This window comes from Ochotona curzoniae, unplaced genomic scaffold, assembly GCF_017591425.1.
Source record: "Ochotona curzoniae isolate NIBS_2020 unplaced genomic scaffold, NIBS_Ocur_1.0 scaffold_4701, whole genome shotgun sequence".
Taxonomy (NCBI): Eukaryota; Metazoa; Chordata; class Mammalia; order Lagomorpha; family Ochotonidae; genus Ochotona; species Ochotona curzoniae.
Window position 1 is genome coordinate 42152364 of NW_024467122.1, and position 144179 is coordinate 42296542.

Below are 144179 nucleotides of genomic sequence, written 5' to 3' on the forward strand. Positions count from 1 at the left end.
GCAAATTGCTGTCAAAAGCATGAAATGCCTTTCATTAGCCTGGATCTCCACAATAATACCTTAGTTTTTCACTGAATGAATAGCAATAAAAGTAATTTTCTGACTTGTCTTTTGGGTTTTAACTGGGAAAAGTAAATCTTTGAATATGCTAGTAGCTCTCTGGGAATTTACAAGAGTTCAATCATTTTTGAAGATTTACAATAAAGCTGCTCAAGAACCCTTGTAGGTGATACAATTTTATGTTTCTCCATGAAGAATAGCTTTATGTGTAGATTTAAAAGACTAAACAGGTATGTTTATAGATAAATGTGTGGGGAACATATTGTTAACAAAAAAGTACTTACTAAGTATCAGCTATTATTCAATGATGACGTAGACAAAACTATACGCAAACATACACTTTTATCTGCTTACAATGACCTTATTTTGCTGTGATTGCCATTTATTGCCAGAACGTGTTATTTTCAATATCGTGCTTTATTATTATTGTTCTAAAATCAGTAATATTCTATAATTTCCTTTGCAGCTGATAAGCTAAATGAGAATAAAAATAGAGGTAAGGACAATTCTGCACATAGTAAAAGTGTCTGCAGAACTAGATTTTCAGAATTGGAGATTGTGTTTCCACTGAATCATGCTCTTTTTTTTGCTTTTAAATACAGAATTCTACCTGTGAAGCAGACAATGGATATTGCTAACAAGTCTACTGTTTCTGAATTTATTTTGCTGGGACTCTCTGATTCTTGGGAACTACAGATGTTTTTCTTTACAGTGTTTTCATTGTTTTATGTGGCAACAATGGTGGGGAACAGCCTGATAGTCATCACAGTTCTATGTGACGCCCACCTGCACGGTCCAATGTATTTCCTGCTTACAAACCTCTCCATCATTGATATGTCTCTTGCTTCGTTTGCTACCCCCAAGATGATTACAGATTACTTAATGGGCCATAAAACCATCTCTTTCGATGGCTGCATCACTCAGATATTTTTCCTGCACCTTTTCACTGGTACTGAGATTGTTTTACTTATGGCTATGTCCTTTGATAGGTATATTGCGATATGTAAGCCCCTGCGCTATGCTTCAATAATCAGTCCTCGGGTGTGTGTTGCTTTCGTGGTAGCTTCCTGGAGTGTAGGGATCATGCATTCCATGAGCCAGGTCATATTTGCGCTCACATTGCCCTTCTGTGGTCCCAATAAAGTGGATAGTTTTTTCTGTGACCTTCCTGTGGTGTTTCAGCTGGCTTGTGTGGACACTTACGTTCTAGGTCTCTTTATGATCTCAACAAGTGGCATAATTGCTTTGTTCTGCTTTATTCTTTTATTTAATTCTTACGTTATTGTCCTGGCTACCATAAAGCACCATTCTTCCCGAGCATCCTCCAAGGCCCTTGCTACCTGTACAGCTCACTTCATTGTTGTCTTCATGTTCTTTGGGCCCTGCATCTTTATCTACATGTGGCCACAAAGCAGCTTTCTGGTGGACAAGACCCTGTCTGTATTTTATACTATTTTTACTCCTATTCTGAACCCAGTGATTTATACACTGAGGAATCAAGAAGTCAAAACAGCCATAAGGAAGCTGAAGGATAGGTTTCTAAATTCGCACAAGACAACTCATTCATATTACTTTTAACTTATGGGTAATTCTAGCTTTAACTTTTGAGGCTTACATGCCATTGATTTTTTTTGATAAAAAAACATTGATTACAATTTTAAGTTAGGTTAGTATTTAATGAGTTGTTACCAAATTGCAATTGCCAGAAATTTCTGAGGCGGCTGCAAGGTCAGTGCATTTTGAAATTAATCTCATGTGTTTGTTCAAAAGTCATTTGAAACATCAGAAAAACCAGGTTAGTCAAAATGATATCTGGCAGAAACAAAAACTATAAAAAGATCACAAGTGATTAGTTAAGAATTTAAAGCAGTAGTAATCAGTTCACTGACAATGGGGAGCAAAAGCTGAGAAGAGTAAATGGCAATCAAAGGGGAACTAAAAAGTAACTACCTACAGTTAACAACCAAGTTACTCAGTTTTTGCTCCAAAGTGTTACAAATTAGCAGTATTGCTATAATCCACACTGAATTCTGTACACAACATTATACTCAGATAAAATGTGATAATTTTCTGCTTATGTCCCTAAGCCACTCTTTCTTCACATGCAAAGTTTTAGATTTGTAATCTCTTCTATTAAAGGAAGTTATTTATGTATTTCATGGCAAACATTTACCAGATACAAAGCAAATGATGTAATATGTGAGACTCCGCCAACCACATTTAACTAATAAACCAAGAGGTTACGCTACAATTTCTCCTGATAATATTGAGCAAATAGAGAGGTTGAAGAATTCTGCAAATCAGAAAACTTTATGATATGATTGACAGCACAGAGATTTTTAATTTAAAATAGACATTATGATAGCTTAATGCCCAAGATGTTAAAATTAGAATTAAATCCAGATAAGAGTTATGATAATTTATGGGGAACTTATGTTGTCCTTTTAAAGTGTTACAATACTTAACATTTTACTTATTATGTGTTACCTTAAATATTGGATTCATATTAGTAATTAGCTTAATAATATATTAATGTAATTATAAAAGTTTTTGCATATGCATAGGCTTTTTATTATTTTCGATTCAGAACTCTAATTTAAATGTTGGCTGATAGGTATGCAAAATGTCACAAGCATTTTGGTAGTCGCTGGAATTGCAAGTATTCTAAGTCATGAGAAATACATAATTCCCATGCATATCTGCTTTAAAATCTTGTTTAATTAGTAGAAAACATTAAAAATTAAGCTTAGAATTTGTTAAATGATATTTATGAAATGTATGGGCCAGACTTATTACCCAACTTATATCAATAAAAGGAAAGATGAATTGGAAGCATAGTATTTGATAAAGTTGTTATTTTCTGAAGTGATTAAGGACATGATCAAAATAAATAATTATATGCATAAATTAATCACTGCCTATGAAAGATGAATTAAGAAGAGGAAATGATTAGCTTTTAATTATAACTCAGACTACAATGGTAATGGGATATTTCCTCATTAGCATATTTTCTTCTTTAATTAATGTATTGAGCAAATACATTTTGTTCACAAAAATAAGAAACAAATGTACAATTTAAGAATGAGTAATATGTTTAAAGCTTGGGCAGTTTTGAAATCATTACATCAAAGTGTCTATAGTATTAAAATAAAATATGTCAACAAAATAATAACATAATTTTATTTAAATCATGGGATCAGGTGGATCTATTTAGTTTTGTTTGACCTTATCTTTGTTGTGTTTTTTTTGTGCAAATGCATTCAGAAGCACAGACCTCATTTTTATCAGTATTTTAGTTGATTTTTTAATGAAATATATTATTTGTTCAGGGAATATTTTAAGAGATGAACTTCTTACAGTATAAACTTGTATGTAGTCTTTTAAAGGGAGTACCATGAATCATGAGCACTTTTGTGGAAAATTCTAAAGCTCAAAAACATTTGCCAAGACACCCTCCTAGATGTAAATTACCAGCAGAATACAGTAAGATTGGGTGGTGAAATTAATGGTAGCTGAGAGTGAGAAGCACCAGGGACAGCCTCCAGAGTACTTCCTCATTAAAGGAAGCTCTCTACCACCTTGCCTGGCAGCTGGGCAGTCAACATCCAAGATGCCTGCATTTAAAACCCTAGTTAAGACTCATACGGATAGCTTCATCACTAAGATGATGACCAAGCGCAAATTCAGATGCAAGATCACCAACTCTTAGGTTGGAAGGTTACTTTTGCCATCTGCATTTCACAAGGCATGTTACATGTACAGAAACCATATAGGTATGCATATATACACAACAATTGAACATGTTTTAAAACGCCCTGCCCTGCTTCCATTAATACAACCAACTGAAGGAATGTATAATATGAGGCATTTGCAAGAAGATCGTGTTCACAAATAACTCTATCTTCTTATAGGAATATAAAGATCCATGTAGCTTGGTGATACCAAGTATGAAATTTTAAAAACCGTGAGAAGCTGATTGTAAAGAGTCTTGCAAAAGTAAACAGGAAATTTGAGTGCAGTTGAAAAATTGAAAGTTCAGGCAAAATGAAAATGAATAAAATATAAATTAAATAAAGGTATTGCATACGTAGCAAAATGTCCATACAATTACAAATTATGCTTGTTTACTTTTAAAATATTTGAGGAGAATTATAGACTACTACAGTGTAGAAGGATCATGGATTTACCATGAAGCTAGTGAGCTTGCGTTTTAGATTCCCTTCCCCTGCATGCCTTTTGTCATAGTCCTGAGTGAGTACTAATCGTTATTTACTGAGACTTTTTCCTTTCTCTTAAGGAGGTGCCTTCAGATTGTAATGCTTGGTTTCTGCAGAATCTGGATTCACATTGACTGTATGAGTAACACTGATTCTGGTATTTTTTCTTTTAATAGTGTTTAAGTCTGCTTCTGGTGTTATTGGTATAAACCTGAGATATTTCATATCTCTATCACAGTTTCAACATCCGTAAAAGAAAACAGAAGGGACACATGTTATAGAGTTGTTTGAAGAATAATGGAAGTATATAGTGTGTTCAGTGACTAGTCATTTTCTAAGTGCCCAACTTTGATGTCCTTTCTTTGACACTAGATATTCTCTTAAACTAATAATTATTTGTTTAGCAAATCCAAATATTCATCTAGACACATGTATGCAAAAAAAGTAATTCATATCAAGATCAATTTGGAAAATTAAAAATGACTTCAAGAAAACCATGTTGATTCTTATGTTAGGGCAAGCTTATGGAAAATTGGTTCATAACTGTAAACCAAGGACATGTTAATTTGTTAGTTCATCATCATGGTAATGTCTCTTATAATGAGGAATTATTCAATTGATTTATTGATTTTTAAGATGAATTTTTCACTATATTTTTTGTAAAGAGTAGTGATGCTTAATTCTTATATTGTCAAGGTGAAGACATAAGTGAGTAGGCTAGTAAAAATAATAGTTTTGTGTTGCCTAAATGTCTTACGTGAACTATGTAATGTGAACTAAACTGGGGATAAAGTGATTATTGAATCTGCAGACTGATAATTCTTAGTAAGATGTTACATATGAGCATATCCGTACCCTTTATAGAAATGCTTTCAAAGCCACTAACAGATACCAGGGAGATTTTGTTTTTTAAATTATCTCTTACACAAAATAGAGCAAAATTGGCAAGAAAACTGAAATGATGCTCTTCTTTGCTTGTTTCTTCCCTTATATTATTTTCATGCTGAAATTTGCATTTATGTATCCAGAGATGAGAACATAAAGAAGAAAGAGCCATGGGAATCTAATTCACATTTGTCCTCTCAGACATTTGCAAAATCCACTAACCAGTTTGATACTTTCAGTTTCTCAGGTTGTTGAGCTGATTAAATTTATGATGAACACAATATCTTTTGATGGAAATTATTTTTAATGCTCTTGTTTATCCTTGTTAGGTGAATACATACAAATTATGTTGTATTTTGAACAAATGCCCAAATAACACTGAACATAGAACTTGGGTTTTATGCTGATGTATTATGTATATTTGTACTTCTGCTGGTATTCTTCAATGAACGTTTCATCCTTTCTCTCTGATACTTTGTAAAAATAAACAAGTTCCAAATCTTGGTATGTATAAAAACATCATTTATACATTTTTACTACAAATTTACACTACAAATATTAAAGGAAAACATAGAAAGCGCTCTCCAAAATATAGGCATTGATAAAGACACCCAAAGTACAGGCAATAAAGCCAAAATAAACAAATGGGATTACATTAAACTAAGAAGCTTCTGTGCAACAAAGGTCATGATCAATAAAGTGAAGAAGCAACCAACAGAATAGGACAAAATCTTTGCATACTACACAACCAATAGGGGTCTAATATCCAGGATTTAGAAAGAACTTCAGAAATTCAACACTAGCATATCAACCAATGCTGTGAAAAAAAATGTGTTTTCCCTGTGAGGAAATGAGACATTTTTCAAAAGAACAAACTCAAATGGTGAATAGTATTACAATCTAGTATAGCAAAGACATGGAAACCACCTTGATGCCCATTGAAAGAAGATTGGATGAGAAAATTGTGGTATATCTACTCTATGGAATACTACTCAGCCATCAAAAAGAATGAAATCCTACTATTTACAACAAATTTCTCCCAACTAGAGACCATTATGCGTAGTGAAATAAGCTAATCATAAAAGGAAAATATCATATGTTCTCTCTGATATAGGACAGCCTTCGTGAAAATACAAGATCAGCAGATACGTAGGTAAACATGCATGTATTTATACTCGTCCAGAGGAACAGTAGAGTCTATCATATCAACATGTGAGGAAACAATGTAGTATGCGTTTCTGGTTCCAAATCAAAGATGGACTCCCAATGAAACTGTTAAGTATATCATGACAATCGGATGCTGGACTCTGCCATTGCCCATACTTACAATGTCAGGATATACTTAAGTAGCAGAGTGACAGACTTATCACTGTTTTTGAAGGACTATATTATTATAATAACACAAGGGGAATTAGTGAGGGGAGATACATGGGGTATAGGGAGGGGAAATTCCAGAGCCTATGGAACTGTATCATAAAATAAATTTTAAAAGATTTAAAAACTTCATCACACTTTCTTATTACAAGATACCATACTTCTCTGCTGAGAAGGTAGCACTTAAGATACAATTCAATTAGACTCTTATTTCAAAATTTATATGTAAAATTCTCTTAAATGTACAAGAAATATAGGGCATACAATTTATAATTATTAAGATACAAGCAACGAGCTCTGGGAATTGAGAGAAAGCATCAAGTGGTTTGGCTATCTGGACTTAAGCCATTTTCCCTATTTATAAAGCCAGCAAGCATATAACTATAGATAATTACCTTGGGACTTACCCCTGCGTATCCATTCCCCACTCCTAAATAAAATGGAGAATAACAAAACGGGCAAATAAAGTGCTGAGAAAAAGGAGATGTTTGCCTAAGTTAATGTTTACTTCAGTGATGTAGATCAGCTTAAAAGCACCATACAACTCTATTATAGCAGCGTTTGATTGTGAAGACGTCACTTGTTTAACTTCCTGAAAAAAAAAAACCTGCAGGTAATTGAATCATGTATGGTTTATTTTGCCATGCATGATACTTTTGCTTGGAATTTTCTCTTTGGGAAATGATGAAAAAGACATTTAGAAAGAGGAAGAAAATTCAACCATTGTCTTTGATATTTGGATGTGAAGTTATATTCAAATTCCTTTGATTCAATTGCAAAATATTTGTAATCACATTGATTGAGAGTGTAAGATTTTAATGTGACAGAAAATAAGGAACAAGTTTTGCAATATTGAAAATGTAAAGTTTTGATTTTTTTCTTAAGAAATAGTGAGTAGAGGAGACTCTTCATAAACTACTCAGAAATAATATTTTCAATTCATTCCAGTCCAACACAAAACCCAGAAATAACTAGCATCTGTCAAAATTGCTTTCCATCATGATTTCTGGCATTTGTCTTCCTCCTCTGCTCCCACTCCATTAATTTCTAACACTAATGCCTCTGCCATTTCTTAAATAACTGGACAAGTGAAAAGATATGGTCAAGAACAGTGTCATTAGATTTGGATGATTATTTTCTTCCCAACAAAGAAATCACTCTAGGAGGGATGTTTCTAGTCACCCAAATGATAATTATTTATCAAGATTCCTTTGCAATAGTTTTCTTTCAGTTATTTTGTCATAGTGTGCTTTGCTCACCCACTTCATTATTTTGTATTCATGTTTTTAGAAGAAACTTTGTGAAGAGTAATAGAATAACATTCCATGTCACGAATATTATCAAGGCATAAATTATTCCAGACTATCACGCTGTAGACTAAACTATATTCCTTTAAGTGAAAAGCATGGACAATTTTGGTAACCAAAATATATGTCAACTCTTACTATTTTACTAGAGAGGGCTAATGCTATAAAGTATATTTATTGATCTGTAATGGGATTTTATATCAACTTTCCAAATTAATCTTCTTATTTTTAATTCATTGCATAGTTTTAAACCTCAAGTGTTATATTCCAGTAGAAACTATATTATCAAGGGCTATGGAAAGAGCAATGAAAACCCCTAAAGAAGTTTAAGCTTTGCCACTTATTTGTTAAATAACACTCAACAAATCATTTAACCATTTTGTATTTTAATTTCCTTTTATAAAAATGAAGCTAATTTCTTTTCCCCCCAATTTTTGTAGCGTTTAATGCTCATATGCTGCAAACAACACTTACGGACTTAAAAATTTTGTAAGCTGACATTTTTTTCATCATAGTTTATAATGATGGGCACTTACTACTTCCTATTATAGTGTAGAAAGTTAGATATGCAGGTCTTTTACTTAAATTCTAGAAAAAAAAAAAGAGAAAACTCTCCCTTCTTGCAAATCAAAAGATTCTTGCACTTATGAACACATTTTAAGATGAAGAATTTAATTGTTAACTATCTCTTTTGGAACCTTTTCTGCATCGCTCCAAAGAAGCTGCATAACAAACACAGGCAGCATGGATTAGCTTAGAATCAAGGAGGGTACTTTGCAAAGATCACAATAATTCTAATTTATGAGGCAATCATGAGTGGTTTTAAATAATTCTTTCTACACCAAAAATAAGATTATCTTCGAATTTCATTTCCCATGAATTTTTAAAAGTAAGCCAAAATTTGCAACTTTTCGTTATTTCAGCTTTAGTTCTTTTAGTTGTTATTTGCTATTATCCTAGTTTTGCCAAGAAAGTATATGCTTTTGGATATTTTTCAAAGAGTGTGTCTTATTTTGTAGAGTCAGTTGAATTTTTGTGAAAGCCTACAGATTATATATTCTGAATAATTATTTCTTTTTTTTAAAGAGCCACCGATTCTTAGATTTTTTTTTAAGATTTATTCATTTTTATTGGAAAGGCAAATTTACGCAGAGAAGGAGAGACAAAAAAAAGGATCTTCCATCTCCTCTTTCTCCAAATTACTGTAATAAGCAGAACTGAGCCAATCCTAAACCAGGAGCCAGGAGCTTCTTCTGGGTGCTCCACGCAGATGCAGGGCCCCAAGGCTTTGGGCATCCTCCCTTGCATTCCCAGGCCACCATCAGGAGCCGGATAGGAAGTGGAGCAGCCAGGACAGGAACTGACATTCAAATGGGATATCAGCACTTGGAGGTGGAGGGTTAGCTGGCTGAGCCAAAGTGCTGACCCTGTGATAATTATTGCTTCTGGAATGTTTCTGCATTTCTCAATGGAATGTACAATTGGCTTCCAAGTGATCTAATTTTCAACTCTGTCAACTAATGCAAATGTTGTGTTTTCTGTTTTTATTGTCACCTTATTTGTCAACATTCTATATGACACACCATTCATTTCAGTTTACCCATGTAACACAATACTTGCTCAAAGACTTTACTTCGCATCAAAATGATTATTATATCTTTAGAAGCAATATGTGTTAAACACTTTACTAGTGTGATTGTTGGGCTTGCCTGGTAGAGGAAAAGATGAAAAACTAGAAAGGGGATAAGTATTTTCCGTGTAGGTGTTGCCTCTTGCAAATTGTTAGAATTATAACTGCTTGTTGTTAATCTTTGGAGGATCGTGAGTGGCATTCTGGCAAGAAAGATAGTGTAAGAACTTTGGATCCCCACCCTCTCCTGCAATGACTATTAGAGTCACCATGGAGACCCCCCAAAAAACAAAACAAAACAAACAACAACAACAAAAAAGTAGAATAGACATAGAACAACAAAGAAAGCTTAGAACCAGACAGGAAATGGTCAGTGGTGACTCAAATATACCTTACTAGGTAGGACATGAAAATAAGTTACTCCTCACTAAGGTATTGAAGATTTCTCTGCACACCCCTCCTATAATTGTTCTGTGCCTCAACTGTTGACATATGCCTTGTTAGAGTTATAAGCCAGTTTGGACTATTCTAAAATCTGCCAAGTTCAGTAAAAATTATGCTTCAATACAATAAACTGCTAAATACAAAAATGGAAATGGACATGAGACAGCTGAATAGTATCCTATAGCAATTTTAAGGTGGATAGAAGCTGGACGTATATATAAACTAAAACTGAAATGTTGATGAAGAAGTCACAGGATGTGGTTAAGAACCTGCATTTTCCAACACATCAGTCACTCAATACCATGTTAATTAACCCCATAATGTTGTGAACAGTTGTTGATTGTAATGTTATGGCTTTTAATTGGTCAGAACGATATTCTGCCAGCTCTGCCTTTATACCAGAGATGGTCTACCCAAGAAACTGTTGAATTGATCTGGACAATAAGATGCTGAACTCTATGCATGGTTCATGCTTGCAATGAAAGAAACAAGACTGGATTTGAACTGTAATACTGCAATAAGGTGGAGGAATCCACCATGGGGGAGGGCACAGAGAGGGGTTGGGGGAATCTCAGAGCCTATGAAATGATTCCATAAAATGAAATGCAATAAAATAAAATTTTAAAAAAAGAAAGATAGTGTAAGAATTTCAATACTTATCTGTAGTTTAAATAAAGATCTTTGTGATGTAAATTTACCACTAAGTTAGTACTAGGTTTAACCCACAAATGTATATAATAAGGATAGTTGAAAGACTGTTTATGTTAAAGTTACCCATAAGACATTACCAGATTCTAGGTCCTGATTCTAGCTTTTTGCTGAGATTCTGAGATGCATGTATGATGGCTCTGTGACCTACCTGATAGACCTGAATTACAACCTTGGTCCCTGACTTCTGCCTAGGGGAACCTGGGCCATCCCAGGCATCTGGGGAGTGAGATAGTGAATGGGAATTCTCTGTATCTCCTTGCTGCTCAAACAAATAATAAATTAAAAATTAAAAGAAGACATTCACTGATATAGCTATGATATAACATTTCTAATTAATTTTGAGAAAAACCCTTTGGAATTGTCTATTTTTCTGGTTCTTGTTAGTAATTCCTATTGTTTCTCTTTGTAGGCATTTCTTTTATACTCTGAGACCATGGATCAGCAAAATTATTCCAGGGTGGCTGAATTTGTGCTCCTGGGACTCTCCAGTTCCTGGGAGCTGCAGTGTTTCTTTTTTGTCTTTTTTAACTTCTTGTACATTGTCATTGTGCTGGGAAACTTTCTCATTGTCTTCACTGTGATTTCTGAACCTGCCTTACACACACCCATGTACATTATGCTCAGCAACCTTTCAGTTCTTGATGTTTTCCTGGCAACTTATGCCACTCCCAAAATGATCCATGATTTCTTCCATGAACGCAAGACAATCTCCTTTGATGGCTGCATGGCCCAGATATTTCTATTGCATGTTTTTGCTGGTGGTGAGATGGTGCTCCTTGTAGCTATGGCATATGATAGGTATGTTGCCATTTGCAAACCTCTCCATTATGCAACCATCATGAACGTCTGCAAGTGCACAGGTTTTGTGGTGGGCTCTTGGGTCATTGGAGTTATACATTCCTTGAGTCAGTTAGCTTTCACTGTAAACCTGCCCTTCTGTGGCCCAAATATTGTGGATAGTTATTATTGTGACCTTACTTTGGTTATCAAACTTGCCTGCATAGATACTTATATCCCTGAAGTATTGATGGTTTTGGACAGTGGTCTTATGGGGATGGCTTCATTCTTACTCTTGCTGATCTCCTACACGTTCATCTTGCTTACCATTCGCCGTCATTCTTCAGCAGGGATGGCCAAAGCCCGCAGCACTCTGACTGCCCACATCACTGTGGTGATGCTCTTCTTTGGGCCTTGCATCTTCATCTATGCCTGGCCTTTCAGCAGTTTCCAAGTGGATAAAGTTTTCTCTGTGTTCTCTACAGTTTTCACACCTATATTGAATCCCATTATCTACACACTGAGGAATAAAGAGGTGAAATCAGCAATGCTTAAATTGAAGACTCGGTACATAAGTTCCAGGCTGCCTGTCCTCACTCGCACACTGAGGTGTTTCAAGCAGGACCAGAACTGTTGAACTGAGTAGACAGAGGAAACCTTATATATTTTTTTACGACCAGTGTTGTTTTTAACAATTGCTTTGGTTAAACCAGCTGATTTGTACTATTTGTTAAGCATCACCAAATTCATACATGGTTATACAATCTCTAATTGTACTTCTATTTGTAATGGTTTTATGGCTTTGAATTAATTGGTTTCTATTTATCATCTAAAATCAGTAATGGGATGTTTATATAATTGAAATTGTGTGAAATTAACTTTATAAAAATGTAGGCTGCATATACAGATTAGTTAAATTGTGAATCCTGTTTCCTTTATATTCTAAAATATTCTAAGATATATATATATACACATATATGATTTTAATTCTGACATTGAAATCCAAGTTCATTAATTTTTTCTTCACATCTTTTCTGCTTTTTTAAAAAATTGTTTTTCTTGAAATACTTCTTTTGACTCAAGGCTATCCCCTTCCACCTTCCTCCACTCCAGTCTGCCACTGTTTCCTGTATATTGTAACAATAGTTTAGCCCCTCAACAATAATCAAAAGTTCATCATTCTACTATTTAAATGTGTCCTGACATTGTAAGTATGGGTAATGGTGTAAAGTCGGGCATTTCAGTGTCCATTTTATACTTAACAGTTTCATTGAGGGTCCATCTTTTATTCAGAAATAGAGGAAATAGAGATACATACTGGAATACATTTCTGCTTTATGTTATACCTATCCCCATTATACAGATCCTCTAGATAAATACAACCATATAGTTGTTCATCTATATGTTTAATTGTTTTGTATTTTGTGTGGAGGTTGCCTTTCATCAGAGAGAACATATGATATTTGTCCTTTTGGAATTGACTTATTTCACTGAGCATAATAGTCTTTAGTTGGGAACATTTGTTGCATATGGTAGAATTTCACTCTTTTTAATGGCTGAGTAGTATTCCATAAAGTAGAGGTACTATGACTTTTAGATTTATTATTATTATCATCATTTTTATTATTGTTATATGATATGGTTCTGTAGGCTCTTGAATTTCCCTTTCCCACCCTTAAGTTCCCTCTTCCCCCATTGATATCCCCACTAGTATATTATAGCCTCCCATTTTTTTACATTGAAAAAGTTTTTGTTCTGTGTTGAATGTACCCATGCACTAATTCATCATGTAAAAATAATTTGAAAATTCAAGGTTCAAATGTTATATAAGTCACCCTGATTTACTCTAAGATGATTTAATTCCAGAATGTCTGATCCATCTAATATAAATGACATTCACATATATTCTATTTATATATGCATTCACTGTGCTTTTAAATATAACTCATCTTACAAAATTGTCAGCATCATCCCATATGATAAGTTGGCTGATTTGTCAATACTGTGTTTCCTGGCTTTAACATTGTGATGAAATACAACCATACAGCAACGCTTACTATCAGTATCCGACAAATATCTTTCTATAGTGTAAGAAATGTTCTAGAAATCAATAACTCCGTGGTGAGAGGTTATCAAAGTTGTAACTGCTGTTCTCTCAAGACTAATTGTGTTAGTTTTTCTGGAGTACCAAATCCAATTACTCTGCTTATTTTTAAAATGTAAAGGTTTCCTTTGTCATGATCATTTGTATGACAGCATATTTCAGCAATAAACTGACCTAATATTATCAGCTATAGTATTATCAATATTACCTAGTATTATCAAAATGTACTGAAACAAGGCAGATTGCAGTATTCTTCTGTTCATCTAATTTGACTTTAGAAAATTATAAAAGGCTGAAAGGTATCTATTACAAAAATTTGAAGTAAAAATTTAATATACGCTTCAATACAGTCATTGGTTTTGAAAAACGGTACAACTTAAACAAAATCCTGGTAAAGGAAGCTAATCATGAAGTGTTGGGGCCTCACTTTTCAATGTACAGCACAGTTCGAAAGCCACAGAATAGCAGACTAAAAGTGTAAACAAATTTATTTCCCTCCTTCTGAAACTCAGCCAAGAAGCAATGTCTTTCACTAGTAATACAGCTCAGCATGACTCCACTACTTCCACCAGCATACCCTGCATCACTGACTCGCCTGTGGCTCTCACGTCTATTGTGAGAGAACGAATACAGGAAGACAAGTCTTGTCACCCAAGCAGTACATTCGCTGGGGCAAAATGCACAGCGTTAAGTGAGAAGATGGCACGTTGAGGCTCACACAGCTATTGTGACTTGTTTCGGATGCTGTCAGTGGCCCAGCTTGTGGCCAGAGATCTCCCATTGAACCTGGTTCTGGTTTTAGATATCTTTTTCTACGTTGTGGTGAGTATGCAGGCAGCGTGATCGCTGCATGTAACAGCAGTTCACATGTGACAGGTAAGTGGTTGGAGATCACAGAAAGCACAGCGCCACATCATGGTGCAGGTGTGCAGGTGATGAAGCTGTGGTCCAGACTGCGAGCAGCCAACAACTGAGGTCACCTGAGCTCTGCGGCACACACTTGTCCAGCAGCGGTCACTGGGCTATAAAAATGGGAAAGCATTCCTGATATCATAAACAATCTCCAAATACTTAAAACTTATGGATTTAATAAAGCATAATGTTCCATTATATGATTCATCGTAGTTTGCATCCTTCAAAATAAAATTTCCATCTAATTTTATGAGGAAATAATTATTTCTCATTTTTTATTGTGATACTCAGTGAAGTTTTTAAATTTTTAAACATGCATTTTATTTATTTTAAAGACATAGTTACAGGAGGTGGGAGAGACAAAGGCGGAAAGAGAGAGAAAGAGAGAGATCTTATATCTGGTTCACTCTCTGAGTGACTGCAAGAGCTGTTGCTGGGCCATGTCGAAACAAGGAGCCAGGAATTTCTTTCAAATCTGTTGTGTGGGTGCAATAGCCCAAGCACTTGGGCCATTTTCTTGTTACTTTCTCAGGAGTATTGTCAGGGAGCTGGACTGAAAGTGGAGCAGCTGGGAATGCAAATTGGCACCCATATGGGATACTGTTACTGCAGGCAGTGGTTTAACTGGCTATTCTACTATGGTGGCCTAGTGCAGTTTTTATAAATGATAAAAATATTTCACACAGTCCTAAATATTTCACACAGTCCTAGAAGCTTAGTATTGTTATAAAGAACCTGTTTGAACTTTTTGCAGTGTTTTGAAGAGCAAGCATTTTTGTGATTATCTGTTATTTATTTTATAAAGTACATAACTCACTTCTCTGAATGTACATAAAATAAGAATGTTCACCAGCACAGCTCCACACAGAACAAATCCTTAACCCAGAGCTCTTTCCTATTCCTAGTAACTCTGATTATCACTGATTTCTTTTTCTCCCAATAGTCTTGTCTTTGCTAGATCATCACATGATCATGCAACCTGTATAGCTTTGGGTAGTCTGGTTTCATATAGTCATCTTACTATAATGCAACTAAAACTTATTCATGTTGTGGTGTGAATCAATGATTCACTACTTTCATTAAATAGAGAGGTGAGAGAGGGAGAATCTTCATGTCCTGGTTCACTCCTCAGATGGCCATAACAGCTAGAGTTGGGTCAGTCTCAAACCAGGAGTGCCTAACAGCTCTCCCATGTAGGTACAGGGGTCAATCAGCTTGGGTCATTCTGCCTTCCCAGGCCATATTCAACAAGCGGGAATCAGAAGTGGAGCAGCCTTGACTCAAACCAGTGCCCATATGGGACACTGGTACTGCAGGTGGAGGCTTAACTTACTGTGCCACTGTGTCAAAAATTTGTTAAAAAAATAACAAATACCAATAATTAAATACCAATAATTAAATACCAAGCTCAGTCTATAGTTAGCTCTGGAAAATGGATTTGGGATTTTATATACTATACTTCCAATAATATCACTTCATTTAGGCTAGAATAAAGGAGATACAGCAAAATATTAAGAGATTGAATATTGTGTACAAATATATTAGTTAAACAATTCTCTTTATTTTTAGTGTGTTAAATATTAAGAATAGTTTCCTGGAATAGTAAGTTGAGATTTAAAAATTCATATGATGAATACAGTGACTTAACTGGAGAACTGAGAATGTTCTCCATATGTGTTTTCTATGTCCTAATAAATTACTATTTCCTTCACATCACCACAAACAGCAAGTACCCAGAGTGTTCCACTAATCTGAAGCCAAAGCACTTTTTCACTTAGACAAAAGAAGGTAATTATATGCACATTTTCTCTGCAGTAGCAGGTTCCACTGTGTTGAATTCACAGAAGATGCATTATTCCATATATTGCCCAAAGACTGAATGGGCCTTTTTTTTCTTATATGGTCCTCATCATAACTGTCAATAATGTGGAATTTTTTTGTTCCACTGGGAATATTTAGCAGCAACTATTAACAATTCCCAATGGAAGATGTACCTAAGCCATCTATTGCTAAATTGCAAAGGTTTCAGCTGGTCACTTAGGTAAATTCATGGTTTCTTGCCTTTTGACAAAAGAAAAGGGCATATAAAAGTACCGGTATTCAGGAGAGATTAATTCTACAATAGAAATACTGGAGAATTGATGATGTGCATCTCTGATATGCGTTATAACAGGTAGGAGATGACTGACATATATACAAAGAAAATAAAATATTTCCTGCTATGTGTTCCAGTTACTGTTATTATACTTTAGAGAGTATCCAGAAGTAGGAAAAAATATATTTTAAATTTTTTAAAAGTGAGTCAAGATGAGGATGCTTAAATGAGCTTACTTCAAAGAGCTAGGAGAAATTATGTGAGAGAGTGAAGTATTCCTGAGATTATAGGAAACTCTGGTTGTACTTAGAGAAGCCCATCATGACACTTACACATCAGCAAATAAATTTATGTAAATAAAGGCTGTATATTTTTTTTGTAGTGTAAAACTATCAAGTCATGGAAATGTTAAAAATCAAAGTCAGGACATAAGTTGCAGTTGAGTATAATAGTGATTTATTTTCTTTGTACGTTGGACTTATTTAACTCTATAAAAATGGGCATACATTTTAGTTTTGAATATTTATTTTTATAACTTCCTAAACTTGGTAACCTAAGTATGGTTTACTTCTAATACAACAGATAAGCTATTTCCCTGTGCTGCAATTTTGCTGATTATACTCCACTTTGTAATTATTTGTATCAGTTTTAGTGGCTTTTGACCTTGTATTGAGATACGTAACTTTACTCTTTGTAAAAATAGGTTTTATGTAGGTTGTGATTTGCAGAGTTCAAGGCCATTCACTGAGGAGGATTCTGTGAATAGCAAGACAAGTCTAGAAAGTGAATGACAGGTATGATTTGAAGTACATACCAATTACCACTCCGTGCAATCTGTGTACCAATATTGCAAGTGATACAGAAGAAGTGCAAGCACTCTAGGACCCCTCCATGTGGTAGAGGCATGAGATGCACGGTGCACACTGCAGCTCTTACATTGGCAAGAGGTACTATGTGTGCTTTGGCAGCATTAGTAATAGGAGAGAAGTTTAACTGCTGAGAATGCTTTGGAAGGAGATGCATCTGTGCATCTGGAATATGCAATCTGTGGAAGACATGAGAAAGTGAACAGGAAGTGTTTACCAGCTTGATAATTGTCAAGCAGTCTGGTTTTGGCTAAAGAGTGAGGGTGGGTGGTATAAATAAAATCAGGTTATATGTGCTTGGTGAATATGCTAATAATTTTACATTTAATGTTTTTTGACATTAAGGAATGATGGGATGTTACAAATGGAAGTGTGAGACTCAGAAAAAAATGCAGTTTTTTTTTCTTCAAGTTATGTACTGAAGAAAAGTTGAAATGAAAAATAGAGTTGAACTAGCCAAAGGAAATTTGAGTTGCTGTCCAAAGAGATCATCTTATACTCACATACACAAAAGTGTCAGAAATATTTCTGGAATACTGGAGTGTGGTGAGAATAACGTTGTAAAACAAGAGGCCATCACACAAGTGACTGCTGATGTCAATTTCAGATAGGAGAGTGAACAGTGGGGAGAAGAAGAGACTTGAGTAAGGATATAAAGTAAGGAGATAAAGGACGATGCAGACAGTCTGGAGGGCACAGGAAAATTTGGAAACACAGAGGCTAGCATCACAATAGAAATGTGCTTTTGTAAGGGGCAGTAATGGGAATAAAGGAAGCCAATGTAAAAAAAAAATCACAGGGGAAACCTGGAGTACACATAAGAGTATAACAAAATTAGCTATTGAGCCTAACATGGCTTCACTCAGCAGTTCTCAATTGGGGATGGTTTTTGCACCCTTTCACAGGACATTTGATAATCTTTGGAGAAAATTTTTTGTTGTCACAGCTGGGGAGAAAGTGTGAAGGGCACCAGCTAAATAATGTCATAAATACCACAAAATATTGTGTAGTTGTATTAATCTCAAATTCAATAGTGTTCATCTTAAAAGATCCTGAATTAGCTGAAGAATCAACGTTTCCAAGCAGGGAAATTAGAAACAGGGTTGTATATTGAGAAGCTTCCCAATTGCAGCAAATTATAAATGGCTGAGTTTTATATCATTCAGATATAGGATTAGATAATAGAGTACTGAATTGAAGAGAGCCATCCCTGGAACCAAAGACACAAGTCTTAATTCTAGTACAATGACTTTGCAGCTGTGTAACCTTAAGGAATTTACCTATCATTTCTGTATCTCTGACTAAGTTAAAAAGGAACTAATAAAGGTGACCACATAGCATTATGGAAAGATAGAGTTATTGTATTATAAAGCTCTTCAAACAGTGCCAAGACATTGCTGGCACCTGATAAATATTAAATACTATGTTTGTTTTTTTTTCTGATTTTAACCGCCAATAGAATTTTTATACCCTTAACCTTTACTAGCTGTCTATATGATTGTGATACAATGTTTTGATAATAGAATGTCATTAATTATTGTGCTTCAACTTTAAATCTGTAAAGAATTTTTACTCCTCTTTTAAGATGTGGAATTAAAAAAAATAATTAACTTCAAATTTAACTGTAAGTGTGATTGTATCATTCAAGAAATATCAAGACAAGGCTATCTCTTGGAAAGTTAAGAAGCTTGTACTTAAAAACTAATAAAAATTAATGATAAAAAATGACCTCAAGATTAACACATACAAATAGTTTTGCCACTTACGAAATCTTTGAGCTAGGCTGAAGGTCACATCTCCTGTCTTTTTATTCAGGAATCAGCTCAGATTGACTCATTGAGTACTGCGTAACAGATAAAGATGATCCCAAACTCAAGGTGTTTGATCATATTAAGCATCATTTAATATTTTATATGATTTTTCCTGCTATAAAGTTATGTGAATAAAAATTAAAATGCAAAAAGTTTTGTATTCAGCAAATACTCATTACATCTGGGATCTAAGAATCCCTCTCAGTTGAAGTGGAAGGGATTTAGTAAGTTCATAACTGAACTTAATTCATGATTCTAATGTTCTCTTTCCTATCTCCTCTCCTTTTGGGTTGTTCCTGGGCGCGACTGCAGCCTGCAGCCATGGATCGGGTCAATTCTTCAGTGGTGTCAGAGTTTGTATTGCTGGGACTTTCCACTTCTCAGGAACTCCAGTTTTTCTTCTTTGTTTTCTTCTTTGTGTTATATGTGGTCATTGTGCTGGGGAACCTTCTCATTATCATCACGGTGAATTCTGATGCCAGGCTGCACTCCCCTATGTACTTCCTCCTGGGAAACCTTTCCTTGGTTGACATTTGTCAGGCTTCTTTTGCTACCCCTAAAATGATCACAGATTTTCTAAGTGACCACAAGACAATATCATTCAATGGCTGCATGGCTCAAATTTTCTTCATTCATCTTTTCACTGGTGGGGAGATGGTTCTGCTTGTCTCCATGGCCTATGACAGATATGTTGCAATATGCAAACCCCTACACTACGTGGTCATCATGAGCCAAAGGACATGCAATATCTTGGTGATGATCTCCTGGGCTGTGGGCTTGGTGCACACATTAAGCCAGTTGTCATTTACTGTAAACTTGCCCTTTTGTGGACCCAATGTTGTAGACAGCTTTTTTTGTGACCTTCCTCGAGTAACCAAACTTGCCTGCCTGGACTCTTACAACATTGAAATACTAATTGTGATTAATAGTGGGATTCTTTCCCTAAGTACTTTCTCGTTGTTGGTGAGCTCTTACATTGTTATTCTTGTCACTGTCTGGTTCAAGTCCTCAGCTGCAATGGCCAAAGCATTTTCTACATTGGCCGCTCACATCACAGTAGTGATATTATTCTTCGGACCTTGCATTTTCATCTATGTGTGGCCCTTTTCCACCTATCCTATAGATAAAGTGCTTGCTATATTTTACACTGTTTTCACACCCATCTTAAATCCCATCATCTATACACTCAGGAACAGGGATATGAAGGTTGCCATGAGTAGAATTGTTGCCCATTACCTGAGACCTAAGAAAGTTTCTGAAATGCCAATAGTAGTGAGGCATTCTTTTTATTAAGTCAGAATTTTTTCAAACTCCTCCAATAATTATCTACAATTTCGTGGCAGTTTATTGGCATATCTCAATTATGGAAAGTAGTGAAGAAGATGATGCAGAAAGTATAATTTAATGATTATTAACACGGCTCTTCCCAGCTATCCCAGCAAAAGTAGTCACTGTGTGTGTGAGTGGACTATGTGTGGGAGTAAATGTGATTTTTACCTGGGTAGTATATATGTACTCACTAGTTTAATTCCAGAAAAATACGAATATCAAGGGGAAAATGAATGAGTCCCTTTCTTTAGTGGGCATAAGAAGTTCATGATTTTATGACTTTCTTTAATGGCACATACAAAAAATCCTGTGCAGGTGAATAATATCTAAGAAAATGAAAGGAACTTTCCAGCATAGGGAGATACCCAAATTACTGAGTTAAGATTCATTGACCTAAGTATAGATTCTTAGGTTACCAAAGCCTATTCTAAGATCATTTATAGCTCTTCCATATGGTTTTCCAGTCTCCAACAAAGCTTTCAAATTTGGAATGGTCAATACTCAGGAACCTAACATTTCAAGTGTTTCATCTAATAAGGCATCTGTGACCAGTTGGGATAATTTCTGTCTCCTTTGAAATTATGAGTTGTAGAAAAAGGAGGAAAAGTTGGAAAATAAAATTATGTTAACATCAGCTTTTTAGTCTTGCTGTGAGTGGTAGTAAACTTGGACCAAAAATGAAGTGCTATATAGGAAAGAATCAGTGTTAAGCACACATCCGCTTGGTGAACTGACCTTATAGCTACATCTCTAGCTTGGTCATCAGACCCTTACATGTATTCAAGATAATTTGAATTTTTAACTTTGCTTTTCTGAAATTCTTCATTTCCTGAAAGTAAGTTCACCATTATGTCAAGGATGAAAACATTTCCTCAGCAGTTCATCGTTTCCCTTCCCACCTTCCAGAGTCTATTTAGTATTTCCTGAATCCACCCCCAACATAATTAAACAAAATATTGAAGAAAAACTTGGACCTTTCCTTTTCTCCCACCACCGACTATTTACATGTGAGCTCTTTTTTTTTTTTAAAGATTTATTTATTTATCGGAAAGTCAGATATACAGAGAGGAAGAGAGATAGAGAGGAAGATCTTAAATTCGATGATTCACTCCCCAAGTGAGTGAAACGGCCAATGCTATGCCGATCCGAAGCCAGGATCCAGGAACTTCTTCTGGGGATCCCACATGGGTGCAGGGTCCAAAATCTTTGGGCTGTCCTCGACTGCTTTCCCAGGCCACAAACAGGGAGCTGGAGCTGCCAGGATTAGAACCAGCGCCCATATGGGATCCTGGTGCATGCAAGGCGAGGACTTTAGGCACTAGGCCATGCTGCCGGGCCCTCATGTGAGCTCTTATTGTGATGTGATGCGATCTTATTGTGATTTTCATCTTTTCTGTTCTCAAGGTGTTCTTTTTGAATAAAGATAGCATAATAGTAACTTACCTTTCAGTATACGTTAATATTCATCAGAATTTTTGCAATCTTATTTACTTATAATTTTGGAATTTCACTTGTAGAAATGAGGGGAGTTTTAGATTTTAGTTTTAGATTTCAGGGCAGTGAGATGAAATCTTAACAGTGTTTCATGACTTCAGGCCATATTAGACTCATAAACAGCTAATAGAATGAGGCCAGAACACATGATTTTTCTTCCTGAATGAAAGAGCATAAACTATACGGTTTAATCCATGTCAACCTCAAAACAGGTGAGATTAATTAATATTTAATTCATTTAACTTATTCTTCTAGTATTTAGTAACTTAATTCCTTTTTAAAAAATTTTTCTAGTCATTTAATTAAAAATTGCTTTAGACAAAAGCAAAAATACGATAATTTTTTTCTCTTACTAAATTCTTTAGTTACACATAGGTTATATAGCAGCATCATTTTCTCCAGGAAGGTTTTTGCTTTTTTTTTTCATTTCTTCTTCGACATATTGCTTATTCAGTAGCATGTTATTTAACTTCATGGTGTCGTAAATTTTAAAATTTTATTTCTGTTAATTTTGTTTATGGCTATTCATTTAAGGGGAGGTATAGTAACTGTGAAATAGAGACTATGATATCCAGATATGAAGATGCAATGCATTATGTATCTCTACTTCCAAACCAAAGATGGACTCCCAGTGAAACTGTTGGATATATCTTGACAATAGGATGCTGGACCATCTGCCATTGTTCATACCCGCAATGTCAGGATACACTTAGATAGCAGAATGATGGACTTAATGATTGCTTATGAAGGACTACACTATTGTAAAAATATGGGGGAAAGCAGTGGGCGGGGGAGGGAGCTTTGGAAGGGAATAAGGGAAGTTCCAGAGCCTGTGGAATTGTATCATAAAATAAAAAAATAAAAAACAAAAAATTCCATTAGATATGTTAAACCATGAATATTAATGTGCTAAATAAAACCATGCTAGTTAATCTGTACATTAATCACTCAAGCATTCATAATTTTTTTTGACTCAATGAATTTTCTTGATAACATGATTATCACAGCCTTTCTTCCAAATAAACAAATTGCTTACACATATAATCACATATATTTATTACTTCGCAAATTTATTGAATTCAAAATCATCTAATATAAACACAATTTCAAAGGAAGGAAGAAGGTTCAATTTTTTGAATTTGCTGTTACTATGTGCAATAAGGACACAGTCAGATGATCTGCTTGTTTGGACCCTTTCAGCCATAGAGAACATCGGGATGTTCAATGAAAGAATCATGTGGAAGTCTGCTGTTGGGACTACCTTCACTTCCTGTGGAATGATGAAGTCCAAGATGTAAATATGAATTGAATCAACAGTTACTATTCTGTGAAGTTAGAGAAAACACTCCTTGCAAGAAATGTGATCTTCCATTTATTCTTTCATGTATTGATAGAGGTTCTTTAGTCTATTGCTTAATGTGTACACCAGTTTTACTGCCAGAACCGTTTCACTATAAGTTTACCTATCCTTTCTTCTTTGGTGGCCCTGATCATATGTTTATTCATCTTTTTCATGGCGTCTCAGTGGTTTCTTTGGCACACACGTTCTTTACCATTTTGACTCATAATGAGAAGCTCCATTTTCTAAATACTGTCTGTTAAATCAAATGACCTGTTTTTTTCACATGTACACACTAGTTGATAGATTATTTCTCATTTGTAAAAAAAATCATTTTGTAAAGCATAATTACTCCCATTGCAGGCTGACTCAGATCTCTAAAGGGCGACTTCTTGCTTAGCCAATGAGATTGGTTTCCTGGGCAAGTGTAAAAGGTTTTATATTGTTCCATTCTCCGATATTGTCACTTTATGATTGAGGGTCAGAGAAGAGACCCTCTCACCATTTCAGGGACAAAGCTGAGAGCTCTCTCTTCTACAAAGTTTAGTGCAGGAAGTCAAGTTAAAATGCATTAAGTTCTGACTAGCATATGAATATTTCCATTATAAAAATTCAGAGCATAAGGTAGGCAACTTAGAAGCAAACTGTGGAGCAAAATGTTTGGAGAAAAAGGAACTAATGAATCTTAGAAATTTTCAAAAGTGTAAGTATTACAAAAATTATCAATGTATTTTTGGACTGAAGAAATAATGGTTAAGTTTTTCTAGATACAAACAGCAATAGGGAGATGCAGGGACATTCTTGATTCTTAGTCCAGTTGGAAAATCCATCCTAAAGAGTCAAATTTCTGTTCTCCATTTCTGTCTTTGTGACTTTCCACTGCATAGGTTTGAGGTGACTCTGATAGCCACCATGCAAATCCAAATTTGGTAAACAGTGAGAAGTATGTTACCATCATTATCTGTGCCTTTTTAAGCCCGTTTCTCGTTTTCTAGACAGAGTCTACTTAGCTGTTAGAGAAATATTTATTGATTTCAAAATTTGTCTTGAGTGAAGGAAGGAGTAGCTACAGAGAACAGAGCAATGATCAACCAAGTGTCCTTTATGGCTGTTTTCCTGGGATTCTAGTGAGTCAAAGATGATAAGTCAAAGCAAGGATAAGAGAAGTAATGCATTCTGTGGTTTGACACTTTGTTGACATATTTTAGGGATAGATGTTAATATAACATTACGTCCCATCTCATGGTTTATTTTGGGATCTGAAGATACTTCTATCTTAGAGGTCAATAAGGAAGCAAATGATTTATAAGAGAGCAGCTTTGGGGAATTATGTGACAGTGCAAGGAGCTCACAGTGCCTTTTAGGAGCTCCAACTGCTTCCATACATAAATACCTCCGAATTTAGAATTTTTGAGGTGAAAGGAGTTTTAGAGATACACTGTTCTTTCAAGCTCAGCCCATAGCAAATGGCAAAAATGTATTCACTATTTCTAACTAATGATAAGAAAACGTGGTGCACATTGTCTCTGATCTGATTTACTTACGTTAAGAAATCATGGTGAGTTACACTACAGATTTTCAAGTTGTTTCCTTTTTCTTGTTTTTGAAAAGTGAATGACAACAAAAATAATTTTCTGAAAGCATCCAAATTTTCTGTGAATTCCATCTTCACAAAATTTTAAAAATTCCTAGTTTGGATATTATCAGAAAATTTTGCCAAATATGAAGTGATTTTTGAAAATGTTTGAAGCACTTCTATCAAGCAATGATTAGGCATGCTTTTCTTGTCCTTTCCTTGCTTTTCCTCCTGCTCCTCCATTTTCCTCTCTTGCTCTCACTCTTGATGTTCCTCTGTACCCTACTCTACCATATAAATCCTGTAAAATTCCATGCTATCATGTACCCAGTGAGGTTACTATTGCACACTAGACATGTTGATTGCAAATTCCAGGAATTGAGATTCAATCTAAGTTCCTCCAATTGCAGAGTAATATTGCATTGTTCTTCACTCATAGTATGAGATTTATCTTTAGTTGTTCATTCAAACCATCTGTCAGTCTAATAAATATTATAATCATATGACCTACTAGATGGGCAAACTTGGACAATTTCTAGCCTAAGCTTCTCTGTGACTCGGTTCAATCAACTAAAAAGTATGTAAAAATTGTGGGTACCTTTCAGGGTTATTAACCTCACCACCAAATAGGTGAACTTTGTTTTGCTTACTTTATCTTTCTGGCTTTCAGATACCCAATGAAATTACAGTGCTTTCTTAAAAAAAAATGCTGTTTAACAAGCTTTACATAATGAATTAGACGTTAACAGAAGCTTCTTGTGGTGTCCAATGTTATCTCTTTAAAATCACAATCATTGCTCTTCAGGAACTTTTTTTGTTTTAGAAATGGGAATATTTCTCTATTCCAATGTTTATTATCCTCCCTCTACCCCTTGTCCATGAAGCACATGATGGAATTTGCCAGGATTGGCCTAAATATTTCACATCAAATGAGAATCCCAGGATGGCATTTTGTACCCAGGTTAGTTTATGTCTCGTTGTTCTGCTTACAATCCTGTGTAACTTAGTTTTCAGAATACCACTGAAACCTTCAAAACGCAAAAATAGGACACCTGAGTATCTGTGTGTTTGGATGGGTATACAAGATCAAGTTAAAATATTTCCTGAACCATTGGATAAAAAGTACATGTGTTTTTCTGCTGGGACCAAGTTGTTAAGCAAAATGGAGAACAAATAAACAAATAAGCAACAACAAAACCCAATATTACAAGAAAATTGACATACTATTTAACTTTTCTCTCTTGGTGAAAATCTATTTAGTGTTTGAAATATTCCATTGTCATAACATACTTTCAAAATGGCCCTTCTTGAAAGATGTCACCGATTTTGATAAATTCAACTGTTTCAAAATAAAGACAAATCAGAAAAACAAGATAGAAACTGCATTGCTTTTCAGGAATTCATAATTGATGGGTCTTTATGTGACAAAAGATAAATGTTGATTAATCAATGCTAAGGAAGATAAATGCAGTGTCCTTGATTTTCAGAGAAACTTTGGTGTCATCATGGCATTCCTTTTTCATGAGATGACAAATTTCTTTTACTTATCCTGTTAAGAGACTGCTAAGATTTATAGCTCTCAATCACAAGAACAATAGTTTAGTCCTCTTTGTTTTGCATGAACAGTTAATGAGGTCCTCGTTTTATTTCTAGTCTTCCTTTCTCAATTTATTCCAGCTCATTTACAAGTCCCATTTTCCAGTTAGGCTACTTAACATTGCATTATCCTGGTTCCTGAAACAGCCCTGTCATTGACTTTTGGCTGGCAAATCTCAAATATTTAAAATTCCAAGTAGATTTTATTGGCACTTAAAATTATTTTATTTATATAATCCCATTTTATTTATGGTGCTAGTTATGGTACTAATATATCATTCACTGATAATTACATATTCTCAATTTAATACCTAATTTTTTACAATTTGTGATAGGATCCATACATAACACTATAACACATAATTATTGAATTTCTATAGTAGTCATGTGTGTTAGTTTAACTTAAAGAAATTAATGAACAATCAATTGACAAGTGTTTAACACTTGTTAAGACCATCTTTATCAACTGGATGACTGGATATACTATAATACTAATTGCTGTGATATTTTCCTCATTTTCTCTTTTTTAGGCCATTGTAAATTGGAGAAATGGATCACACAAATGAATCAGTAGTGTCTGAGTTTGTACTTTTGGGACTCTCCAATTCTTGGGAACTTCAACTTTTCTTTTTTGCCGTCTTCTCAATCATCTATGTGGCATCCGTGCTAGGAAACATCATGATTATTGTCATCGTTTCCTGTGACTCCCACCTGAACTCTCCCATGTACTTCCTGCTCAGTAATCTTTCTTTCATTGATATCTGCCAAGCTAACTTTGCCACTCCCAAGATGCTGGTGGACTTCTTTGTTGAGCACAAGACTATCTCCTTTGAAGGCTGCATGGCACAAATATTTCTGCTTCATAGTTTTGTGGGGAGTGAGATGATGTTGCTAGTGGCTATGGCATATGACAGATTTATTGCCATATGTAAACCCCTGCACTATAGTACCATCATAAACCGCAAACTGTGTGTAATTTTTGTGTCTATATCCTGGGCTGTGGGTATTCTTCATTCTGTGAGTCACTTGGCTTTCACGGTGGACCTTCCATTCTGTGGTCCCAACGAGGTAGATAGCTTCTTTTGTGACCTTCCCCTGGTGATAGAGCTGGCTTGCATGAATACATATAAGATGGAAGTTATGACCCTCACGAATAGTGGCCTGATCTCACTGAGCTGTTTTCTGGCTTTGATTATTTCCTACACCATCATTTTGGTCACTGTCCGCCGTCGGTCCTCCAGTGGGTCATCCAAGGCACTCTCCACCTTAACTGCCCACATTACGGTGGTAATTCTCTTCTTTGGGCCTTGCATTTATTTCTATATATGGCCATTTAGCAGATTTTCTGTGGATAAATTCCTTTCTGTCTTCTACACTGTTTGTACACCCTTATTGAACCCCATCATCTACTCTCTGAGAAATGAAGATGTGAAAGCAGCCATGCGCAAGTTGAGAAGCCATCATGTTACATCCTGGAAAAGCTAAGAATCACCATAAAACAGTATAAATCCAAAACAGGTTGAAGCCTCCAATGGCTCACAGAATTGTGCCAATCACTTTTGCTAATGCTATGGGTTACTGAGCCACTTCACCTGTTCTAATGGTAAGAATATGGCATACAATTAGTTCCTGTATCCACTTCAATGTAACTGTGACCGAACATTTTTGAACTTATAACACAAATTTCTAATTTGAAGCTTTACATTTGTAATATAGAATATCTTTGCAATATTAGGCATTAGTGATAATATAATGTGCATGAAACATTTATTTAACTACTCTATCATATCTCTTCAACTGAACGATTGGTTTTTTTGTACTTTCTGGGAAAAATGCACTAAGAAATTGAATTTTTTTTCTAACTTTTATTTATTTTTACTGGAAAATTAAATTTCCACAGAAAAGGAGAGACAGAGAAAGATCTTCCATGCACTGGCCCACCCCCTAAGTGTTCATAGTAGCAGGAGCTGAGCTGATCCAAAGCCCAGGAACCAGGAGCTTCTTCTGGGTCACCTGTGCAGGTGCAGATTCCCAAAGCTTTGGGCTGTCCTCTAGGGCTTTCCTAGGTCACAAGAAGGGAGCTGGAAGAGAAGTGGAGCAGCTAAGATATGGACCAGCACCCATACGGGATCCTGGCACATGCAAAGCTCAGACTTTTAGCCACTAGGCTACCATGCCAGGCCCCCCAAAATTGAATTTTTAATGTCTTCGTTCAATATTCCAAACATTTTGTTATATATATAGACATAGAAAAATTTTAATGATTTTTTACATATTGTATTAGTGTATCTTTCTGTATATATTGAATTTTTATTATTCACTTGTATAGATGACTATATACAATTTCACTTTGTAATACTTTATTTGTATAATATTTTTCTATTTTAACAGCTATTTCATGACATTTCTATTTTTCAAAAATCTTTTTCTACCATCTGATGCCATCAGCAATGTATATAATAACTATTTTCTGTATCTATTTACTTTAAAGTATGGTAAAATGATCCAAGTTTATCCCACATTATTAACATAAAAGTACAAACATTTGTGAAATTTTTGAAGCATGAGAACATTTGAGCTTAAACAAAAAACACTAACTCCAAATATTTCTAAGGCATTCAAATAGAGTCTGACAAATTATTTGCAACTGAGGATAAAATTTGAAATCCATTCTGTCCTATTCCTTTGAAAACACTAAAGAAAAAATAACATTACATTCTACCTAGTCATACAGATAAAATCATGCATTAAACACTGCAATGGACAGGCAGCTGCAAGATCTCCTCTCGTGCAGGCATGCATGCTCTTGCTCTTCTTCTCTGTGTTGCTTTGCCTTTGAAATATGTAACTATCTTACATACTCAGCATCAAAAGACATACTCAAATATCAAAGGGCAGAATAAAAAAAGGAAAGGAAACAGAACAAATGTGAAAGGTTGAAAAATAATAGCAAAATAGATAATAAATGAAATCTAATTATATCAATAGTTGTATTAATGCAAGTAGTCTAAGCACGTTTACCAAATTCAGATGGTCATATCATATTTTAAAAAAAGAACAAGAACTAAAGTGGCATAATAAGTCACTAGTGAAAATACATCATGAAATGAAAAATAATCAGGTCAATAGAAGGAAAGAAAAGTAAGAGAAAAAGTAAAAATACACAAGACAAACAAAAAACAATATAATAGGTTAAGGTTATGTAGATAATATGTAAAAAATATGTAAAAATTTGATCTTTAGAATTACATGTACAAACTACATTGAATCTGTTAAAAACGAAAATAATTGAAATCGATCAAGGGGTAGATTTATTAGAGTAAACAAAATAAGCAAAACTTAGCAATTTTTACCTATAAGGGATCCACTTTAAATAGAAAAACAGAGGTGAGATTTTAAGAAAGGGTGGAAACAGATAAACCAGCATTAATTGTAAGAATAGTTAGGCAGCATTATCGTATCAATATCATATTGTAGACTTCAGAACAAGAAAATCATGTCATAATGGTAAGCGGTTCCATCTGTCCATAAGACATGCCAATTCTAACCTGCTTGTATCTAATTTAGAGATTAAAAATAGATGGAACAGTTGTGGTAGCTCAATATTCTCCACCTGCCAGTGCCCACATCCCATGTGTGCACCAGTTATACTCTAAGCTGTTCCAGTTCTGATCCAGCTCCCTGCTTTTGGACTGGGAAAGCAGCAGCAGATGGTCCAAGTCCTTGGGCCTCTGCACTCAAGTGGGAGAAAAAGAAGAAGCTCATGGCTCCTACTTTGGATCAGCTTAGCTCTGGCTGTTGAGGCTGCTTGGGAAGTGAACCAGCCAATGGAAGATCTTTCTCTTTGTCTCTTCTCTCTGTAAATCTGTTTTTCAAATAAATATAAATAAATCTTTAAAAAAAAAGGGAAATGCATTAGTGATGTCAGGAGTTTGAGAAGGAGGAACTGGTCAGAAGCAGGAACTCTGTAAAAGGAATGAATATGGGAATTTAGGGATTTGAGAATGAGATTGTTCTCAATGAAGTCTGAGTATTTTTAAAAACTATGAAGCTAGAAGTCCTTTTATGTTCAAATTCTTGATTTCAGTAGGTAGAATTATAAAGACTTGAGAAAGCCACTAAATTTTTATAAACTTTTCTTAACTTTATTTATTGAGAGAAAGATTCACACTTCCCAAATGTTTACAAAACCCAGTGTTAGGCCAGGTCAAGGTTGGGACCTGAGATCTAAATCTAAGTCTTCTACATAACTGATATGGAATCAACCTCTTAAGTCATTCTACTGCCTTTCAGCCTACACACCATCAGGATACTGGAATCTGGGCAGACCTACAACTTCAACCATGGCACCGTGACAATGGATGACGGCACTGCAAGTGCTGACACCTTGACTACCGTGCTAATTCTTTTCCTAGTTGAAAAAAAAAGTTAATTTATTTGTTTGTTTGAAATGCAGAATAAGAGAGAGAGAGAGAGATCTTTCACTAGTTGGTTCATTTGCCAAATGCACACAGAGCAGGAAATGGGCCAAGTCAAAGCCAGGAGCCAGGGAATCCATCCAGGTCTCTTGCATGAGTGGCAGGGACTCAACAATGGCCTGAGCTGTCTTCCAGAATGTATTACCAGCAGTCCTGATAGGATGCAGCATAGCTGGAGTTTACACCTGCACTCTGACATGGGATGTAGGCATGTCAAGCGGTGTTTATGCAACTGCAGCAAAATGCAACCTCCAACTGGAAATGTATAGATAATTTTTATACAAGTAACATGAAGCACTGATGTTTGGAGTGATGACATTAACACACTGGGTGTTTACTAAAAGGGGCTAAGAGAGTTAATTTTGGGGGTGTTATTTGTGGTTGAGTGTTAGAATACATTTCCGTAGTTTGTTGTTACAGGTGTAGAGATAAGGCTTTTGAAGGGGTGAAAGTCACTTTAATGCATGAAGTTAATCAGAAGAACATTCTAAGGAGAAACAAGTGTTAAACAACAACTTTTTGATATATATCTGCCCAAAAGGGATTAGAAAGAATAAACATTCAAGTAGGATACCAGAATTGGTCAGAAGTATTTGCCAGGAAGATATTTAAGAGTGCTCTAGTCATGTGTATTTAGGAAGAGAGGAAGAAAGAGTTTAGACCTAATCAAGAAGCCTTTTATTTGGCCAAAAAGGGAAAGGGTATTAACTAAACTTGACAGTGCAACCTATGTCACCCAATGAATTCTTCAACAGCTGATCATTTCTATCTGTTGGTTTAAGATGTTGGATTGGTTCATTCCTATGGTCTGTACCAGCATGAATATACTGAGATAATAAAGAAACTTGTCTTTAAAAATTTTTTCTTGAATAAAAAAATATCCTAAAGGGAGAAATATTAGTTTTACTCAGCAGTAGTTTTTTTTTCTAAGAATTTGAACTAAATTAGGCATTTTTCAGCATCATTCAGAATCCTTTTATTAGGATCTACTATGCAGGATTTAGTGTTTCAGTGAAAAGCACTCATTGCTCTGTCTTAGACTTTGCTTGGGAAACCAGTCCCGTGGCTCTTTTCAAACTAAGATGCCATTGTGTATGACCTGCTGTGCACTTTCAGACATACAGAAATGACTTCCATCAATTTGTGACATTCTCAGTGATTCTTTCCAAAAGGTCTCTAGAGGCAAAAAGTCCTAGCAAACAAAGTGACTCATTATTTTATCTCTTCCACGGAGCTTCTTCCCCAACTGGACAGCTTGCATTAGCCCTGCCAGTTGACCCGTTTGTGACATTGTAAGGGATGCACTACAACTCCTGGGAGCACACAGACTCTCCCCTGTAATTATCCCTAATAACTACCGTTTCTGCTACAACAGCACTCCTCTGGGTCTCCTGGTCACTAAAGTTCCGTGATGTAAAATGTCTAAGTTTCTAAGTTTGGGATGACTGTTTCTTTTAATTGTGTGGAGAAAGTATTGAAACTTTGAAGTATAAAAGGTGGAGCATGGAAAGACACAAGTCTTACGCCTTTATCCAATATCCAACGGCTCTGGGAGAACTCTGTTTTCTTTGGTAGGTGTTGCTAATTGAAGGCTTAGGTCAGTGGTGCTGTTGTCTTCCAGAGATGACTGATGAACTTAAGTTGAAGGACAGCATTTTTCTAAGATACGCAAGTAAGTGTTAAAAGCGTTGACAGAACAGGAAATAATCTTTTCTCTGTGTTTCTTAGTGACATGTGATTGCTTTAATGTCTAGAGATCTCAGAATGTTACTCAGTGATTTAGTTCAGTGCTATGTACACAGAAGCAGGGAAGCTCCAGTTGGGCTAAATCCTTTAAACCATGGTGAAGCAGAGATTTCATTTTCTGCACTTATTCCTTTTAATCTCCTATCCATGCTTCAGATTTCTGACTGTTCGAATGATTGCCTAGGTACTTGGAAATTAGATTAGGACAGAACAATCAGCTTTATTTTCCTCCCTTGAAAACAGATTGCCTTGGCTGGGGACACCCTGAGCCTATTCTTTGTGTAATAGTAAACTTCTTCAAAACTTTCTAAGACTAACTCTATTTTCTTGGAAGATGTGGAAGTAACAGCTAAATTCTCCCCAAGCACTGGTGACCACTGGTTATAGGATATCCCTACTCTCTTCCTTCCATCTTAGGTAAGTAGCTAAGTGAAAAGATTTTATCTGTGTCCCTCCAAAGAATATGTGCCTCTGTCAAAGCCTGCAACAGTAACTGCTACATAACCACTCAGGTTTGAAGTGGGAGGCTTAGTAAAAAGCTTTCGTCGAAAGTTATTTTTAACTTTTTGAAGGAATTTATTTACATATTAGATCTTAGGACCCTGGCAAATGTATGATAATTACTAACGATTCTTACCAATTCTCATGTTAGTATGATAGTGATGCAAACCGAACAGATTCCATATATTCCACAGATACATTTTTTTGTTTTGATTTGTTTTAAACTCTATGTTTCGTGATACAGTTCCTTTGGTTCCAGGGTTTCTCCTTGCACGCCCCCACTCTGTTGGTTACGTTTTTACTTTGTTGATTGCTCCCTTTGCTGTGCAGAAGCTTCTTAGTTTGATGCAGTTCCACTTGTTTGTGTTGGTCATGGCTGCCCGTGCTTTTGATGATTTTCTAGGAAGTCTTTGCCTATACCTATGTCTCGTAGAGTATTTTCTACATTTTCTTCTAATGGTTTAATGGTTTCTGGATGCAGATTTATGTCCTTTATTCATTTAGATTTGATCTTTCGCAGGCTGCTACCCAATTGTCCCAACAGTATTTGTTGAAGAGACTATCTTTTCTCCCTATGTTATTTTCTGTTCTCTTGCCAAAGATTAGGGGGTTATCCATGTGTGGGCTCTCTTCTAGTGTTTCTATTTTGTTCCATTGATCTTCCTCTCTGTTTCTGTACCAGTACCATGTTGTATTGGTTACCACTGCCTTATAATATGTCCTAAAGTCTGGAATTGCGGTCCCTTCTGCTAGATTCTTATTCTTCAATATCGAAACTCAATTCTTAACTGGATCAATTTGCCTAATGTAGCTCTCCACGAAAAATATGGTTTTTGTGCATCCCAAGATGCCAATGTCAATGGAAAAATACAGGCTTCCAAAAGACCCAGAAAAATTAAGAACTTAACGCTAGTGGTGTTTTCCTTTTATCATTGAATTATGTGTTTTTGTTGTCTTCTCGGCTCACAAATGCCTCCTGCTGCACTGTTTTCTTTACATCACCAGAAGGACTCCTTCAGATATTCATTCCGTGTGTTTAAGGCTTTGCTCTTTCTAATAGAGCATATATGACTGTTAGTTGACTTTGATATTCTTTCCTTTCCTATAGCTAAGGATTCTGATACAGTTTTTATGCCAAGAAACATTAGTGTCAGACCTCCTGAGAAGTTAGAAGATGTTCAAAAGACACTGAATAAAATATAGTGGTTCTCAATACAAATATATTGACAGAGAGAGAGACAGAGAGAGCACTGCTCTATCCTTCATCTGTTGACTGATTCCCCAGATGGAAATGGGAGAGATAGCCACAACAGTTAGAGGTTGACCAGGCTGAAGCGAAGAGCTTTATCTAAGTTTCCCATGTGGAATCCAGTGGGCCAAGCACTTATACCATCTTTCACTACCTTTCCTAGGGTACAACTGGATAGGAAATGGAGCACCAAGGACACCAACTAGCACCCATATCAGATGCCAGTATTGCAGGCAGTGGGTTTACCGGGAAGCTACAATGCAGGCCCACAAATTTACATTTAATATCTAATACAATCCTATGAAAATTTTCAAGTTTCTGGAGACCTATAAAATAAAAAGAGAAAACACTGTCATCCAAGGTCATACTTAGATGTACAGAAAGATTCATGAAAATCAGATAATCTTAGCATATATAAGTAGAAATAACACAAAAAGAGAACGTTCTGAAAAAAGTAGCATATTCTAAGTAAACAGAAAGCCAAAAACATTTTTTCCTGATTTGTCTTCTTTATTTTAAAAAATATTTATTTATTTTTATTGGAAAGATAGATTTACAGAGAGAAGGAGAGACAAAGATCTTCCATCTGCTGGTCCACTCTTCAAATGGGTGCAACAGCCAGAGCTGTGCCGATCCAAAGCCAGGAGCTGGGAACTGCAGCTTGGTCTCCTATGTGGGTCCCAAGGCTTTGGGCCATCCTCCTTTCTTTCCCAGCCACAAGCAGGGAGCTGAATGGGAAGTGGAACAACTGGGACATGAACCTCTGCCCATATGGGATGCCGGTGCTTGAAGGTGGAGGATTAGCTTGTTAAGCCACAACAAGGCTCCTCTTTACTGTATGCTTACCTTATGGAACTATACTCTTTCAAAACATGTAAAATAAAATATTACTTATAAGTCAATAATATGTCTGTGGTTATTTACATCAATGTCCGATTTAACAAAGGCTAATATTTGCATGATCAATTAAAAGAAGCTAGTATTCCGTATTTCTTGCTAAAATAGCACTTCTGGAAGAGTACAATCACAGGGAGAATAATTTCAGTGACCTTGCATTATTTCTGTTTTTCCAGGTTTTTGTAATCACAGAAAAAATATAACATATAATGGCTCAGTGTAATGATTTCTTGTGAGCTCTCTTATACAAACCTGTCTCTTGTACACTTTTGTCTCTCTCTCTCTCAGTATATATATATATATATACACATATATAACATATATCCATAAACGTACAATAATGCACATCTATTAAGGTTTACAAAAAATGAGCACTATGTGTTCTTAAGACAAACACTCCAGTATAACAATGAAGCAAACAGAGTGTTACTAAACTGCAGATGCCACTGCAATGTCCTCCAATTCCCCTATTTCCCTTCCAAGTAAAACCCCTATCAAGTTTCTTATCACCAAGAACTGCCTTAGCCTGTTTTGAACTTTATTACAACAGAATTGAGCAGTATTTCACTGTGCTATTTTTTGATGATTCAGTAAGAGCTTGGGCACACAAACATAAATAAGACGTAGAATCCTGAAAATCTCAAGTTCAACGGCAAAATTTAAGTGTTAACTTTTAAATCTTTGTTTCTCTCCTCTTTAGGTAACTGAAGATTATTATCCTTTTCCCAAGTCAATGAATGAGACAACCTATTCTCGGGTGACAGAATTTGTGTTACTGGGACTCACTAGTTCCAAGGAGCTCCAACCTATCTTGTTTGTTGTATTTCTTCTACTCTACCTGGCAATCCTGCTGGGCAACTTCCTCATCATCCTCACTGTGATCTCAGATTCCCGCCTTCACACGCCCATGTACTTTCTGCTTGCTAACCTCTCTTTCATAGACATATGTGTTGCTTCTTTTGCTACGCCCAAAATGATTGCTGACTTACTGGCTGAACGCAAGACTATTTCTTTTGATGCCTGCCTGGCTCAAATCTTCTTTGTTCACCTATTCACTGGTGGCGAAATGGTCATCCTAGTGTCCATGGCCTATGACCGCTATGTGGCAATTTGCAAACCTCTCCACTACATGACCATCATGAGTCGTCGTGTGTGTATTACCCTAGTTCTCATCTCCTGGTTTGTGGGTTTCATCCATACAACTAGCCAGCTGGCATTTACTGTGAACTTGCCTTTCTGTGGTCCCAATGAGGTGGACAGCTTTTTCTGTGACCTCCCTTTAGTGACCAAGCTGGCCTGCATAGACACTTACGTTGTTAGCTTACTAATTGTGGCAGACAGTGGCTTTCTCTCTCTGAGCTCCTTTCTCCTCTTGCTGGTCTCTTACACTGTGATCCTTATCACAGTGAGGAATCGCTCCTCTGCCAGCATGGCAAAGGCCCGCTCCACACTGACTGCCCACATCACTGTTGTCATATTGTTTTTTGGACCGTGTATTTTCATCTATGTGTGGCCTTTCAGCAGTTATTCAGTTGACAAAGTCCTTGCTGTGTTCTATACCATCTTTACTCCTATCTTAAACCCAGTCATCTACACCCTGAGGAATAAAGAAATGAAGGCAGCGATGTCAAAACTGAGGAGTCGGTATCTGAAGCCTGGACAGGTTATGACAATTGTAAGAAATGCTCTTTCCATGGAAGCAAAGTGAATTTAAAGATTTTAATGACATCAGGCTTGTCCCTCTGCTGTTCCCAATGCAATCATTGTGTTGTAAATGTACATAATTTTATTGAGTAGCTTGAGTTAATGTAGTAATTAAACAGTAATGAAAATAACCAAGACATAAAATAAAGCTTATCAACGTCAAGATTTTTCTTTTTCCATGGTGTCTCTTTTCTGTCTTTTTCCACATTGTATATTCCATATCTAAAGTATTTTTCAGCTATAGTCTTCAAGATGTTGGAAGAATAGCCTTCATTTTAAATCAATGCTATCTCTTCCGTTACAAGCAGTTCTGTTTAGATGACAACTCTATGATAGAACATGTAGGTTTATACCAGAGAGATAACAGGTCTATCTGTATGTTCAATGCATAATATCCAATGTAGAACGTTATCCATGCCTTAAAAAATGCATTTCACCATAAGGCATGTAGATGACAGCATGGAGACTGTTATATGACTGGTGTTAAAAATACAGTAATATGCACTGTATAACAAATGTCATTTGTATTTAACACTTTCACAAATTCTTCTCCCAAGTGCTAATATACATATATATCTGCCTATATATGTGTGTTTGTGTGTTCATATCTATCTATCTATCTATCTACTTTATGTATATATATTGTAATTAGAAAACAACTCACTAAACATGTTTATTCATTTGTATTTGGTTATATCAACAGCCTTTCAATATTGATAAAACAATTAGGAATTTCAGAGTCTGTATTTTATATCATATCTTTCTTACAATGACGGGAGCCACAATTTTAGTGCAACTTGTCCCATGTCTTATCTTCTGCTGAATCTTCATTATCTTATGTTTCAAATGTATCAATATTTTAGAATTTCTTACTTTTCTGTATTACCCTTTTATTCAGTTAGGATTTTGTTTTTACGTTACCTATTACAGTCATAAAAAGGAGAATACTCTACTTCAAAACTTCAGAGCTAGAACCTGACACAATAGATTAGTTGGTAAATGCTGGTTTTGCAAGCACTGGCATCCCATATGGGTACTGGTTCATGTCATGGCTGCTCCACTTCCCATCTAGCTCTCAGGTGAAGCCTTCCAGAAAATATGACCATCAAGGTTTTTTCTGCAGAGAAGCTATTGATCAAGTTTTTTGTTTTTTTCTGCAGAGAAGCAATTAATTTTGTATGACTTCAAAAGAAATCATTTAAAAGGTTCTTATGAAGTAACTGCCTGGATTTCAGTTTTTAGAAAGTAATTTATTAAAAAGACAGCCCAGGGCGTTAGTGTGGTGGAGTCACAGGCTGACCCTCCACATGTGACATTGGTATCCCATATGGGCACAGGTTTGAGTCCAGTTGCTCCACTTTCAATCGGCCTCTTACTCATGACACGGTTGGCTCAAGTCCTTTGACCTCTGAAGCTGCTTGGGAAATGCAGAGAGAAAAGCTCAACCCCAGTCATTATGATTATTTTGGGAGTAAACAAATGGAGCCTCTCTCTCTGCATCTTCTTCTCTCTGTAAAATCTGCCTTTCAAATAAAAATAAACAAAATCTTTAAAAAGAAAAGTGAAAAAGCAAGGCATCAATTGGAAGAAAATATTTGTGAATAGTAATTCTGATAAGCTTCTTGTGTCTACAGTATATAAAAACCTGACAATTCAACAATAAAAAGACAACCAACTCAAAATTTTGTAAGAATTTGAACAGGAAATATCAACTGATCCATTTAAATGGTTGAAAAGGACAAGAGAAGATGATCAACACTATTAGCCCTTAGGGAAATATACATTAAAAACACAGTAAAATATGGCTTCAAATTCACTTTGTTGGTTTAAATAAATGATAATAAATATCAAATTTTGAGGAAGATATGAAAAATTGATGTCTACAAGTACAGTGCTGGTTAGGCAGTAAAGTGGGACACCCAACTTTGGAAAACAGTTTGATACTTCATCAGAGTATTTAACGTTGTGTTATCAAGTGACAGCAAATCCATGTTTGAATATACACTATAGAGAAGTGCAAACATGCTCACATCAAGTCGTTTCTGTGATTTCTCATGGCAACTTGATTCATAATTATTTCAAAATGGAAACAAGCCAAAGGTCCATGAACTGATGAATGGATGAAGAAATAAGGCATAGTCATATGATGGAATGCTATGATATTATAAAAAAGAAAGCGAGTGCCACTACTTAACCATACATTGTGTTAGTAGAAAGACTCTTATTGAAGGGCATATATCTACTATATAATCTACTAAGTATTCCATTCATATTAAAAAGTCAAATTAAGCAAGTGTGTAGTTACAGAATATATGGTGTTTGTTGCAGGGGCTTGAGAAACAGAGAAGTGCATGGGGACAAACTTTTTGGATGAGGAAAATTCTTGTTGAGAATATGAAATGCAGTGTTGTTGAAATGATTGGCAGTATGCACCTGTAGCAATGCCTGTAGAAGCAACAATAACAAAAATGCTTTGGCCATTATCTCCTAATCTTCATCACAAATGGCACATCAGGAAATTTGATGAGTGACTTATCCCGAATGAGTCATTTTATTAGTGTAGATACAGAAACAAAACGTTTTCCCCTTATTTCATTTTTAAACATCTTCTTTTCAAATAGCTCTAAGTTATGAATGAAAAGATTTGGAAGTACCAACTTAAAGAATGCCCACATGTATTTTCCCATTCCTCCCTCCTTTAACGTAACATGTTTTTTTTTCCAATGAACAATACAAGGCATCTGTATTCTAAAATCCAAACTCCTTTTATGCCTCCCAATATTCCTAGCCTGTGGTAATCAACATTCTGTGGAGCATTTAATCACTCTGGGCTTATGTAATTGTAGAGAATGAAAGTGCAAATAATGACCTTGTCATTACTATGCTTTATGTAAGATAATCTCATTTTCATCTCTACATGTACTCTCTTGATATGAAAAATGTATTTTCTCCTATTTAAAACCAACCTGATTATTCTCAGTATAGATTTTATCCATTGTCTCAGTCTTAAGTAACTTTTTAAAAATGGGAATAGGAAACTTTTTTTGAGACTTATTTATTTTTCTTGCACAGTCAGATATATACATAGAGGAGGAGAGACAGAGAGGAAGATCTTCTCTCCAATGGTTCACTCCCCAAGTGACTGCAACAGTCGGAGCTGAGCTGATCTGAAGCCAGGAGCCAGGAGCTTCTTCCGGGTCTTCCAAGTGGGTGCAGGGTTCCAAGGCTTTGGGCCATCTTTGATTGCTTTTCCAGGTCACAGGCAGGGAGCTGGATGGGAAGCAGGCCACCAGAATTAGAACCAGTGCCTGTATGGGATCCTGGTGTGTACAAGGTGAAGAGTTTAGGCACAAGGCTATCACATCAGGCCCAAGAAATAGTTTTTATTAACTGTTCAAATAAATTGAAGTTCATCTGTAGATTATTGTAAACATGTGTCTTGTGAATGAATATAGGAGAGGATACTATACAAAATGGAAATATGCTATCCCCAGATTACAGGCCATTGTGACCATCAATTGGTTACACTGAGATGCCAAAATGTAACTATTGAACTAGACACCAGATATTCCAACTTTCCACAAATTTAGCCAAACTTTCTTTTTCTAAATTAAGTTCATTGTTTGCTTATATACATAATGCAAATTTTGTATATTCCACACCCAGCTCTTCCACTGTACTGTAAGGCAGTTATACCACTGCTCCCCACATCTTCATCTCAAACTCACTGATTTCACTGATTTTGCTATGTTTTCTTTTATTGTCCACTTACTGTTTACTTTTTCTGTTTTGAGATCCCATGGCTTGACTACAGTAGACTACATTATCCTAACTTTTATTTTTGCCTCCTGTTTTTCTCTATACTGCAGAGCAAAGAAACTGATAAAAGATTATAATAAGAGGAAGAGAAAGACATGGAGTCTGAAGCCAAAATCCAACCAGGGATTTATTGAACAGAAATTGTATTGCATTTTGATAAAGCTAAGGTGGACTTCCAATTTTTCTCCAGGAATGCAATATACCCTCACAGATGCTTTAAATGAGGTCTGGTATATACATGGTCTTTCGCCCTAACAGTTTTGAAAATAGATTAGGTCTCTGAAATCTTGTCAGGCTTCAGGTTTTAATCTCCAGCTCCAAGAAACCATCAGCACATAAAAACTTCTCCATTAACTGGGTAAAACTAGCCATGCAAACACACATTTAGGGAAATGGAACCACAGAAATGTGACCACTTATCTGAGATCACCTGCTTCCATCATCTCATTGTTTTAGCAATAATTTGATGCCATTTAATAGATGAGTATACATTTCATTTGTCTTTTTAATTGAACTCAGAAGGAGCATAAAACTCTCACAATGTTATTTTTCTAGTGGGAAGATTAAATTTGTATTAATGTTTTAAATTTATCATCTTGGATCTATAAATATGTATATTTATTTATTTCATTTTATTGCAAAGTCAGATATACAGAGAGGAGGAGAGACAGAGAGGATCTTCCGTACAATGATTCACTCCCTAAGTGATTGCAATGGCTGGTGCTGCGGTGATCTGAAGCCAGGAGCCAGGAGCTTTTTCCAGGTCTCCAACATGGGTGGAGGGTGCTAAGGTTTTGGGCCATCCTCGACTGCTTTCCCAGACCACAAGCAGGGAGCTGGTTAGGAATTGGAGCTGCCAGGATAGAACCAATGCCCATATGAGATCCCAGTACATTCAAGGTGAGGACTTGAGCTGTTAGGCCACCATGCCGGTCTCAGGATCTACAAATATACTTTTTAGATTATTAAATTCCTTTTCAATTTTATTATCAAAGTTTACTTGCTTTGCCAATGTTATACTCAGGAAGTAATTTTTAGATACACATAAACAATTTATGTCATGAAGAATTTGTCCAAGATGCTCATGGTATATTACAATATTTCCTCACATTTTGGCTTGTGAACTACTATATGTTTATACTAAAACCGGATTTCCAATTGAGGACATATATATGAGTCTTGCTTCTATTCTTTATTAGATATGTCATTTTAAATTCACCAGTGAGTGAAGAGCACAATTTTATTTTGCATTTATATAGCAAAATCACTCATCAAAGACTTGACTGTGAAAAGATCTGCTTCTATGATTCCTCAGGATTCTGGTGGATTTTTATTATCTCATGGTTATATTATCAAAATATATATTAATGTAATTATAAAACCCATCTCATATTTTAATTTTGTGTTTATTTCATCATAATTCTAAGATGTCTAACAAAGGCAGGTCAACTCATCAATTCTCAAAGTAGTAACTCCAGAATCAAGGTGTTCGCCGCATTAGTTCCACCTGAATTCTCAAAGGAAAAATAACCCTGTAATTATGCACATTATTGGCTTATTCATTTGTTTACAAATGCATTTGATTTCATTTCTAAGATGATGCTCAGAACAAATACTTATTAAAAACTTATTGCATTTTGAAATAAGATGGAAGAAAAAAAGCATTGTGCACATGCATCATCAATTTAATTTCACTGTCGGAAGTAGCAGAAGTTCACCTGCACAGAATCCATATTCATGCAAGATTCTAAAAAAGTACGTGCTTATAATCAGTAGTCACTAAAACTGTTTGTATAACATGTAACACTGCATCAAGTACTTTTATTCCCAACATATTCTTTAATTGCATGTTAGCTTCTGTGATATAGTTATTATTAACTATTATATATGTATATATGTATATATGTATATATATGCAAATACTGAGGAATGAGAAATGAAATGACCTGGTCTTTCAAGCATTCATATCCCTTCACTTTCACCAGCAGGCAAGGAGAAACATACCATGAAAACTGTCAGTGCCACTTTAATGTTTTCTGTACATACAAACTGATTGCTTAACTAGAAAATTAAATTATAAATAAGTTTAAAAGATTGTGGTATGGTTCACATTCTACAAATGAAATTGAAAATCCAAAGTTTAAAAAAGATAGCTCAATATTATGATAGTGCAACAAGCTATTGTGTCCATATCTAAAATTCTGTTTTTTTCTAGGACACAGCATACAGAATTAGCAATCACGCATATAATCACTAATTCATATCTAAAAGTATAATTAAAATACTGAGTCTACAGTGATGATAACTGTAGGGTTTTGGATTTCTGTTAAACAGATCTTGTTTTTATTATTAGAACACACTCAGTCTTTCTGTTATAAGACCTTTTCCAAGTACAAATCCCTGGAGGCATTATATAAGACATTTGGCTAAGAAACCAAACAACACTTAATAGGCACAATTTATATAAACAAATTCAGGAGTTTGTTTTATTAATGTTTTCCAAAACGTCTGGTAGAATGCATCTCAGAGTTTTATCTGCGCTTGTGGTTAATTTCTCTCATTTTATGTAGCTGTATCATTTAGAAATGTAAACGTAGCTTTTTGAATGTGTTTATAGACATTTACTAAGATATTTCTATCTTTTGCAAATTATGTGGTGGGCACTGTGACTAACGCATAGTTAATAATAAAAATTTCTTCTAAGATGAATGATGGTGAGGGCATCAAATACATTGAATAAGTTTTCTGGTAAGTATAAATATATATTGAATAACCTAAAAAATGCAAAAAAAAAAAGGAAAAGAATAGCTTACAGAAAAAATTACACATAAATAAATATTTAATAAGCAAATTACAAATAACAAAATGTTTAACACAAGAGGAAAAGGTAAGAAAAAATCTAATACGGTGAAAAATATAATTTAATGTCAAAATATAGAATAATGTCATACCGTAAGCAGAAGTTTTGGGAACAATTCTGTGAGCCTTCAGAGGTTCTTCCCTCCTGGTCATGCTGCTGTCTACTGATCCCTAATTGTTCCAGCTGTTAACATGACGGCTTCTCAACTTCCTCACAGCTGCTTTCACATCTTCATTTCTCAGAGAGTAGATGATGGGGTTCAATAAGGGTGTACAAACAGTGTAGAAGATAGAAAGGAATTTATCCACAGAAAATCTGCTAAATGGCCATATATAGAAATAAATGCAAGGCCCAAAGAAGAGAATTACCACTGTTGTGTGGGCAGTTAAGGTGGAGAGTGCCTTGGATGACCCACTGGAGGACTGACGGCGGACAGTGACCAAAATGATGATGTAGGAAATAATCAAAGCCAGAAAACAGCTCAGTGAGATCAGGCCACTGTTAATCAAGGTTATAATTTGTGTTTTAAATGTATCCCTGCAAGCCAGCTCTATCACCAGGGGAAGGTCACAAAAGAAGCTATCTACCTCATTGGGACCACAGAATGGAAGATTCACTGTAAAAGCCAAGTGACTCACAGAATGAAGAATACCAACAACCCAGGATATAGACACAAAAATTACACACAGTTTGCGGTTTATGATGGTACTATAGTGCAGGGGCTTACGTATGGCAATAAATCTGTCATATGCCATAGCCACTAGCAACATCATCTCACTCCCCACAAAGGTATGAAGAAAAAATATTTGTGCCATGCAGCCTTCAAAGGAGATAGTCTTGTGCTCAACAAAGAAGTCCACCAGCATCTTGGGAGTGGCAAAGTTAGCTTGGCAGATATCAATGAAAGAAAGATTACTGAGCAGGAAGTACATGGGAGAGTTCAGGTGGGAGTCACAGGAAATGATGACAATAATCATGATGTTTCCTAGCACAGATGCCACATAGATGATTGAGAAGACGGCAAAAAAGAAAAGTTGAAGTTCCCAAGAATTGGAGAGTCCCAAAAGTACAAACTCAGACACTACTGATTCATTTGTGTGACCCATTTCTCCAATTTACAATGGCCTAAGAAGGAAAAAATGAGGAAAATATCAATGCATTTAGCTTTGTATTTAATTGGCAAAAGAAATATTATACACTTAATTGTGTTAATTTAATGAAAAGTTCATAAATAATAAAAATTTTTAATAATTAGTACACATTACTGCTGTGGCAATTTCAAAAATTTAGAACAGATTCCGTATGTATTCTCTTTTATCTAAATCTGTTTAGCCTTATTCAATTTTAACTCAAATAAAACTATTTTGAAATTGTGAGAGTTGGAGATTTTTCATCCAAACTGAATGATGGGGTTGTTTCAGAAAAAAGTCGACAGAAATGGTAACCATAAAGTTAAGCAGCCGGGCTTTAGAAAAGAACTTAGAATCAAGCCATAAAGTCTATACTGGGAAAGGCAGATCAGAGCCAAATTTTTGATACCATTAGGCATCAACAAAAGGGTAAGTGAGCCTTCAGTAGCTGGAAGTGTCAAGAGAAGCTTAGTGGAAACAATTTGACATTTCCTAAAAACAGAATGTAATACTGACACTGCAAGTTTTTCTGAAGGTCCAGAGCTCTTCCCTGATCCTTATAGACAGCTAATCAAGGTTCTTTTGTTGGATAAGACCAACAAATCATTAATAACTGATAACTACAAGTGTAGTTCCATCTCTTTCTTCACAATGTGTGCTTTATTTTTTCCAATATGAGTCTGACAGCGTTGAATTTATCATATCAGCTTTCAGGAATGATTCTTTGGGAAATATCCCATGGGACCACACATGACAAAATCCAAGCACGCACCGGATTGTCAAGAGGGAAAATCCAAGTAGCGTGTAAATTATCACTACAATTTTTGGCATTTTTGTTATAAAGAGGTGGTCACTTGATTTTAGAAGAAAAATTTACTTACATTTCCTGAAGAGTTTAGGAACCATTTCAAATTTAGCATTGTTTACCCAAAGCACATAAGAGGTATTTATTTATTTCACATTTATTGACATTCTGCCCTCACCTTATTTAGTCCTTCTGTTAGAATAAGTTTATTCAAATACCATAAAAATATCACTTATTTTTAATTTTATGTTTAATATTTTAAAAAGTGAATACGTGTCAATAATCATAAATGAATCAAGTAAAATATGCTTAAACTGTTTGTAAGCTTTCTTTACATAATTTTTAAAAAGATTTTCATTGGTGGTGACATTATAGCTGACATCACAGGCTGCATTTTAACCCACTGAGTGCCATGTAATTTTAACCTAGATATCAAAGCACTAAAGTCTACCCTTTTGGGGTTTCCACCTTTGTATTTGGTTACTACATCATGTTTTGAAAACAACTCAGGAAACGAACTTACTCACCAATCAAAACAGGCGATCAGTGCAGGGAAAGCTGCCATCCACCAAGCCTGAATGGCGAGGGACACCAGTGCACATCCTGGGTGCTCCACTTCTGACCCAAAGCCCACTTAATGGCCTTAAAAAAAAACAGCAGAAGAAGGTCCAAAGGCTTGATCCTTGCTTGCTCATAGTTGACCAAGATGGTTTCTAACTGGCTCTGCTCTGGCTATTGCAGCCATCAGAGCAGTGAAACAGCAGATGGAAGATTGTAATTTTCTTTCTCTCTCTCTAGTTGTGATTTTAAAATAAATAAATCTTTAAAAGATGTTTTAAAGAATAGCAAACTGATTTCCATCCTGGCAGTCTCGTCTTCACGGGGAAGATTTGGGATGATGTAAGCATATAGGATCATGCGCTGATATAGACAAAGGAGGGGGGGGAATATACATTTGAATTAAAAAGTTCCCATTTCTAAGACTAAAAAAGTTCCTAGAAGTTATAATGAATTTAAAGTAATAAAGTTTGACATCACAAGGAAATTCTGGCAACATCTACTTCATGGTGAAAAACTTATTAAATGTTATGGTAGTTATAAAGAAAGCACTATAATTTCACTCAACATCATCTAGATTATAAACAAAGCATTATTCTTGACACAGAACATGCATATCCATTTTGTTACTACCACCACTAATATTTATTGCATTTCTTACTAACAATAGGCCATTATAATAGGAAAACATACTCCAAATTACAAGTCTTAGTTTTTAGTAGAATTTTCCACTTAACTAAATCACACAACAACCTATAAATACTTACATATATGCCAATTTAAAGATGTGCTTTATATAGTGATATTAACAATATAATTTTTTAGATCTTTCAATGTTCTGGTCACTCTTCTAATCATATGATGTATGTTTATCGTTTTACCGAGACAATAACCTTGCAAGGCAGCCACCATTTCTTCATACATTTTACAATTGATAATAGTGGCCACAGAGAAACTGAGATGAGAATTTGTCCAGCACGATGTTTAACAATGTGGGGTTAGTATATGCATTCTTCAAAATTCACTCTATGTGTTGAAACAGATTTCCAGAGCATATCAATTACTTAATAATAATGAGATTAAATTCATTGAAAAAATATGTGATTTCAGAAAATCAGTTTGCCACTCTTCATTTTCCAAAAGAAAAGAAATAGCTAGAAAAATTTCCCCTATTCTAACTCACTTGTTCAACTGACAGCTAAATATTCTCTGTCTAGAAAAAAAAAAGAAGAGGTTGAAGAGGTTGTTTATCTCACTGTTTATCAAATTTGAATTGCATTCCTGCCTCAGCTGCCTCAATCAGTGCAATGAGAGAATCATAAAGCCGATGCAGAGATCAGAAATTGGCCTTGCTTAGAGTTTTCAGTTTGACTAAGACATCAGTAAGTTCCCTAGTGCTCCTAGCTGAGTTTGTTTACAATGAGTGTAATACTTGCACTGCTAATGATTTCAGCATTTCATATATTCCCTTTTTTTTCTCCAAAGTTGATGTTCCTGTTTGTTTCCCAACTGCCTACACTATGTTGTGAGATTTCCCTGCAGAGAACATTTGTAATATAGTCTTGATCCATTTCAACTTGCCTGCACTAAACCTTTTATAACTAAGCTCTCAGCTTCCCTGGAGTGGAGATTTGCTGCCCTTCTCCTTTGTCATACAATTACAAAACATTGGTGGCTCAATGTGAAGCCTCAGGTTATCATCCAGGAAGTCAATTTCATGTGGGAAATAAGAAATCATCCTTTGGAGAGCTAGGGTTAGCCTGCAGTGGGAGTAATTATGTTTTACAAAATAATTTTTCCAGGAATGAGAACGAAAAAACTATTATTGAGTGAGTTCATTGAAGGTAGTACATTGGATTTAACTGATTCTTAATTAGAAAAATAACTTTTCAACTTTCTGTTATAAACTGATTGCATGATTTAGCAGTTATCTAACTTCAGGGCAATTTCTCCCAGTGGTAAGGAACACATTTCATGAGATAGTTTGATCTTTTTTGAGAATACTTACATCATTCTACCCATCGTAGTTGAAACGACGATTCATTCCAATTTTAACTAGATGGTCCTTCAAATATTCGAAGGTGTGTAACTGTTTTCCATAAAAACTTTTTGTCTCACTTCCAAAACATATTAAAATTATTATATGACATTTTATGTATAAACATGATTTTAAGACCATGCCTAAGAAAAATTATATCAAAGTTTTGAAAGCCAAAATAATATGGATAACTTTTTAATATTTCCAAAAGAATAACAAAAATTCTAAATGTTCTAAAGCTTAATTCTGCACTGATCATATTATTGAGTTTTTTAATATACAGGATGGTACATTTAAAACACATGATTTTAATATTTTCAGTTTATAAACTTAAAATTTATTTAACATTTTGTTTCAGAATAATTTTAAAATTGTAAAACAAATTTTAATAAAAGCAGTTCCCATAAGACCTATTTCTACATTCTCTATTTCCAATATCTTATATTAGCATATTTGTGACATTAGTGATTCACATTCATATTTTGTTTTTTTAAACATTTATTTATTTTTATTGCAAAGTCAGATATACAGAAAGGAGGAGAGACAGTGAGAAAGAGATTCCATCCAATGATTCACTCTCCAAGTGACCTCAACAGCTGGTGCTGCGCCAGTCCAAAGTCAGGAGCCAGAAACTTCCTCCAGGTCTCCCACATGGGTGCAAGGTCCCAAGGCATTGGGCCATTCTCTACTGCAGGCAGCTGGATGGGAAGTGGAGCTGCCGGGACTAGAACCAACGCACATATGGGATCCCGCAGCGTTCAAAGTGAGGACTTCAGCTGCTAGGCCACTACACCAGGCGCACTCAGATTTTCAATCCAAGCTCTTGCTCCTACCACCCACCAGCAACTAGCATAAAGTGATCAGAATGTGGCATGTGTGTGTGTGTGTGTGTGTGTGTGTGTTCATTATAGCTTCTAGATGTAAAAGAGAACATTTGGTTGTTGTATGTGATACAGTTAATTTAGCTCGATATTTTCCCTCCCACACGCCCTCCTCCAACAGTTTTTACATATTTTGTAACAATAGTTTAGTCCATCAATAACAGCCACAAGTCCATGATTCTGCTATTTAAGTGTATCCTAACATAGATATAGTTTCTTAGTTTGTTGTAGTCCCAATTGTTTATTTTGTCTTTGACTACCTATGCTTTGGGTATCTTTCCTAAGAGGTCTTTCCCAGTGCTTATAATCTTGGAGAGTGCTTCCTATGTTTTCCTCCAATAGTTTGATAGTCTCTAGGCACAGATTTAGGTCCTTGATCCATTTAGAGCTTATTTTGTATAAGGGGACAGGTGGGGTCTTGCTTCTTAGTTCTGCGGGCTGCTATCCAATGGTCTCAGCAGTGTTTGTTGAAGATGTGAGACTTTACCTCTTGGTTATTTTCTAAGCTCCAACCTCAACAACCTAGACAGCAAAAAAAAACCTAGAAGCAAAAAAAAAAAAAAAAAAACCTCCAAAAAGCAGATATAAAAGAAAGCAGATAAAAGTTAAATTTTAAAAAATCAATAAAAGGAAAATTAGACCTTTGAAAATGTTTGTTGAATTGATACATTTCTAGCAAGACTAAGCAAGGAATAAATAAATCATTCATTTCAGGAATAAGCCATGAACTATATAAACTGCTGAAATAAAAATTGTGGAAAGAGATTATTAAAACAGCTGTATGCACACCAAATAACATCTTTGCTGAATGAGTCCTATTCAAAAGCAACCGACCTTTACAAGTTATATCAAATAAGTAATTTGAATAATTCTGTAACTCTTAAACCTATGTGAGAAAGAGTTTGTCTCTGAGGCATGTCAAAAGTCTCAGATCTCAACAGTAAAAATAATAATAATAATAAAAAAGAGTACAATTAGAAATTGGGCAAAGAAAAAATCTGAGTTCACAAGAAATTATAGGTAGTGAGAGAGTACATGGAAAGATGTTCAGTATCTCAGATCTCCTGGAGAATTCATGATTAGATATCATTACATGCCTAAAGGAATAATGAAAACAATTTAAAAGTTATTTTTTTAAATCAACACGCATAACAGAACAATTAAAATAATAAAAAGCAATGAGGACGCCAAATGCTGGTGAAGATTTGGAGAAAGTACATGTCTCATATATTACAGTAGAAATGTAAAATGGCACAATCACTCTGCAAAGTAGCTTGGCAAGTTATTTACAAAGCAAAGGAAACATTTAAATGCACATGTTTTAGTAATAGCAATTCACAGCAGATTGGAAATTGAATATCCGCACAACAAGCTAAGAACAAATATTCATCATCTTTACTTACAATGGTCAAAATCGGAAACAACCTAAATATCATGTAATTAGTTCATGATTAAACAAACTGTAATATGTTTATATCATATAATATTATTTAGCCTAAAAAGAAATGTATCATTGATTTTGCAATAACTATGGTCGATCTCACAAGGATTATTTTAACTGAAAACAAACCCTTACCTGTATGATTTCGTTCACATAACATTCTAAAGTAACAAGGTTATAAGTATAGAAATCCAATTGCAGATTGCAGAGAAGCGACATAGCAAGAGGGACAGTTGTGATTCATAATGAATCTGGCAAGTAATAAAATGACATGGAATCATAGTATACATTATATACTCTTTTTTCCCCCTATTTTTAAAGACTTGTTTATTTTTATTGGAAAGGCAGATATGCAGAGAGAAGAAGATACAAAGAGAAAGATCTTCTGTCTGCTGGTTCATTGTACAAGTAGAGCATGGCCGGAGATGAGCTGATCCAGAGCCAGGAGCTCGGTCCAGGACACCCACGCAAGTGCAGGGTCCTAAGGCTTTGGGTTGTCCTCGGCTGCTTTCCCAGGTCACAGGCAGAGGCTGGAAGCAAAGCGGAGCATCCAGGACAGGAACTGTCCACCTGGGATCCCAGTGGGTGCAAGGTGAGGATTTCAGCCATTAGCCTACCACGTCAGGTCCCTTTCACGCACTCTCAGGACAAGTCTTATTCATCCCTCTCAAGACCCCTACATTACAGAATATCTTGTGAAATATTTTTGAATATGAAAATGTGTATTCCTAAATATTCTGTCTCAATTCCTGGCTAAGTATCTGGAATTTGAAATACAGAATGTTTTTAAAACAAAAAACATGTATGGACTTGAAAAAGAAATGCATCCATAGTATTCATTATATCCTGCTGATAAAATGGCTGTGTAGTGTCTACTAAGAGTCAGTAATCAGTATTACAACACTAACTCAGGAGATAATCCCTGATCTTGATTTTCTTATACACTCTTAATGCGGGAATTGTAAAATTGCAAAAAAATTGCTTTAAAATTTGATAATGTCCAAGTTACATAAAATAAGAAGTGTTGTCTAATAGCAGGCAGACGGACTTTATCCTAAACCAGAAGTTGTTTCCTTAAATGTTTATTTATGTTAATGCACCTATGTGGGGCTACAATCATAGAGGAAGTCTCAAGTATGCATCACCTGAAGACAATGTCCAAAATTATTGGAAATTTCATCATTTGCTTAGGCAATTCAATTATTACACTTCCCTCTACTGTGATGTGATGATTCAGAGTCAAGACAGAGGTAAATTGCTTAAATTCTCAGAATATTAATTTACTCCAAATCAACTATACCACTTATTTAGCAATGTTTTTTGAGGATACAGGGACTCAGCCTAAGATCTGAATCTGCATTGTACAAGCACTCCCTTCCCAATAGATGACTCAACAAGGGTGCAACATCATCTCCGTGAGAGCTAGAGTGCTTACTGAAAACCCTATTCGGGTAAAATGTATCAATTTAATTTTATGATTTACATTAAAAGAAACATCCTAGATCATATTGTGCCATAAAATATTTAGCTGTAAAGTATTTTCCAGGGGCCTGTGCTGTGGTAGTGCTGTATTCCATGAGTGCTGGCTTGAGATCCAGGTACTTCAACTCTAATCCAATTCCCTGCTAACACACCTGGAAAGGCAGTAGAAGATGGCTCGAATATGGGACCCCTGCACCATGTGGGAGACACAGAGAAAGATCATTCCTCTAGGTTTGGGCTTGGCTTAGCCCCAGGTGGTGCAGCCATTTAGAGAGTGAAACACCTCTATCTCTGTCTCTCCTTCTCTCTGTAACTTTGTATCTCAACTGAATAAAATAAATCTCTAAAAATACATATTTTCCTTTTTTTAGATTTTTTTTAAAAAGATTTATTTATTTTCTTTTGTAAAGTCAGATATACAGAGAGGAGGCGAGACAGAGAGGAAAATCTTTCATCCACTGATTTACTCCCCAAGTGATGACAATGGCTGGAATTGACCCAATCTGAAGCCAGGAGCCCAGAGCCTCTTCTGAGTCTTCCACATGGATGCAGGGTCCCAAGGCTTTGGGCCATTCTTCACTGCTTTCCCAGGCCACAAGCAGATATCTGGATGGGAAAAGGGGCTGCCGGGATTATAACTGCTTCCCATATGGGATCCTGATGCGTGCAAGGCAAGGACTTTAGTTGCTTTGCTACTGTTCCAGGTCCCAAAATACGTATTTTAAGGTTAAAGTTAATTTTTGGTTGGACATTTGGTTTAGGGGCTGTGAAGTCAGTTAGGACTCTTCTATGCTACTTCAGAGTGCCTTGGTTTGAGGCCTGACTCCATCTGTGATTCCAGCTTCCTGTGAGGACAGATTCTGAGATCAGCAGGCGACGGATCAAGTATTACCGTCTATTTACCTTAATGGGAAACCTAGATTGAGTTCCAAGTTTGTAACTTTATCCTACCCAAGACAGATCATCACAGTATTTGGGATGTGAACCAGCATTTGGAAGTTCACAGCCTCTCACTATCTGCCTGCTGAATAAATCAAAACCAACGTATAAGAATTAAAGTCAATTACTTCTGCAATTGAATATCACCTGCATTAGTTCATTTTTAAATGAGTTAGGTATAAAGTATGTTTTGAAGATTCTCATTGTACAGTACATATTATTCAATATATGAAATAAAATTATATAATTTTACAGAAACAAATTGCTTATAATTGAACACATTAAGAATCACACCAAGCTACTGGCTTTGCAAAGTCAGGCCTAGCCATTGCAGCCATTTGAGGAATGAGAGAGAAGATGGACACTCTGTCTCTGAAATAAATAAATGCCTCTCTTTTAAAGTTAATATAAGAAGAAAATATTTGAGCAGAACAATAATTTAAAAAAAATATCTGCTGAATGAATACCAAGATAAAGTGCCATGGAAAGCTGGAATTCAATGAGAAGCCACTTGTCTTTTCCACAGTTTCTTCATAGCTGCTTTCATCTCCTCATTTCTCAATGTATAGATGAGGGGGTTCAAGAGGGGAGTGAAAATTGTGTAAAACACAGACAGGAGCTTGTCCACAGAGAACCTGCTGAAAGGCCACACATATATGAAAATGCAGGGCCCGAAGAAGAGAGTGACTACTGTGATATGAGCAGAGCAGGTGGAGAGTGCTTTGCTTACACCACCAGATGCACGCTGTCGGACAGTGAGTAGAATCCCAGCATAGGAGATCAGCAGCAGCAGAAAACAGCTCATGGATAGCAAGCCACTGTCTGAAATCATAAGTATGCCCAAGACATAGGTATCCATGCAGGCGAGCTTGATGACCAAGGGGAGGTCACAGAAGAAGCTGTCTATCTCGTTGGGGCCACAGAAAGGTAAGTTCACAGTGAAAGCTATTTGACTGATGGAGTGCACAAATCCAATAGCCCAAGAAACCAACACCAGTTTAATACAAGTCCACCGGCTCATCATTGACATGTAGTGCAAAGGTTTGCATATGGCCACATATCTGTCATAGGCCATGGAAACCAGCAGCACCATCTCTGCTCCACCAGTAAAGTGCAATAAAAAGATCTGAACCATACATCCTCCAAAGGAGATGAGCTTTTGATCGCTAAGGAAATCAATAATCATCTTGGGCGTGGCAAATGAAGCCAGCCACATGTCCAGGAAAGATAGGTTTCCCAGCAGGAAGTACATAGGGGAAGAGTACAAATGGGAATCAGAAATGACAGTGACCACAATGAGGAGATTGCCCACCATAATGGCAGTATAGATGACAGAAAAGGCTACAAATAATATATTTTGGATATAATGTGATTTGCAAAGTCCTTGCAGCAAAAACTCTGACACTTTGGAATAATTCTGCAGATCCATCATCTCATGTTTCAGACTTGGTTTTGAATCTGTGGAAAAGAAAGAAAATTCTGTCATTTGTGACCAGATCTTTGAAACTATAAAATTAAATAGGGTTACCAGAAACTGAGAGGGAGTGAGAAGACTGATGTGAAGTTATTCAAGGACACAAAGTTTCAGTTGGAAACGAGTATTAAGTTCAAGAGATACTTTGTGTTATGGCAGATTTGGTGAACAATATATATTTGAAAATTGCTAATAAGGTAGATGTCAAATGTTCTCCACATTCACACAAAACATAATTTTGTGCCTGCAACATATGTATGAAATAGTTTGATGTAATTATCCCACAAAGAAAAAAAACATAAAAACATTGTGTTAACATAAGTCTGCGTCATTTCAACTTATCAATTAAAAAATAAAGAGGAAGTAAGTAAGAAGAGAAGAAAAAAGAGAATGAGACAAAAAAGGGGGAGGGAGGAGTGGGCAAGGAGGGGAAAAGTGCAAAAATCAGGTGCTTAAGTTATTATTATTTTTTAAGAATAGTTGCAGGAAGAAAGAGTTGTCTTCAAATATCTCAGGAAACTTTAAAAAGGGTTCATAGAAAATATGTATTATGAAAAAACTACACATGGTTTCAAAATTTTTGTCCTCAAATAAACTTATCTTTTAATTCCATTTTCCACAAACACTTTCAAATGTCACGCATTATTGTATTTATTTTCTCTTGTTTCCATTTTCTCAAGCATGCATAGAACAAAGCGTGCAAAGCACACTGGTGAGTGAGGTAGCTTTGCAGTCGAACACAAAACTACATGCTTAACAGGGCAAGGATGCCTGTAAGCTGAAAGAAAGAAACACTGTATTCTAGATGTAAAGTTCCTTTGGAGAGGATGCATTTATACAAGATCCTTGCCCGATCGTAAATGCCAGCTTTTTTATGGAAATGTCACCATTATGTTATACCATTAGTTATTGAATTAAGTTATGTCACCGTTAAGTTATTGAATGCCACCTCTAATTTCCCCAGACTCTGTCTGTCAGGAAAATTCGATCTAAAGAGTCTAAATAGTGGCTAACTTACATAAATTTAATATAAATATAAATGCACGCCATCAGAGAAACAGTTTAAAATTTCAAGCCATGGAATTCTTTCCATTACCTACTATTCATTAACATCTGAACAAAATATAATTATAAATTGTTCAGACAACATGAATTCGAATGAATTCTTTTATAAAGACTGAGACAAGCTGTAAGTATGAATTGTAATAAAATTCTAGAAAGATTAGGTAAAATAGCTGAGTATAGACTGCTATGGATCAGGTTAACAGAGTGATATATTTTTGTAACTGCAGTGCCGTTTATGTACTACCTTATAACGAGAACATACTTTTACCTTTAAGCTTTGCAGTAAGCAAACCTCCTTCTCACATATAAAGAAAACAATTGCAATGCATTTGGCTATCACATTTTGGTTAACTCAACTAGAAGGAAGATCTGATTCAGGACACTCATATCTTATGATTTAGAATCCAGCTCCAATGCTGTTTCTGAAAGAACACAAGTTCAGATTCCTCCGTAGTGAGCCTTCTCAACAATTTGTTTTCATATGCTGTATTAAGACACAACTCACCTACTGTAAGATACAAATGAACTTAAAATATGAAGGTGGAGATTTTTAGATTTTTACCAAGATTTCCTTTAGTTGCTACTGAATTTTATAATTGTGTTATATTAATACCTTAATTGCAACACTTTTTCGATGATTAAGTGCTAATCCTTCTTAGTCCTCAGTTTTGAATCAGAAGCGAAAGCCGTTGTGAACTCCATGGGCAGAATCACAAAATCAAGAAACTTCAGCTAGTTTACCCTAACATCAACTGGACACACATGAACTAGTCATAGAGAGATCCTGGTTAGTGTTGTTTTCCTCTTTGCTCCCATCAAGTTTCCTAGATAAATTTAAAACAGAACTGAATTGAATTTGGTGCTTTATAAGGACCATATGGTTGGAAATTTGTAACAAAATGGAAAACTCAGGAAAAGACAAATTTTCATTGTCATTGAGCCAAACATGTTGTAAAGAGGCATTGGTGATGGTTGCACAATTCTATAAACACGTTAATAGGTGTTGAAATATAAGCTTAAAATGAGTGAACTTCATGCTATGTAAATTATTTCTCATTCAAACTGATTGTTTAAAAATGTAATAAAATGAGCTCAAATTGAGTTCTAATTTTAGAAAATTCTATGATTTACATCGGCTTTTCTAAAATTATTATGATTGCTAAGCTTGTAATCAGAAAATACACAGACTTTGTGTATTGACTAACATGTTTCCAAATTAAAATATGAGTAAAGTTATAGTTAATTTTAACTGACAAATTAGTGTAACATACTCTAAGAATTTAATGCACAAGATAATAAAATAAATTCATGTTTTTAAAATTATATCTGTGACACAAAGTCACACATATCCTTAAGGTTCATTACTAACCTGAAGTAAAGTTGTTCAGTGATGATCATTCAAATCAGCCAGTTTGTGGCTCACATTTTCTTTACTGGAGTGAAACTTGATTAGTCATAGCTTTGATCTGAGTGAATAAAAATAGCTAGAGAAACACATCACGTTAAGAAGCTAGAGAATTCATAACGTTTGCTTTCATTGCACTTCAGATACGCTTACATGCTTATAAAGTTTCTCTCCCATCAATCTGGAATCCTTTAATAATGGGGCATTCACGTCCAACTACCACAGCAGAGGCTAGGGAATATGCCATCTTAGAGTAGAAATATATGGTGATTAATCATATCTATTTTCCCAGGTGACAAAATAAAAACTTTGAATATATACCAGATTAGCTAAACATACTTGCAAATATTATGGTAACTCAAGCCAAATAATACATATCATTGCCTGGTTAACAGAATCTATTTTTTCTTCAAATAAGCAAATTCTACATCTTTAGTATATACTAAATAATGTTTATTTGCCGTAATATTTTGGAGAGACATTCTTACTGGAATCATTACTTTTACAAGTATTGAAATATTTCCCTTCTCTGAAATTGAAAGGTCAGGCAAAATGACATTTCTTGGTGACTGGGCTACTTAATATAAAACTGACAGTCTTCTGATTATTCAAATCATTTCATCATTTCAGTGACAAAGAATTCTGCTAATGGCTCTTTGTTGATGACAGTTTTCAGATTATCAATAATGATGACATTTACGAACACTCACGTGACATTCATTTGCAAATTTGCTCCATAAGCACAAGCACAGTTATATTTCACCACCAATATCATTCAAATCTAGCAATAAAAAGGAAAAGCCTGAATTTCAGCATTAGCATTTGATCACTGTGTTTCACTTTAAAGAAGTCACAAAAGCTTTCAAAGCTCTTTATTTAAAATGACTTAGATAACAATTGCTGAAGACTTCAGAAGCCAGCTGTAATTGGCTACTGAATGCAGTTATGGTTTAAAATAAAGAATTATAGACTAGTTTTTAGAACCAGCTGAAGGTAATACTTCATTCACAGATAGGAAAGGATATGTTCAGTGCATTGTTCATTTTTGTGTCTCCATGGAGATGTTTCCAGATAGCATAAATAAATGTAAATCATTGAATCTGGAGTAAAGGGGGTTGTTAACCACAGTGTGGGACTTCTTCCTACAGAAGTGGGAATTCTTCTTCCAACTGCCTTCCTACTTAATGTCTGCATCAGCTCTCCTACAGAATGTGGCTTCTCTTGCTGTTAGCTGTAAGCCAGTATGTAAGTTTTTGTTAGATATCTTAGAAACATAAGCCAGGTTCTTGTTAAAATGCCATAGCAGGAGGAGAATCAAATGGCAGAATAGGGTAAGGACACATTTAAACAGATGGAGAATCATTAGCTTGTGTGATGAGAGAGGGCCAATTCCAGAAAATAGGAGAGGACAGGCCAAAGGCAGAGGGGCACCTGGAAACTGATAGACATGAGAGAGCAAATGAGACAACGGGGTGCTGTTGCAAGGACCAGTCAGCCAGCAGCAAGCAGCAATCTGAGCTCCAATAGTGGCCCGTGCTCCAGCCACGTGTGAAAGGAAGTTCATTGAAAGCTCAACAGGTGAACCCAGGAAAAGCAGTTACCTTCCTGCTGGTTTGTTTGCATCAAGTGTCATTTTGAGTAGGGTTGTTAAGGCTATGGGATGGGACTGTGCATGCACTAAGCTGAGAGCAAACTCATTTATAGCTCAGCACATTACATCCTACAGGTTCCACCAAAACAGGTCTGGGTAGCCCTCAGACCTAACAGCCAGCAGAGACAGAACTACACCAGAGGCACATCAAATACTATTTTGTGTGGGGTGACAACGTTTCTTATCAACAGTGAGAAGCACATACAGGAGTTTAAGGAATTTTAAGGAATATGTCACACAGGAAATAGGAACACTAAAACAAAGTTGAATTATTGGAAATGAAGGATGCAATAGAGCAAATTAAAAATTCAGTGGAAATTCTCCATAATAGAATGAATAAGGCAGAAGAAAGAATCTCAGAATTGGAAGATAATTCTTGGGTAAACAATCCAAAAACTTGAAGCAGAGCTGGGTCAAGCTAAAAAAAAAATGTATTCAACAATTAACAGACACTATTAAAAGGCCAAATGTAAGAGACATGGGAGTTGCAGAAGGTAGAGAAAAAGAAGCTGGAATTAAAAATGTATTCAATAAAATAATAAAGGAAAACTTCCCTAATCTGGAATAAAAATTGGGAAACAGAATACAGCAGGGGTAGAGAAATCCTAACAGGGTTGGCCAAAAGTGGTCTGTCTTCACCACGACATATAATAAGCTCTCTCGGTCGAACATAAAAAGAAGATCTTTAAATGTGCATGTGAAAAAATCTTTTGAGTACAGTTATAGGTCAGTAAACGGGGTCGGTAGCACTTCTGGCCGAAATACAACACTCCCACCTGCCAACTACATGGGAGACATGCACTAAACTCACGCTAGCCCATCCTAGCCCAGCCATTATGACCATCTAGGGACTGAAGCAGTAGATGGAAGATCCCTCTTGTTCACTCTATCATTTCATGCTTCTGTGTAGCTCTGGTATTCAACTAAATAAACAAATAAAAAAATTTTTTAAGGAAAAGAAAAAAAAAGAGGAAACAGAAGTTCAGTGTCTTTAGGAATGAACTGATCCTTATCAGCAATGAAATCTACCATCCGACTCTTGCTGTGGTATCAGTAGTCTGAAGCTTTCCAGTGACCAAACACACCTGGTTCCAAAGCTCACCACAGAGGGACACCTAATGGGAACATCTGAGCCTAGGGCTTCTCTGTGTTCATCCTCAGACTCCCTCCTTTTTCGTCTAATGCAAGGATTTACTGCAGGGTGCTGGCCTCCCTCCAAAGGCTAGAGCTCAGGGCTGCCCAGAAGGGACCTGGTCCTCACCCCTGACCATTCTCAGAGGTCTGTAACATGCCACAGCCACACACTTGCAGACCTGCAACTTTTAAAAATTTGTGTATTTTGGTGACCTATTTCTCTGACTTAGGGCGTAGGAATCCCGTGCAGTTTTTCATCAACAGCAGTTACTCCAGCAGATGAATAACATAAGTAATGATGCAGCGGTTCTCACTGAATGAAAGCCAACTTTACATCACTGAGAGAAATATTCCCGAAGTCCAAATTCACAAAACTAACTGCAGAACAGTATTGTTTGGATGTGTGAACCATTCATTGCTGTTTATTTTTAATTTACTTCATTTCAAAATTGAGAAAAGGGTTTCATGAAAGCATTCACAGAATTTAAATTCCCTAATCCTCTAATTTAAATCTTAGGCTAACTATGAATTGACAATGACAAGCTCCCTGAAAGGGCCTATGAATTGTAGAAAACATAAATTTTAATATTTTCTCATGCAAATCTCACTAACCCACAAGTTACCATTGCATTTAAAATTTTTTTTGAAATATTTATTTGTTATTTTTATTGAAAAGTCAGATTTACAGAGAAAAGGAGAGATGAAGATTTTTTGTTGGCTGGCTCAATCCCCAAGTGGCCACAATGGCTGAAACCGAGCTGAGCTGAATCCAGAACCAGGAGCATCTTCTGGGTCTCCTATGCAGGCACAGGGTTCCAAGGCTTTGGGACATCCTCTACTGGTCTTCCTGGGCCACCAGCAGGGATCTATAAGGGAAGTGAAACAGCCAGGACATGCACTGGATCCCATATGTGATCCTGGCAATTGCAAGGGAAGTATTTTGCCACTAGGCTACTATGTTGGGCCCACAAGCAATCATTCTTATCCACATCAGGCAATTAGTCTCCAGGAATGCCTACACCTGGCCTGCTAGTGCTGTGTCACACATCAGTCTTCACACAGCAGGCCAAAGCAAGGTAGAGAGCTGAGCAAATCGAACTAGAGCATAAATCGTGGAATAATCAGAAAGACCTTGTGTTGAATTCTTGCTCATACATTGGACACTGACTATATGAATGGTACTGTGATTAACATATGTACCTATTCTCAGATAGATAGATAGATAGATAGATAGATAGATAGATAAACTTAATTGGAATTCAGAGAAAATAGAGGTTTACATGAGTTTTTCTGAACTATAAAACCAAGTCAGGTTTCCCATTGGTGTATTCTTAGAACATGCCATCTTTTTTGCTATCATAACTCCTGCTTTATAGTATATTTTGTGAAATACTTGAGATTCTAAAAATGTATACTCTTAAGCATTGTCTCTTATTTTGGCTAAGGGTCTAGAATCTGAAAAACAAAATTCTTAAAAATATATATATTACTTGAAAAATAATGTATATCACTGATACTTGTTATATCCTGTTGGTAAAAATGGCTCTGACTAAAGTCCATGAAAAGTCAGTTATTAGTATCACATCAATAACAACTAAGGAAATCAATCCTGAAGGTGATGATGGTTTCCCTTTAACACTTACACTCTTCATCTTTGGCTGTGATCGATTTAAATAAGACCATGTCCAAAGCACCCAAGGAAAAAAAAATATTATTACAGTAGCAGAAAGAGGGACCTAATTCGCCCTAAATAAAAAGTCGTTTACTTCTCCATTTGTTTATGTTTATGTACTTGTGTGGGGCACAGAAAGTCTGAAATATACATCCTCTGATTTATGACAATGTCCAAAATTGTTGGGAGCATCATCATGGGTGTAAGAAATCCAACCATCACTTACTGTCTCTTTGCCTTGATGTTTCAGAGTCAAGCAATTAAAATTTTTTCTTTGAATTCTCTGAACATTTAAAACCAGAAGACTCAGCATAAGATTCAACCACACATTTTTTTAAAAAAAGATTTATTTATTTTTATTGGAAAGGCAAATCAGATTTACAGAGAAAATGGGATACAGAGAGAAAGATCTTCCATTCACTTGTTTACTCCCCAAGTGGTCCCAATGCCCGGAGCTGACCTGACCCAAAGCCGGGAGCCAGGAACCTCTTCCGGGTTTCCCACTCAGGTGCTTTGGGCCATCCTCTACTACTTTTCCAAGGCACAAATGGGGAGCGGGATTTGAAGTAGAACAGCCAGGATATGAACCAGCATCCATATGGGGTCCCAGGGCTTGAAAGTTGAGGATGTAGACAGTTGGGTCAAAGTACCAGGTCCCCAAACACACTTTCATATATGTGACTCACCTTTGAGGCAAAATTAACTCAATGGGCAAAGAAGTGTCTATTGAAAATCTAGTTTGGATCAAGCATACCAGTTTAATAATTTAGTTCTTATTAAATGTAGCATTATAGATCACTTTGAGCCTTAAAATACTTAGTTATAAAATATGCATTTTCCAGCTTAAAATTAGTGATTAAGATGTCGGAACTCTCATTTCCTGCATCAAGAATGCCAGGTTGTGAGTCTTGATTCCATTCCTAATTCCACTTCCTGCTAAGGCTTGTTATGGGAGATGCAAGTTGAGCATAAAACATGATTATTCCCTTGTGTAGTACACATTATTGTATATATCAAATCCAACATGTATATTTTTCATATAATATATGTGCATCCCATATGAGCAGCTGCTCTGTCCTGGCAACTGTACCTAATTTCTAGCTGTCTGCTAATGTGCCTAGAAAAGCAGCAAAAGATGTCCTAAGTGCTTGATTTCGTGTATCCCTTTGAGAAACCCAAAGGAGATTCCTGTCTCCTTGACTCAGTCTGTCCCAGACCCCTACCTCTGCAGCCACTCAGGAAGTGAAATCCTGTATCACCATCCCTTCCTTTCTCTATTAATTCTGACTTTAAATAAATAAGTAAATCTTTTCCAAGATAGAATTACATCAGTAAAATACAAAAACAAATACTTGAGAATAGTAGTAAGAAAATTGTATCCCTTCAATGATTAGGAATATGTTTTGCTGTGCAAAGCTGGAATTCATTGAGAAGCCACTTGTCTTTTCCACAGTTTCTTCATAGCTGCTTTCATCTCCTCATTTCTCAATGTATAGATGAGGGGGTTCAAGAGGGGAGTGAAAAGGGTAAAAAACACGGACAGGAGCTTGTCCACAGAGAACCTGCTGAAAGGCCATGCATAAATGAGAATGCAGGGCCCAAAATACAGAGTCACGACAATGATGTGTGCAGAGCAAGTGACGAGTGCTTTGCTTACACCACCAGATGCACGCTGTCGGACAGTGAGTAGAATCCCAGCATAGGAGATCATCAGGATCAAAAAGCAGACTACAGACAGCAAGCCACTGTCTGAGACCACAAGTATATCCAAGACATAGGTATCCATGCAGGCGAGCTTGATGACCAAGGGGAGGTCACAGAAGAAGCTGTCTATCTCGTTGGGGCCACAGAAAGGTAAGTTCACAGTGAAAGCTATTTGACTGATGGAGTGCACAAATCCAATAGCCCAAGAAACCAGCACTAACCTGAGAAAAGTCTGCCGGCTCATCATTGACATGTAGTGCAAAGGTTTGCATATGGCCACATATCTGTCATAGGCCATGGAAACCAGCAGCACCATCTCTGCTCCACCAGTAAAATGGAAGAAAAAGATCTGAGCCATACATCCTCCAAAGGAGATGAGCTTTTGATCGCTAAGGAAATCAATAATCATCTTGGGTGTGGCAAATGAAGCCAGTCCAATGTCCAGGAAAGAAAGATTTCCCAGCAGGAAGTACATAGGGGAAGAGTACAAATGGGAATCAGAAATGACAGTGACCACAATGAGGAGATTGCCCAGTATAGCAGCAATATAGATGACAGAAAAGGCTACAAATAATATATTTTGGATATAATGTGATTTGCAAAGTCCTTGCAGCAAAAACTCTGACACTTTGGAATAATTCTGCAGATCCATCATCTCATGTTTCAGACTTGGTTTTGAATCTGTGAAAAAGAAAAAAAATAATTCTGTCATTTGTGACCAGATCATTGTAACTAAAGAAAATCGTATTAAGTGCAATAAACTAGACCACAAAAAAATATACCCTCTGACTTCACTTTTATGTGGAATTTTCAAAAGCCAAACTTTAGAAAAGTAAAATAGGATTACCAGAAGTTGAGGAGTGAGAAAACTGGTGTCAAGTCATTCAAGAAAACAAAGTTTCATTAGGAAAGGAATATTAAGTTCAAGAGATGCTGCACATCATGTTGACTATACGTAATAAGGCTTCAATGTATATTGTAAAACTGTTAAGAGAATACAATTTTAAAGTTCTCACCATGCACACAGAACCATAATATAGTGGTGTAGTGGGTTAAGCCGCCACCTGCAAACCAGAATCCTGTATCAGTGCTCCACTTCTGCTCCAGCTGCTTGCTAATGGCCTTGGAAAGCAGCACAATATGTCCTGGTGCTTAAGCCTCTGCATCCATGTGGAAGACTGAAAAGTGGATCTTGGCTCCTGGCTTTGGCCTAGCTGTTCTCCTACCAGTGTGGCCTTTGGAAAAATAATCAGGGGATGGAGGATCTCTCTTCCTGTCCCAACTCTTTGTTTCCAATAAATTACTAAATCAATCTTTTAAAAATGTTAATAAACACAATTCTGCACTTTAATATATATTCTTTTGTTTTAGATTTATTTATTTTTATTACAAAGTCAGATATACAGAGAGGAGAAGAAACAGAGAGGAAGATCCTCCATTGATTCACTCCCCAAGAGAGCCCAACAGCCGATCCTAAGCCAGGAGCCAGGAACTTCCTCCAGGTCTCCCACATGGGTGCAGAATCCCAAAGAATTGGGCTGTCCTCAACTGCTTTCCAGACCACAAGCAGGGAGCTGGATGGGAAGTGGAGCTGCCGGGATTAGAACCAGCACCCATATGGGATCCTGGCATGTTCAGGGTGAGGACTTTAGCTGCAAGGCCACCCCGCTGGACCCGTGCAATATATAGTCTAAATAGTTTGATTTGGCAACTTCATAATGAACACATATATCAAAACATCATATTTGATAAGATATATATGTATATCACTTCAACTTTGCAATTTGAAAACAAAAAGCAAGGAAGAAGAGAGCAAGAAAAAAATAGATAGAGAAGTAACACAGTGTAAAGGAAAAAGGAGGAGCGAGAGAGAGGAGAAAAGAAAGAAAAATGAAAGGAAGGAAGGTGGGAACAAAGGATGGAAGAATGGAAGGAAAGATAGAAAGAAAAAAGGGAAGATGAGGGAAGCAACTTAGGAGAGTGGGAGGAAGATGTAAGCAAGTAATGCCTGTCAAAAGTCGACGCAGGAAAGCAGTCAACAAGTAATTTAATATAGTTTTTAGTCTTAAGATAACCTAAAATATAGTATTTGGTAGATTATAAACAGCCCATGTCAATATGTGTTTTCATCACTTCCGTGCATTTGGGAAGACTTTAGAACAGATGAAAGGGATAGGAACATTTTTTTCTTCTTTCCATGGACTTTATTTGATAAAATGCAGAAACAGTCAAGTGCAGAGGCTGAAACAAACATCCCAGGAGGACATCCAAGTAAGGGGAGAAATTACATGCGGAATAGCAGCTTTAATCTATCGAACTACGTAATAATTCTTTTATTATCTACATCAATTTTAAAATAATCTTAAAACTCCAAAACAGAAAAAATAAAAATGGTAGTCAAACATATTTATTTTAAGAAAGGGTAAGATAACAAAAAGATTACTTCAAGTATCTACTGGGACTCCAAAAGAGAAAAAGATAAAAAAGAAAAAAAAGTGCTCATGGAAAATATGTGTTCTGAAAAAGCTATGCATAGATTTCAGAATTTATGTCCCAAAATAGATTTACCTTTTAATTCATTTAATTTTTAAATGGACATCGCACAGTATTATGTTTCTCTTTGTCCTTCCCTTTTCACTTACTCAGGCACATGTAGAACCAAATCTGTAGACATTTGGATGAATGACTGTAGCTGCGAGGCTGAACATCAACCTGATTTAAAGGGAAAAGGCTCTTTTTAATCTAAATAAATAAATAAATAAATCTATATTCTGGTAATTTTGGAGTAAAACATTTATATACGATACTTCCCAGATCTTAAGTACAAGTTATATAAGCTTAGCCATTTTATGAAAATGCCACCATTTTGTTTTATGTGAGTTATACAATGCCAGTGTTAATAGTCTCAGATAATGTCTTCAAGAAAATGTTGATCTAATGAACAGCACAGTAACATATTATTTTAAATTAATTGCTCATTTTTGTTATCAGGGAGGACAAACTACAGTATCAAGTCATGAAAACTTCCCATAATCTGCTGTTCAATACAATACGGGAAAGACATAATCAGAAAAATTTCATGTAGTTTGAATCTGACTGAGTTCTCTTGTAAAATATTTGAGAAGTCAGGAAATGAGCTGTAATCAAATTCTATAGAAAAAGAGGTAAAACGAAATTATAAGCTGATATTTGTCAAACTAACAGTAATATATTATTAATATTTAATTGTATTACATCTTATACATTACGTTATAAAGAAAATATACCTTCACGCTTATGATTTTTAAGGAAATCTATCACCAATAAGAACAATTACAAGGCATCTTGTTTCAATGCTTTTGAGTAAATGAATCAGAAGGAAGATCTGTTTCAGGATATTAATTTCTTATCATGATTTGAGATAGATAATGTTTCCTAAAGGGCAAAAGAATTAAAATTTCTTCCAGCCCTCTCAGTAGATTCATTTTCATAGCACTTTAATAAGGTACAATTTACCCATCATAAAATTCAAATGGATTTGAAATGTAAAATTACTGAGTTTTTTACATTTGTGTCTAGGTGTGTCATTATATTTCTTTTTATTATTTATGTATTTATTTCATGATTCATAGGCTTTGGGATCTCCATTCCCCTTTCCCCAAATCCCAATCACCCACTAATTTCCCTTATATTGTTACAATAGTATAGTCTTTATATTTTTAGAGATTAATTCTTAATACTTGCTTTGCAGTCCTGACCACCTCAGGTATTCACAGGAATTCTCCTAGAAGTATTTAAGTTTTCATTATTCTTACACATTTGTCTATTCGTTCACTCACTCACTGTTTTTATCTTGCTTCTTCTGATAAAGGAAACAATCAATATAAAGGTAAATAAATCAATTACTCTGGGTTTTATATGGTTGGCCAAACCACAAATCTTTACTGCTACTTTTCTTTCATCTTTACTTGATTGCGTTTGGATTAAGAAGCCACATATTTAATTCATTTAGAGATTCATTATTTATAAATATAAAGTACATGTAAGAATTACATTTGAGGACCTTTCAACATGAGTCAGACTTGTACCTATGCACTAACCTGGCAGGAAAGAGTATATTCACAAATATACATGAGTGATGGATACAATTTGCAAGCTATTTTTTTAAATTCCAGATGAAATAAGGAATTATGTAGAGGGTCCATTATTAGTTTTTAAAATGTATTTTGACATTTTGGATTAGCATGAAGTAATTACATTGTTAAGGGATTCAATGTTGACTTTCAAATACATACATACAGCAGAAATTGCCTTTATTAGGCAGCCAACCTTTAAACTGAAGCCCCAATCTTCTCACTAAAGAGAACATATTTCACACATATTTCATAGAATTTTGAACAAAACTCTTCATGAGCAATTTTATGCAAAATATATAGAATATCCTTCATACAATGACTTTTAACTTAGTCTTTATGAAATTGAAGAACATACATGAAAGAATAATTTCAAAAGACTTCTACAGAAATGAAGTAGTCTTCCAGATGTGAAATATTTCAATCATGTAAACTTGGTATAGGGATACAATTTTCAAAGCCATAGGAATTAATTATTTGTCTGAGGAACCTCAAAGAGCACACATCTCAACCAGGCTTTTTAGGATAATGAGGACTCAAATTTACTTTAATTCCTCCTGAAATCTTATAAATGCAGTATAATAGGACCTTAATTAAAACTCTTTTTAACACTCTTTGGACCTGTAGTCTGTGTCTAAGGCTAGAAGTCATTGTAGCTGCAATGAATGTGATCACAAATAAGGAACCTCAGTAGATTCAGTTAGAATACCTTGACTCTGAACTAGCATACACATTACAAGTCACAGAGCTGCACTGTTAATGGTATTCTTTTCTTTCATTACTCTCATACTAAACATTTTTCCAGGTCAATCTAGAGCAGAACTGAATTTCATTTAGTATTTCATAAAGATTAGGTGAATAGAATTTTTACATAATTAAATTTAACTCTCAAGAGAAGACTATAAGGGAAATTTTAGCTAACGAGTCACAGATGTTCTGAGATGCAGTCTTGGTAATGTTTATAGATTTTGAGTAATATACTAAAAGCACTCAATTATAAACCTAAGATGCGCGAGTTTCAGGCTATGTCAATTATTTCTCTTCCAACTGAATGTTTAAACATATAATAAAATATATTGAAATCAAGTTCTAATTTCAAAAATCGTCTTGCCATTTACAAAGGTTCTTTAAGTAATGCATGAATGTTAAAAATGCTGTAAGAAAACGAGTTTACATTTGTCTATTAGCTAATTATATGTTAAAATATAATGCAAATATGACTACCAATGAGAAGATTTAATTTTAACTGACAAATTATAATGCACTCCAACCACTTAACCTGCAAGTTCTTACAATAAGTGTTTCTTAGCATTGTGTCTTTGAGTCAAGTTCACATATATCCCCGTGGCTCTTTACCCACCTGGAGTTAAAATGCTCATTGATGACACTTCAAATTAGCCGATTTGTATTTCACATGTAGTACATTGGAGTAAAACTTAGAAATATATATATTTACACCAGAAATGATTTAATCATTGCTTTGTTCTGAAGGTTGAGAAACATATCTGCTTTAGAAACTAGAGAATTTCTGACTTGAGCTTCCCTTGAATGTAAGATATACTTACATGCTTATATATCTTCTCTCCCATCAAACTGGAATCCTTTAATAATGGGACATTCGTATCAATTTTCACAGCAGAGACTAGGGAATAGAGCAGAAATATGTGCCAATTAATCATATTCATTTTCCTAAGAGACAGAGAATAGGATTTTAAGAGATTTACCAGATTAACTAAATATATCTTGCAATTATTTTAGTAATTCAAGTAGAATAATAAACATCATTATCCAGTTAATAGAATATAAAGTGTGCCTTTTTGTTAAATAATCAAGTTAACTGTAACATAATTAAAATGTAGTTAAAACTGTTGGAGAGCTGTTCCTACTGGTATTTCATCTACCAGTGGCAAAGTATTTCCCCTCTCTGGATTTGCAAGATCAGGCAAAATGCCATTTCCTTCTGACTGAGTCACTTAATACATAAAATTGACAGTCTGCTGATTTTCCAAAAATCATTTGAGTTGATGAAAGCTCCTCCTGCCTCAGTGCTGAGGACCAATATCTTAGAACGTTGTGATCACAGATCATCACATTGACAACTAATTACAGGACACTCTTTTCCATATTCTCTCTGTAAGCACAACTAAAACTGCAATCTCACCACTGAACCTTTAAGTCTAGTAATAATAATAAAAAGAATAAAGCGTTAATGTCTGCACTAGCAGTAGATAACCATGTTTCATTTGTAAAATGCCACAAAGCTCTTTCAAAGTCCTGTTTGTGTAAAATGATTTAGATAATGAGTGCTAAAGAAAGACCACAGAAGTAAGTTATAATTTCAGAATAATTTTTTTTTTGCAAAAATGCCATCACTGTATAAAATAAAGAAATATAAGCATGTTTTTAAAGATTTATTTTTAAAGATTTATTTATTTATTTGAAAGGCAGAATTACAGCAAAGAGAGATGGGAGAGAGAGAGAAAGATCATCCATCCACTAGCTAACTACTTAAGTGGCTGGTCTGAAGTTAGGAGCCAGGAACTTTTTCCAGGTCTTTCATGTGGGTGTAGTAGCCCGAGTGTTTGGGCTATCCTCTGTTGCTTTCTCATGTGTATTCATAGGGGGCTGGATAAGAAGTGAAACAGCCAGGACTTGAACTAGCACCTATATGAGAAGATGGGACTATAGTAGGGGCTTTATCTGCGACACTGCAGCACCAATCTTGAAATAAAGCTTTTTTTAAAAAATAAAAATTCCTCCTCTGTGTGACAGCCCCATCACTAATACAGGAGGGTTCCAGTTTCCCTATATCCTTGTCAACAATTGTTCTTATTCCTATATATAATATTTGTCATCTTAGTGGGTACAAAGTGATATCTCATTAGACTTCATTTGCGTCTCCCTATGAACTAACGATGTAGAGCTTCTTTGTATGTACTTGTTGCTCATGAGTACATCTTCTTTGAAGAAATCTCTAAGTATTTTGCCCACTTCTAACCTTTTGTTGTTGTTTAGTTGTAGTTCTTTATATATTTGTTTGCTCATCAGAAGATCTGTGAAAATTGACTCCAGAAAATCATTTTAACTAGATCACCTTCAGAAAAAAAAAAAGTATTATGACTGGGAGCTAAAACTTAGGCCAACAGATGTAACAATTATTCTGTATACTAAGCTAGCCAAATCAGTTAAGGAGTGTAGGTCACTATGCAATGAATAGGATAGGATAGGATAGCATAGCATAGCATAGCATAGCATAGCATAGCATAGCATAGCATAGCATAGCATAGCACAGGACAGGATAAGATGGATGGGATGGGATGGGATGGGATGGGATGGGATGGGATGGGATGGGATGGGATGGGATGGGATAAGACAGTACAGAACAGAATATGGGAGATAAAACTCAGGAAAAGGTGCTCACAGAGTGTAGAGTTCCCGCAGTCACAAGCTGCAGGCATCTACTTTCTGTCCTGTGAGCTTCTGCAAAGAGAGAGCTGCTGGTCCCTGAGTCATGCACCTCAGTTACGGAAGGGGAGAAATTCAGAGTTAGATGGGCACCCTGCCCTCCTCCAGCTCAAATGCGTTGTCACAATGTCAGTGGAGACTGGAATTCTTCCTCTGACAAAACCCATTATAGGCATGAGGGGAACCAAACTTCCCAGTCTGTGCTGCTGGTGACTGGGCATCCTGTTGGGGGAAGGTAGAGAAGCAATGTGTCCATTCACTGAGTTAAGTACGCACTATCCCCACCAGCTCAGCATAGACTATAAGTATCTTCCTGAGACGACATCACCAGTAGAGCACAGGCTTTTCCAAACTCCTGTCATCTTGCTCTGGGAAGCTGCCCTCCTCACCAGCTTCCAGCCATGGAGGTGTTGGTGGGGTCCATAAGCTGTTGTGCGTCTGTACAATCTTTGTTACTCCATGGAATCTCTCTTCTTTCCACAGGTTTTATTGAAAACATCTCACCAACTATTCCCTGGACTGCAGGACCTCCTCTGTGTTTTTCTGGTGTTCCGTGATTAAAATCAGTATCATCTTGGAATCTCACAAACTATCTTTTGGTTCAAATCATCCTTCACTATTGACCTCTCTATATTTTTCATTTCCTCATGATTTTGTTGCAGTATGTTTCATGAGTCCAGAAATTTGTTAATATTTTCTATTTTTAATCTGCTGTCATATAGTAGTTCTGCATAACTAGAATTTTGAGATGACATTTGCAAAGCTTCTACTTTATTCGTGAGTTTATTGATTTGTGTTTTTTAAGTTAGTCTGAATTGAACCATTTGCGAATTTTGCTTAATGTTTTTTTTTTTCAAAAAACAAAATTTCTGGTCTCTCGCTCTGGCACAGCGAGTTAAACTGCTTGCTGCAATGCTGACCTCCCACATGGCAGCCAGGTGTAATTCGGGCCTCTACACTTCCAATCCAGCCTTTGCTAATGAGCCGACCTAACATGGGAAAGAAAAAAGACCAAGACTTTGGATGTGCAAAACACTGCTCTGACATTAGCCTGTGTCTGCAAGAGGGATGAGGGAAGTGGGAGTTTTATTTAAGAAATGAACGTTTTTGTGGGTTGAGTGAGGAAAGAAATGTAGAAGCAAGTCATGGAAGCAAACCCGTGTTTACACATCAAAAGTCTTGTCATAGCTCCTTAAACTTGGTTATGGGTTCTGATCCCTCCCAGAGGCAGCTTAGGGGAAACTTCCCTCTGCCCCTACACCAAGGAGGCTTTCAGGTGCAATGTGAAGTTCTGAGGGGAATCTCCTGGATTCCTTCACACTTGGAAGCCCTCCACCCAGCAACATTCCAGAAAGGCATGAAGAAAGAGAAACATTGAGCCTGTACCCAAATCCTTACATACTGCAGCCTGAAAGAAAATTAGTCACTGTGGCTCTTTGAGATGCCTCCCTGGTCTGTCAGGTGTCCTGTCTTCACTAAACTGGGTTAATGTGCTGACAACTGCTCTCTGTCTCCTGTCTGAATTCTTTCTTAAATGAAGACAAGAATCTAAGATCACTCAATCATTCTCCAGTTACAGAAATACTTTCCTGAAATAAAAATGGTTATGTTTTGCTCCAATTTTTATCCATCTCCAGTAATTTTTTTAAAAAGATTTATTTGTTTTCATCTATTGAAAGGCAATAGGAGAGATAGACACTTCCACATGTATTTGTTCACTCTCCAAATGCTAGCAAATGCTAGTTGGGAATTGAATCCACTTATATTCAAGGATACAAACAGACATTTTTGCTCTATAATGTTGTGTATTTATGTCTATCTGTATATCTGATGTAAATGTATGTTTCTGGTATCAGGTTTTCTCTAAGAACACTCAAGAGAGGACTTGCTTGTCTGTAGGTTATACATATATTAAAATGCATTAAATAATAAATTGTTCTTAGAATAAGTTTACCTTCAAATCAATACTACATACAATTCTGTATTAAGCTATTGTTGCCATCAATATCAATAATCTAACCTGACGCTTTTGTCCTTTTCATAAGTCACATTTACTTTTTTAAATGTTTATTTATTTTTATTGGAAAGACAAATTTACACAGAGAAAGAGACAAAGAGAAAGAGCCTCCATCCGCTGACTAACTCTCCAAATGATTGCAATGCTCAGAGCTGAGCTGATAATAAGCCAGGAGCCAGGAGCCTCCTTTGGGTCTCTCACACAAATGCAGGATCCCAATTATTTTCTATAAAAAATGCCATTTATTTTTAACCAGTCTGTCTTGTTTTTTATGGAAGAGTTTAATTCTTACTAATGATTAGTAGGTTGTCATGTTCACTAAAAGTCCGAAATTAGTTATGGGTAGAAAGTAGTTGTGAGAATTTGCTTTGGTAGCGGTAGAAAGACTGTTAACTTGATTAGCTCTTTGGAAGTTACAGAAGTTAAAACCACTTAGCATGAATGGAATTGGGAAGACTCCGGCTCACCTGAGTCAATTCATGTTCCTAGTGTTTACTGTCTTATTTGAAATAACGGAGAGAAATGGAGGAAAATTATTATCACTAGGTGGCGTATGACCCCACTTGTATGTTTGTATCAGGTTGATTGGTGTGTTTTGAAGTTTAGTTTATTTTTTTATTTATTTAAAAGGAAGAGGGGGGTTAAGGAGAGAGAAACACACATGCACACATGCACACTCACACATGCACACACACACGCACACACGCACACAGAGTATCTTCCATCTTCTGGACCAGGTTGTATCCAGGAGACAGGAACTCTGCTCAGGTCCCGCACATGAGTGGCAACGCCCAGCAATTGAACTATCTGCTAATCTCCAGAGTGCATATCAACAGGAAGCTAGCTCAGAAGCAGAGGCAGGATGGAATACCATCATGCCAAGTGGTGGTCTCAAACATCCACCCCCAGATTCACTTTTTAGTTTTCTTATACCAACTGATAAATTCACTTCTATAATTGCAAATGCTAATAATGTCTCCATCAAAATCAGGTACTATCCTAAATAAGCCATAGATTGCAGATTTTAAATGCTAAGCTTCATTTTTCTGAAAAATTGCCATTGTCTACTGTGTAAATATATAAAAATACAAAATTTTTCCTTGTTTGAGATAATTGTTTCAGAGCTTTTATGGTAGGTATTGATTTTTTTTCTTTATCTTTCATGAAAATAAATTTCAGAAAAATAGGTCCTAAACTTGTCCTGAGGTAAATATAAATTAAGATGTAAAAAATAAGAGAAAACATAAGCTTATCCTAGATGAAACATTATAAGGAAAGCCAAAGATAATCAATTAAAACTAATTAGATTTTTCTATAGTGACCAAAATACGTTACAAGGTTTTTGCATTTCAGAAATAACAAAAAATAATACAATATAAAATGGACTCACTAGAACTAAGAACAATTCACATGTTTTGTGTGTTTTAGTATGCAATAAAAAATTGAAACATAATTGCATGCAATGAATTAAAATAAATTATAGTGTGCAATAAGACTATATAGTCAAAATAGTATTTTTCTTTAAAACACTTTATAAAGGATATAGCCACTTATATAACTACATAACTGTAGCCACGTAGGGCCCATAATTCTTGGTAAGTTACTTCTTTTTAACATAAATGAATACCTGAATGAGAGAAATCAAGATATTTTGAGAAAATAAATGATTGTACCCATGTATATAGTTTTTAAAATATAACAGACACATTAATTATAGCAACTTTCTCTTGGGTAAATCTCAGAATCATTATACAAAGTGAATGAAGATATTTACAAAAGACTATCACATGACTACTTAAATGACAAGAGAAACTCCAAGAACAAACACCACATTGCTAGTGTCAGATGCACAAGATCTGAAGGCTAGGATGACTGCAAAGCGATACAAGGGGGTCTTTGAGTGATAATTGTGATGGTTACAAAACTAAACACATTTGGCAAAATTTCCATAAGTGTGGACTACAGGGAATATTTTTTGAGTTATAAAGCATACTTGACATGATACAAAATATTGATTACAGGATTCCCTGACGTGTCACCCTTTCCCTTCTTCTTGGAAGATCTGAACCAACTTATGCACAGTCAGGAAAGAGAAGACGCAGATGTTTGTTTATACTGGTAAAATGTATGAACTTGCAATCCTTCCCCTGGATTTTGACCCTGCCGCCCATCCCGAGAGACACGTTGCAGAACAAAAGCTTCCCTGGCAGAGCCAAGGGTGACTCTAAAGTGTTCATGGTCCCGGGAAGTGGGGAATCCCTGGGAGGAGGTTTAAAATGCATTGCCAAGCCTGCCCCTACTGGGTAGGTTCCAGCCTGAAGGGAGTCGCTACTCTGAAAGAACCCCACAAAATGCTAAGGCCACAAGTCTGGTCTCTTTTCCAAATTTCAGTAGTCTCAACTCTCACCCTGTTCTAGATCCCTGTCCTCTGAGCTCTTTTGGAGTATCTTCACATCCTGTAAGATAGTCCTATTAATGCCATTACACAGTAGTAAATTGGATTTGTTTTGTCCATCCATACATTTTCTCACTCCTTAGTTATATACGGTAATATTTTTGAAGCTCACTAAATATAAAGAAAGGTCGTAGGTACTGTGCCTATGGTGAATCAGTCAGTAAAACCTAATATGCATTTACCAGTGCTTACTCAGAAAATGGACTTTTCTTGCTCAAGGCACTCATTAACCAATCATTGGGGCAAATAATATGTGAGCTATATCATCTGTACATATTCTAAATGCATATTTCTATTAAGAACAAAAATAGCATCATTCATCTTCAAGAATTAAAGGCACATTCAAACATTAATAAAAGAAGCATATAAATAAGGCTCCACAGATGAAGAAACTAAATCACAGGAGATTTATTTATATTTGTAATTTGCATGAAAGTAATTACGGTAGAATTTAGCTGTGTATCAGTCTGACTGTAAAAATTTAGCCTTTAAAATTCACACATATGAAGAGAGATTCACTTTTTAAGCATTGTACCAACCATTTCATTATACAGAACTTGAAAGACAGCAGTGACTCTCTCAACGGCATCCAAGCAACAGACTGTGTTTGTGTGGAAATGTCATCTAAAAAGTGTGCTTTGAATTTATATGCCGAGACCTTATTTTCTTAATGGCTGATTTTACTTCTTGATTTCTTAATGTATAAATGATAGGATTTAGGAGAGGTGTAAAAATTGTGTAAAACACAGAAAGTATCTTGTCCACAGAGTACCTACTGAAGGGCCACACGTAGATGAAGACACAGGGAGCGAAGAAGAGCGTCACAACCGTGATGTGGGCAGAGAGAGTGGAGAAGGCCTTCGAGGATCCACTCGCAGCCCGGTGCTTGACCGAGAATATGATGACCGTGTAGGAGATAAGCAAGAGGATGAAGCAGACCAGGGACAAGAGGCCACTGTCAGCAACGACCAGGAGCTGGAGGACATAGGTGTTCTTGCAGGCAAGTTTGATCACAAGGGGAAGATCGCAGAAAAAGCTGTCTACAACATTGGGGCCGCAAAAGGGCAAATTTAACATGAAGGCCATCTGACTAGACGAATGGACAAATCCCACCGCATAGGAGGATAGTAACAGCCCCACGAGCACCCGTGGGTTCATGATGGTCATGTAATGGAGAGGTTTGCATATGGCCACATACCTGTCTATTGCCATGGCTACCAGCAGCATCATCTCACTGCCACCCAGAAGGTGCATGAAGAACATCTGAGAGTAACACCCCCACCAGGAGATGGTCTTCTGTTTTCGGAGGAAATCTGCAATCATCTTAGGAGTAGCAAAAGAAGCCAGGATCATATCAATACAGGACAGATTGATGAGCAGAAAATACATTGGTGTATGAAGGCGTGAGTCAAAGGCCACGGTGACCAAGATGAGAAGGTTTCCCAACACAATCCCCACGTACACCAGAAAGAATCCCAGGAAGAATAAAATCTGAAGATTTTGAGACTTGGAAAGTCCAAGCAAAATAAATTCAGATACCACTGAATGATTTGCTCTTTCCATATTGCCAGCTTTATTCCATAATTTCCAAAATGAGAGAAAATAAGGAGCAAGCAAATTGTGGTTACTGTAAAGAAAGGGTCACACTGTCCTTTTTTGGCTACTGGATGAAGATATTTGAACTTACAAGCAATGATTATTTCTTGCAGAATTTTGTAAATCAGTGATTTCTTGAGTAGATCAATAAAATTCAAGCTATATGTTTCTGAAAGACAAAGAAAATTTTTAAAAAGAGTGTATGAAGACACACATGTGTGTATTGTGATCTTGGAATTAGAAGCCCTCCGCACAACAGCTGACTGAACTATCTATGCATTACGCAACATTGGGCAAGCAGCTGAACAGCATAGCCAATGCCTCTGTGTTATAATCATTTCTGTGAATAAGATAACAATCTTAGCAGATTCTGTGGTCTCACAAGGGTATGATTTTTAAATAACAAGAAAATATAGCCAGGATTTTCAAGAACCACATTTTGAAACAAACATTGATAAAGAAATGTGAATCACAGCCCGGGTAATTTTTTAAATTATTATTTATTATTGTTTCATGATGCAGTTCCATAAGCTCTGGGATTTCCTGTCACCCTCCCCTAATCTCCCTCTCCCTATTGATTTCACTTATAGTATTACAATAGGTGGTTCTTGAACAGTTGAGACCAAAGATGGATCCTCAGTGAAACAGTTCAAAATATCCTGAGTAATTACATTTATATACATACACAGTTTATTCATCAGTTCCATTAATCACATCAATCATTTCCCCTTTAGACAAGGAGTACAAAAAGTAGTTGAAAGCTCACATCCAAATGTAAACGGATTTGCCATGCTCAATGACATTCACTTATTCACTTATTTTTGAATTGCTGAATAGGTGATAATTCTGACTAGTAATTTGTCATAGTCTCTAAAACTACTTGACTTGAAAGAGCACAAGGTAACTAATTTACATTGGTGAAACAGAGTTTGTTTAGTGACATATTTCTTTATGCCCCATGCTTACTGCAAAATTTGTTCTACAGGCTCAATTTTTTTAAAAGTGCTTTCACTTCTAATAACTTCAGAGTATCCGGATTTATACAAAATGGTTTTGGTATTTAAAGTATAGTTATGTGTTGACCCATAGTTACTTACCAGGCAAAGGAGAACTTCGTGAAAGGGTGCCTTTGTGAAACGCAGGGAAAGCCTCACCGCTGCTCTTCCTTTATGCCTGTCAATTTATTACAACGTCTCTCCCAATCACCAGCAACAGAAAGGAGTCACAGGCTTTGTACTCCGAGTCTTCGCGATAATCCCATGGGAATATCTATCCTATGGGGCTGGATTTTCTTCCTTAATCATTTTGTACTCTGAAAAACTTGGTTTAATGTAAAATATTATGTGAAATATACAGCTATTCATTGTCATGTCTAAGAAGTTATGGCTCCTTTTAGTTTTATGTTTAATATTTTAAAGACCCATATTAATACCTATTTTTAATTAAGCTTTTTAAACTTTATTTATTTATAAAATAATTTTCATATGTGCACAATACATTTAATATGCATTTAACATTTGAAATGTAGTCAAAATCATAATAAAGTATATGTGGAATGAATAAAATATATAATTCACATTCAAGATTTATATTAAAACTAGCTTTAAACCAAAATTAACAGAAAATACTAACTTGAAAATATTTAAATTGTCAAGTTGAACATTCATGCATTGTTAAGAAAATAAGTTTTTACTAATTTTTTTATTGTCTTCTTTCAAATTTTAATTAGTTTTTAGCAGATTCAATGTAATTTTTAGATGCAATTCTTTTTTTGGTTTGGTTTTTAATTAATTACATTTCATTTTATGACACAGTTTCAGAGGCTCTGGTACAAATGTTTTAAAAGTGTATATTTTACTAGACTCAGCATGATGACGTAATGATTTGACCTTCACCTTGCATGCGGGATACCATGTGTCCACCAGTTCATATCCCAGCTGCGCCACTTCCCATCCAGCTTCCCACTTGTGGCCTGGGAAAACAGCCACGGATGGCCCAAAGCCTTGAGAGCCTGCACTTGTATGGTAAGAAGCTCCTGACTCCTGGTTTCAGATCAGTTCAGTTCTGGCCATTGTTGCCATCTGGGGAGTGAACTAGCGGACAGAAGTTCTTTCTCTCTGCCTCTTCTTCTCTGTGTATATCTGCTTTTCCAATAAAAATAAATAAATCCTTTAAAAAGTATATGTTTTTCTTTAACTTACTTTTTCAGAATCAGGTCATTTATGCTAATAAGAAAACAATTACACATTACAGAAAGGTAGCTTAATAGACACTCTTCTTAATGGCTGCTTGACTAGCTTCCCAGAAAAGCAATACACACATTATTATAGTATGCTTGGATATAATGTGATGTGATATGATGTCTGTGAATGTTGTGTGCATATGTATGACTGTTGTAGGCTTTAGTGTGTTTATAGTTAAGCTTTTTTTTAAAGACCATATTTTGTGGCATGCATTGAGATGCATCAAGTTAAGTTGTTGCTTGGAATATCCCACTTCTTATTAAAGTGACTGGAATGAAGCCCCATTTTTGCTGCTGAAGTAGCATCCTACTAACACAGATGCTAGTAGGCAACAGATAATAGATAATCTGTGGTTCCCAGCCATCCATAAGGGAATGCCCAGTGGAGTTCCTGGCACCTGGTTTGATACAACACAGTCCTGGTTACTGTTGGCGTTTTGGGTGAGAATTAATGAATGAAAAATCCCTTTCGCTTTCTTTGCCTTTCAAATAAGTAAAGAAACTTTTAAAATACTTTGGTTTTCATTTTATACACAACATATTTTCACTGAGTTTTAAATAGTGTATTAAAACGCAGTTGTATTCTTAATAAAACTGAACAAAGTCTATGCTATACATAATTCTATTTTGGTTTGTGTATTGCAATCCTCTGACCAAACATAGATTATAACAATTCTGTGTCCGTATTATTTTCATCTTGAAAACTTATAAATTATAGTACTTTATCAATTCTAGAATTCTTTCAGTCCTTCATAATCAATGAATTTCTGCTACTGAAAATTCCTGTTCTTTTTCAGTAAAACAGCCTCATGATTTTCTGCCTTCTTCATCTTTATTTTCTTATCCCTAATTCCTTCTTTTCAGTTAACCAAGTTCTATCTACATGGACAAATTCTCCAGGAACCCTCAAGCCTTCCCTCACTCACCAAGTGATTGCAACAGTCGGAGCTGAAGCCAGGAGCCAGGAGCTTCTTCAGGGTCTTCCAAGAGGATGCAGGGTCCCAAGGCTTTGGGCTGTCCTCAACTGCTTTCCCAGGCCACAAGCAAGGAGCTGGACGGGAAGTGGAGCTGCTGGGATTAGAACCGGCGTCCATATGGGATCCTGGCACGTTTAAGGCGAGGACTTTAGCTGCTAGGCCACACCTCCGGGCACGATTAGAAAATCATTTTAAAACACATTTTAATGCAGGATTCGGCATGATAGTCCAGTAGCTTAAATCCTCCTTTTGCATGTGCCAGATCCCATTTGAACACAGGTTCATGTCCCAGATGCTCCGCTTCCCATCCAACTCTCTCTTTGTGTCCCGGGAAAGCAGTGCAGATGGCCCAAAGCCTTAGGACCCTGCAACTGCATGGGACACCTAGAGGAGGCTCCTGGCTCCTGGCTTTCGATTGGCTAAGCTCCAGCAGTAGAGGCAACTTGGGGAGTGAATCAGCAGATGCAAGATCTTCTCTGTATCTCCTTCACTCTATAAATCTGGCTTTCCAATAAAAATGGATAAACTTTGCTTGTTTTTAAAGTATTGTGAGGGCCTGGCCCAGTGGTTAAAGTCCTTACCTTGCACACACTGGGATCCCATATGGGCACTGGTTCTAATTTTGGCAGCCCCGCTTTCCATCCAGCTCCCTGCTTGTGGCCTGGGAAAGCAGTTGAGGACAGCCCAAGACCTTGGGACTCTGCACCTGTGTGGGAGACCTGGAAGAATCTCCTGGTTACTGACTTCTGATCGGCTTAGCTCCAGCTCTTATGGCCGCTCGGGGAGTAAATCATTGGACGAAAGATCTTTTCTGTCTCTCCTCCTCTCTGTATATCTGACTTTCTAATAAAAATAAAATAAATCTTTTTAAAAAGTAGTGTGAGTTCTATCTGCTCTACTGAAAGAAAGATCTATACCCACAGACATTCCCAAATGAAACTAACCATTGTAGTAGAGATACAAGATTAGAACAGGATTGGTGATTCCATTTTAAAACTACTTTAACAGATGTTCTATGTGTGCAAAATGTTTTCAAATCACAGGCAAGTTACAAACATATTTTTGGATATTCTTGACCAGGCTTTCCTCTGAAATCTCAACATAATTAGAAAAAATGGTTCTATAAGCCATTCATTGACATAAATACAGACGAAGGTGAGAAATTTAAGAATAGCTGTTTGCAATAGAAAAGACCAAGTAATAGGGAAAAGCAATTTTCCGTCATTTTAGCAATGGACTGCTTCGGTCTGCTTCAGTGCCAGCAGAGCTACTAACTCCAAGAGGAACTAATTACAAAGGAAAATTACAAAGGTAGTTAGCTTGAATAGCAGAGGGATGTGACTCTTAGAAAATGGTGCTTTCCAATTAAATAGATAGTCTGTGTTTACTGACACTGGCGGTTATGACCATCAATGTTTTCTAAGAGATTTCTGTAACAAGGTGAAATATAATAATACAATTAACCATGACTAAATGTTATGTTCCTAAACTCTTCCATTTAAGAACTTTGAAATTTTAGTGCTTTAAAACTTAAAAGACGCCGAGTTTTTGCAATCATAGCTGTACAAAGGAAACTTGCTTTACTATTTATATCTTAATACATCATTCTTGTCTTGATCTTGTTGTGGAAAACTATACACTAATGAGAGCTTCCAACGTTCCTGTTGTGCCATGCGCACGGCCTTTTAATTGCTGAGGGAATTCATTCACATGATAAGGTTTCTCAGGGTCATTAATTGATCTATATCTCATCATGTTTCATACAATTTCAAAATAAAAGACATTTCTCTGGTCAGTGGAATTGAAACACAGAAAAGAAGACAGAAGGAAGTGAGAGACGGAGAAAAATTTCAAAAATAATCTCAGTGACTTTCAGTCATAACCTCCATATTGTGTCTGAGGTATGAAGAAAATTTTGAAGGTGTTTTTATATTGTTGTTCTATTAAGTAAAATATTCTTTTCTATTTTTTCTAATTTCTGTAACAAATCACATATATTATAGAATGTTTTACAGGTATCAAGAGGTGGAAGAAAACATAATGAGATATGTAATTTTGCTCTCCAAAGTATGTCATTAAAATATTTTCATATGAAGAATATTAAACTACTTTTGTATCAACACAAACTAGTCTTCACTTATTTAAATATCATTTGTATGATCTCTTAAACATTTCTTCTTTCACCTTGACTGTTAAAGCATGGAGCTCCTGAAATCATCCTTACTGGTTTGTAATAATCTTATATTAAACATATATTTGTATATAGTATAAATGACTGCTACAAACTCAGCTTCTGCCTTTTGAAATATTATGCTTTTTAATAGAGATGTTGCTCAACTTTATTGAGTAATATCTATTAATCTTTACTTCCATGGTTTCTGCCATAATCTTAGTCCTCTAATGCTTTTCACTAAGGCTGCATAAAATCATATGTATTAAATTATGCATATCTATATTTTATTATTTTAATTGTAATTTAAATGTCTGTAGCATTGGAATGAAGTATATCTCAGATAGCTAGCCATTCTCATTTCCAAATTACTTTCCAGTATTTTGGAAGTCACCTTTATCCTTAGGAGCACATTTTTATTATATGAATCTGTTTTAACCTCTGATTCTTCCAAAAAAATCATCATCCTGTGTGTTCTGTAGAAATTGAAGTCTGTTGTCAAGCATTCTGGATTTACAGTGTGCCTACTAAGCCTGAATCCATTATTTTTATTTTTAAACTTTTTATGGTAATAGATTATGCCTTGGAAAGGCTGAGACAAGAATGGGTGGAAGACATGACACTGTCTCCCTGGTAAAGTCACTTTGTCAACAGCTGACATACAATTTAGAATTTATTTCCAGTTCACATGATTTGTAACTATTAGTCAATTCAACACTCATCATTTTAAGTGCTGCTAAGATTCTGTGATGTACAATAAACCATTTAAGCTGTCACAAACCCCAGATTAGTTTCAAAATTTCTTTTTAGCTGTATCTCATTTGAAATCCTTAACAGCTAAATGCCACCTACATAAGGGAAGTGTTTGTCCAGGTTTACAAAGTAACTTGATCCTAAATTTGATATAGTCTAAACAAATAGAAGTTAGAAACTGAATTAAACCCTATAGGCCCATGTAAAAAAGACAATTACTGTTTATAGTTCAATGAATTCATGTCTCTCACTTAAGTATAAATTGATATATACATTCAGTACTTTGAATTTTAAGTGTTACAAAAACAGAGCAACATTTAAAATGGTCATAATATATCTTACACATTTTTTTTTCAATTTTTACTTTTCATGATGCAATTTATTAGGCTCAGGGACTTCCCCCCTCCCTTTCCAACCCCCTCAAGTGTTCTCCCCTATATTACAACAACAGATTAGTCCTTCAATAACTGTGATAAATTCATCATTCTTCTATTTAAGTGTATCATGACATGATAGATACAGACTATTGTAGAAAGTGCAGCATATATTTACAGTTTTATTGGGAGTCCATCTTTTATTCAGAAGTAGAGCTGCATGCTGTAAAGTATCTTCACTTCACGGCATACTTGCCTCCATTATACAGCTCCTCTAGACAAACGTATGCATATGCATGTTTACCCATAGATCTAATGATCAAGCAAATAGAAATTTCCACGTTGCAATCATCCATAAATGTGGATTCTGAGATGCTTTCCAACGTTTGGCCATTAAAGACAACATTAAAATGAACATTATTGTTAGCTTTGCTTCAGAGATTTAGGCTGTAAGTTCCACAGGCTGTTTCTCCATTAAACTATTTCTTCATTTCTAACTACTGCAAAAATTCCGTTTTTTCCTGCACAGTATGATGCCAGTGTACAAAGACAGTACTCATATATGAAATTTTTTTATACCTGTTTCTCTCATATCTACACCAAGATGGAACATTTATTTTCATGTGGTTTATAAAGTATGTACCTTTCAATCTTAACTTGAATTTGTTTAATTATGAATAAGGTTGGAAGACATTTAGATAAATTCAAACTTCTACTTCTGTGCATTGACTGCCCATATGGTTTTACCACTTTCCCATCATTCATTAAATTTTGTTTATAAATCATGAATCAAAATAATTCTCATCATTTTTCTTACATTTATACCTTTTTTGACTTTCATAGTCAAACATATGAGTCTTTTTCTTAATTCATCCTACTTTTATATTAGAATCTTTTTGGTCAGTTTTCTTATGTTAAAATAATGTTTAATGATGCTTTTCTCACTAAGAGAATTTTTTTACTTTTAGAACTGTAAATCTTTTATCTCTCTGAAATTTGCTTGCAGGTAAGAAGTGATGTCGGATTATGACCCTTCACTCCACTGACGGTTGATTGTGTTATCATTCTTTGTACTTTCCTCTTAATCCTATTCCTATCACACATCACATTTTCACACATACTTGTATCTATGCCTGGACAATAATCTTTGCTGTATTTTGCTAAGTTGTTCTTTCTGATCTGGATTCTTTTTGAAATGCTTTTCAACTGTACAGTGTTAAGGAGAAAGTGCATGAAAGAATAGTCACAAAAAAAAAAAGCAAGATTTATTGAGGAAACTTCAACATACACATTTAGAAAGTTACTCTTCTCAAGAACAAATTGGGAGGAAAATACTCAAGTATAAAATCTTAAAAGCTAAGTAATATAGATTTTGAAGATGCATTTTTAGAAGGATGTGATAAAGCCAAGTGGTGGTAGTGTTTCATGTTGTGGAGTTATGGCATCAAGAGGAGTCTCCTTAGCTGCAGATCGCAGAGCAGCCCAGGTGGTTCACCAACCGACCGTTCAGTCAGTCTTAGTCTCTGTTGCACTGAAAGGGATTCTTATCACCAATCAGGGATTTTCCCCTCAAAATTAATATCACAAAGTGAGAGATTCTTGACCATGATCATAGCGTATGGAAAGACAGACTTTTCTATATCCTTGAGCCAAAAGCAAACTTTCTCATTGTGTAGCTGAGAGTAGTTCTTACTTCATGAGAATATAAAGTTTTCAGCTTTGTTCCACACAATTGTCCTGGCTTGTCTCACATTTTTACATTTCAGTTTGAATTTTAAATCAGCTTGTCAGTTTCCTTTCAAAAAAGCAGTGCTGGAATTCAAATTTGGAATATGCTGAATATACTGATGAATATAAAAGTAGTTTCCATCTTCAGATCTTTTAGCACTGAACTTTTTTCACTCTTACAATAAATACTAGTGTTTAAAATGAGGGCAGAAAGAAAAAAGATATGCATGGAAGCAGAGATCTAAATTTGTACAATTATTTGATGAGAATTTGGGTATTATTTGAATAAATCAGGATGATGAAGAAATTTTGCTTCTAATGATATACGCTATTAAAATTACAATTTGTATTTGTGTTACATTTTTAGGGCAAGGTGTCACATGGAGTATTTTTTTTCACAAATAATGCACAAAATAGTAAGATGAAAACCTTACCTTTTCCTTTATTATTTTCTTTTTTCTTAACTAAAAATTGCAAAGCAAAATGAGATGGTTACTTGGCCTAGTGATTAGGATGCTGATTAAGGCACCTGTGTTTTTCATGTACCTCAATTTGGTACCCAGCTCCGGCTTCTGAATCCAGCTTCTTGCGAATGTGTACCTGGGGTGGCAGCAGGGTGTTCTTCAAGTAATTGGGTCCTCTGCCACCCATGTGGGGGATTTGAACTGATTTCTCAGCTCCTGAATCTATTCCTCACCCAGACCTAACCTTGACCATTTCGAAAGTAAGCTAATGATAGTGTTGTCCGTCTCTCCCTCACGAGTCAATCTCTTTCAAATAGTAAAGCACAAATATTTGTTAATAAAATTATGATGGTCTTTATTATATTGTCCTCTCATTTTTCTGAGTTCTTGAAAACAACTCAAAATATTTAAAATCTGAATTATGTGTCTTTCTGTTAGTAAGATTTTAGTCAGATATAAACCACTTCATGTAATTTCCACTTTTTGGTTCACTTCAACTGTTACTTCATGTGTTGCTGTCTTTTTTTCAGATATGCAGCATGTCTTATTCTTCCCCCATCCCCACTTTTTAAAAAATTCTGTTTAACATTATTCATGTTTAAATGGGTGTCACTTCACATGTTTAGCTTGTGGACATTTTTCCAACAAATCTCCCTTTGTTTTGCTGGAGTTCTGGATTTAAAATATGCATATAGTATTTTTGGGCAAAGTAAGCGCTCCATTTGCACGTTCAGCTGCTGGTTAGAGAAAGATCAGGGGAAGCCAGAAGTGGATTCCCATTAAGCTATTTGAGCATGAAGAACTTCTAGTCCAATAAACTCACTGGTCCAAAACCAGCCTTCTCCATCGGGGATGAATTGAGTATTTGATTTTTTCTCTCAGTTTAAAGAAAAGGAAAGTAAGAGTGTATTCGCATTGGAACAACATGGATTTATGTATATGAAAGATTCTTTGTCTCTGCTTCTCTGAGTTTGAGCAGCAACTACAGACTGAACTCCTCCATTGTCAGCCTTGCACACTCCAGCTCATCTGTTTTGCTTTTCTTGGTCCTTCTACTTCATTTGAAAAACTTTGGCTTCTAATTCACTTGCAAATCCCTTAAATATTGTACAGTGTACAAAATCATTTGCAATGTAAGTGTTGTCTTTGTCTGGGGAAAACCAATAAATCTTTCAAATTCAAAAAGGTGGTGGAGAACATCTATACCCTCTTTCAATCTGAGCTATTCACCTTCCTCAAGATGACCATGGATGGGAGTAATGTGCTGATGGTGTTATTGCTTTCCGAACATCTTGGCTTATGCCTGATGCTGTGTATAATCTCTTCTGAAATCTATGTTAATGGGAGAATTCTGTGTTTATTATTATTTGTATATCAGTATATATTTATATATTTGTATGTATGTATTATTAATCATTTTTAATTCTTTTTTATATGTTCATAGATTTTAGGAAGCTGAAGTGAGTGAATCTATGCTTCATTTCTCACTTTTTTTCCATAGAATTTAAAATATTTCCATTTTATTTTAGGTAACCTTTACTACCAGCCAAACAGATGGAAAGACAAAACCACTCCAACGTGTCTGAGTTTATTTTGTTAGGACTCACACAGTCCCATGAGTTACAGACTTTCTTTTTTGTATTTTTTTCTTTCATTTACATATTCATCGTGCTAGGTAACCTTGTAGTTATTTTGGTAGTGAAGTTGGATCCTCAGTTGCATTCTCCCATGTACTTCCTACTGGCCAACCTTTCCTTTATCGACATGTCTCTGGCCTCCTTTGCCACTCCTAAGATGCTCTATAATTTAATTAGTCAATATAAGACGATCTCCTATGATGGCTGCATGACACAGATGTTTTTCCTTCATCTTTTAGGCGGAAGTGAGATGATGTTGCTTGTAGCCATGGCACTTGATAGATACATTGCCATATGCAAGCCCCTCCACTACAAAAATATTATGAGTTCTCGTGCTTGCATCGGCCTTGCGCTTCTCTCCTGGAGTACGGGTTTTGTGCACACCATGAGTCAAATGGTTTTCACAGTGACTTTGCCGTTCTGTGGTCCTAACGTTGTGGATAGTTTTTTTTGTGATCTGCCACGCGTGATCAAACTTGCCTGCACTGACACTTACGTGTTGGAGCTGCTAGTAATTGCGGACAGTGGACTACTCTCCTTGTTCTGCTTCGTCTTTCTGTTCATCTCCTACAGCATCATCCTGCTGACTGTGCAGCACCGCTCCTCCAGCGGGTCGTCTAAGGCTCTGTCTACTCTTTCAGCTCACATTACAGTGGTTGTACTGTTCTTTGGACCTTGCATCTTTATCTACATTTGGCCATTCAGCAGGGTTTCTGCTGATAAGGTCCTCTCTGTATTTTACACAATTTTTACTCCGCTTTTAAATCCAATCATCTATACATTTAGGAATAAAGATATGAAGAAAGCATTGAGAAAAATAAATACCAAGTATGTAAGTTCCAGATTGAGTGTTTAAGTTACATAATATTATATTAAAAACAGAATTATATTGCCTTCATCATCTACATAGTTATCATCCAAAAATATCGACGTAGTGTGATTTTGAGTCCAGCAAAAGTCACATTTTGGCAAATGATAATCGTATTTCATATGAAAATATGCAATACACTATCTTGATTTGTCCATCAAAGTGCAAAATACAGTAATACACAATTTTTACATTATACTTTTAAGATTTTCTACAAATTTTACTTTTATTTTAAAGGTAATTCATTGTGTTCCAACAATATTAAGGGACACCAATGAAAAGGACATATTATTGTCAATAGAAAATAAACTGAGCATTGGAAATTTCAAAATCACACACTAGACATAACTATAAAGTATATGCTTTTCAAATCAAAGACATTTATCATGCATGCTTTAATTACATTCCTTTTTGTTTGTTTTCTATGCCCTCCATCACAAAATAATTCTCCAGATAAATAAATCTTTCCAACAAGAAGGTAAAAGAGTTTTCTCTTAATCTGGAAATAAAAATAGCCACCTATACATTTTGCATTCTTTTGTCTCTGATGAGATTATTGATCACAATTAACCAGGTACATTAGGACTTTTGTTCTAGTTTTTTAGCATTTATTATCAAATATTAGAATTTAATATTAGTTTAATTAGTATTGCATGTTAATACTAAATGCTAAAAAGCATTAATGTTCTTAGTATCTGTATTGAAATATTTGTTTATTTTCGTTTGAAAGGCACAATAACAGAGAGAAGGAGAGACAGAAAGGAAGTCTTTCATCCCTGGATGTAAGCAGCCTGGCTGCGGTGATTGGAAGCCGAGAGCCAGGAATCAGGAGCTGCTTCTTGTCTCTCGTGTGGGTGCAGGGGCCCCAGGGCTGGAGTCATTCTCTGCTCCTTATTTCAGGCCAGGAGCTGGATCAGAAGTGGAACTGCTGGGACATGAACAGGCTGCAAGTGGAGGCTTAGCTTACTAAGCTGTTGTTTTCTAATAACATGGGAAAGACCACGTCTGAAACAAAAGTGATTCACTATAATACCTCATAGTATTTGCAAGCCAGTAGTAAAAGTCAGCATTACATAACCTAACTTATAAAATTGGATTGCTTTTACCATGTAAACGATTACTCTCATTAGAAATCTTGGTGAAGACAAAGGAAAAATGCAGCCCGAATAAAGTCAAGGAGGTGTGAGCATTAACTTAGGATTTCTATAAAATATTTATTTAGTAATTTTTTATTTAGCCATCTAATCATTTACTGGTTGATGCACATCTAGATTCTTTGTAATTTTTATCTATCATCAGTGAAGTTTTGTGAGCAGTTTTAGGCAAGATTCTACATGTGCACATGCTTTTATTTATATCTTGGAATGAACTGACCAACTGATTTGGTGAGTTGGAGCTTAACTTTTTAAGAAACAGCAAACGATGTTTTATAGTGTTTGTAGCATTTAACATTCGCACCAAGAATATATAGATATTCCAGTTCCTCCATAGCTGCCATAAACTCATTGTAAAACATAATAGCATGACTTGAGGAAGAACAGGGTAGACTGTTTGGAATCTTTTGTGTTCATAGACTGCTGGAGTTCAGGGTCACACCCCGGGGACAGTGGTCTATGGATGGGCAACAGTCCCAGACCAAGGTCAAGGCCTGAGCGTGAGGGTCAACAGTTGGGCAATGGTCTAAAGCTACGAAACTGTCTACTTTAAGCTATTCTTGAGATGTTCAAGCTTGCTCTACTTCCAATCCAGTCTCGGAAAAGTAGCATAAGATGGCTCAAGTTTTTGGAACTTACTCATGTGGAACACCCACCAGAAGCTCCTGGCTCCTGGCTGCTGGCTTTGCCCCTTCCTGCCTGGCTGTTGGAGCCACCTTCAGGAATGAACTAGCAATTGAAAGACATCTCAATACTTCTCTGTTTTTCGTTTTCTCTCTCTGTATCTCTGACTTTCAAATATATATCTAAAAATTACCCTCAAAGTGGTTAGAAAAAAGTATAAAATCAATGTGAGGGAAGAGAAACTCCATTAAACTTAAGTGATCTATGCATGTTATAGCACAATCCATCAAACAGTACTCCCATGGCTGTTCTCACTAAGCCACAACCAAGAGAACCACAGCATCTTTTTGGGTGTTACAGTCAGTGTAAACATTTTCCCTGATCATAGTAGAACAACAGTCCAGGGTTTTAAAAATTCCCACTGAAATTTGGATTCCCAGAGCTCACCCCATTAAAACCCAACCATAAAGAGATTCACATCTTTTAAAAAGAGGTATAGTATACTGTGAAAAATGACACATACAGAACATAGAAAATAACAATCAAGCTTTAAAACTGCAGTATTCCTTTGCATAAGTTCATCCTACTGTGCTTTTAGAAAAGGTAAGTTAAAATACTATAGAGAGCTCATTAAAAATTTAGTGTCCCTTTTGAAAAATGTTATGTTAGTTGGAGTATAAAGTTTTGGCTTTGGAGGAACATAATGGCACATAATGGGAGACTATGGAATTATATTTCACAATGAGTTGGAATCAAGAATTTCTATGGAATTGAAAGAAAATATGCTTTATTCAGAACAATATTGCAGAGTAAATTTTGGTGGTTGAGAGGGATTAAATGAATACAATTGAAGGATATAAGTTCTTATTCTGAAAGGTCATACCCTTATTTAAAGTAATATAAAAACCAGTAACTTACACTAGTTTTACAGATGAGAGAGATTTTTCTTTTCCTTGAGTTTTCAGGCTGTGACAGAACATGTAAAAATGAATATCATATTTGTAGCTGAAGAAGGAGCTGTTAAGAGAGAATTAATTATCATAATGCTGTAGTTATATCTCTTATGTACTTATATCTCTTTATATAAAAGTTATCATAAGACCGTAAATGCAACTAAGCTTTTGTAAGAGTAAAGAAAAACAACCCGTTAGAAGTTCATATTCTAAATCTCATTATTCTAAATAGTTGGAGAAGCAGAATAGCAAGTTTCAAATCACACAAGGAAGACATGTACATATAAACTGCCTACTTGAAGAAATTTTTCAAACTACATTGAACTGTATCAATAATATTGTTCTTGATTTTTTTCAGAGTGAAATACATTTAATTCAAGAAGCTGTCCAGTACTAGAAAACTAGATTTAAAAATACTAAATTTATTTTAAAAATCTCAAGGGAAGCCATACAAAGTGTAGTTGTTTTATTGAGTATAATACACCTGTAAAATTCTCTGATTTTAGTACACACATCAGTGATTATTGGTACATATTGACTGGGTTGCACAACCATCAACACAATATTATTTTCAATCATTTCCACTATGTCAAGAAGAAAGCATCAACCTCTTACATAGTCTCCCCAGCCTCAGTTGATCATGTGTAGATATTTCATCGTGGGTATGTCTTTGTTTATATTTATTTTTCATCCTTTTTAAAATTACTTTTATTATTTTCTGTGATAAATTTTTGTAGCTATAGCGATTTTCCCTATTATCCTCCTCTTCTCCCTGCCCCGTTTCCCCTTCCATCCTTTTCCTTCTGTATTATTATGGTAGCATATTCCTTTACTTAGCTGCAAGTTTCACATTCTACTACTTAAGTACATCATAAAATTGTAGGTACAGACAATGATAGGAAATCTAGTACCGTATTGTCAAAGTACGTTGAATTGTCTCACTGGGTCTTTGTTTAAATTTCACATGATAGAATTATACAAGTTATCCTTCATGTCAGGCTTATTTTACTAAGCATAATGTTTTTGAGATTCATACTGTTTTAACACAAACATAAATGACTTTGAGTAACAGAATAAAGGATAAAATTATATTTGTTCTTCAAAAGGCAATAATGATAGTAGAATAAAATATTTACTTGAAAAAACATTTTTCAATTAATATATGTGGCATACACAAAATTTTACCTCCCACTATCTAATAAAAGCAAGTTTTGTTTCATTTCTCCCAAAACAGATATTCATGAAAAGTTCTCAGTAGTATGATCTTGATTATACAGGACTGTCTTAGAGCCAACCGTTTGCTCTCCGCTGTTCTCTACCTGCACAGGTGCTTACACCTACATGATCATCACCTCTTAATCAAGTTGTACTAAATTATGTTAAATTTTTGTTTAAGGTTTTGTAATATCATATCCCAGGGCACAAAATTCCATGTAAGCTATGTATCCTCTAACAATACCAGGTATATTCATTTGACCTAATAATCATTTACTTTCAGTTTTCCAAAGTTTATCTTATCATTGAAATTATGGAGAGCAAAATTCTTGCTCACTCACATAACCATGTAACAAACGCTCTTAAAGGTGTGATGCAATGGTTCTTCTAGAATGCTCCTCCATGGCAAAGCCCATCATCCAATAACCATCCATTTGCTCCTAGGTCGATCTACGAAGAGAGATTTGTTTTCAACTTTCATTCCCTTAATTTGTAAGTATCATCCATTTCTTAAAATTATCTAAGGCAAAGAAATAGGCAGGGAGTTAAAGTTGGATAATAGTGATAGTTGGATAATGATGATAGGTGAAAAAAACTGAGTAGAAGCAAAAGGAAGGAGAGAATTGCAGGTCATCGGGTAGGTGAGAACAGTACTGCCTATCCCACCTTCATCTCTTAATTCAGTACTTTTGCTATTTTCTGAATCACCATTCTTCCTGCTCTTCACTGTTAATTCTTTTTCCCATAAATGCCTCCACATTCTCCATGACTCACCTTATTTTTACTTACTGACTACAAAAGTAGTTGATGTGTTTTGAGGATAATAACATAGCTGAAAGTGTCTCTTGGAACTGATCTCCAGCTCTTCCAATTATTCATATTACAGATATCCTGTAGTAAATTAAGTTTATCTGACTTACTTCCCGTTTCTGATTAGATAACCATGTTTATTGAGATTGTAAACTTTCTCTATGAGACACTGATACTTTCACGTAAGAAAAGCAATGCAGTTAATTACAACACAGAAGGACTCAAATGTGTTAACTGAATTATATTCCCTACACAATTCATATGAAATGTGTGAAGTCAATCAATGCTGGATAATTTGACTATAAATATATATCCCTTTAATTGGGGGGGGGGATAGAAATGTAGTGTGTTGTTCTAACCCCAGTTCTCAGAACAGATTGACTGAACTTGAATACTAGTTTTAAGCTTTGTTAATTGTGTAACCATGAATAAATTATTACATAGTTTCAGCACCGGTTTCCTAATATGCAACATGAGGATAATAAGAGTGCTTATATTGTATGGTTGTTGCAAGCATTAACTATATTCAGATACATGGAATATTTAGAATTCAGTACATAAACAGTAATCACTCTGTGTCTTACAGAAATTATCTGCAGATCTCAAAAAAGACAATTTGGTATTGTATTTTCTAACATAAACAGAATTTAAACTTCAAGACTGAATCACTTTACTACTTACAAGCAAACACATTTCTACAACACAAGCTCAGCACTGTGGGCAGTTGTAACACAAAGAAATGGGCAGATTAGAAAAGATCTGCAGGTTTGCAAAATTCTTAGAATAGCACATCATAGAAGTTATAAAGCAGAATTAGTTTCAATGAATTAAAGAACTTTCTCTCATATTGAAAGTATCTCCTGATTAGTGTGTTTATATTGGTTAGCTTGTTTTAGAATCATGGAGTAGCCTTCATAAATTATTTCATTGACATTGAATAAAGAAATTCCCTCATTTTTCAAATCTTACATTCCTTCCACAGAGAGCACCATAATCCCAACAGCTGGGTATATGGATCTGTAGTAACAAAACAAAATAAATAGTAGTTCCTACTAATTTTTGTATGTCAACAAATTGTTAGTCTATCATTGCATAGACTAAATCAATAAGAAATGAAACTTTGTCCCCTCACTTGCTTTAGATTAATCTCAAAATGTAAACATTTGTGAATTTATATATTTAAAAGTGAAATAACAGTGGTCCTAGTGGCGTAATGGCTAAGCTGCTGGTTGGGACAACAGCACCCCACATTAGAGTACTATGTTCAAGTCCTGAGTTGGCTAGTGATTCAACTTCCAGCTAATGCATATCCTGGGTGGTGCCCGGTGATTGCTCTAGTACTTGAGTCCCCACTGGTCACACAGCAAACTGAAGTGGAGTTTCTGGCTCCTGACTTCATCTTGCCCAACTCTGGATGCTGGGAACTTTTGGAGAGTGAATCAATAGATGCCAAGTCTCTCTGTGTGTGATTATTACTTTAAATAAATAAATAAAATTTTCTCTAAAAGCATTTTATGCCAAGAACAGAAATTAAATACTCCAAGACCTCACTTACATCTTGAATTTTAAACCATTGATATCACAGAAGGTGAAAGCATGATGATTGGAGCAGGAAGGAGGAGAAATGATTGACCACCAGGCACTAAGTTATTATTAGTTATTAATATAAGTTATGAATTTGTATTGCAGAGAGGGTGACTATGGATAACCACAGTGTACTATCTGTTTCTCACAAAAGAAAAGATTTTGCATGAATTTTGAGTGTTTCACAATAAAGAAATGTTAAAGCTTAAGAATATAGGAATATTTACCCTAAGTGAACATTATGCAATGCAGGCATGTATCAAAATATCCCATATCCTTTAAATGCATATGCTTTAATGTCAGTTAATTTTTCTTACACTATAAAAGAGAAAAATAAAACCATGGATGATTTTCAAATTCTTTACACCAAATGAAGCTTATTGTATAATTCCAAAGTAATTAACTAATAAAATTATAAGCATTCATGCCATCAATAATTACCACCAATTACTAACAGGAAAACATTGGTGCTAACTATGTTTTTTCCCCTTTGTATAATAAAGAATTTCCAGAACCTTTTGCATTGAGTAAATGGAGCATATAAATGGAACTGTGGTGACTGAATTTATTTTACTGGGATTTTCTATACGATGGGAACTCCAAATTTTCTTCTTTGTGACATTTACCTTGATCTACAGTGCTACTGTGGTGGGGAACATCCTCATTATGGTCACAGTGACATTCAGTTCCACCCTACATTCCCCTATGTATTTTCTCCTGGGAAATCTCTCTTTTCTGGACATGTGTCTCTCCACAGCCACAACACCCAAGATGATCGCAAATTTGCTCACTAAGTACAAGACCATCTCCTTATGGGGCTGCATGGCTCAAATGTTCTTTATGCACTTCTTTGGGGGTGCTGAGATGACTCTTTTGATAGCCATGGCGTTTGACAGGTATGTTGCAATATGCAAACCCTTGCACTACAGGACAATCATGAACCACAGGTTGCTCAGTGGATTTGTGATGCTTTCATGGGTAATCGGGTTTATACACACTACGAGCCAGATGATATTAACTGTGAACTTGCCTTTTTGTGACCGCAATGTCATAGACAACATATTTTGTGACCTTCCCCTGGTGATCAAGCTTGCCTGTGTTGAAACATATACCCTGGAATTATTTGTCATCGCTGACAGTGGACTACTCTCTTTCATCTGTTTCATCTTGTTGCTTTTCTCCTACACCGTCATCCTGGTCACTGTGCGGAAAAGGTCCTCTGCAGGACTTTCCAAGGCTCTGTCCACGTTGTCTGCCCACATCATTGTGGTCACTTTGTTCTTTGGACCTTGTATCTTTATCTATGCCTGGCCATTCGGTCGCTTTGCAAGCAATAAAACCCTGGCTGTCTTTTACACTGTTATGACACCTTTATTGAATCCTATTATTTATACCTTAAGAAATCAGAAAATGCAAGTGGCCATGAGAAAGTTACGATTTCAATATGTTAGCTCCTCACACAACTTCTAGATTTCAGCACTCTATAATTAACATAATTTTCAAATACTTTGACAGAGTAACATGAATATGTATTTTGTCAAAAGCATCATTACTTTAAATTACTTTCAATCATTGCTTTAAATAAGTTAAAGCTATTGTAACACCTCTAATAGGGACAATTTAAGATCTGGGGCAAAGCAGAAATATAAAATATTCTCATAGACATTTTATATGTATTCTAGTGAAGAATTAACTAACTATAAAAGAATGTGTATATTATAAAAATAATTTTAATTGATATGGAAAACTAGAAGCATTCACAAATCTATCCAGCAGTTATTAGATGCCATGAAGATATCATGATGAAAATAATGTTAATGATGGGGAAATAGACTTTTAATTTATTGAATCAAAGATGCAAATTAATACTAAATTGGCAAAATCAAAATATAGTAGGTATAAGATCCCAGCTAAGAAAACCAATGAAAAGACTATTTCAACACAGTAAGAAATATACCATGTGAGATCTGATGATTTGTATATGGGCAGGCATAGCTTACTTGCAAATCTAAATAAATAGAAATAAAAGCAAAAGCACACATATTTATTTTTTAAAATATCACATGGCTTTACCTTCCAGGGCATTTTCATAGAAGTGGCACATAATAATTCTAAAACAAATGAATGAATGAGATAAAGCAAATCTAGAATCCTTTCTACTAGGAATTACGTGAATTTCTGCTGCTTTGACAAGTAGCTATCTTGCAGGCTTACATTATCACATGCTTAATATTAAGAAAATTTCAAACACTTGTATAGTAAAATATCCCTAACACCCATGGATAAAATTACACTGCACCTGACAAAGTGTAAGAGTTTTATGTCCTCACTACAGTAGATTCAAGCTGTTAAAACCCTTGCTCGTTTAGGTATACTAAGAGAATGCTAAAAAGCAAATAGTAAGCAAGTTAGTAAGATACTTTAAGATTGTAATTGAGTATGAGAAAATGTAACAGAAAAGCATAGTTCCAAAATCCATTGTGGATCAAGAGAAAAATACATGACCACTTTGTGGAATCATAATCAAAATGTATTATCTTTAACATCAGGAAAACCTAACTTCATTGTGGTACTTCTTATCAACATTTACACATGTGGGGATATTCTTGTGGCTTACAATAGCGCCTCATTAAATGATGTGTAGTTACATAAATATAAAGATAAATCATCATCAACAGCATCAAACCTTAACTTTATCGAAACTTTTTAGAATTCCTGCATATTTTATATCAAGTATCAATGATTGAGAATAGAAGATAACCAACCCTGAGCCCCAGTAGAGATCCTGAATTCCTTTCCAGGAAGGTAAACCAGCCCCGAATCTTTCTTGGCCTACTCTAAGAATCTCCAGAATACCATTCTCCAGGACTCCTACAAACAGAATCCGAAAGCAACTGGGCTCAGGGAGAGAGAGGCAGTGCACACCAGCATGAGGTGTCAGACTCTCACAGAAGAAAAACAAAAGAGGAAAAAGAAAAGGTAAGACAGTGTCAGGGAGAAGTAGGGAGAAAGATTTTTTTAAGAAGTCCATTTCAACTTTGTTCTGTGGAAATTAAAATAAAGGTTTCCCTCAGATGAGTTTGTCTGATCATTGCATTTTAATGTATTTGAACGCGGGGATTGAAGGCACGACCCTTCAGCAGAAGCAAACACAAACATTCACTGATCAAAAAAAAGAATACTTTCAAATATGTCACACTGATCCCTGAGAGAAAGATTTTAGAAGAACTCACAGTAAAAAAAAAAAAAAAAAAAAAAAGAAATTTACAAGACAGAAACCAAAGAGGAAAAATAAAAGTCTAACGCAAACCTAAGTCAGAAAATCATGTTACAAATACTAAAAATGGTAATTTTGGAGAGCAAGTATGACAGTCTCACGTTTAGTAAGTTTCAAAAAAATAAAAGCACAAATTAAAAACTAAGAAAAGAGACGGGTGCTTTGGCACAGCCATCAAGACAGGGCTTGAGGCGCCTGCATTCACAGAAGGCCTGTGTTCCATTCCCAGCCCTCTGCTGACATGCACCCTAGCAGGAAGCAGATGGCGTCAAGCACTTGGGTCTCTGCCACTTACGCGGAGCGCCAAAGTTGAGTTTGCAATTCCTGGCTTCATCCTGACCCAGGCCTGTCTGAGGTCGGAATTGGGGAAAGTGAGTCAGAGAATGTTTTGTGTTCTGACCTGAGCCTAACACGTGTGTATTGGCTAAGCACTTGTGTATTTCTGAAGCAGCCTAACTGCAGTAGGCATCCAGCCTAGTGGTCCTGTGCCTCCCCTGCCTGAAGGAAAGGCTCTCTCTGCACACACTGAAGTGAGCCAGTGATAAATTTTTATAGCCAGTGTTCAATTATATTCTCCAGGGTCAAAGAAGGCCTCAGGGAAAGATAATTTTAGTTGGCTGTGCTTAATAGACATCTTGTTATTTATTTTTCTCATATTTTCTTTTATATTCTTCTGTGCTATATATGCCCTTAATTTGCCTTATGTTTTAAAAATAAACCAGTAACTACATTTACAATTCTAGGCATTTCTTAGGATAAAAAGCAAATGACCAATGGACACATGAAAAATAGTGCAAATAAGAACAGCAATAAGGCTTCACCTCACCCCAGTTAGAAAGGCTATCATCCAAAAATCAACGAAACAACAAATTCTGGTGAGGATGTGAGGAAAATGTCCCTTAACCTATTATTTGTCAGCATGTAAATCAGTACAATCATTGTGGAATACAGTACAGAGATTCCTCAGAAATCTACAAATAGATCCACCATAGAACCATCTCATTCTTGGCAATTTCCTTAAATGAAATGAAGTTAGCATATAAAAAAGTTATTTGTTCCCCACGTTTATTATAGATTAATTCCCCATAGCTAGCTTATGGAATTAACGCATCAACTGATGACTAGATTAGAAAAGTCCCATGGTCTACACAAGCCATGAAAATAATAAAATCCTGTCTTTTGAGACAATATTGATACAATTGAAAACTATAATATTTCATAAAACAAGTCTGTCCCAAAGAAAAACAAGCATCAAGTATTCTCTGTGTGTCAATCTATATATTATGCAAAACATGGATAGGAATGAAATGGTCATTTTTATGATGTAATTGTTGATTTTAGCCATTGTTTGTATTCCTGTGGAACTACGGTCTCCTTACATTTTATTTGTTAAATACTATGGTTAGTGGTTAATTAAGCCTTTGACAATAGACTGGATTAAAGCTGTATCTTTACAAAAACTGATGAAGAGAGAGGAGGGCAGGAGGGATGTCTGGGGAAGTGAAGAAGTGTGGTTAACTTCTTGGGATTGTACCTATGGAATGCCTGAGATATGTTCTCACTATATTAATTTTTTAAATTAAAATCTGGAAAAGACATCACAACCTCATAGTTTCAAGCTCTGAAGCAAAACATAACATTTTCAAGCAAGAACACATTCCAAAGATTTCCTATGGTGGAAAATGGTCACTGAAATGAGAAGCCTGCGGATGAAAGGAGGGAAAATGGCAAACAACAGCTGTCTGCCTCCTCCCTACTCTTTCCCCTTCTCCTCAGTGTTTAAATACCTCATTGACAATCTCTGGCCAAACTAGGTATAAGCTTGATTGAAAACAGATGTACATTACATTTATTTTGTGAATTTAACATTTGTATTTTAAAATGGTTTAAATTTGCCTCATTTTTCTTTTTAATACAAAATAAAATGAAAGTAAATTATTTTATGATAAAAAAAATTTTCTCTCCTACCCGTTACTCTTTAATTGTGTGCTGTCTGCACTGTGGTACAGTGAGTTAAGTCTCCACCTGCAATACCAGTATTGCATGTGAGCACTGGTTTGAGACCTCGTTAAAGTGTCTGGTAACAACATGGTCCAAGTCTTTGGCCCTGCCACCCACGTGGAGACCTGGATAGAGCTCTTGGAGACTAGCTCAAGCTCTTAGAGACATTTGGGCAGTGAATCAGTGGGTGAAAGATTTTTCTCTCTCCTCCCTGGCCCTCCAAACTCTGCCTTTCAAAAAAAAAATCTTAAGGAAAGCTTAAAAAATTATAAGTATGAAGGAACACAGGAACTATATCTTCGAATAAATGAATAATTTATTCTTTTGTTGAGACGGAACATTCCCACAATAAGACTGGCCTGGACAGCACCAGTTTTTAAGGACAGTTATTTCTGAGAATCTTTGAGTATAAGTTATTATCTCTCTAACTCTTACATACCAAAATCATGTAATAACATATTTACTATTAGCTTGTTTTACTTTACTTTTTACAACACATTAGTGGCTTCTCATCACTTCCGTAAGTGAGTATAACAAAATCTAAAATAGCCTCCCCACACTTAATGATGTTCATTGTGAAGTTTATTCATAGTGTCATCAATGGAATGATTCTAAACTTTAACATGACCCAGCGAGGCTGTAGCTGGCACATGGTTAGATTATTTAAGCCTTAGATTGTTTTGCATTTTTGCCTGATTCTGAGTGAGAGTTTTAAAATTCCCATTAGTAGCACTCTACAGGTGTAGAATATTTGCAACACCCCAGAGCATATCCTGTAGATTGCATCACGAATGAGTTGAGCAGAATGCAGAATCAACAGGGTGGCAACGTGAGCGTTTCTATTTAAGGAGTAACACTGGCATGGTCAGCTGGTTTCCCTTTCATCACATGGAGGAGGATAGGCACTTGTTTAAGAGTAGCACTGGACTTCTGAAAAGGTGAACATTTTGGCCATTCTTTTTTAAAAGAAAGAGAGAAAAAATAGCACCATTCATATTAGATCTCTTTTATTTTGAAATTCACAACAATATTTTGACAGAAAATAGTGAGAGCTCCAAAATAGATGCATTGCACTTTATACCCTATTGTTCAAATAAACCTCCTTCAAAGTCTGATGCCAAGAATTAAAGAAGCTCAAACTGAAACACTACTGTTAGAAATTACAAAATTAAACAGCTAAGAGCTTTGAAAAATTCAACCATCTTATCTTGAATATTAATGTGATATAAATGATTGTTTTCTCCCATTAGAAATTATCAGAAGAGAAGAAATCAGTAAGTACCGACTGCCACAGATCTCAGTGACTTGGTAAGTGTGCAAACCTCTCAGCGCCAATACTCATTTAACATGATTTCTTTTTTTTAAACATGATTTCTTGTCTGACATAGAGTCTTATAATCCAGCAAAGAATGGGCCTCCAAAATAAAAAAAAACCCTTTATTCCTCAATTCTGGCTAACCAAGCAGTCTTTACATGGGCCTTCCTTTGAACGCTTTCCTGTTGCTACTGTGAAATTCACTTAGATTTTAACAGTCACTGTCTCCCACACAGTCAAGGACAGCGACAAAAGATCACCTAACATTTCTTACTCAAATTTTTCTAATTACTGAATGTTTTCTATATTAATCCAGTTTAAATAGATGCATTGGCTACCCATATACTTATTTGGTCTTCATATTAATTACATGGAATAAAAAGTTTAAATATTATTTCTCATGCATAGATTTAAAAAATTGGCTCTTAAGGACTGGAGAACCTACCTAAATTGATACAATTAATTGAAGATATTAAAAATGGAGAATAAATGCCAAATCAAGCTCTTTTTATAACCTCTGAAAATCTTTCACTATTTGGCACTATGAAAGTTTCTATCATGTAAATTAACCATTAAGTAATTACTGGGTAAATATTTATATAGGAATCCTAATCTTCAATAATGTCCTCAACATCTGTATTGATTACATTCGTTTTGCGTATGATTCCCATTTTTCAAATTTGGTACATCTTAAATAACTAAAAGTGTGGAGTTGCTACAGTATTTTGAAATAACTCTCATTTTCTTTTTTTTTTTTAATTTTAATCATTTTCAAACTTATCTTAAGTTTATTCATTTGGCTGAAAAACAATAAAATTGTATACAGCCCACAGCTCTGCCATCCCATCTCCCTGCTCAGCAGGGACCTTATCTGTCAGCAGTCACAGCTTTTACTACTTTTGAGCATAAGGCAAATGCCATTCTGTTTTCTGTCTGTCAATTTGTCATTTCTACAGATTTTTCTACAAAGTTAATCCTCGATTTATGAGCTTCTATGATGTGAACATGTCACCTAGCATAGTGTGTTTGGGTCTCATATACATTGTTGCAGGTATAAGTGTTTAACTCATTTAATTGAAGAGTTGCAATCCCATGTATCTGTAGCAGTTTGAAATTAAGTATTAAAATCACCCATTCCAATATTAAAACAGGCAAAAGTGTCAAACCTAAGTTTCTATTTGTAAAATGTGTTTGTGTAATCAAATTAGAAATAATTAAAATATGAAAATATTTTTAAGCACAGCTTACATGATGTATGGAGAAGTTCCACTGTTTCTACAAACCCATGGGATTATTATACACAGGCTGGGTTTAGTACATATCACTTTGGAGAAAACTATGTAAAACTGGCTCTAATTTTGGGTTTCTCTAGGAAGGCTATAATTGTTAATACTTAGGTAATATTAATGTCTATAAACTAAACTATTGAGACAAACAATACAATGAATATTTAAGTGCCTAAACAAAATAGTATCAATTTGTGAGTTGCTAATACTCATTTCTTCTTACCACTTGCTAGTGTGAATAAGGAAGAAAACTCATTGCAAATATAAGAAACTTAACTGTAAACATTTTATTTTCTCATATTTTATATTTCATATGGCTAATTCCAGTTTTTTCTTTAACTTTGTTAATTGAATAATCAATGTAATTTAATCAATATGAATTTGTATTATGTAAGAATATTTGTGGAAAGGACATTTCAGACCATCGCATAGTTTTAATGACCTGTGACTATTTTAAAGTTTACTCTGCATGAGTGAAGTTGAACATCTTTTCCTTTGATTATTGCTTGCAGACCTTGCTACATTCCTGCTGAACTATGGTCTTTTTTATTTGTTGAGTTTTTTATTTAGTGGAGCATTAAGCCTTTGAGTATAATGAAAATTTAAAATGTCATCTCAAAAATAGCAAATAAAATACGGTTAAAATGTCATATTTTTCTATGTAATTGTGTTCTTTTTACTTTACTTTTTATTTTTCATTTCACTTAATAGCTGTGCATATCTATGGGATATGGCATTGCTCTCTTATTTCCTATTATGTAGGGGAGGGAATCTAGTATCTTGCTGTCATGGAGTATTTAATAGTTTCATTTGGCTCTTTCTTTTATTCTTGAGTAGAAATGTATACTGAAGCACTTCCGTATGCCTCAGTACTGTAGGCTCCATTACACTGCTTACGAGGGTGTATGTGCATTTTGAACTCATATTTTGAACCGGGTTAGTATGATGCTTCAAGCTTTATTTTATTGTTTAAGATTATGCCTAAAGGTAGTCTTTGTAGTTCTATATGAATTTTATGATTGTCTTTTTTTTTTTACTATTGTGAAGAATGTCATTGGTACATAAGGATTATGTGGAATGTTAATTATTCCAATCTACAGCTATGAGTATCTTACTATTAATTTATATCTTCTTCATTTTCTAAATGCATTATAGATTGAACTATTATTATCTAATTAATTTGCTATATTAAATAATTTTTTCTTATTATTTTAAGATGATTTTTATTGATTTTATACCACGTAACTTTATTTAATTTATTCATTAGTTGTAACCATTATTATGGTGGAGTCTTCAGTGTTTTCTACATACAAGATCATTATGCCTGATAACAGTGACAAATCAACTTTCCCCTTTCCAATATTGTTGCTTTTCATTTATTTCTCTTGCTTAAATTATCTGCCTTGTATTTCCATTACTTTGTTGATAGTGAGTTGAGTGGTGAAAATGAGCATCCCTCTTTTGTTCTAGACCTTCAAGACAAATGTTAGCTTTTTCTCCTTGGAAGTGATGTTGGGCAGGGGGTATGGTTGTTGTTTATTAACTTTATTCAGTTCAAATTTGTTCCTTCTATATTTCAGTTGTTGAGCGTACTTGTCATGAGATGTTGAATTTCACCCAAGAATCTGTTTCTTCTGCTATTTACTTCTAGGTTTATTTCATTGTGATCAGCAAAGACACCTGATATGAGCCTGAGGGAGGTGTAATAGTCTGCCACCACAGCCAAGAAAGGACCTGCAGAGCTGACCAGCTGGAAACCCTGTATGTTGCTTTGCTTGAGATGTGTGTGGCAGTGGAGGAAGGTGTAGAGGGTCGGTTGCAATGACTCTGTATGACACATCTCTGGGGGTGGCGTTGTTTCAGGTTGAGAGTGGCTGGTGACTTCAAGGATAGTGAAAATGGTGAAATGATACAAGAACCACAGAGGCAGAATTATAATGCCTGCTTGCCCCCAGAGCAGGACACATTCTAGTGCTAGCTTCATTTCTGAAATGGTTCATGCAATAGTAAGGATATCAGTGGTGTAATATGGGCACCTTCCATGGGAGGATCAAAGCCAGTATAAACTCCCAACAACCTCAGACAGGACTTGGAGCCTGTGAGGGCTACAGTATTTTCTAGCATCAAGACTGTCAGTTTTCTTGGAATTGATTGGACGTGTGGGGAACTTCCTGCTTATTTTTTCCACACAGGAGAAAATCCCTAACGCTCTGAGATCATCCTTGCTGGGGAGAGGATCCCTCAGCCAGCGAGCACTCTGTTTTTCTCTGCAGCCATATAGGTTTCTGTGTTGCACGGATCTCACCCACTCAAGCTCTTCCTTTCAAAAGCTCTTGTTGCTGATTACTTCTTGTGTGGAAGGAATGAGCCGTAGGTTATCAGCCATTATTCTGGTAACTGTAATTCTTACCTGTGAGGAAGAAGCAGATTATGGACATAGAGTGACCAAATGAGAATTAATTTGCACCATTTGGAATTTAAGAATAATTCAAGAAAAAGAGGACATAAAGGGATCCAGCCGGGGTGCAACTATGTGATCATCTCTAAGTTAGGTGCAATGTAGAATTCTGTTTGAAATCTTCGTAACCTTTGAATACGGAGGAGGTCTGTATAGAAACACCAAAGCAGAGTAACCAACTAACTCACACATAAATTAATATGTGTATATATTCCAACATGCGATTGTTTAACAGTAGATTTAAAAAAAAAATCCTATAGGAAATGAAGGGAAAAAACAACTGCCAAAGTGCTTGATTATGTGAGGATAAGAGAAGGGATCAATATCAAGCAACTATTTACCACAAGGAGCAGCAAAATATAGGAATAAAAAATAGAGAATTGTAATTGTGGCTGATTTTTCTTGATCAACAAATTTCTAGTATAGCGTCAGAAAACTGCCTTATGGTCCAATAGAAGTAAGTTACATCAAAGTGTATAATTAACTAGAAACTAACGTGTGCCCAGAATAATAATGTCCTAATGAGTAATTGAGTACAGATGGATCCATGATCTCCTGTGCATTAGAATATGGTGCACAAATTGCTTTCAGAGACTATTGTGGAGTGCAACAAATACTGTTCTTCTCTGGAGTTGGAGTTATGAAACAAATAAAAAGGATCATTACAGAAGTTCACACTTGGTTTTGGCTTTTCAGTAGATTGAGAAGTGATGGAGGCAGAGAACAGCACAATGGTGACAGAGTTCATCCTCCTTGGTCTGACGCAGTCTCACGATGTTCAACTCCTCGTCTTTGTGCTGGTCTTCATTTTCTACCTCATTATTCTCCCTGGCAATTTCCTCATCATCCTCACCATAAGATCAGACCCTGGGCTCTCTGCTCCCCTTTACTTCTTCCTGGGCAACTTGGCCTTCCTGGATGTGTCCTACTCCTTCATCGTGGCTCCCAGGATGCTGGTGGACTTCTTCTCTGAGAAGAAAGTCATCTCCTACAGAGGCTGCATCACTCAGCTCTTTTTCCTGCACTTCCTGGGAGTTGGGGAGATGTTTCTTCTTGTGGTGATGGCCTTTGACCGCTACATCGCCATCTGCCGGCCGTTACACTATTCGACCCTCATGAAGCCCAGTGTCTGTTATGCATTGCTGTTGATCCTATGGATTGGGGGCTTTGCCCACTCCATTGTGCAAGTGGCCCTAATCCTGCACTTGCCTTTCTGTGGCCCCAACAGGCTGGATAACTTCTTCTGTGACGTCCCACAGGTCATCAAGCTGGCCTGCACGGACACCTTCGTAGTGGAGTTACTGATGGTCTCCAACAGTGGGCTGCTCACCCTCCTGTGCTTCCTGGGGCTTCTGGCTTCCTACGCTGTCATCCTGTGCCGTGTGAAGGGTCACTCCTCTGAGGGGAAGAGCAAGGCAGTCTCCACATGCACCACACACATCATCATTGTGTTCCTCATGTTTGGCCCTGCCATTTTTATCTACACTCGCCCCTTCCGGGCTTTCCCAGCTGACAAAGTGGTTTCTCTTTTCCACACAGTCATCTTTCCCTTAATGAATCCTGTGATATATACACTTCGCAATCATGAAGTCAAAGTCTCCATGAGGAAAATGCTATATCGGCACATAGTTTTATGAATTAATTGCAGGGTGGCAAAAATAAGAACTGAAAACTACAGTTAGCTTAAAGACATTATCTATTTTTCTCGTATTGAATTGTGTGATTACTTAATATTTGCCTTTATTAAGTACTTCCATTTTTCATGCACAATTCTCAGTTTATAGAATATACACAGAATGGGCAATTATTTGTAAGAAAACAGCAAAACAGATATGGGACATGGCATGATAGCCTAAAGAGTAAAGTCTTCGCATTGCATGTGCCAGGATACCATATGGGCACCCATCCATACCCCAGCTGCTTCACTTCCCATCCAGCACCCTGCTCATGATGTAGAAAAGCAGTGAAGGCTGGCCCCAAACCTTGGGACCCTGTACCCAAATGGAAGACCCAGAGGAAGTTCCTGTCTCCTGGCTTCAGATTGTTCAGCTCTGGCTGTTGCTGCCACTTGGGGAATGAATCAGCAGACAACAGATCTTTCTCTCTGTATCTCCACTCTATATATCCTCCTTGTCAATAAAAATAAAGATTTTCTGAAAAGAAAAAAGAAATTATAACTAGCACAAACACTAGAGATCTTAGGTCTTGGTATATTTGGAGCTTTTCTAGTGTTATTTGCTATTATCGCATAAAGCAAAACTGCTAAATTCTGTGCTGTCTCTACACAATCACATCATTTCTAAATTTATGTGTTAAATTCATGAATTGGAAGTTGTGAGAATACATCATGATCTGATTTTAATTCTGGAGGATATGAATCAGTCAGAGGTGGATTGAGTGCTATAGAGTGTAAGTCAACTTCAACCCAATGAATCTCTATTAAGATCAGGGCAAGTTTCATAAAAATTAGCTGACATGTTAGCCTTAGTAAATTTTTGCGAGGGTCTGAGCTATGCAAAATAAATTATCTAGCTGTATCTCTCACTTCTTCTTACTAGGCAACAGAAGCATCACCTCAGCTGCCATAATTAAAATATTTACATATTAAAAGCATTTCACTTTTCTCTCTGTTTCTCCTTTCTCTGTAAAAATCAGTGTTTAAGAAAAAAAAAAGAGAAAGTACCTATTTTTTTAAAGGTGGTTAGGGAGTTAGTTAATGTTCCACCTGCAAGTGTTAGGATCAAATATGGGCAGCAGCTCCAGTCCTGGCTGCTCCATTTCTGATCCAGCTCCTTGCAAATGAGTGTGAGAAAGCACTAGAGGATGGTGAGTTCCTGGACCCATGAGGGAGACACACCAAAGCTCCTGGCTCTCAGCATCCAATCAGCTTACCTCCGGTAGTTGTGGTTATCAGGGGAGTGAGCTAGTGGAAGGAAGAGCTTTCTATCTCTCTTTCTCTCTCTAAAATTCTCCCTTTCCAACAACAATAAATAAATCTTAAAAATATGCTCCTAAGAAGGGAAATTTACCGCGTCTCAAAACAGCAATGGTTTAAGAGGAGTAATTACTATATTAATTTAGAGAGACATAGATGAAAACTCATTTGAGATAAGTAACATGTACTGGAATCTGTTCAAGACACAACTACTAATAAACTGTAGCCATAGTTTTAAAAATATCACTAGAAACACCCAAAGACATAAATGTATCATCGAAATGTAGGGGAAAAAACTAGAATACACCCAGTTACTCTCCAGAATATGAATTTTTTTTAAAGATTTATTCTATTTTTATTGGAAAGGTGGATATACAGAGAGGAGAGACAGAGAGGAAGATCCCCCGACCAATGATTCACTCCCCAAGTGAGCGCAACGGCTGATGCTATGCCGATCCGAAGCCAGGAGCCTCTTCTGGTCTCCCACACAGGTGCAGGGTTCCAAAGCTTTGGGCTGTCCTCCTCTGCTTTCCCAGGCCACAGGCAGGGAGCTGGATGGGAAGTCGGGCTGCTGTGGTTAGAACTGGCGACCGTATGGGATCCCGGATGTGCAAGTCAAGGACCTTAACCACTGCGCCACTGTGCCACTGTGCCACTGCGCCACTGCGCCACTGCGCCACTGCGCCACCCGGCCGGGCCCAGAGTATGAAATTTAATAACAATAATATCACAAAAAACAATGATCATTATGTCCCAAGGAAGCACAAGAAAATGATTTAAAAACAGGTAAAAAGGTAGAGAATCAAAAGACAAGTGAACTGGAAGTTAAGTCAGCAGAAAATGTAAGTAATCCAATTGAAATGCAAATAGGTAAACAATGGAAAATAAAGAAAATGTAGCTAGGCAAAGTTAAAATAAAGTTAACATCTTAATAGAGTTGCAAAAACAGAGAATGAGAAAGTTATGAAATTTGAAGAATTAAGGAAACAATCAGGCCTAATGCAATGGCTTACTGGCTAAATCCTTATTTTTCAGGCACCAGGATCCCATATGGGTACTGGTTTATGCCCTGGCTGCTCCACTTCCCATCTAGCTTCCTGCTTATGGCCTGAGAAAGCAGAGGATGGCTTTCAGTGGTGAGGAGGATGGCATCTGGGTAGTTTCCATGTCTTTGCTATTGTAGATTGTGATGCTGTAAATATATGAGTGGAGTTAATTTTATCATATGCAGATTTCTTTTCCTTTGGGTATATTCCTAGAAGTGAGATAGCTGGGTCATTCAGCAGGTTGGTTTTCAATTCTTAGCACTGTCCATAGTGAGTTCCATAGTGGTTGTAATAGTCTATACTCCAACCAACAGTGAAAGAGGGTACCTTTCTCCCCACATCCATGCCTGCAGATGTTGTTAATAGAGTTTTGAATATAGGTCAATCTCACTGGAGTTAAGTGGAACCTCAATGTGGTTTTCATTTGTATTTTCCTGACAGCTAGGGAGCTTGAGCATCTTTTCATATGTCTGTTAGCCATTTGAATCTGTTTCTTTTTTTTTAAATGTCCATTTCCTTTGCCAATTTCTTCACAGGGTTGCTTGTTTTACTGTCGTTGAGTCTCTGAGGCTCTTTGTAAATCCTAGACATGAATCCCCTATTACTTGTGTAGTGAGCAAAGATTTTCTCCCATTCTGTTGGTTGCCTTTTCACTTTGTTGATCATTTCCTTTGCTGTACAGAAGCTTTTTAGATTGATATAATCCCATTTGTTTATTTTGGGTTTGACAGCTCGTGTTTTTGGTGACTTTTCTAAGCAATCTTTCACAGCACCTACATCTTGGAGAGTGCATCCTATCTTTCCATCCAATAGTTTGATGGTTTCCAGGTGCAGATTTATGTCCTTGATCCATTTAGAACTGATTTTTTTATATGGTGACTGATGGGGGTCTTGCTTCCTATTTCGCAGGCTGCTACCCAATTGTCCAAGCAGCATTTTTTACAAGGGACCAGCCTTTTTCCTTGGATTGTTTTCAGTTCTCTTGTGGAACATGAGTTAGCTGCACATGATTGGGCTCCCTTCTGGGATTGCCATCATGTTGCATTGATCTTCTCTGTTTCTGTATCAATATCAGGCTATTTTGTTGACCACTATCCTGTAGCATGTCTTGACGTGTGGGATTGTGATTCCTCCCACTTGATTTTTATTCTTCAGGATAGTTTTGACTCTTCATGGCCTCTTACATTTCCAGGAGAACTTTTGTATCATATTTCTGTTTCTGAGAAGAATGTTGGGATTTTGATTGGGATCATGTTGAATCTGTATATTACTTTGGGTAATATGGAAATTTTGATGATGTCGATGCCGGTGATCCAGGAACATGGCAGATTTCTCCATCTTTGAGTGTCTTCTTCTATTTTTTAAAGTGTTTTGTTGTTTTCATTGTAGAAGTCTCCCACATCTTTAGTTAGCTCCACCTCTGCTCATGATCAGATCAAACGACTCAGCAGCACAAGGCATGTCTTTGCCTTGGTTATCCCCTGATATCCTGGTGAGCTGCCTTTCCCACCTGGTTGTCAGTAGAGCTCCAACCACTGATCACGGGTGGCTCCACTGCCACTGGCATATCTGGTCACTGCAACACCACTCTTTTGTCTCTGCTACCTCCCCATGCCTGTGGGTCTCCAGGTGCTCCTCTGCCATTGGCCTGTCCCATTTCCTGAAGTCTGTCCTCTCTGCTTCACCCTGGCTAATTATTCTCCATCAGCTTAATCCTGTCCTCACCCTGGCATCTCCACTGCAACTCCTTCAAATAATAAATAGTTGTTTTTTTTTTCAAAAAGCTGTTCTTAAAAATTTTTTAAGTGAATATATCTAAAACATTTTGTTATGAAAAAGATCATACTAATGTGGGGGCATTGGGGTTATTAATCTGCTTTAGACATTCCGTAATCCGTAGATGTACCCAAAGATCATGCTGCATACAATGAATACGTGCATTTTATTTGTCACAAAAGTAAAGTATAAAAATCTAGATGGATTTTGTATTTTACTTTAATAGGATAGCTTTAATATTTATTGTTAGAAAATAATTGTTCCAAAAGTAAACATTATGCAAAAATTCATAATTAATATTCTTTTTTATTATTCTGTACTTGCTTGATTAAAGATTTTTGCCTTTTCATAGATGGAAAATGGCATCCCATATCCTGTGAAGACAGAAGGTAGAAAATAACCACCATTACTTTTTTTTTCTTTTTGCTGCTGGTCTCTGAGGAATTTCACAGCAATAAAATTAATTGTCCTCTTCATGATGCTTACCAATAGATGCATTTAAATACTGCTGACTTTTGAATTCAGAGTAGGAAACAAAATCGCTGGATATTTAAGATTAAATTCCAGAATTCCATGATGGTGTTACTTTCAAAGTCCAAGTGAAAACTGGTATGTGATTCTACCTATCCATAAAATCTTTTATGTCATTTTTAACTTACTATATTACATAGTACCAAAAGTAATGAATTGGACTTAATATTAAGTTCAGAACTGATGAGAGGATTGGTAAGAGGAAAACCAAACTGAAATCCGTTAGACTTTTGTAGAACTGGTGGGGAAAAAGGTATAAACAAGCCATCTGTAAAGGATGTTTTTAAGTCAGTCATCTGTACTGATTAGACTGAATGGCTTTACATTTTGAATAATTGCATAGTATAGAGGATTTTTAGTTTTTCTTTTTAGTGATCTAATTATTTTTATTGAGGGATAAACAATAAAGTTGCAAAATAACATTGCTGGTAACAACATTAGCAAATCATAGGCATTAATTTCTTAGAAACTATTGATGTCCTTATACTTTCTAGGATCTATGGGAGGAATATATGAGAAGAATTGATATTTCTATGGAAATAATTTAAAGTGGGTAACTAGTTAAACACTCATTCAACTAGAAAGAACTTAGAGAAACCAGAGTCAGACTCCATCTTGGCAGGTTCCTACGGTCCTGTATGTATATTTACTTGCTTGTAAACTGTAGAAATGCAGAACACCTAGCGGCTGTAGCTGTGCACATTGTCTAGAACACCAGTACATACATGATGAAGAAACAAAGTATGACAAGTTGAGTGATAATTATCAAATACTTCCACTTTCAAATCCTATATCTTGCCAAATAGGTGAATTTTTATATTACGCCCTATGGTTGAGGCCAACATGGTTTAGATATGAGTCCTATGTGATTGAATATTTGTCTTAGTGGTGTTGTTCATACACATGAACAAGTATGTGTGTGTGTGTGTAGCCATTACTGATGGCTTGTTTTTTTAAGTATATTCCATTAAATTGAAGCTATGTGATTCAAGGGCTAAAACACACAGAGAAATGTCACATGCAGACATGTGTGTGTATATATGTATTCCTTCAGAATCAACCTCAGATTTGGAGATGAGCAACATCTATAACAAGCATAAGATTACAGATCTACAGGGAGTCAAAAGGGAAGGTCTGCACTAAGTGCAATAAGTCAATGGCTTTTTGATCTCTCTTAAGGTAAGTATTTATTTTGAAAATTAGCTTGACTGAATCAACTTGTTTCAGTGCCCTACTCTAATGTATATACATTGTGGGAAAGTTAAGGTGAAATAAACCGCAGAAAACAATCACTGTGGTGAAACAAAGATCCAAAAGAATAAACTATTTCTGTAAAGATAATCTTCATATGGTATGTCTGCCTTCAGGGTGGGAGCAGACCAAAAAGCTTCGGTACTCACTTCACTCTTTCCACTTATTTAAGGGAAATAATTTGAATAAGATGACATGGTTAATTCCACTCTACCTCAATCTTCAAATCGGGGCTTTGGGAATTTTTTAGGCATATGTTAGATATCCAAACATGATTACACAGGAATATCAGACACAAATGGTGTTCTAATCCAGTGTCATGGTGGTGGCATAAAAATGGACAGCACAGAGTTTGTCAAGTCCACTAAGGGAAAACTCAGACAGGTAAGGGATAGCCCTCTGAAGAGAATATCCGGAAGACTGCCCGAGTCTAAAACCTTAATCTTTACTCACTAGTTGAATTGTTTGCTAAATTACAATGTGACCACTTCTACTGTCGATTTTATCTCAGCAACACGGTCAAGGTTTCTCATTTGTGTATCCTAAACCCCTTCAGGAGAGCACAATGCACACATTGTTATTTCAGCAATACTTCCAACATGGAACACATATTTTTAATGCACTTAAAGATTTGGGATAAGCATCTGTCAGTGCAGGTTCTGAGACAAAAAAAGAAAAGAAAAGAAACTCTACATGTTTTTCCTTATCTTTCTTTTCAATTTTTTTTTTAAAAAATCTATTCATTTTTATTGGAAAGGCAGAGTTAGGAAAAGGGAAACAGACCTTCAGCCCGTTGCTGGCTGCAATAGCCAGACCTGTGCTGATCTAAACCAGGATCCAGGAGCTTCTTCCAGGTCTCCCACATTGGTGCAGCTTCCACTGTTTTCCTAAGTCACATCATGGGAACTGGATTACAGGTGCAACAGCCAGGACTAGAACCGCAGCCTGTATGGGATGGCAGCACCACAGGTGGAGGCTTAGTCTGATACTCCACCATGCCTACGCCATTCCCTTATCTTTCTAACAAACCAGTGTTCATTCTCAGTGTGATCTGGAGCTGAAAATAAACTCTCATGTACTACTCACCTAACCTCTTTTTTTATTATTAATATATTTTTGACAATCTCTACATAGTTAATTGGGGTAAAAAGGTTCAAGCGCTACAGGAAAGTGGGCAAGACTATTATTTCCATATTGTTTCCTTCATGTTTAAAGGGGGATATTAAGGGAGAAGGCCCACCCAATTTCCCACCCTCCCCAGGTCCCGGATGTAGAGTATGCTCTGAGGGTCTACTCACCTAACCTCTTAACCAAGAGACATATTTGATCACATTTGTTCTACATCCAATGTAGTTACTATAGACTTTATGTTGTTGTACCCAGATTTTGCGATCCCCAGAAAATCATCAGTAGTCTAAAGTCAATACAAAAGCATAAAAGCAGTTTATTCAAACTAACCTAGCCTCCCAGCACAGCAGGACGGGAGAGCAGTAGCAGCTGCCACGGCGGCCAAAGCAAAAAAAGCTGCAGCAGAAGGGTCACAAGAAGGTCCAGAGGTTCAACAGCACAGGGTTTTTACCATATAATTATACAGTCATGATTGGTCAATTTATCTGTTAACTTTTAAAAAGAGCAAATTGGCAGGCTTCTATTGGTGGGTTTGAAGCAAGCAACTTTCAAAAAGTACAAGCTGGTGGGTATAGGGCGGTGGGTCTTATCTAACACCAGGGGCCTCCTTCCAGAGGAGTGCTCTGCCTATGTGACCTGCCAGGTGTCCTGCCGGATGTCACACAGGCTGTCAGCCCCCAGCCAGGCAAGTAAGGCAGTAACCCCAAAAGCAGAAAACACTGAGGTTCTTCAGTGTCCTCCGAAATATTTTAAGCTGTAAAATCCTACCATCAAAATATCACATTGCCGAAGAGTTGGCACCATGAATAAAGAATAGAATACATAAGCAATGATTCATTTCCCTATCATGTTATTCTCATAATTTCCTCTGACTTTTCCTCCTTTAGACACCTTCTGAGGAATTCGTCCAATGGATATTCTACATAAAAACTCAACTGTTTCTGAATTCATCCTTTTAGGACTTTCTAGTTCTCAAGAAGTTCAGATAATCTTTTTTGCAGTCTTTTTTGTGGTGTATGTTGCCATTGTAGTGGGGAACCTCCTCATTGTGATTTCTGTGCTATTTGATAACCACCTTCATTCTCCCATGTATTTCCTCCTGGCAAATTTATCCTTTTTTGACTTATGCCTTTCCTCTGTGGCAACTCCCAAAGTGATTGCAGATTTCCTTAGAACACTCAAATCCATCTCCTTCTGGGGCTGCATGGCCCAGATGTTTTTTATGCATTTCTTTGGAGGCGGCGAGATGTCTCTCCTGATTGCTATGGCCATTGACAGGTATGTCGCCATATGTAAGCCCTTGCACTACAAGACCATCATGAACCGCAGAGTGCTTCTTGTCCTTCTACTGCTCTCCTGGACAATTGGGTTCATTCACACTACAAGCCAAATGGTTTTCACAGTGGGTTTGCCTTTCTGTGGCCCCAATGTTGTGGACAGCATTTTCTGTGACCTCCCGCTGGTCATCAAGCTTGCATGCACTGAGACCTACATCCTGGAGCTCCTGGTGATTGCAGACAGTGGGCTCCTGTCCCTAATCTGCTTTGTTCTGTTGCTCGTATCCTACATCTTCATGCTGGCCACCATCTGGCAGCATTCTTCCAGTGCGTCCTCCAAGGCTGTGTCCACTCTGTCCGCCCACATTACAGTAGTCACTCTCTTCTTTGGCCCAGCTATCCTCATTTATGCTTTTCCATTCAGTAGTTATTCCATAAATAAGTTTCTTTCTGTTTTTTACTCCATACTCACTCCTCTCCTTAATCCAATTATTTATACTCTAAGGAATCAGGAAATGAAGTCAGCCATAAAGAGACTCAGCAGGCAGCGTGTTGGTTCTGGATGGTCTCTTAAATACTGCTTGTAATTTCATCTTTTTGTTTGTGTATTCTGCTATTTTTAGATTGGAGTCAACAATTTGTTTACATAACTAAAAATTAAAATGTTAAAATATATATAAATGTTATTTCCTAAAATATTTGGAGTTATTAAGAATTTTTAATTTAACATTTAATGTAAAATACATGTAGCACAGATAAAATGTCTAAAAATGGATATATATATTATGTATCCTGCTATATTATACTTTAAATATATAGACATGCTTTTGTGTAAAATTTATATAATATTCTACTCTATTACAAAGGAAAATATGATAAAACAGAAGATGGTGTTTAGCAAATTTTTTTATAAATTTATGTTTCAGCTAAGGTGTATTGATTTAGAATATCTGGGACGTTTAGGTTAGGAGTTCAGTTCAGACAACGGCAATAGAAGGAACTATAGTCCCTTTCTCCCTTCATAATTTCTATATAAACTGATTCTCCTGCCCAATGTATAATGTACTTCAAAAAGGAATCTGGTACCTAGCAGCTATTTTAAAAAGATTATTGGTGAATGACTGAGTTCACCCATAACAGCATTGTCCAAATCATGCTGTTTGGTATGGGAAAATCAATTAACAAGGGCGCATTTTTTCTAATAATTTTTTTCATCTACTTGAAAGGCAAGATATTTGAATGGAGAAAAAAAAACTGAAAGAGAGAGACAGCTTCCTCCTGTTAGTTTGCTCCCCAAATATCCTTGACAATAAGGACTGGTCCAGGCCAAAGCCAGGGAGGAGCTTCATTTGGCTCTTTCATTTGAGTGGCAGGGGTCTGAACAGTTGCGCCATCGTCTGCTTCTTCCCTGGATGCAAAGCAACAAGTGGGATGGAAAGGAAACAACTGAAACTTGGAGGGCCATATGCACTTTACGACCAGTACTACACTACCTGCCCCACTGAATCTTTTTATTTTTAATATTTTAATAGGTTTTGAATTCTGAGAAACCTATTTGGATACTAATGGAAACATATGAAATACTTATCTACAAATAAAATTTTGAAGTTCTTAGGGATGACTGAGGTTACTAAGTTTAAAATGTTTCCTAATTTCCAATACCATTGAAAATCTTCATGGTAGATTCTTGCTGACAAACTTAATGCATATGAGGTTTTACAAACAAAGCTGTGGAATTGAAACTGTAGGACAAGAAAATCAACAATTTATGAATTAAATTGACCAATGAATTAAAAGGAGCAAGTTTAATGCTGAGATTTTTACAGAAGGAAAGATACTAGAAGTCACAAGCCTCAAACCATTAAAGAAAGTTAAGCATTGGAAGGATGAAATTCATATATTTAGAGTTTGATACAGTTCTATTCTCTTCAGGGGACAATACCTGCTAATTGTGTCTAAAGTGAAAACAAAGGAATTTAGTTCATTGTTCCAGGTCTCCTGGACTTATTAAATAAATAGTGAGTTCAGTGAAATTTGGCGAATTCAAGTACTGGCTGCCCCCACTTCCAATTCAGGTCCTGCTTAATGATCTCAGAAAGCAGTAAAAGAAAGACCAAGTCCCTGTGGTCCAACTACCCACATGGGAGACTAAGCGCCTGTCTCACGGCTTTGTCACAGCCCAACTCTGGTCATTGAGGCCATCTGTGTGAGAGTGAACTAGAGATGAACGACTCTGTCATTACTTCTCTCTTTGCAACCCTGCCTTTCAGATAAGCAAATCTTGAAAACAAGGGCGAGAAAACAAAAACCTTCACAATGAAACTTTTCTAAAGGCAAATACAAAACCTATAATCAAAGGGACAGATCTGTGTCTAACAAATTAAGCTGCCTAGAATGGCAGCACCCTACATGGGCATCAGTTCAAGTGCTGGCTGCTCCATTTCTGATCCACCTCCCTGATAAACTGCCAGGGAAAAGAGCAGAAATGGTTTAAATCCTTGGGTCTCTGGATGCATGGATTAAGTTTCCAGCTCCTGGTTTCAGCCTAGCCAACTCCAGCTGTTGTGGCCATTCTGGAAATAAACCAAAGGATGAAAGATCTATCTCTGTGCCTATTCTTTCTCTCTGTTTATGTAATCTTGCCTGTCAAATAAATAAAATAAAATCTTAAAAAAAAACAGTAACAATGAAAAAGCAAAACCTACTTGTGTTAGTTCCCTTCCTATCTTCCTCACCCTTTTTCAGTATTGTGATCCTACTTTAATTTGATCTTAGATCATGTCGTTTATAGCACAGCAACTTTATTTGGAAAGTTTTGTGCAAACCATGCTTATCAATTGGAATCATAGTCAAATCTGGTATAAAAATGCACATATTATATTTTTAACTTCCACATTTAAGAAAGCAATGAGGCATATTATGGCATAAATAACTTCAGTAAATAATTTTTTAAATAAGTTGTTTTTATTGGCACTGCTAGTTTAGCACCAAAGGCTGTTTAATGGTTGACAAGTCACTAAGAGAATAACTGCCCTCTGACATGGTGCACAGCACTGTGGGTGCTCAAGACCATCCCTGTTTTGTCTATGTGTGGTGTGACCATGTTCAGATCGTTAGCATTAGCCACTAGTCCCAGGTTGTGCATTGCTCATTGTAGATTCGGAGGCTTTGGCTCCACCCACGGGACCCAGAAGAGAATCGGCTGTCCATAACAGGACTTTCCTTTCCATGCCATGCTCTGCTTGCCTGTTTCTGTGTGCTTATGAAATAGTTTTCCTTTAAGTTAAAAAAAGATAAAGAAGAAAACTCTCTTTTGAAAGAAGGAGAAATATTTGTTTGCCAAAACAAGAAGAAGGAGGAGGAAGAGGATGAGGAGATGAAATAAAAGAGGAGGAGGAGGAAAAGAAGAAGTAACTATTGTTCCTGGCAACATCCCCACTTTAATCTGCCCTTTTGCCATTGCTTTATTTGATAATTATATTTCTAGTCTATGTCTGCCTATTTATCTCACTTCCTCTGTGGATATATCCCAGATCATATACACACATACATGCAGGAGGACTAATAAAAGCTCATGGAAAGTGGAATTACAAGTAGGTTTATCTGTTACAGAAAGCATTGAAATTCATGAATACCCAGTTTTGTGGCTCCATGCGTTAAGCCCTGCCTGTAATACAAGCATTCCATATAAGCACTAGTTCAAGTCTCAGCTACTCCACTTCTCATCCTGCTGTTTGTTTATATTCCTGGAAAAGCAGGAGATAATGGCCCAACAACTTGGTCCCTGCCACCATATGGGAAACCTAGATGGAATTCCAGACACCTGGCTTTGGTCTCATGCAGGCTAAGCCATTCTGGCTATTTGTGGAGTGAACCAGGAGATGAAAATTCTCTCTCTTTCTCTCTCTCTCTCTCTTTCTCGATCTCCCTCTCTTCATCTCTCTTTCTGTCTCTCTCTCCCTTCACTTTCCCTCTCTCTGTAACTCTTTCAAATACGTGAATGAATAGTTTAGAAAAGGTTCAAATTGCTCTATATTTTACACAGTATGCGTCCCTCAGTTTGGCATGCCAGAAGTCTTATTTTGATCCAGAAATTTACTTTCTCAGACGAAAAGATGGTGTAGATTTATTTTTACTGTTATCATTCTAGCCTAAACGTAGCCATTTCTCTTAAAATTACTGGTTCCTGGCAATGGATAATCATTATTTGATATCAAGACTTTGGAATTAGTTGAGGCTACTTATTCTTTTTTCGTTGCTCCTAAGTCCACACAGAGGACAGAGAAAAAGAAAAATAAAAGCTTGTGTGAGTATATCTGTGAGAAAACTTCAGAAAGTTCATGGAAAATCCTTATTTTTAATTTTCTAATTTGAGAGACAGACACAGTGAAATGGACATACAGAGAAATAGAGACAGACACAGAGTGATACAACAAATTCCCATTCACTGATACATTTGCAAATGTCCACAATAGCTGGCATAAGGCCAAAGTCAGCAGTTGGAAATTCAGTGCAAGTTTCCTACATGGATCACTAAAACTCAATTACTTGTATTACTGCCTTGCATGATGTGAATGAACACAAAGCTTGAGTCACATGTTTTGGCAACTTTGAGCAAAGGTGTTCTGATACGGAGCAGAAGCATTCTAGCTGGTACCTGGATGGCCAGGATAAACTCCTATTCTTGTTTTTTATTGAAAACTGACATAGAAAAAATTTAAATAATTAAAAGATGCCATGTGATATCTAGGTAAGTGATATATGTGAGAAAGAAAGCAACACGTGATCTGTGAGGATTTCTGTGATCTCCCTAATGGGAGGAATTCACCTGTCATGTTGGATATATCATGGGTGCTAACACATCAGACCAATAGTTTGTAAACCTGAAGCTTTATTCCCTCACCAACAGAATTCCCATGATAACCACTTATTGAGAATTTCCAATTTTCTGGCAAATATTGGAAACTACCTAATTCTAAGAGAGACTATATAAGGAGATCCTCAGGCTGGAATTCATATACATTAGTGACCTGTTCTTTGATGCAAAACTATGAATTCAGAAGACATGGGCTCATCTAGATATTTCCACACTAAAACTCCTTGCTTTTGCTGTTACTAAACAGGTAAGAAGACATTATTCTAACAGCTCACTGCATTTGTATGTTACAGATCACACAATCTGGCAAATCTGAAAATAAGATTGGAGTAATCAGCCATGTAGGAGTGCTGCGGGCTAAAGTTGAGAAAAATATAACATGTGAAATTGTGCCAAAAATGATTTAAGCTTACAGCTTTGAGAATAACAAATTCTTTTCATGAGGTGTGACTAGCAACAGTCTCAATTAGTGATTTTTTTTCATAACGAGATCTCTGTTCTGGATCATGAGATATGCTGGATGCTTAGACGATAATAATAAATAAGCAATTCACAATCTTGGAAATGGATAGAAATGCTTCCAAATAATTGCAGCATATATTATGTGTGCAGTTAAATAGGAGCACCAAAATCCTCTTTCTGAATCCACTTGTTAGAAAAGGCTCCAAAGAGAATGAATCCATATAGATATTAAAGGTAAATTGAAACAGGATGATTCACTGATCTGAACATATGCACTTCTTTTTAATACAGATTTACATTTTCTAAAACCTTCATTTCTAGAGGTTTTCTGCGGTGACCTAGAATTTGCTAAATAATTCAATTAAAATAGGCATTGTGTTTTGGTACCCACTATCCCTCCCCCTACCTCCTTAAACACCTTCTTTCCCACATCCTTAAAAGCCCCTAGTAATCTCCACTCCAAGTTCAGATCTGTTTTGAAATTTTCACATGTGAAAGCAAACAAATATTCTTGCCCCTATGTCTGGCTTAATTCATTTATTATATAGTTGCATCCATTTTGTTACTAAGCAGGTTTTATTTATTGTAAGCATGAAGAATATTCAATTGTAGATCTATGCCATGGTTTCCAGAGCTATTACTCTCTAATCAAAAAGAAATGATGTGAAACTGTAAAGGTAGTTGCTTAATTTGATAGATTTATCGTATATGTGTTTAAATATTTCACTCTCGGTCATAAAAATGTACTAGTTTTTTATGCTAATAAAACATCTTAAAAATAAAAATGACCCATTTACTGCTTGTTGAAATGTGTATGTATTGTTTGTTGTTGATTCGGCTTGAATTAGTCCAGATGATAAAGTGCTATAAATTGAGTTACTGATTTTAGAGTTTTGCTAAGAAGCTTGGAAGAGTAAAGAATTTAGAAAATACAGCCATGTCCAGTTCTCTCCAGTGAGAAGAGATGTTGTTGTAGTTCAGGGATAACAGAGGATTGAGACTCTAAAGACAGGGTAGTAGAATGGAGTCGAGAATCCACAGATGTTTCTAGTCAGCATAACATACTGTGTTCAGAATCATATCATAATGATAGGGTTGTAGGTCTGGAAAGCACTGGTATTTTCAAGGAAATTATGTAGATTAAGTCTTAGCACCCAAACTAGCAACCAAAGAAAATATGTAGTCAGCAACCTAAATTTAAAGAAACAGGAGCACCAGCTTCAAGTTCTTAAACCTGAAATGTGTAAATGCTTTCCCCAGAGGTTTACAAAATATCAGGTGACTTCAAAAAGTTCAGCGAAACAGTAACAACAACAGAACTTGATCTGAACAGACAGTTCTTAAATAACATAGGTGACCAAAACACAAAAATATCACTATCAGTGCCACAATGAGATGTCACTGCATGCCTTTTAGAGCGGCTGTTATCAAAACAACAATGACAAATGCTAGCAAGGATGCTGAGAAAGAATTCTTATACACAATTTCTGGGAATATAAAAAAGCACAGCTATTATGAAAAATAGTATGGAAATTTCTCTAAAAGCTGGAAACTCAACTGTCATATGATCCAGGAATTTCACTCCTGAATATATGTCCAAAAGGGATAAAATCGATGTTATCAAATAGACACCTGCTCCACCATGTTTATTGCAGTACTGTTCACAATAGCCAAGATAGTGATTCAGACAAGGCATTATTCATCATCAAATGAATAGATAAGAAAAATGTTATATACACACACACGCAACGAAATATTACTCAGGCATAGAACAATGAAATTCCATCATTAGAAGCAAAATGGAATAAACTTAAGACATCATATTAAGTGAAATTAATCAGGCATCAAAAGACAAATTGTGGTCCTCTCTGATGGGTTGCAACTTCCACCAGTGAGCATGAAAACCAGGACATGGGCAGGCCTGTTTAGACAGGTGGTGACACTTACCGGCATGAGTGTAGGCTGGATAGTGGAGTTGGTTGCGGTAAGCTAGGTTTCAGCATTCATTGACTTGTACGAGAGCAGAATAGGATGTGAGACAGACTAGACCGGGCTGCTGTACAAATTGGCAAGCACCTGTGGACAGGTATGAGGGCAGGCCTAGTGGAGTTAAATGGAGGTCGCTCCAACTAAGCTGTACACATACATGAGATGTGTGGCAAGCATGGTTAGGTTGGGCTGGGCCACAGCATCTATTGATTTACAAAAGAGATGGGGCTGGATACAGAATTGACCCAGTAATTGATACCAGATGAACACGGAATATATGGCAGTCCATTGGAGCCTGATGACATCTGGTACCATAGCAGAGGAAGGAGGGCAGAACAAGTTCAGCATTTTAGTTCTAACATGTATTAATATAAGTTAGAGATCCAGTCGACATGAGATGATAGCAACTAATGCTTAAAACAAACTCCAGACACCAAACTCCAGACTCCAAACTGGCTATGAATGATGTTTTTAAAATTTCACCAAAAATATAATCTAAAAATAAATTTACTTTATTCCAAAGTCTTTAAAGCCACACATGGTTTTTTGATAGCATGACTTTTTTATAAACATCTCAGCTGCCCTAATACTTCTGCTGTGGCACAGCAGCAAAGTAGAGGTGAATTTGCAGTTGTATAAGAAATGTGTAAAAGTTGTGGGCAACATCCTAATTCTGAGAGCCTTTTTTTCCCCTAAATTTCAAATGATTAGGTCGAATAGAAATGTATTTAATTTCCAAGTTCATGGCTAAAAATATGAGTAATGTAAAAGAATAAAGAAAGCATTATTTAGCTCCATTATGCATACCTGTTCTAGACCTGCTATGTGTTCTCAGTGGTTGACTGTGTTATTCTGCTGTTGTCAAATTCAGTTCAACGTTAAAACTTACGTTTTCAACCCACTTTGTCATTGTAATGGCTGGCAGAGTAGAGTATAATTTTTGTGAGTAAAGGGGAAAGGAATATGGCATAACATCCATCTCCCATGAAAGAGAAAACACATGCTAAGTCATGCAATAATTTGCCTCAGAGTAACAAGCACTATTAAAGAATGACTTTTGTGTCACATAATACAAGGTAATTAATAAAAAAGAATGACTCAGCATATGAGAGTGACAATAGTGCAATTTATTCAATTATTCAACATTTTGTCTAGTCATATAGCCATCAATTAATAATTCTATTCATTGTAGTAATTTTACTCTTAAAGCTTATAGAATTTAAGAAAGTATAGTGGTGCCCAAGAAGATGCTAAAATTAACACCAGGCTTATGAAAATTTAATCACTTAATTCTGATATTATGAAGTCCTAAGTTTGAATGCCAACACTTTACTTGTGTGAACTCAGTAAGATAGTAGTGAGATAATTAACAATAAACCTAAAATTCATTGTGTGCCTTGCTTATGTTGGATGCTGTGTTAAATATTTCCACAAACCATTGCAATAAAATTATTCAACTTCAAGTCATAATCATTAATTTTTTATAATACAACATAACTATTTGGAAGACTAACCTAAAAAGTAGTTATCAGTGCAAAAGTTCTTGGGTCCATCTGCCTTTTTATTATTATTGTTAAACCCTCCAGATAATGAAACTTAGTGACAAAAACTTAATATCAAAAGCTTAAATGATGAGATCCATGGCTTTCCGGTAATTCCTTTATTAATTGCCAATTATCCTTCTGAATCTGAGTAAAACAGGAAAATAATGCTGACATATTTTTCATAGGTGAAAACGAATTTCTATAGTTATCAGAAAGTTAGATATGTAAATATAAGTCCCTGAGCTTATTTGGCACGACTACATTTGCCCATACTTGCAAAAACAAATGACATGACAAATTCTGTAGTTGAAAATTTTCAGAGTTTTATACTATGGTTTGGTTCTAACACAGCACTATTTTGCAGTAAATTGCATGGCTATTCTACACATGATATATTTTTGATAGTTTTTTTTTTCCTAAGTTTTCTAAAAGATCAGCTGTCTCAGTTTAGAAGCAAGTAAAGACTTTATGCCTCCCTCACAGTCTGGTGGTATGGAAGAAGTGAAAGAAGCTTTGGGAGTCGTGTTTAAAAGTATTTACCTAATGCAAATTTAAGCATATGTTTTTACCATTTTTCTTTAGAAAATTAGGTTTTATATGTTACATTTAGATTTTTTTAATTTATATTTTTTTTAATTTTGACAATCTTTACATAGTTAGTTTGGGTAAAAAGGTTTAAGGGCTACAGGAAAGTGGGTAAGACTATTACTTCCATATTGTTTCCTTCATGTATCTGAGGTAAAGGGGGATATTGAGGGAGAAGCCCTACCCAGTCTCCCACCCACCCCAAGTCCTGCATGTGGGGAATGCGCTGAGATATTCGTTGAAGTGGTTTCAATAGTTCACCAGTTATGAATCGCTGCCAATCTCGCTGCTCGAAGCACGATGAGGTTTTTGAAGAATCCACTAATTGACATAGTCCATCATAGAGACTCAGTTTGCCCAGTATTTGGCTGCCAACATATAGCTGAGATGGTTGATTGACCTGTTCTGTCTTCTCTCTTTTCTTGGTTAGGGTTCTGAGTCCAGCATTTTGATTGGGGAGATCTCCAAAGAAACTTTGTCTGAGGTGTTCTCAGACCAGATTCTTGTATGTACTAACAAGTACAGGGCCCAGCACAGTCCATCGCCCTGATCAGCTGGTGGTTGTAATTGCTGGGTTGGTTCTGTTTTCAGCCCCGCCTTCCACTGGAACCAATGAGTGTTGCAGTCCAGCCTGGTTCTGCACAGCACATACTCGGCCCTCACATAAACCAGTGGGAGCTGCAGCCTAGTTGGAGCAACCCGCAATAACCCCCACCAGCCCCCCCCCTACCCTGGTTTGCCAGTATGTGTAGCAGACCAGTCCAGTCTGTCCCACATCCCCCTTGGCTCTCGTACCCAGCAAATGGTATTGAGGCTTAGATCCATCTAAGCAGCTCAACAACCAAGCCCTCACGGATGTTGATGAGTGCCTCTCTGTCTAGCCACCCCAGCCCCTGTCCTAGTTTTTGTGCCAACCCATGGAATGGTAACCCAAGAGAGGGGAACCCACTATTTCCCTCCCAGGTCTCTCACTCCCGGATTGTGCACTTTCCAGGTGGTTCTGCAGTTTAACTTGACAGAATTAGCCTCCAAAGCCAGTTTCTGCCTGCCGATGCTACGGCTATGCCCAAACAACCCTCGCCCATTCTAATTGTAGGTTGCACCCATAAGAATAATCAGCCCAGCCTGGCTTTTCCCTGATCTAGTCCACATGAGGCGTACAGGTGTTGTAGCCCTGCTTAGTCTGCTCTGCCCCCATCCCAGTTCATGCTCTCCAGTGGGAGTAGCTGTCTAGCAAGGGAACCACCCCTTATTTTCCTGCTGGCTCTGTCCCCTCCCTTCCTGTTTCTCTCGTGTGCTGGATGGGCACTGCAGTCACATCCGGCACAGACAACCTCATTCTGGAGTTCTGTAGTGTGGACTGGTTTTTATCGCAACCAAACCTGGCTCGACCCTTGCTCTGTTCTGGTGCTCGGATTTGCCAGTGATGATGTTAACTGATTCAACCTGGTCTGCCCCCAATCCATGCCTAATGTATGCCAATGGGAAACTTCTTGTGGCCTGCTCTGGGCTGTTTCCATTCATGCTTCTTGCGCTTACCCGCAGGGTCTGTGTCCTGCCAGAGGAGTTGCCCAGGCTCCTCCATCAGAACCTTTCCCAATGCCAGATTTCGCGCATACCAGGGGGTCCATGAGCCAGCCCTACTCAGTTCACCTCCTGTCCTAGCAGGAACAGTGGCATTTCCTGACTAGCCTTCGACCCAAGCTGGTTCTTATTGTTGGATGTTTCAGCCCAGCCATGGCTCATCCATTCCCACATACGGCTCACACATGGTTCAGTAGGGGTTGAGACCTAGCCTTGTCCGTCCCACATCTATCCTGGTCTCCAGGAACACCAGACAGTGCTGGGGTCTGGCCCAGCCTGGTGCGTCCAGTTCCAGTCCACACTTGTGTCAAGGGAGATTTCAACTGTTACCTGATCAGAATGCAGCCCCCATTCCAGCCCACGCGCTGGTCTGCTGGACAAGGCCCGTGCCATAGTTGTAGCATGAACTGGTATTTGGTGGTCAGCATTGGTAAGTGATAATACATTCTTTAAAGGAAGAGTAACTGTCATTAGAAATCTTTAGCATATATTCACCTCACAGAAACACATTGGGTTCAATGTGGAGCTACATAAGCAGCAAATCAAACCACCAAAATCCCAGAGCTCCCCTGCCGGGCAGGCCCAGGCCCAACTCACCATGTGCACATGATGGCGGGCTTGTTGGATCCAGGCATAGGACTCCCTGTCCCGGGACCCACCTGCAGCCGAGAGGTGGCAGGAAGTGTAAACTCCCAGGCCCAAAGTCACGCTCCGCCCCAATCCTCTCCGCCGCCCAATGAGAGTGGCGGGTGGGCCTGCCTAGCCCCTCTCCAGAGACCTCCCCCCTCAGTCAATGTACTCACTCTGAAGGGAGCAGTCCTGGAGCCCAGGCAGGCCCAGGCCCAGCTCACCATGTGCACATGATGGTGGGCTTGTGGGATCCAGGCATGAGATGCCCTGTCCCGGGACCCACTCTTACATTTAGATTTAAAGTCAACTTTGTAGATAATCTTTTAGAAGTTATAAACTAAACTTCATTGTTTCACATATCTAATTTTTACTTCATACTTCATTGAAAAGGATTTTGTTTCTGTTTAGTGTATTCTGATACTACATCAATGTATTATGCACTTCCATTTTCATTGTTATGAGAATCTTAATTCTGTTCCTGCTGTGCCCACTGTGCTATCTTATCCTTTCACCCTGAAACATCTTCGACTATCTCACTCATGATTTCAGTTTCTTTAAAAACACTGATATTGTTTCTTAAATTATAATTCAATAAAATGATTGCATAAGAAAAAATGGGAGTTAGTGGTAAAGACCATTGATAAAGTGTTTACCTGAATCATTGCCCAATATTTGTAAAAATATGAAAATTTGACATGGTACATATCAATATGTGCACTTCATGTTTATAAAATCAGATCATTGATAATGTAATGTAATAAATTTATTTCCATTGAAAAAATGTGAATTCTTTCTTGTTACTATCTATTTATTTATTTATTCATTTATTTATTTATTTGAAAGAGGTACAATTAGAGGGGCAGATTTTTCATCAGCTGAATCACTACCCTAAACACAGCAATGGCCAGGGCTAGTTCAGGAGCCTGGAACTTCCAACAGGTCTACTATAGCAGGGACATAGACACTTGGGCAACCCTCTGCTGCCTTCAAAGGACATTGGCAGAAAGCTGTATTGGAAACAGAGCAGCATGGACTCACATTGGCTCTCGTTTGAGCTGCTGCTGTTACAGCAGGCAGTTGATTCACTGAGACATAACACAATACTATCTATATTTTTAAATACTGCTTCTCGAAGGTGCAAAATTACACTCTATTATCTCCTGCAAGTTATTTGAGAAAGTAAGCCTAACTTGTGTGACATTTAGAACACTCCAGATTTTCATATGTTGTTATTGTGACTATTTTATTGTACACACACAATCATGTCTTTATGGTAAATTCTCAAAAGCAAAACAGTCTTAAAGGTTCTATACATTTTAAAGTTTCTGAAACATGGACAACAGGTTAACTTAACTGCCAAATAATATAAGCATCTGACACAAAATGGTGCAAGGAACTGTAACAAAGATATTGCCATGATAAAGAAGAAAAACACTACCAAACATAAATTACAGAACTCTTTAATCTGTCAGAAAGTCGTATCTGATATTTGTATTTAATCAAGGTAGAATATAAGGAAAAAACTTGAAACATGGCTAGAATAATATACTCAAATTATAATAACCAATCCATTATTAACAGACTCAGTACGTTTAGGGCTTGGAAGGAGCTTAGGCATGACCATCTTGTCTTACTGACTGTGAAGATGATAGCCAGAAGGAAAGATGTGCCCGTTTTTGGAGGCAGCATTGATTCTTACATTCAGGCTCCCAACCGTATTCAATGATGTTTCCAAACATCACACTCACTCCTCACATCTTCAGTAACAGAAACACAGAATTCATGACCTCCAACTTGGTTTTTTTGTGTGTGTGTAATGTTGATTCATATTGGTTTTTTGAGTCTTCTCTCTGTCACACACACACACACACATATACACACACGGTATCATCCCCCACTTTGCAACACAATATTCTACCTCTTTGAACAGCAGCCTAAGCTTGGGAGAGTCAACAAAGCTGTCTTTCATCAAGCACAGGTCTGTGATGCTGTGCAAGAATATGAATGGAGGCCTAGTAAAGACTATGGCCAACATGTGAATGGCAAACTATGATATGTTCATGGGATATAATTTTACAACTGCAACTAAAAAGTGACATGTGAGCTGAAAGTGGGGATAAAGGCTTTGAGATATCACAAATGATGTCACTTATGCTCACAGATGTTTCTTTTCCTTCCACTATGTGAGTCCTTGTTACAATAATTTTTGCTATTTTTTCAAGGCCCCTAAGATTCAGAATATCCATCCCTGCTATTTAATCTTGGCTGACTTCAAATTTTTGTAATCTTAAAAATATATTTATTTTCATTTATTTGAAAGGCAGAGACAATGAACACTTCCATCCATTGTAGTGGCATGCAGCAGCCAGGACTGAGCCAGGCTTACACTAGGAGCCCAGAAACTATATCCTGGTCTACCACGTGGTAGCTAAGAACCAACTTTGTGAGCCACTATCCACTGCCTTCTGGTGTGCTCATAGTAGGAAGCTGGAATCGGAAACAGAGAAGCACTCAAATTCAGGCGCTGTAATATGGGTTGCAGATGCCCTAGATGACCTTTTGACAGCTGAGCCAATCACTTCTCCATTGTCTGCATTTTAGGGGCCTATGAAACTACAGTAGCAATGTGGACTCCAGTCACAGAAGGCAGTTGGCATGGACACTCACATCTGGAAGAAAGGCCGGAAAGACTTTCTAAGGGGGAGGAGTAGACATCCACTCCGGATCTGGTAGAGAGCAGTCTACTTCATTCTGAAGTTCACACACTCTCTTATCCACAGGCATCTCTGTGTCTGCTAAAATGCAACACTTTTCAAAACTCTGGAGATCACAGTTTGGAAGACCATTCGCTTCAAGAGTCACTCTTTAAAGGAGGTTCTGCCAACCCCTTTTGCTCTCCAATAATTTCAAATTAAGCCACATTGCAGCCCACAAAAACACAAACCACCTGAAGATCGAAGGGTCTCTTTTGGCCTATGAAGATGAGGCAAATGCCCCTCTTGAGCTCATGTTTGGCTGAGAGAAACTTGACACATGAATAGGCTCTTATTTAAAAACTGGGGTTAGAAGTCCTCCATGAACTATCTGATTCCTGCTTAGATGTAATGCAGGCATTCACAGTGCCATGGTCTAGTGGCTAAAGTCCTAGCTTTGAATGCACTGGGATCCAGTATGAGCACCAGTTCTAATCCCAGCTGCTCCACTTCCCATCCAGCTCCCTGCTTGTGGCATGGGAAAGCAGTGGAGGATGGCCCAAAGCCTTGGGACCCTGCACCTGCGTGGGAGACCCAGAAGAGGCTCCTGGCTTCAGATCAGCACAGCTCCACCCGAAGCAGCCGCTTGTGAAGTGAATCAGCAAAGCAAAGATATTCCTCTCTGTCTCTTCTTTTCTCTGTTTATCTGACTTTACAATAAAAATAAATATTAAAAAAAGAAGCAATGCAGGATATCACTGAATTTCAAAATTTAAGAAAATTATTGAGTGACCCAAAGTAATGACAAGGTTTCATAATATCTTATATGAATGATCTCTTTATTCTTTCCACAGGGATCTGAGAACAAACCTACGATGGAGTCCACTGAAGTATCAAATCAGTCTCAAGTATCAGAATTCATCTTACTGGGATTCAGTAACTCCCAAGATACTCAGTTTCTTCTCTTTGCACTCTTTTTGGTTATCTATGTGGCCACAATTGTTGGAAACCTTTTCATTGTGATCACAGTGACTTACACCCCAAATCTGAACACTCCCATGTATTTTCTCCTTGCTAATCTCTCATTTGTGGATATGACCCTTGCTTCCTTCGCCACCCCTAAGATGATTGCAAACTTAGTCAAAAACCATAAGACAATTTCTTTTGCTGGCTGTTTTACTCAGATATTTCTTCTTCACTTACTGGGTGTGGTTGAAATGATACTGCTGGTTTCCATGGCTTATGACAGGTATGTGGCCATTTGTAAGCCTCTACACTACAGAGTCATCATGAACAAGAAGGTGTGTGTTTTCCTTGTATTGATTTCATGGTTCTTAGGTTTCCTCCACTCAGGCCTTCAGATACCCTTTGCTGTGAATTTGCCTTTCTGTGGTCCCAACGTGATGGACAGCATTTTCTGTGACCTCCCTCTGCTTTCCAGACTTGCCTGCACAGACACCTATAGTGTGCGGATAGTCATTGTTGCAAATAGTGGAGTCATATCCCTGAGCTGCTTCTTCGTTCTGCTTGTTTCTTACAGTCGAATCTTCTCAACCATTAGGAAGCACTCTTCTGCTGGGCACTCAAAAGCCCATTCAACACTGGCTGCTCACATCACAGTAGTGGTTCTCTTCTTTGGCCCATGTATCATCATTTATATATGGCCCTCTGGCAACCACTCTGTGGATAAGTTCTTGTCTGTATTTTACACTGTCATCACCCCTATTTTGAATCCTCTTATTTACAGTCTGCGAAACAAAGAAATGAAGATAGCCATGAGGAAACTGTGGAGAGCCTTCGTGAAGCCTAGAAGTGATACTTAGGTTTAAAAAGGTAATTGAGAAACACAGGGTACTTTTGAAATTTTTAAGATTCCTTTCCAAAAAGGGTGGTTGGATCGATGCAGAGAAAGTCGAACAAAATTCATCAAGATGGTAGAAGTCCAATATTAAACAGTGCCTTCGTTATTTTGAAATATATTTTTAAAAAATAAGCATTTTGAAACAGATGTGAAAAGTATTTACTACTGGCAGTCAAGCTGGTTTGCATGGATTCCTACAATTTGGACATTTTAACAAATTCTGGCAGTGAGGTTGTTGCTGTAACATACTTTATTCTGCTCCTGATATACTACACATGGATACTCCTCATTGTCTGCCAAAGCTCTAACGCTGGTGCACCCGAGGCCCTCTACCTGCGCTGCCCTCATCACGTGGTGGTGCTCTGCTTTGTGCCATGTATCTTCATGTATGTGCGGTCTTTCCACATCACTTGGGGCAGACAAATGTCTCACCATGTTTTACTCTGTTTCAACATATTTTCTAAATCCTTACCCTGAGAAATAAAGAGATGAAAAATGCTAGGGAGTGATTTAGAAGCTTGTGCATGGATGTTAATTGACATTCTTATGGTCCCAAAGCCTCACTTCGTTTTCAATCCTACAAAATAGGATACATCAGAGCATTGATTTACCTTTTATTTTTCATTAAAACAAAATGAACAGATCTTATGTTTCCTATGAGTAAAATTATAAGATAGCCAAACCTCTCTCCCATTTTCATTCCCTCAATACCCCTCCTTCCTTCCTTCCTTTTTTCTTTAATTTTACAAAAAATATTTCAATTCACTCCATAATCAAAGGTTTAGTACTTCTCTAACCATAGTATCCAACAAAAAATATATAAAAGATAACACTCCACAGGAGAATAAACAAGAACTAAAATAATAAATTATAACATATCTGTTTCATTTCTATGTATTTATTCTATATCAGCAGACACCCCCCCTAAATTGTGTTTTCCTAGTTATGTGATAGCAGACATAGAACCTTTAATTTTAAAAGGTGGTCCAGTGTACAGATACACATATAGGTTTGATGCAATTCATAATGATATTTGAAATTAACCAATAACCATACCATTGTTAGAGTTTTCCATTCAAATGCTAATGGGGAAAATGAATAAAATCAAATATAAAGTAATTAACTACACAGCAGTAAATGCTAGATTAGGGCCTGGCCTTATTGCTCAGTTGGCTAATTCTCCATCTCCAAGTGCAGATCCCATAAGGGCATCAGTTCATGTCCCAGCTGCTCCACTTCCCATCCAGCTCCCTGCTTGTGGCATGGGAAAGTAGTAGAGGATGGTCAAAAGGCTTTGGACACTGCACCCACACTCAACACAGCAGAACAAGTAATACATGCTACCTCTCATATTAGGAAGCTTAAAACAATATTAGTGTTTATTATCCATTAAATTCAAAATGGTGATTACCAGAATCTGGGAAATGTGGAGGAAAGTGAAAGGCATAAGATTGGATAATGTTCCAAGGCATAGAAGAGGGAACATAATAGGTTCTTAGTGTGACAGCATCTTAGTGTGACAATGATTCACATTGAAGTATAGTCTATATAAAGAACTGTAAGAAAGGGGCTGACAGGCTGCAAGCACAAGACAAGGAAATGGAATGGTTCATTGCCTGGAGTTACTGCTTTAAACTATGCGTAGATACTGAAAAATTGCATTGTACCCCTAAATCACGCAAGTATTACACATAATCAAAAATTTTAAAATAGAATGTAAAATATAAACACTCATTAAATGTTAGTTTTTCACATATTCAGTGTAACTCACAGATGCAACTCTAAGGATACAATGATATTCCCTTCCTTCTTTCTTCTTCCTCACTTTGCCTCCACAGTCTGTCTCCATATTTTCTGTTCTTTTCCTCCTTTTCTTTTTTCTTTTAATTCTTCTTCTGTCCTTTTAAATTTTTGAGATAACATTATTTTACCTTGCTTTATTATTTATTCTTTTAATTTATATATAAAATGAGTAGATGTCTAATTTTTCACAATATAGATTTGGAAGCATAAGAGATCAACCCTCCTTCTCCTCTCTCTATCTTCCTCTTCTGTATCATCTGGTCATGACATAATGTTCCAGTTTTGTGGATTGAAGCGAGGACATTACCCAACTTCTGATAGATGGTGTAGATTACACAATCACTAGATATTTTTAAAGAGAATTAAATCAGAAAAACAAAGAGATGTGCGCAAGCCCATGTTTACTATTCAAATAACTAAGATACAGAAACAACCTAGGTTTCCCATTAACTCATGAAAGCAAAAGGAATAGGCGCCTTGTATGGATGCTCCTCAACTTATATTTAGGCTATATAACATCAATCTATTGTAAAAACTAAAAGCAGCACAAATTCAAATTTATCTAATGCACCTATAGTACTGGACATTATAGCTTCACAGTGCAGTACATTGAAGCATTGACTGGCTAACCTCATGCTCACTCAGCTGTGAGTTCACGCTTACTGGGCCAGCCGTGAGCTCACGCTCACTCGGTCAGCTGTGAGTTCACGCTTACTGGGCCAGCCGTGAGCTCACGCTCACTCGGTCAGCTGTGAGTTCACGCTTACTGGGCCAACTGTGAGCTCATGCTCACTCGGTCAGCTGTGAGTTCACGCTTACTGGGCCAGCTGTGAGCTCGTGCTCACTCACTCGGCTGTGAGCTCATGCTCACTTGGTCAGCTATGAGCTGCCTGTATCGGCTGGTGTCCAGCATCACAACAGACTGCTGTGCTTAAGACTGCCAGCATGGGAAAACAGGAAGATGCAAAATTATAGTACAGTTTCTACACATCTTCAGTTTACTTATTAATCCATCAAGTAAAAATATCTTGATTTTTTTTTTTGTTTTACAACTATAAATAAGCTACTTTACATAACAATGGGAAGGTTTTCATGTGAACTTGAGTGTTTCATAAATTTGAGTAAACAGCCAGAAGCACAATGGCTTGGTCTTAAAGTAAGATTACTTTTAGTTTTGTAAGAAGCTGGCAAAGTGTCCTCCAAAGTGATTTATCTTTGTGCATTCTCATCAGCCAAAAGTCGGTTTTCTGTTTCCTCACATCCTCAGCAAGCATCTGGTGTTTTCACCATTTTGGATTTTGATCATTCCAATAGGTGTACAAGGCATGTCATTTTTATTTGCGTTTTCATGATTACTTAAAACGTAGAGTATATTTTCATATGTTCCGTTACCATAAGTGTGTTTATTTTGTTGAGCATTCTTTTAAGCTCTTTTGTTCATTCTCTTTAAAGTCTTTTCTTTTTGAAATTTTGTTATATTTGAAAGGTAGAGAGAAAAAGAGAGACAAAAAGGAATGTAGACAGAACAAAGGATCATTTTCCTACTGGTTTACTTAGCAATAGCCCCTCAACAGCTAACGCTGGAGCAGGCCAAAGGCAGAATCCCAGAATTTAAACAAACAAAAAACGAGTCACCAAAATGTGTGACTGAGATTCAAATGCTTGAAACATCAATTCCTCTCTCTCAGTATGTACATTCGCAGGATCTGGGATCAGAAGCAACAATTTATGACCAAGCAGGGTCATAACAACTGCATTGCACTGCCTGTCATCTTTTTGTTCATTTTAAAACCAAGTGACTTATTTTTGGATTGCTGAGTGTTGAGTTCTTTGTATATTTTGGAAATAATCATTCATCAGATACATTATATATGTAAAACATTGTAAATGAAAGCCACTGTAAGTGATGTTATGTTTATAATGTCAAATTCTGAATATTCATGGTCACTGATGCAAAAGTGATGGTCTTTTGTATATTGACCGTGAATCCTGCTGTGTTGGCTTGATCTCTTATTTTAAGAGTTTATTACAGATTTTATTATTTAATTTACATTTATTTTTCATTTTAACATGTGTTCACATCTGTCTTACAAAAAGTGAAATATGAATTGTTTCTAAATTTGTATAGATCCTGGTTGCCTAGGTTATTGAACTCAAAATTAATTGTGTAGTGATACTGTATTCAAGTATTTTAAAGACATTTATAAAAAATCGAGTTAAATGGTAACTTTATTGTGATTCAAAGCATTTTGAGGGGGCCCAGCACAGTAGCCTAGTGGCAAAAGTCTTCATCTTGCATGCGCCAGGATCCCATATGGGCGCTGGTTCTAATCCTGGCTACCCTGTTTCCCATCCAGCTCCCTGTTTGTGGCTTGGGAAAGCAGTGGAAGATGGCACAAAACTCTGGGTTCCTGCACTGGTGTGGGAGACCTGGAAGAGGCTCCAGGCTCCAGGCTTCAGATCAGCTCAGCTCCAGTCGTTGCAGCCACTTGGGGTTTGAACCAACGAATGGAAGATCTTCCTCCCTGGCTCTCCTGTCTGTATATTTGCATTTTTAATAAAAATAAAAACATCTAAAAAAACCATTTTGAAATTCATGTTTATTTTTTCAAAAGTAGAAATCTTCTGTGGAAATTCAAAATCTCTCATTTGAGATAAAAAATAATACAAATAATACTAATTATATTTAAAGTAAAATATGCCACAAGGAAAATAATACTACCAGAGATAAAGAAGGCAATTCCACCCTGAAAAAAGAAGTCAAAAATCAGAAGGCTATGACTATTTTAGTTATTATCTGTATCCTTAATATCACAACTGTGATGATCTGAAATAAAAATACATGAAAAATTGACGAAAATGTTATCCAAGTCTTCAATATATCACTCTCAATAATTGATGAAAGTATATCAAAAATATCATCAAAGATGTAGCAGCCAGGACGCATACTAAAATCCAGTTTGAATAATTGACATTTGTAGAACATAGATAACTGTCAATATATTTCTTTCTTTTAGACACATATAAGAATTATGCAAAATTAGAACATATTTTGGACCAAAGAAAGAAGTTTCAATAAATTTCAACTCAAACAGGTGTCTGTGTGGATAAGTGTTCCCAATTATTTGTATTAGTCCCAAACTGGAAATAAACCACGTATCCCTCACTAGATTACTCATCTGGGCTATACACATGCAATAGAATACTACTCCCCAGTTAGAAGAAATACACAAGGTACAGCAGGTATCAAAATAGTTATGTCTGGCAGAAGAAGCCAACAAATGGAGAGAGAGAGCACTACTTGATTGAGAGCACTACTGAATTGTGTGAACTAATAAACTGTAACAGAAAAGAAATTAGCTGCTATGAAGGCGGGAAGAATGTGGTGGGAAAGGAAAGAGTGATTTTCAAAGAATATGGGAACTTTGGGAACCTATGCACATGCTAAATACTTATTATGATGATCCTTTTATGATTACATACATGAATCAAATTTATTATGTATTTGTTTAAATAATGGGCATTTTATTACAAGTCATTTGCAGCACAACTAAATCAAACTAAGAAGTCGAAATAATTCTAAAAATACTATTCTCTTTAAAAAATCTGAGACTTTTTTGATTAGTTTATACACAATGCACAACTATTTTCAACTGTTGAAAAAACAGGTAAGGTCACCAAGAATATCTACCTATTTAGATAAACTTGCTATCCATTTATAAATTTGTTTTACACTGGTAGAATACGATTTTTCTTGCAACCAGAATTAAGTCCTGAATTGAATCTGATTTTATAATTCAAGTTACAATTGAAGATTGTGCAAAGCATGTCCTTACATGTCAAATAAGAATAATACTTTAAATTCTACAAATATTTCACAAATATTTAACTCTGGTTGATTTATCAGAAGTTTTTTATCTCCTATGTAAGAGACGGCGTCATCCTTAGAAGGGAGTTCCCAAGAGATGGTCCAGGCAAGTTATTCCCATTGCCCTCACTCTGTTCAGAAGACAGGCTGCCTGGGTTAATGTTCCCAAGGGATCACATCAGGTGGGGCATATACATACCTGAGGGAAGTAGTTCCACACCACCTGACCGAGGGTCGTCTCAAACACACATCACAAGACGAAACCAGAGAAGCTGATGTCACAGGAACGTTGTGTTTAGTAAGTCATCTCATCTCACCTCTCGAAATCTCTACTGTAGGGTGATTCTTAAAAAATATTTCATAGAATAAAATTCTTGAAATGTTTCATGGAGACTCATCAAGTTGAAGTTGAGGATGGATTTTTCATTTTTTATTTCTTCAGAAGTCAGTTCAGCTCATCAGTCTTCTTTCTACTGGAGTTTCTTCAATCTTACTAATAACAATGCAATCAACCACCATAACGCACTGCTTAGGGAACTAACAATTTTCTAAATGCTCTCCAGTTGCCCTTCTTCAAATGGTACTTCTCAGGGTAAGCCCTTAGCACAGCTCCATATACACTGCCTGGGATACCCAACTCCAGCCCGCTCCGGTTTCAGAGTGCCTGAGTCATCCAAGCTGTGTTTAACATTCCACTGCCCTGCTTAAGTGCCTCCTGCAGGAGTGGGCAGCAGACAGGGCCTCAAGCATGCTGTTCCTTGCCACTATCAAGGGGATCTCTCTCTCTCTCTTTGTCTTTCTCTTTCTCTAACTCTTCCTTTTTTTTTTATCCTCTACCCTCCCATTCTAATAAAATAAGTGATTTTGAAAAAGCACCTCTCATTTAAGAAATACTGTTTTTCATATTGGAGACAGAACTATGTATAATTTTTAATATATACAAGTTAAAAGAGTTACACACCAAGGGAGAAGTTGAATTACAGTAGAAAAAAGATTTGTGCCCATTACCTGAGGTAACAAGATGACGTGAACTGGTGGAAGGAGTTTCGTACGTTTAGTCTCTTTCCCTAACTTTTCAGTTTAACCAGTCCCAGACATAACATTATCCTGTTCATCATAATTGTTCCTTTGTTACAGGTAAAACATCCAACGGTACCTTAATTGAATATCTCTTGTCTCTTCTTAGTCTTCTTATCGTGTAAGTAACACTTCAGGGAAGGGCAGAGTGAACGTGAAGTTCCCAGAAAACAAGAAGCATGTCTACCTTGCTCTTCAGTCTAAATCCTGGAGGGTTGATAGGAATGTACATTTAATTTACAGGAAATTGAGTAGTATACACATTTAGTAAAAGACAATCACTTTTTTATGGAAAGCACTCAGCTGTAGAAAAAAATATTGCCAATAAGCTTTGGAAACTGTACTGCTATAAGATGCACCAGGCATAGGTGGGAATGTTAACAGGTGCTACATTATAGACTAGAGTAGGAAATTCTAGAGCCTGTTAGCATAGTAAGGTGACTTGTGATAATATTAATGTGTTGCATTTTCCTCTATTTAAAAGACCTAGAAGATAGAATTTTTCACACTATACAGAAGCATTAAATGTTTGAGGACATACATGTATTTGTCCTAATTGGAAATTACATAATGTGTACATATATTGAAGAATGACATGACAGTTAGTCCTGTTAATGAATGCAGTGTGTAAATAAGAGTTGTTAACTTCAAGTACTGAAATAACTTGTGTTTTCTGTGTAAGTTCTGGTTCAGCTTCATGACACATCTATGAATTGAGTGTTCTCTTTCTGGAAACAGAACTACGTTTAGTTCACCAACAAATTAGATTTCTGACTAGCTCAGACTAAATAAAATCTTTATGATTATTTTATTTGACCCATTATCCAAAGTAGTGTTCATTATTGATAGAGTACATAATATTAATACTGACATACCAGTAATTACAAAATTGACAAAAATCAATATGACTTTTTATGTTGCCAAATTTTTCCCTAATAATGTGCAAAGTCATCTTTAGAAATATCTTGACTCAAGCCTAGGTGGACGCCTGCTTTTGTTATCAATTTGTCAAAGCTTTCGCTGAAAGCTTTATGTTGATGAGAAATCAAGATTCAGTAAGAAAATCAAATATCTCAAGTCCTTCAGTGTTTCTGAGTCTGTGTTGTGTAACAGGTATTTTCTCTAGAAATTCTCTTCTATTGTGGAAGACACATGTAATTTTAAGTTCTGAGACTGTTATCATTTATCTCGCTTTCACAGCAAACATACATGTAAAAGTGTCTTTGGGGAAATTTTCCCTTCATCCTAAGTAAGCACTTAGAAAAGAGGAAGCAGAAACTAATGTTCATGACGAGGTAAATGTTTTCACGGTTCACCTGCTCTTTTTGCCACCAAAGAATAAAATATAATTTTAAAGAATGAAGCAGGAGATACACCAGAACTGCCGCAATGCTAAGGAAGAAAAGTGACAAAAACAGCAATGAAACCAAGTAGCTTAGAAATATTGTGAGTAGGGACTTCTACAAGCAATATGATTATTGTATATAGAATTCAATAGCTAGTGAAGGCTTAACTATTTGTTCAGTTATCACTAATAATCAAAGATGTACTTTGCTTATATTGTATTCTTGTTTTGGAAAACATGATCATATAAATGTGTAGCATTTGCAAAGTGCATGACCAAGAACTAATACTATTTCATAGTCTGGTGAGTCCAAAGCACCCATGAGTAGACATGAAGGAAAATATTTTCTAAGGACAAGCTTGAGCTATCTAGAACCTTCTTTTTTCTTGAAGACAGAATTAAAGCCTGAATTGTCTTAACACTTTGGTGAATTTTTTTCACATGACTATACTGTCACTGTTTTCCTAATTCAAATAGCTAAACAAATTCTGTAATACCGTTGATTTTAATTAGTGATGTATTATATGCCTGGTTTTGCATCTGAATCGTCATGTCAAAATATGTAACAAGGCTTCTTTATATCTTCTTTCACACAGGTGGTCCTAATATGTATTTTGGATGGATAACCCAAAACTTTGCTTTCATGATGTCTGATTGGAGAAATTTGAACAATTTTTATATATAGTGTAAAAAATCTGTAAGTGCTGTGTCCTGTCATTTACATTTAATTAGTGCATCATGTTGCCATCAACTTCCCGAATATTGATTTATTCTTGTTATTCAGTGCAATGGTTGTGATGCCCAGCCAAGAACATTTTCACTGGAATAGTTCAGCTTGCTTTCATCTTGTTTCCAGCTTTCTTGTAAGGGTACTGTCTCAGTAAATCATATACTTAGAAATACTATTTCAGTTTCTGATAGTTGGAAAGTCGAGCTTTCAGCTTCTCTGTATGGCATGATGTATGTATATTTGGCCAAGTTTTCTCTTGACACTCATGCTTTCAATTTAAGATACAGATGCTAAATTTCTATGTAAACCAGGTTATAAAAATTCAGTACCATTTTTCAATCCTGCTAACTGATTATCTACCTACTCTATGTTACTTTAAAGAGCACACCACACAGAATGGATGTAGAAAACCAGTCTATAGTGTCAGAATTTGTATTTCTTGGACTTTGCCAATCATGGGATGTTCAGATCTTACTCTTTGTAATATTTTTGATGCTTTACCTGATCATTGTGTTTGGAAATATTGTTATCGTGATTTTAATCATCACTGACCCACGTCTCCATTCCCCCATGTACTTTTTTTTGGCCAACCTGTCCTTCGTCGACATGTGGCTTTCCTCAGTTACCACTCCCAAAATGGTCACCGACTTCCTCAGGGAAAGCAAGACCATTTCCTTTGGAGGCTGCATGTGCCAGATCCTGTTTGTCCACTTCATTGCAGGGGGTGAGATGGTGCTACTGGTGATAATGGCCTATGATCGCTATGTGGCCATCTGCAAGCCACTCCACTACTCAACCATTATGAATCTGCAAAAGTGCATTGGGTTAGTGATGGCATCCTGGATTGCAGGCTTTTTGCATGCAATGAGTCAAATGGCTGTAATTGTGCAGCTGCCTTTCTGTGGCCCGAAGGAAATAGACAGCTTCTTTTGTGATATACCACTGGTGGTCAAGCTGGCTTGCATGGACTCCTACAATTTGGACATTTTAATGAATGCTGACAGTGGAGTTGTGGCTGTTACATGTTTTATTCTGCTGCTGATATCCTACACATATATTCTTCTCACTGTGCGCAAAAGCTCTAAAACTGGAGCATCCAAGGCCCTCTCTACCTGCACTGCCCACATCACTGTGGTGGTGCTCTTCTTTGTGCCCTGCATCTTCATCTATGTGTGGCCTCTCAGCAACACTTGGGTAGATAAATTTCTTGCTGTGTTTTATTCTGTTATTACACCTCTTCTTAATCCAGCCATTTATACCTTGAGAAATAAGGAGATGAAAAATGCTATGAAGAAATTTAGAAACTGCTGAATGGATTCGAAGGGAAGCAATGCTCAGAAATCCCCTGAGTAATTTAATTTACCAACATGAGTGCCTGGTCTAATAGCTTAAATTGCAGAATATTTAGCTTAGATCAAGTTGCGATTCTAGTATCTAAATACAAGAGTAAGGTTAAGACAATACAAGGCATTCTGATATTCACAGAATACAACAGTAGAGCACTATGAATTATTTCTGTAAACTCAAAATCCAATAATAAATTGTGTGTGATAAATTGGTACAAACTCTTTTCCTTAGCCAAGAACTTTGTTGAAAAAAGCTAAATTTTCTGCAGTAGAGGCTTTTCTTTTTCACCAACTATCCTGGTGGATGACATTTTAAAGAACTTCTCCATTTTCTCCAAAGTTCATCAAGTAAAACGGTAAGCAAACTAAAGCCATGATTCACATAGGAAGTATTAGAGAATAATGATCAACTGTCGATCGTCTCTATGTCAGTGCATAGACTCAATGCATTCTCCTGGGAAAACCTATTCATGCATTCATTGTACTCATCACATGTGTGAAGTAATATTTTCCTACCTAGGATTCTGAATTTCATTACATACCTACCCATATGACCTGAGAAGATAAACCCATGTGAAGTACTATATGTGGATTTCTTGAATATTCTATAAAAAGAGCATAAGAATAAAAAAAACACCATTTACCTTATCCTATAAACTAAATTGTCACACATTTACATAGTAAATGTTCTCATCTCAAAACTTTCAGTCACTATCGTGCTAATACCAAATCAATATTTATACATTAGTCTCAGAGTTAGTTGTCTGAGTTTTCACTGGCTTAAATGAAAGTTGTCTTTACAGATAGTAATCTAGAAGATTTATATTCACATTCCATAGGTAAGTTGTCCTGTGCAATAGGCAGTCTTAATTTTTAATTCAATAAAATATTATAATCTTGGGCATCGAATTTCATAATGCGACAGTACTGAGAGTTGAGGAAATGGAAAATATTCTGTACATTCATGAGGGCACTCTCATGTCCACATCGTCATTCCCAAGTACCCAGAATAAAGATATTATCTTCCATGAAAGAAAGAAGTTTTCCCCACGCATTACTTCATTCACTGAGGCCACTTGTTGATGGGTGATCAGCTATGCATTCAGATTTTATTACTGTGAATTTTCCTACCAAGCCACAAATTCTCATTCATCATCTTTTGCTGTTTTCTCAGACCACATTCAGTCTAGATTGTGTTATCTAAGAACTAGGTATGAAAACGGGGGATAACCTATTTACACAGTGAAATGCCACCCCTTTAATACACACAGTGAGGAATATGGAGACATCTCAACAGCATTATCAGCTTAAGCAGAAAACATTCAAGAGAAAAACCTTACAAAATTTTATTAGTATAAAAATCAGGAAATGATAAGATTAGCATTTCAGGATAGAAATGAGAATTATGAGAATAGTAATGATTATAATAATTATGAGAATAATTATTCTAATGATAGGCACTGCAAAGAAGCTCAAGAAAATTTTCTAACTTGAAAAATATATTTTATTTCTTAATTATGATTTTGTCACAGAGCATTTGAGACTTGTGTTTCTTAACCTTTGTAAATCATTTCTCACTCAATGAAAAGAATTAAAAGCAGGTTGGTAAAAACAAACAAAAAACAACCCCACAGTGATGTAAAATAGTATTAGGGATGGTGTCCTCTCAACAACACTGACAATAAGAGAAAAAATAGTACAATGTTGAAATGATACTAATTATTAAGGAGCAGCGTCTCTCTGTGTTTCTTTAACACTTCTGTTATTCTCAAGAGGAATTTCATGTCAGCCACAAGTTCTTATAGCCACTGTGTAATTATATTCTCCAAGGTCAAAGGCGGCCTAAGGGGGAAAATTCTAGTCAGGCTGAGCTTAATTAATGTCTTGCTACTTGTTTTATATTTTTAATACTCTCCTCTCTATTGAATCTTTGTATGTTGTATATTTAATTTGACCTCATGTTAAAAATGCACTGTAATTAATAATATTTTGCATTTGCTATGTTAATGAAATAAATTATGATGCATCAATAAATTCCTTACTAATTAATCATTTATTGTTACTAAATTTCAACAAATGTCCTTTCTATAATTTGGAGCACAGTGTAGAATACCTGTCTTTATCTACATGTATCAATGCTCCCACTGAACTGAAGAATGCATTTATCATAGCAAGAAATGTTTCATTATGACTGTGTACAGTTATATTCTTCTTTTTTGTAGAGTTATTGTATTTTTGTCACAAAGTCAGATATACAGAGAGGAGGAGAGATAGAGAAGAAGATCTTCCATCCAATGGTTCACTCCACAAGTGGCCACAATGGCCAGAGCTGAGCCAATCCGAAGCTAGAGACCAAGAGTCTCTTCCTGATCTCCCACGTGGATGCAGGGTCCCAAGACTTTGGGCCATCTTCCGCTGCTTTCCCAGGCCACAGCAGGGAGCTGGATGGGAAGCGGGGTCACCAGAAATAGAATTGGTGTCCATATGGGATGCTGATGTATGCAAGGCGATGGCTTTTGCCCCTATGCTGCCATGCAGGGCCCGTGAAGCTGAATTTTCTTTCCTCAAGTGAAGTAGAGAGAGAAAGAGAGAGAGATTTTCTATTCAGTGGTTCACTACTCAAATGGCTGTAGCAGCCTGGTTTGAGCCAGGCTAAAGCCAAGAGAATGGAACTTTATCTAGATCTCCCACATTGGGAGCTGGAGATCAATGCCTGGGACACCCTCTGTTGTCCTCCCAGGAATGTAGGCAGGGAACTGAATCAGAAGTGGAGCAGCTGGGACTCAAACCGACACTCATGTGTGTTGCTGGTGTCACAGATGGCAACGTAATCCGCTGTCCCCCAATGCCAGAGAGAGGGAGAGAGAGAGTAGGATTTACTTCATTTTATGTGAAAGGAAGTCTGGCAGAGAAAGGTGGACTGGGAGAACATTACAGAGAAAAACATTTTGCTTTCTCACTTTCCTTCTCTCTCTCTAGTCATCTGAGTAACTCTGAATTCCAAACAAATACATAAACCTTTTTAAAAAAAATACAATGCCAGTGGACTAAAGTACACAATCTCAGTTGGTAGAAGAGGTTGTGACAGTTACTGTGAAAGAGGTAGTTTGGGTTTTAAAAACAACTGGAGTGATGGTAAACATAAAA

At 36.4% G+C, this 144179-nt stretch overlaps 15 protein-coding genes across 15 annotated transcripts; 11 read left to right on the top strand and 4 right to left on the bottom strand.

The window, feature by feature from the left end:
* Nucleotides 1-684: 684 nt before the first annotated feature.
* On the top strand, nt 685-1638 carry LOC121148356 (olfactory receptor 4K2). The gene has a single exon (XM_040968417.1). The coding sequence runs from the start codon at nt 685-687 to the stop codon at nt 1636-1638; it is 954 nt and encodes a 317-aa protein (XP_040824351.1).
* A 9423-nt stretch (nt 1639-11061) lies between these two features.
* Nucleotides 11062-12042, top strand: LOC121148357 (olfactory receptor 4K15-like). Its single transcript, XM_040968418.1, has one exon. It carries the CDS (start codon nt 11062-11064, stop codon nt 12040-12042), a length of 981 nt encoding a protein of 326 aa, XP_040824352.1.
* A 7472-nt stretch (nt 12043-19514) lies between these two features.
* Nucleotides 19515-20486, top strand: LOC121148705 (olfactory receptor 4K5). The gene has a single exon (XM_040968948.1). The coding sequence runs from the start codon at nt 19515-19517 to the stop codon at nt 20484-20486; it is 972 nt and encodes a 323-aa protein (XP_040824882.1).
* A 6590-nt stretch (nt 20487-27076) lies between these two features.
* Nucleotides 27077-28012, top strand: LOC121148707 (olfactory receptor 4K1). Its single transcript, XM_040968949.1, has one exon. The coding sequence runs from the start codon at nt 27077-27079 to the stop codon at nt 28010-28012; it is 936 nt and encodes a 311-aa protein (XP_040824883.1).
* Nucleotides 28013-36080: 8068 nt separating this feature from the next.
* On the top strand, nt 36081-37106 carry LOC121148801 (olfactory receptor 4K15). Its single transcript, XM_040969114.1, has one exon. It carries the CDS (start codon nt 36132-36134, stop codon nt 37104-37106), a length of 975 nt encoding a protein of 324 aa, XP_040825048.1. The 5' UTR covers nt 36081-36131.
* A 6825-nt stretch (nt 37107-43931) lies between these two features.
* On the bottom strand, nt 43932-44932 carry LOC121148888 (olfactory receptor 4K1-like). The gene has a single exon (XM_040969239.1). It carries the CDS (start codon nt 44885-44887, stop codon nt 43952-43954), a length of 936 nt encoding a protein of 311 aa, XP_040825173.1. The 5' UTR covers nt 44888-44932; the 3' UTR covers nt 43932-43951.
* Nucleotides 44933-53551: 8619 nt separating this feature from the next.
* LOC121148358 (olfactory receptor 4K14) lies at nt 53552-54487 on the bottom strand. The gene has a single exon (XM_040968419.1). The coding sequence runs from the start codon at nt 54485-54487 to the stop codon at nt 53552-53554; it is 936 nt and encodes a 311-aa protein (XP_040824353.1).
* An 8392-nt stretch (nt 54488-62879) lies between these two features.
* On the bottom strand, nt 62880-63812 carry LOC121148846 (olfactory receptor 4K14-like). Its single transcript, XM_040969183.1, has one exon. It carries the CDS (start codon nt 63810-63812, stop codon nt 62880-62882), a length of 933 nt encoding a protein of 310 aa, XP_040825117.1.
* Nucleotides 63813-75833: 12021 nt separating this feature from the next.
* LOC121148865 (olfactory receptor 4K13) lies at nt 75834-76772 on the bottom strand. The gene has a single exon (XM_040969207.1). The coding sequence runs from the start codon at nt 76770-76772 to the stop codon at nt 75834-75836; it is 939 nt and encodes a 312-aa protein (XP_040825141.1).
* A 10295-nt stretch (nt 76773-87067) lies between these two features.
* On the top strand, nt 87068-88006 carry LOC121148817 (olfactory receptor 4K13-like). Its single transcript, XM_040969142.1, has one exon. It carries the CDS (start codon nt 87068-87070, stop codon nt 88004-88006), a length of 939 nt encoding a protein of 312 aa, XP_040825076.1.
* A 6883-nt stretch (nt 88007-94889) lies between these two features.
* LOC121149056 (olfactory receptor 4L1-like) lies at nt 94890-95828 on the top strand. The gene has a single exon (XM_040969483.1). It carries the CDS (start codon nt 94890-94892, stop codon nt 95826-95828), a length of 939 nt encoding a protein of 312 aa, XP_040825417.1.
* A 9577-nt stretch (nt 95829-105405) lies between these two features.
* Nucleotides 105406-106332, top strand: LOC121148359 (olfactory receptor 4N5-like). Its single transcript, XM_040968421.1, has one exon. The coding sequence runs from the start codon at nt 105406-105408 to the stop codon at nt 106330-106332; it is 927 nt and encodes a 308-aa protein (XP_040824355.1).
* A 7937-nt stretch (nt 106333-114269) lies between these two features.
* LOC121148360 (olfactory receptor 4K13-like) lies at nt 114270-115226 on the top strand. The gene has a single exon (XM_040968422.1). It carries the CDS (start codon nt 114273-114275, stop codon nt 115224-115226), a length of 954 nt encoding a protein of 317 aa, XP_040824356.1. The 5' UTR covers nt 114270-114272.
* Nucleotides 115227-129828: 14602 nt separating this feature from the next.
* On the top strand, nt 129829-130825 carry LOC121149033 (olfactory receptor 4K17-like). Its single transcript, XM_040969456.1, has one exon. It carries the CDS (start codon nt 129833-129835, stop codon nt 130823-130825), a length of 993 nt encoding a protein of 330 aa, XP_040825390.1. The 5' UTR covers nt 129829-129832.
* Nucleotides 130826-140082: 9257 nt separating this feature from the next.
* Nucleotides 140083-140997, top strand: LOC121148832 (olfactory receptor 4K14-like). Its single transcript, XM_040969163.1, has one exon. It carries the CDS (start codon nt 140083-140085, stop codon nt 140995-140997), a length of 915 nt encoding a protein of 304 aa, XP_040825097.1.
* The last annotated feature ends 3182 nt before the right edge of the window (nt 140998-144179 follow it).

What these genes read in the sequence shown, in the direction of transcription:
- LOC121148888 (XM_040969239.1), bottom strand. Translation starts at nt 44,887, where the DNA reads ATGGGTCACACAAATGAATCAGTAGTGTCTGAGTTTGTACTTTTGGGA.
- LOC121148705 (XM_040968948.1), top strand. Translation starts at nt 19,515, where the DNA reads ATGGATCGGGTCAATTCTTCAGTGGTGTCAGAGTTTGTATTGCTGGGA.
- LOC121148357 (XM_040968418.1), top strand. Translation starts at nt 11,062, where the DNA reads ATGGATCAGCAAAATTATTCCAGGGTGGCTGAATTTGTGCTCCTGGGA.
- LOC121148846 (XM_040969183.1), bottom strand. Translation starts at nt 63,812, where the DNA reads ATGGATCTGCAGAATTATTCCAAAGTGTCAGAGTTTTTGCTGCAAGGA.
- LOC121148707 (XM_040968949.1), top strand. Translation starts at nt 27,077, where the DNA reads ATGGATCACACAAATGAATCAGTAGTGTCTGAGTTTGTACTTTTGGGA.
- LOC121148356 (XM_040968417.1), top strand. Translation starts at nt 685, where the DNA reads ATGGATATTGCTAACAAGTCTACTGTTTCTGAATTTATTTTGCTGGGA.
- LOC121149033 (XM_040969456.1), top strand. Translation starts at nt 129,833, where the DNA reads ATGATCTCTTTATTCTTTCCACAGGGATCTGAGAACAAACCTACGATG.
- LOC121148865 (XM_040969207.1), bottom strand. Translation starts at nt 76,772, where the DNA reads ATGGAAAGAGCAAATCATTCAGTGGTATCTGAATTTATTTTGCTTGGA.
- LOC121148817 (XM_040969142.1), top strand. Translation starts at nt 87,068, where the DNA reads ATGGAAAGACAAAACCACTCCAACGTGTCTGAGTTTATTTTGTTAGGA.
- LOC121148359 (XM_040968421.1), top strand. Translation starts at nt 105,406, where the DNA reads ATGGAGGCAGAGAACAGCACAATGGTGACAGAGTTCATCCTCCTTGGT.
- LOC121148360 (XM_040968422.1), top strand. Translation starts at nt 114,273, where the DNA reads ATGGATATTCTACATAAAAACTCAACTGTTTCTGAATTCATCCTTTTA.
- LOC121148832 (XM_040969163.1), top strand. Translation starts at nt 140,083, where the DNA reads ATGGATGTAGAAAACCAGTCTATAGTGTCAGAATTTGTATTTCTTGGA.
- LOC121148358 (XM_040968419.1), bottom strand. Translation starts at nt 54,487, where the DNA reads ATGATGGATCTGCAGAATTATTCCAAAGTGTCAGAGTTTTTGCTGCAA.
- LOC121149056 (XM_040969483.1), top strand. Translation starts at nt 94,890, where the DNA reads ATGGAGCATATAAATGGAACTGTGGTGACTGAATTTATTTTACTGGGA.
- LOC121148801 (XM_040969114.1), top strand. Translation starts at nt 36,132, where the DNA reads ATGAATGAGACAACCTATTCTCGGGTGACAGAATTTGTGTTACTGGGA.